The sequence below is a fragment of the Fistularia commersonii genome, chromosome 22 (genome assembly GCF_037954325.1).
Source record: "Fistularia commersonii isolate RoL2024-O1a breed Wild chromosome 22, RoL_Fcom_v1.0, whole genome shotgun sequence".
Lineage (NCBI taxonomy): Eukaryota > Metazoa > Chordata > Actinopteri > Syngnathiformes > Fistulariidae > Fistularia > Fistularia commersonii.
Window position 1 is genome coordinate 12,006,072 of NC_141305.1, and position 144,179 is coordinate 12,150,250.

At 40.4% G+C, this 144,179-nt stretch overlaps 5 protein-coding genes across 6 annotated transcripts; 1 reads left to right on the forward strand and 4 right to left on the reverse strand.

Moving 5' to 3' along the window:
• Nucleotides 1-1,208: 1,208 nt before the first annotated feature.
• LOC147221731 (ubiquitin-conjugating enzyme E2 G1-like) lies at nt 1,209-8,488 on the reverse strand. Its single transcript, XM_086169645.1, has 6 exons — nt 8,322-8,488; nt 5,119-5,221; nt 4,846-4,943; nt 3,829-4,007; nt 3,622-3,729; nt 1,209-3,525 (listed from the first exon to the last, which is right to left on the reverse strand). Exons 1-5 carry the CDS (start codon nt 8,362-8,364, stop codon nt 3,643-3,645), a joined length of 510 nt encoding a protein of 169 aa, XP_086025771.1. The 5' UTR covers nt 8,365-8,488; the 3' UTR covers nt 1,209-3,525; nt 3,622-3,642.
• Nucleotides 8,489-13,751: 5,263 nt separating this feature from the next.
• Nucleotides 13,752-21,789, reverse strand: vamp8 (vesicle-associated membrane protein 8 (endobrevin)). The gene is made up of 3 exons (XM_086169409.1): nt 21,548-21,789; nt 17,268-17,435; nt 13,752-15,931 (listed from the first exon to the last, which is right to left on the reverse strand). Exons 1-3 carry the CDS (start codon nt 21,560-21,562, stop codon nt 15,746-15,748), a joined length of 369 nt encoding a protein of 122 aa, XP_086025535.1. The 5' UTR covers nt 21,563-21,789; the 3' UTR covers nt 13,752-15,745.
• Nucleotides 21,790-23,430: 1,641 nt separating this feature from the next.
• Nucleotides 23,431-36,764, reverse strand: ncaph (non-SMC condensin I complex, subunit H). 2 transcript variants are annotated; one of them, XM_086169599.1, is made up of 19 exons: nt 36,651-36,764; nt 35,064-35,126; nt 34,679-34,895; nt 34,360-34,450; nt 34,181-34,273; nt 33,212-33,329; nt 32,695-32,834; nt 31,436-31,625; nt 29,849-29,931; nt 28,210-28,397; nt 27,878-28,023; nt 27,575-27,681; nt 26,405-26,524; nt 26,107-26,214; nt 25,835-25,975; nt 25,526-25,636; nt 25,063-25,139; nt 24,674-24,749; nt 23,431-23,771 (listed from the first exon to the last, which is right to left on the reverse strand). In XM_086169599.1, the coding sequence occupies exons 2-19, from the start codon at nt 35,107-35,109 to the stop codon at nt 23,712-23,714; spliced, it is 2,112 nt and encodes a 703-aa protein (XP_086025725.1). In that variant the 5' UTR covers nt 35,110-35,126; nt 36,651-36,764; the 3' UTR covers nt 23,431-23,711. The 2 variants fall into 2 exon arrangements, with proteins under 2 accessions (XP_086025725.1, XP_086025726.1); XM_086169600.1 differs by lacking the exon at nt 35,064-35,126 and having other exon boundaries at nt 36,651-36,757.
• Nucleotides 36,765-56,917: 20,153 nt separating this feature from the next.
• On the forward strand, nt 56,918-87,661 carry LOC147221734 (homeodomain-interacting protein kinase 1-like). The gene is made up of 10 exons (XM_086169223.1): nt 56,918-57,121; nt 57,229-57,414; nt 57,505-57,686; nt 57,900-58,023; nt 58,925-59,044; nt 59,682-59,768; nt 59,852-60,045; nt 60,618-60,933; nt 60,984-61,090; nt 87,349-87,661. The coding sequence occupies exons 1-10, from the start codon at nt 56,918-56,920 to the stop codon at nt 87,659-87,661; spliced, it is 1,833 nt and encodes a 610-aa protein (XP_086025349.1).
• A 17,394-nt stretch (nt 87,662-105,055) lies between these two features.
• tacr1a (tachykinin receptor 1a) lies at nt 105,056-139,276 on the reverse strand. The gene is made up of 5 exons (XM_086169317.1): nt 138,775-139,276; nt 128,831-129,025; nt 112,198-112,348; nt 110,194-110,390; nt 105,056-107,007 (listed from the first exon to the last, which is right to left on the reverse strand). The coding sequence occupies exons 1-5, from the start codon at nt 139,176-139,178 to the stop codon at nt 106,587-106,589; spliced, it is 1,368 nt and encodes a 455-aa protein (XP_086025443.1). The 5' UTR covers nt 139,179-139,276; the 3' UTR covers nt 105,056-106,586.
• Between the last annotated feature and the right edge of the window lie 4,903 nt (nt 139,277-144,179).

Below are 144,179 nucleotides of genomic sequence, written 5' to 3' on the forward strand. Positions count from 1 at the left end.
TATTTGGTAAAAATGGCAAATCATGTTTTTCTTTGTTCACTTGAATTTTCCCACTTTTATTCCTTTGCAGTGGGCAACATTACCTCACATTAATATTTGTGGTGTTGATGTATACTATATTAATCCCCCGTGAGGAAATTCAGTCTCCGCAATTAACCCATTCAGTGTCTTGCTCAATCACACTTCAACACACTAGGAGGAACTGGGAATCAAACCAGCAATGTTGATGGCTCTACTTCCGTGTCAGCTATTACTTGTTTTCATTCGTTGCCTATTATATCTGTACCATGTTGTTACACATGTTTTTTTTTCACCAGATTTATTGTTAGCCATGACTTATTTGTTTCTTTTTTGTGTTTTCAGTAACTATGTGGCACGGAATAAATCAACATATTGTAGTATCATGGAGATGTCAAATAGCTGTAAAAGGCTGTAAAAGCAAATACAAGGCTTGAGCAGTGACCAGTACTTAAGGAAACCAGTAGTCAGCCAAATTGAAGTTTCCAGGACACATGACAGCCAAGTGAGAGTTTATACACAGTCGGATGTGTTTAATCTGTGAGCAACACAGAATCTGTAAAGGTAAAGTCACTCTGCCGTTATGACATCACAGAGGTGGTTACTTCAACTGCTCAGGTGTATTTGGTTCCAGCTGAGGATCTTCCACCAATACTTGTGATGAGACCTGTAATGATCTTGTACTTGTAAAAGAAATTATGTGAAACATTACTGTAAAATATAACAAACTGTCATAAAAGGCTTATTGTTCTAAACTAAGCTCTACTTTTACCAAACCGGAGATAAATCATTAGATATAATTGACCGAAATTGGATTTGTTCAATAAAAACATAAGGGTTTAAACAATCATATGACTCCTCCTATCATTTGAAATTACCTTCAAAAAATCAAACGTCTTTCTGCTGGGGCCTTTCCTCGTTTAGATTGCCTTCTAATAAAATAAGCCGCGCGTGTTCATCAATAAGAACACCTTTTCTGCTTGCTGGTTACATGACTGGGAATTTAAATATTTCCTATGAACACATCAGAGAGGGCACGGATGTCTCCATCAGACAGCCAGAAACACCTGAAACGGAGCCAATCCTGAAATCCTACACCGTTCTCAAGCTGGCAGTGATGGAGCAGAGACATCTAGTAAACATAAACCTTGGGCATATTCCCATCAAAAATGTTGAACACAGAAGTCCTCTTTGTTTACACACTTTATTGAGCATCATGTCCAATATACATTGCATTGACACAAAATGGAAAAAAAACAACAACCAAGAAACAAATAATGGCGTTAGGATGAAATACCTGGACACACCATTTTCAGAGCGTATTGCTTAATGACATTTCAAAACGCACTGAATCTGTGCAAATACAGTGAACACCGGTCAGAGGAGGTCACGGTAGGTTAGAAAATTTAGACTTAAAAAGGTAATGTTGACAGCAGTTATGTGATCATCAAGTCTACTGACTGTACACATCACATTCAACCAGAATGCAATAACCACCCTTTTCAACATATCCAGCTCCTTCACACCCGATTAGCCAAAGCTCTCTCAGTTCTCTTTCGATGCCATAGACCATTTGTGTATGACAACATTTTAATTCAAAATATACTTATTTCATGGCTTTATATTCTGCATCATTGCTGAAGAAATGAACAGATGTCAGATTTCCAGACCCCGCCCAAACATGACTGTGAATTTTTACAGAATAAAACCTTGATGCAAGTAAGGCTGGGCGATATTTTTTTTGGGGGGGGGGGGGGACTGAAGTCAGAAACGTACATGAGAAGGCTTTTAGCTTTGTTTGAACACATCAGTCAGTCATGTATTTCTTGCTTCTATTAATTCATTTACTTGACATGATTCTTCAAATAAAGTCTTGGTCATTTAAAGGTGTCCATGATTACTTTTTATACAATTAAAGATTTCGTAAAAGGAAACTAGTTGCTGAAGACTTTGAAAACATTCAAGAAAGTAAAAATCAAAAACAAAAGATATTTACCAAACACTGATTCACGTTTGATACGGGCCTGTAAAAAGTGCAATTCTGTTTCGCAATTTTCTATTTTAAAAAAAATCCACGATGCGTTGTCACCCTGATGACCCCTATCAATAGATTGCCCAGCCCTAGATGCAGGATTGTATTCTTTTTAAAAGAGAACACTTTTCACACTTCACAGACTGTTGGGTTAAGTTTAATGTGTGTAAATAATTATAAACCAAATATAGGGATACTTAAACATGATACATGTTGGCTAAAATATGCACCAGCAAAAACTCAAGATGTTCATAAAATTAAGCTTTACGATCTACCCAAAGTCCTCAGTCTAAACCCACAAGTGAATTTTTACCCGCACACTGATGGAAAGAAAGCCAAATATCACCACAAAGAAAAAAAAAAAGGTCTTGCCTAATTCTACAACGCACCCCCTAAAATTTCCCCTGTTATGAGAGTAACAAGCCTTACAACTCAAATCCTCCTTGAAATCGTCAGCCTTTCAAACTGAGGTAAGTTCAGATGCCACTTAACCAGCACACAGACAGAGTAATCACAGCTTCGGCTATTTTCACAGACAATTTTTGGTTGTTTATTAATTAATAGTGAAAGACATGAACCGCTGTGGTGGTTACTAGACATCTTCATTGACCAGGAAAGGCCACGCATTAAGGGGAAGGAATATTAAGAGGTCTATACTACGGGTTGATGATTGAGATTAAGTTATTTAATCCTGAGAAAATGGCACGAATCTCCTGTTCACATAAGTCATGCATGTGCATGTCAGTGTATCATAAAACGATAACTCTCAAAACACTGAGGAAGCCATTCAATATACATCCACAGCTGGCAACAATACAGAGAGCCTGAGGGGATCATGCAGGTTTGAGAGTCATGGTTCCACATTCGACAAACATACACCAGCAACAGCAGGAAATCACCATTTCTCGGAGAGGAAAGGACTACGAAAATGTTTCTCAAGTGCCCCAAAACCTTGCTGAAGTGTCCATTCGAAAATCACAAAGACTGTGAGGAAGTGATGCCAACAAAAGGCAACAGTGATTGAATTACAGTGCTGAAAATAATCACATCTATTGACAAAAGTTTGCTGGGTCATCCATTGATCTGGTGATGAGGAAGCAGGAGGGAGAACGAGTAATGGCCAAAAGGTAACAGGCTTGGTTTTGTTTTACACAATCTTGACCACTAAATTGCATAAGAAACCTGGTATAAAGTAGAAACTGTTCAGCAGCAGATAAAAAAGCAAGTTAATTTACAGTAGTGACATATCTTACATCATTAATTTCTCAAAATAAATAAAATTAAATATACAATTCCAGGTAGGAAACAGGTGAATATCGCTGGTAGGGCTCTAGAGTTGGCTCGTCTTGCGGAAAATGACAACCGTTCACAGAAACGAGGTTGAAAGCCAACCAATTCCTTTGACTGGCAAAACAAGGGTTGCAAAAGCCTTTCACTGATTTTTTTTTTCCCCTCTGAAGGCATTTCCTTAAAAACTGGAAAAAAAAAAAGAAAAGAAAAAAAGAAAAAATAAGTGTCCACAGGCAAAATTTCATTTGTGAGGCGACTTAAGTCTGATTCCTTGTACTTACCCTGGAATTTTCTTCTGACTCCTAATCGAATGCCATCTCTTGACTTTTTCTTACGCAACGAGCCACTTTCCTCTTGAATTCGCCGTTCGGGTCCTCCCTCCACTCTTTCTACAGAAACCAACCAGACACTTATGAGTGGAAATCCACTATTTTAAACGGAAAAAACAAAGTAATGGTAGCACAAAAAAAAAAAAGATCACCACTCACCGCAGCGTCTACATTGGCTGGTGAATCACTGTTGGGGTCGGCCAACATTGAAATGACGCTGATCATGATTGTCTCAACTGTGTGGATGGGAAGCCAGCGCTCTTCGGGCTTTTCATAACCAAACTTATCCTCCCCAGGCTCGTGTAGAATTGAGATGCACACGTCCCCGTTTTTTGCAACTGCGGAAGATCGGTAAAGACAAATGTTACGCAAAACACGATGCACCTAAAAACATGAACTGAGAAAACGCCGATGTGGAAAAAAAGCAACTTTAAAAAATAAATAACATCATCCACGTCTTAGTTAGACTTAAACGAACTGAAAGACTTTTCTTCTTCTTCTTTCGGCTTTTCCCTTAAGGGTTCGCTACAGCGAATCAACTTTCTTCATCTAACCCTCTTCTCTGTATCCTCCTCTCTCACACCAACTACCGTCATATCCTCTCTGACTATGTGCATAAATCTTCTCTTTGGTCTTCCTCGAGACCTCTGGCCTGGCAGCTCCAACTCCAGCATCCGTCTACCAATATATTCACTATCCCTTTGTACATGACCGAACCATCTCAGTCTGGCTTCTCTGACCTTCTCTCCAAAACATCTAACATGTGCTGTTCCTCTGATAGACTCATTCCTGATCCTATCCACCCTGGTCACTCCCAAAGAGAACCTCAACATCTTCATCTCTGCAACTGAAAGACTGTAAAATTGTAAATCAAAATGAGAGTGTACTTATCAAAATGAGCCAAAACAAAATTAGAAACATATGATCAAAGGGGAAAGTAATGCTAAGAGTAAATAAATTAGACAATTAACTACAAAATTAAAAGTGACGCTTCAGAGAGGAAGATGTAATATTTCTAAAATATCTGTGAATGTATTAACAGTTATTACATTCAATAACAAATCCTGTATTAACATTGCTGTCACACAAAAAAATATGCAAAATGCATCAACTTGAAACATACTTCCAGGCCAGGAGGAGGCACCGGAGATTTGAAGATGAAGGGTTTGTGTTTACCGTTCGGGTGCCAGATTTCAGTTATGAACTTCATCTTTGGAGGCCGCAGCGGATAATCATAGGGAAAGGTTAGGTATGCTTTGAAAAATCCTCCTTCACTGCAACACAAAAAAACAAACAAAAAAAAAACAAAAAGAGAGCAAGGATAAAGTGAGAAATTATGGAAAAAATAATTATAATAACATGGAGATGAAACTCCTATTATGCACATACATTTTGTTTGGAGGAAAAATTAATCAGGCCTAGAAGATATCTAAATCAGTCCTCACTTACAAAAGTGTATCTTGTGGACCGATGATAACAACTTCCCACTTGTAGATGTCATCATCATCAATCAGACCTGCTGAAAAGCCCTCCACTGGGTTTTTGTTAAGTTCTGGAAAAAGAAAAAAAAAGAACTTTATCAATATAGCAACAAACATATTGATGACATAACAAAATAAGATTAAAACAAATGTAAGTATTGGTTAAAATATTGAATGTGATGTGCAGATTCATTTATTTCACCATCTGCCTCTGTATCGAGTTATTTGGTGTCAAATTTATTTGCTTTTCCATTTGTTCCCTAATTCATTTTGAAAAGGCATTTATTTATTCATGTTTTTATTAACCCCCTGCCTCGCCACCATCATTTTAGCAAACATATTATGCTCTGTACATTTATGTGTATTTAAACACATCTACTTCATTATTGGCACCAGACAAATCCAATGGATATTTTTTTTCAAAGGAATATCTCTGTTAAGTGATCTGTAAACCCCCTGCCCTGGATTTCATGTATGATCCTGCTGACACACAAACACTTTTATCCATGACCCCTGCCCGAAAGCGACAGGTCTCTTGGATCAATGGCCAAATGGTGGGATAGAGTTGCACACTTGATTGTTGTTCAGGTAAGACAGATGCATAAGACAGGTTTATAAGCAGAGGGAGGATTTCATGCCATTTCAAATATGGGCTAAAAAAAAAAGCCAACCGCAATAAATACGATGCAAGCATCTTTTACAGGAAGTTAAGTCACGGTGCAGTCAACATGTAAAGTCTGCGTCTAAGATGGTTTTACCACAGTAGCTTCTTTGACAATGAAACTTAAATGTCTCTCTTTGCCTTTGCGTTCAACTGCTATTGCAATTTTTCTTCATTTACAGCAGAACGTGGCGCAGCTGATTAAAACATTCAAAACAACAAAATACAAAACCCTAATAACGGTCAAACATATCATATGAACAAATTGCTGTGAAGATATGAATTCATCTGTTTTCATATTTAAAACCTTGAGGTTAATATCAAGGAAGTGTAAGAGCCAAGTCAGTAAGTAGGTGTGCCTGAAAAACTTTCTTATTGACTTAATACGTTTGTTCAATGCTTTTACCTGGCAAGATTCTGCATTTCCAAAAGAATTCCCCTGTATATTTGACAGCAAAGTCACATTTGTGTCTGTTTGAAATTTTCAAAGATCACGGTGCCAAATGACACCTGATGAGAAATGTACTTATTGTCAATTTACTGACCAAGATTGTCTGCTGAATTCAGATTTGATTGGTGGCTATTTGATCCAACCCGAACTTCCCAAACTCTTCAAGGCTGATATGAAAGGTAACTACTGCAGCTGAGCTTGTAATTCAGGGGAGCCTCATTGGAGCCGACACACAGGGAAACCAAGACACATTTTGCATGACCAGTTCAGTTAAACGCAAGCAGTGTTTGTTTTGTTCTGGCTTCTACACCATGATAACTCTGGAAGAGTCTAGTAAACAGTCACTGGCTGTAATGAGTAACACTGCAGTAATATATTTATAGCTCAGTGTTCAGACAGAGAATATATCATTTGACAACTAAATTTCTATGAGCGGCTGACTTTTGAACAGATGAGCGGTAGGTATTATATATATATACGTACACATTCAATTATATAACTGTATTTTTATATGCCAAAAACTGCCATGGATCATTGTCTCCAATGTCTTTTTGAGACAAAGCATATTTTGCCAAATCCCTTTGTCATTAGATATTTCTTCAAGACTCCAAGATTACGACAACATACCAAAGATGTTTGTTTTTTTACCTAAAAACAGTGAAAAAATAAAAAAATGGGTAAAAATGGCAATACAATGCTTTCTAGCAAAAAAAAAAATGATACAGCAGTTACAAAAAATAAAAATCACTGGCAATGTGTCAATCAGGACAAGAAGCAAACGTTGAATGAAAGCATACCAGTGTGTAAAAAAATGCACCCCATGGGTTTACAAGCGAGTGCCCTCCTTAAGCTGGTCCCAAGCCCAGATAAATGCAGAGGTTTGTGTCAAGGCTGTGCCTAAGTAAATATGTGAATCAAACCTATGACTTCCATACCAGATACGTTAAGGCCCTGGTTTTACAACGATCGCCATCGGAACTGATGATCTACAGGGAACTGGCGTAAATTGGGCTACTGTGGGTTGAAGAAGAAGAGGAAGACGGGTTTGTACAAGGTAAAAGAGGACATTAAGTTAGTTGGTGTGCAGGGAGAGGATGCAGAGGATAGGGAGTCGACGTGGCTTCCTTAAGGCAACAGCCAAAAGGAAAAGAAGATACTAGTTTGTACAGAGCACTTCATCGATTATGAACATGAACGAGGAGCACCATGTGTTGCGAATCTGTGGTTTTCCATGGCAAACCAGACATAGAGAGATATGTTGTCACCAAACAGCATGCTGTATTGAGAGCATTGTGAATGCCATTTCTACCCAAATACCTGCTTATCAATGACTGATTAGCCTTTACACAATGTTACACAAACGTGCTAAGGACTATAATGACAGGACTCGGTGTCCTCATCAACAAGAGGAAGATGTTCCAAGTGTTTCACGGGACTGTCATCAAGCATGCGTGTCCCTCCACGGACATCCACGCGGCGTAAACGACGCTATAACCGCGTAGTCAACGCGATTATCTTCACAACAATAACTTTAACCGGTTGGGTGATTGGGACGTTCCGCACCATATACCGCACACAAGTAACGACGATTCAGCTCATTTAACCGAATGGCGTTTTTGGTAAAATTCGATCTCCCCCATCTCTCCGATGAAAGCTTTATTTGTATGAGTGGGCTGTGGTTTAAGTACCGTTCATTAGCTAAGCTAAAGTAATAGGAGCCGGCCGACCTATGTACTGATTATTCCTTTGTTCCATCAGCTAACTAACGTTAATGTCGAACTTGCTAGCTCGCTAGCGAGGCTATAGATGCTATTCGGTGTTTGTTCTCTAATGACGATAAAAGAAGCATGTACAATTCGAAATAAGCGGTCATAACGTCACAATGTAACGGTTGATCAAACCCGCTCGGCTACATAACGGGTCGAGGCTATTATCCGGACCATTATGCCGCTCACTCCTTCGGCGTAAACATGCCTTTGCGTAGCTCAGAAAAAGAGCTAATGTTAGCTGGTGGCTAAGTAGTTTAAATATCGCATGTGTAGTGCAGTGGTCATATTACCTGCCAGTTGTTTTCGAAGAAGTAATGCTGATTGTTCGGTCATGGTACGTGAATGTGAAATGAATTCTGAGAGGACTGAAACGTTACTCTCCGAAAAACAAACAGCTAAGCCCGATTTGCTGCTGATTTCCCTCTGTGTTTTGACACAAGGTTCAGCTGAGGCTTCGGATCTGCGCACGCGTGTCCAATGTAGATCGTGTGCGCATGCGCACGTTTTATTGCTACCAGTAACCTTTTGCAGTGTTATATCCGATGTCCTTTTAAAATGCAATATCAACACGACATTTTACATCTATTCAACATTGAATTTCTCCAACACAGAACCACAAGAAGCTCCTGCCAGTCATCATCCCTCGCAAAGGATGCTGGGGTTCCGCCACAATCCCCTTGGAGAGCATGCAATTTGCATGTAAAGTTTAACAGATATCATTAAGTGTTGAAAAAATACAGAGAAATTACATTTTAGGCAGGGTCTCATTATCTTATCCCCTTTTTAGTTTGTGTATTTACCAGTGAATGCAGAGATGAGCAACTAGAACACAACCCAAAGTTAAACTGCAGGTTTCAATTGCAAACCTTGGATTTCACGTGGATCTTCTGCTTTTCGAGCGAACATTAAATGCACTCACTGAACTAAGAAATTCTGAGCTCTCTAAACAACAAATAAAAACATTAACCGTATTGCCCACTGGGTGGCTCTAAGACTTCAGTGTAAAAATATTTGCTGTTAAGCGCTGTAATGTTTTGGTTTTTAAATATCTTCATTACACTTATATGATTTTTGTATAGATATTTCTTGCTATTCTTCTTTGCTGATTGAACATCGCAAATATATCAGCTGTAAGAATGATTAAAGATTTTCTTTTTCATTCCGAATTGAAATCCCTAGGGGAGTAGAGAAAAGAAATGTCATATTTTTCCAATATTTTTGGAAATATGCAAAATCAAGAAGTTCGTACCACAAGTAACTCCGCAGATGTGTAAAGCTACACGCATCAAGTGGGACCTACATATCCTATAACACCCTCAAAGTGCTGTGGTAGTGGAAAGAATGAATCGAACCATTAAATCTAGACCCACCAAAGCTATGATGAGCAGTATACGAAAATGGATTGAATTATTACCATCAGTGCTTGCGGAAATACGAATAATCCCCCCTTCCAATAACCAGCTATCGCCATTCGGGATAATGATGGGAAAACCTTTTCTCAGTGAAACAAGAAGCCAAAGAAACGCCGCAACCCTCAAGACTCGGAAGACAAACTTGTCTACCGGAATTGGATTCTGTACTATAGCTTCTAAACCGCGACGCGGGGATCTTATTGAATGTCTCGGCAGGTGTTTGTGCTGTGTTCGGCGACAAATGCTGTACGTTCATTCCTAACAACGCAGCAGAAAAAGGAAGCTTTACACAGGCCATGAATAAACTGCACAAGCATCCTTGTCAAAGGAACCAACTGCGGTTAAATAACTGGCTTGGGGGTCTTTTCGGTCATCGGGGCCCGACTATCGGACGATGGGCCTTGACGATTGGATGTGTTATATTGTAGCGTTTTAGTCAGGGAAACACCCGGGTGACGGTAAAACGTCTGTTTGATGAGCAATAGCTGTTGTCAGCCACGGCCGCGCCACATGAGCCTGCAATGCAACTAACCGTTCCCGCTCAATTCCACGTAAAAAAAAACAAAACCTCACCCAGAGCCACACCCACATCGTTCCCAGCAAAGTCAAAGAAAACAAGCATCAACATAAACCCCAACATTTGTGACTTGCTGCAATATTAATATTCGTTGTAATCGGATGTTGTGATATACCCAAGGGAAGAAAATTGATAATAACAGTAAACAAATCTACAGGGTTAGCCGTGCTCGATATGCAAGGTGCCACGTCTATACAGTCATATAACAGAAAATTATGATTTATTTGGTAACCGGTGCAGCATTTTCTTACCGTTACCATTCTATTTTCTGACATTCCCTGTACTTTTCTACTTCTCTCTGATACATTCCCCCCATTTCTGTACTTTTCCATTTCCTTCCCATGAGACACGAGCCCATTGACGCTCTCACGGTCCTGCGGCGGCCTTGAAGATACCTTCTGTCTCACTTTTTATCTGTTTCCACACCTGTTTTGTGGGAAACATCATACTTTTCAATGCCTGTACTGATTAAACCTTTGTATAAGAGAGACTCACTATAACCAATCATGGGAGTCTTGCTAGAAGAAAATCAGATACAGTCTCTGTTTCTGTTTCTCTGCGCTCCCTGTAGCTACAAACTAACCTCTGATAATCCAGACCTCATCCACCATCGGCCAGGAGATCCGGACGAGGAAGGCCCAACGCGGTTCCCGAGGGGTCGCCACCACTACCTCGCCTCAACAATATGCTGTAATATAGCACTAAGAATGTTGTTATTCATCCAGTCTGAAAAATATAAGGAGTTTGCCCGGCACTTTGAAAAGTAGTCGTTTCAGACAAACAACTCAATGGTGCATGCTTTGAGTCTGGACAGAACAATCGAAGTCTGCGCCGAAAGATTCTTGTCACGAGTTTTACCAATTTAATTGCTGTAAAACTACATTACCCACATATTGTCCTCAATGTATGCAACATCTTTTCGACAATGGCACTGTTTTGATGTTTCTTTATTATGTCATGCGAAAACTACAGCTAAAACGTACCTTAAAATCCAGCTTGTTTATGCAAGTCAGGATATCTGAAATATCTCTTCACCGCTTCCACATTCCATCACCAAGTCTCCATTTCTACTTTCCTTCCAGATGACACACCAAGCACTCTCCGACCTATTTCCCCGAGCACACTAGCTGTAGTTGTCCAGTTATCTGGAAGCTCTCTCTGACCATCCAGAGCCTCTCAACTCCTCCCTGAAAACCATTCAACACTCCTCCCCTTTCAGCTTCCACCAGTTTGTCCTCTGCTCCGCCTTTGTCCTCTTCATCTTTCTTGTCACCAGAGTCATCCTACAAACCACCATCCTATGCTGTCTGGCTACACTCTCATCTACAACTATTTTGCAGTCACTGATCTCTTTCAGGTTACCTCGTCTATACAAGATATAGTCTACTTGCGTGCTCCTACCCCTGCTCTTATAAGTTACCCTATGTTCCTGTCTTTTCTGGAAAAAAGTGTTCACTACAGACGTTTTCATCCTTTTTGCAAAATCTACCACCATTTGTCCCTCTGCGTTCCTATCCTGTATACCAAATCTGCCCATCACTTCTTCATCCCCTCCATTGCCTGCACCAACATGCCCATTAAAGTCTGCACCAATTACCACTCTTTCATCTCTGGGGATATTCTGCATCACGGAAATTCTTCTCCCATAAATCATACCCTACCCATGGTGCATAGCCACTATCAGTACCATTGATAGTACAACTTAAAACCTGCTCCCAAGCTTCGAGCCTTACTACCTTTCCAACCAGTCTCCTGCGCACACATTATATCCACCTTCCTTCTCTGCATCATGTCATCCAACTCTCTAGCTTTTCCTGTCATCGTCTCAATATTCAGCGTGCCTTCTCTCACTCCCAGACTCTTTCCTTTCCTCTTCTCTCTCTGTTTCCAAACACATCGTCCCCCTCTCCTTCTTCGACCCATAGTAACCCAATTTCCTCTGGTACCCTGTAGGTTATCGGCACCAATGGCGGTCTTTGTTAACCCGGCCTCAACCGATCCGGAATGAGATTAATAGATTTGATTTGCATATTTGGTTTTGGAACAAGTTTTACGCAGGATGTCCCTCCTGATGCAACCCTCCGCATTCATCCAGGCTTCGGGCCGGCTCAGAAAGACACTGGCTAGTGGCCCCCCGAGGCAGAAGTAACTCACTTTAATGTTTAACCGGCCTTCAAGAAACTTTTGATAAATACAAAAACAAAACAAAATATCTATGCAACACTTAAAGATATCAATCCTTTGTTTTTCTGTCATAGCCCCGAAAACATAATACCAGCTAACTTGCGCCATCTCGTGGCCACAGGGGAGCATGGTCTGCCAAAGCCAGGTTGAATTGATCCAAATTGATTCATTGATAATCAATTAATGATACAATATTGGTCGGTATGAGCTGTGATGCTGAAAAAAGTATGGAATTAACCTCTCCGAATAATACTAAATTTCATCTGTATTTTGAAAATTAACTGTTTATTGCTCTCCATAATAAGGTCTAACCTGCTATGATAAAACTAATATATAAAATACTTTAAGTCTGCAGTTCCTGTGTCAGGATTCCTCAAATCAACTTTTCACCTGTTCATAGATCACACAGCTCCAAGGGATACTTTTCTTTCTTCCACCGCCCGGAAAAAGACAGTGCCTTCTTGCAACCACAAACCCTTGGTTACACTACTGTTGCCAAGTGCTTGGTCATTTTAAAGAGCGTGGTCCAGACCTGTTCTACATGGAAAATGTCATGATGTAACTGTTGTGATTTGCCACGATACAAATGAAATTTGACTTTATCTGATCTATTACATTTTACATGACCTCACTAGGAATATTTCCAGAAATACTCAATCTTATACAGGAATTCCAATGTTCTATGATGCATTGTCTTTACCATACATGTTAGATAATCCATGCATTAATATCCTGGTAGTACTTTTTGCAAGAATGCTAGTATTTTATTGAATCCCTCTGTGATTATCACTGATACTCTGATATCCCAAGAAGCGGACTCATTTTCTAGATTTGAGCCTAGAATTCTACCTGCCCTATGATATAAGCCAAACCTCTAATAGTGCACCATACCTCATTCGATATAGGGGACATTGTGGGGTGAAGAACTGAAGAAAAGAAAATTGCGCACCAACTGTCAGACATTTACTTGCAGCACAGATGGATGCAAGCTTTCATGAAAGGTCCTAAATGTTTCACTAATAGTCAGAGAATCAAAAGATGAAAATTACCACTTTCAAACATTTATTGTTTCGTGACTCTAATAGTGCCTTCCACCTCTTTTATGAGGGGAGGAGGGGAACTCTGAAATTTGTTAGAAATGACAGTCTTTATACTTGAAGTTTAAATTCTAAAATCTGCCTCTGTTCACCTTGCGGATGTCTCTTGCTAAATAAAAATTATGAGACCACAGTAGGCCTCCGATGTTTCCACTGACAATGATATGTCATCTGTCAACATTGGACAAGTCCATAACCAAAATGACTGAAATTCTCCTGTAAAATAAGAAAACTTCCTTTTGGGAACAGAAGTATAACTGAAGTCCTCTTCAGGCTTTAAGTTTAGAGGAGGAAATAATCCCAAGATCTACAACAGGTCTTGACCTCGGTGAAACGTGAATATTTACTTTATTGTGGTTTTTAGGGCCGGAAAACATTTTGACCGTTGCCGCTTCTTCTCTTGACAATTTACCACATGGTGTAGGAACATACGAACCCAGACAACGCAGCATAGATTAATACAATTTATTATTTATATTACATAATTAAAATCATTACAATCCCAAAACATGAGAGTGTGATCTCAGTCAACCGATCCATGATTTGAAGGTCATTAAAGATAGGAATGAGGTGCTGCAGCTGCAGCCAGTATAAAGACATAGATGATCTGGGACTTACACAGAAGAACAGTCAGCCTGAGGGTGTGGAGCTACAGTGAGATAAAGTTCAATAACACAAGGGGGGATGTAAAAAGGGGGAAGGACTGCTAAAGACTGACCACCAGCAGTGTTGTCGATGTAACATACTGAAGGTTTTGGATTATCAGGTCATACATATACAACTACTGTCACTTAATCTTATATTATTATTCTTTAAAAAAGCACAATGTGATAAAAATAAATAGCTTCATTGAGCCAGAGAAGAGGCCGGAATGTGCTGAAGATTTACAGCTCAATTGGATGAGTTACCTGGGAGGGGGCAGAGTTTTTATAGTGACATGAAGGGGGAGACTGTGACAATGACACCGCTCTGCTGGAAAAGCCTGATCCCCTAGGTCTGGAAGTGCAACAGCTGACCCCGCAGGTCTGCTTGTTCACTCAAATAATCAAATCACAGAGTTAAAAGTCTGGGGCTTTTGTGTCTCCAAAAACCGAGTGGTTATTGTCATTTGACTCTTTACTTGAGCCGCTGCTTTAATTCACTCAGACAAGCGGGAAACTATTAGCCTGTGTCTCTGAAAATTGGAAATCCAGAACAAAGCTGTTCTTTACAAATCAAAAGTGTACAGATGAAACTTTTCAAGTGAACTGTCCCTAAAAGACACTGGTTAGGCTGTGCGTTTAAGTACAAAAGAGCAACCTGTGCCCCGCCGCTGTGATGTATATGTAAATGTTGATAGGAAAAAAAAAAAAAAAAAAGACACGAACAGATGGTCACACATTACTTAGCACTTGGTTTTCTTTGAATTTCGACACGAATTAGTCGAGTGAACTTTCACATATGCATGCATTATAAGTAGAGAAGCACTAAGGATGTGTGATAAATTACTGGCATTTTCAGTATCATTATTTAAATATAGTGATTCTGAAATCAAATTACTGCATCATGATTAGAGATCAAGATACATCTCCCAAATGCTCCCCACCCCCGTGCCCCTGCACCAGACAAGGATAAAAAGACAGTGGATGTTCTTCAAGTCCATAAATATGTTAACATAAAGGTGCAATAATGATGGTTTACAAATTAGAATTAAATGGTTGAGATCACTGAATATTAAAGTTAAATTTGTCATGATTATTTACATTCATTGAATCATTGCTTATACCATCAGAAGCAGCCATTAGACACGGTTATTGGCTAATCAAATCCAATTGTAGCAATAGGCTCTTTCAATATTGTCTGTGTGCAAAATTCTCAATCATAATCCTTAAGCACCACGAAGATATCAATAAGTTCAAGTGGAGTATGTTAAGTGACAGTGTAAGAAAAGGGTTAATTACAATTAAATTTACAAAACAAACCTTGAGGCACTTCCACCTTTCCTTAAATTCACTGAGCGATAGAGGAAATAAATGTGGTCCTAATTTATGGGGCCAAAATTTAAAGCATTTTAAGGCATTCTTCATCTTCGCAAATGAGTGATAACATTCAAGGCAGTCTGGGAAGAGGCCACAGAGGCATGACTCATTATTTCCATACGGCACACAGTGAAGCAGGCGTCTATTGACTCGTCAGTGGTAAAAGAAAATGAAAACCACGTCCGTTTACAACAAAGACTTTTCTTTTAAAACTCGCAAACGCTACTGACGCATCTGGAAAAGAGTTTTATGAGATGTGTTTTTAAAGTTCCTAATCCAAAGCAGGACATACTTGGATTCAGACATCTGAATGAAATTAGCCAGTGTGAAAACGAGAGAGCAGCCATTTGTTAAAGTCTGTTGATTTGTGTAATGTACATTTTCTACTTGTATGTCTGTTTATATACATTGTGCGTGTTTGTTTTCTCAGGGGTTTCTGGTGGGACTAACAATGGGAGGCACAGGAGCACTGACGGGGATGACACCGCTTGCCAGTAGGATGATGATGAGGACGATGATGAGGACGACCACCACGATGACCACCACCAGCTTGACGTTCTTCCACCAGTAAGACCGAGCCACTTTCTGAGACGTCTGCTTGAAGTGTTGAGCCTGAGCAAAGATGGAGACTCTTTAGAATATAATACAGACATCATAAGAGAAGACCAATCATAACTAGACAGGGTAGGGGGCTTTGTTTTCAATTTTGAAAAAAAGGTTCATAACACTAAACTTCATATTTAGGTATATCTTTTTTGTTTTTTTCCCCATTCTGATGTTCAATGTCAATAGATGGAAGTAAACGTTTTTCGAATATTGATCAGTGTCATTGATTTCCGAAACAGGTGGAAGAAACAATCCATTACCTGTGGTATTTGTGAATCTGTGTCTGGGGACCTAGGTGCTGGTCTGTTCTGACACGAGTGTGGCTTTTGGATCGGACACATTCTGCTCAGGCCAAAATTGGGCTTTGGAAAACTTCATTTTATGCATTTTTTGACATTCTTTTTAAGCTATACCTCATTGACAGCAACCAACAAGCAATCAAAGGTCAGATTCAAGAGCACTTCAAAAATCTGTTGAGTCTGAGAAATAAAAGCTAAAATAGTGTGAGGGGGTATCTTATAATAAGATCTTGTATCTGTTAGCTTGAGTAGCTGAGCAAATGCATAACATTGATTTTCTACACGCGGGAGAGAGGAGCACTGTGAGCTGTGAATTTCAACCAGTAGTATGACTTTGTTTCTATTACTGAAAAAAGTAGCAACATATTTGGGGGTGGCCTAAAATTCCCTGTGCCTTAGAAAATAAAAAAGGTTGAAATGAAATACTTCATGATACTTTGTCTAGTATTGGAGAAATTTGAATACAAAATGTTATAAGGCTTGGCAGCATGGTGGTGCAACGGTTAGCGCTTCTGCCTCACAGCATGAAGGACCCTGGTTGGACCGTGGGTTGTTCTCCCACAGTCCAAAGACATACAGGAGGTAAATTAGAAAAAAATGGAAGAATTGTCCCTATGCGTGAATGCGAGGGTGAATGGTTGTTTATATATGTGGCCCTGTGATTGACTGGCAACTGGTGCACCCTGCCTCTCACCCAAAAACAGCTGGGATAGGCTCCAACATCCCCTGTGACCCCAAGAGTAGGTCGTGCAGTAGATAATGGATGGATGTTAGAAGACAGCTTGGCTTATCACAGTGCAAAACTGGATGTGTTTGCTAGTTTCATAGCTACGATCTGGATGGCTGATGGGGATATTTAGTTACTTGAAAATCAGCTACAATGGGATAAAGACAAGATAAAACGTTCATTCAGAGTTTTGTTCATTTGTGTTAAGTGACACTGGTTTTGGTGATATATATAGTCTCAGCAGATTAGCCTCCTTTATTCCCAAGCACTCACATATCATTCCTCTGAAAAATGAGAAAATGAGAAATTGACTGACCCCAGCTTGCAGGTCCTCTGACTTGCCCATGAGGTCATCCAGCCTGTCTCCTCGGGCCAAGATTCGGTCCACATTCTGCGTCATGATGTTTTTGACTCCATCCACCTGATCTCTCAAGTTCTGCACCTTGTCTTTGGCCTCTGGCTCAAGTTCCACACCTCCTCGCTCCTGGGACGGGGAAAGAGGGGCAGGGAAAGGCAGTGTGGGAGGGAGAATCTACACTTGAGCTTTGCTTTACATTACAATAAGGTTGGTTAAAGTTTAAATCCTTGGCAAATCCCAAGACAAACATAATAAGGGATGAAATCGTGACTGTGTCCTTTTCATGTGCTAACCAAATGAGGACACTCCAAAATCAAACGATCCAACATGATGATGTCACTGCATACACATGAAACAATAGATCTGCGTATTAAGTCTATAAAATATTAAACCTGTTCTATTGTTTGTTCATATTTCTCATTTTACCTTTCTTTCCAGTCTGGTCCCAGTCACATGGTGAATAGTGAAACTGACCACACATATCTACCTCTGATTTGCAGACATATTAAACCAAAACATGCCCCAAAACACAGCTGTCAAGGACAAGGATGCAAAACACTGAAAGGGATACAATAACCAATTATAGAGAAAATAAGAGACCAAATGCATTTTAATTTTGATGTGGTTGTGGTTCCACATACCAAATGAGAAATTGTTACAGCTTTGTAGTTAAAAAAAAAAACAGCAAGTCATTATATTTTAAGCAATAAAATATAGCCTCACAGGAAACTTAGTCAACTTTCAAATGCCTGATCGTTTATAATTTCAAGCAGATGTCTGTAATAGTATGGATCCCACATGTACTAGACATACGGATATTAGAGAATGATACTTGGTGTCCATGGTTCTAAAGCATTCTCAATGTCACAAAGTACAATAAGTAGCACATAGGTGTCAGCTATCTGGAGCCGCTCCCTGGCAACATGTCAACTATCTCAAAGCCTGGTCTTAGTAGATTTTCACTCTTTCATGTGTGGCCAGCACATGCTTGTAGAGTAGTCACCAATGTGTTTTTTTGCATCTCAGATTCAACACTTTTTGTTTCAATTTGATACACCTTGTTAGAAAGGTACTTTCTACAAAAAGTCCCAAAATATTCTCCTCCGGTCCAATTACCATTTGGCCTGACTGATCTATCAGACACTTGACGTCAACCCCAATGAGTCAGAGGCTTTAAAAGGTAAAAGGAAAAATTATCAGCTTTGGAAAAGGAAACAATGGGTACAAAACTTCAGCTCTTTGAGTCCTCTGGGTCCCTTGTTCTGTTGCATGTCACAGCTCTGGCCTGTTGTGCTTCTGCATTCAGCAGGAAGTCGGTCTATGACCGTACTCACTTTAGTTCGGAGAGATTTTAAGCAAAGATATATGCTGTGTAATATATGTGTGTGTGTGTGTTCCCACATGCGCCTGTGTGCACACAAAAGCTCACTGATCTCAAGCGCCTCCTCCACCAGCCTGCAAACAAAACGTCTCTAGGAAACAGCACAGGTTTTGCTGCGTCATTCACTGTTCTCTTCTGCTTGTTCCCCCACCCTTATTTTTCAGGTTCCTTTATAGCCTTTGATTGTTTTCATTCCTTCACTGCATTCCCTCCCTTTCTAATGGCTGGTCAATGCAGTATCATCTATTTCACACCTACTAAAACTCTAGACTAACTTCTGTTTCAAATCTCCCACTTATTATGACATCTATAAGACATATTCATCAGAAGCCTGGACTAACCTGCCATGAGTGTATTCCCTGTTTCCCCTTCCCTTTACAAGTTGGTCTCTCAAAGTAGCCCACTCAATGGTAGACATTGTCAATTTTCACTGAAACTGACAGACTAATCAGCAGTACTGAGAAATTGATCCAAAATATATATTTCTTTGCTGAGGAAAGACTGTGACTTTGGTTTTTCAAGGGAAAATGACAACTGAACAAACAACACCACACACAGAGTGAATAGAGAGTGGATGCAATGTATCGCCCCGCTTTAACTCGGCTCGTGACTGTCTACTTGGGGTTTCCTATACTGGCTGCTCCTGAGAATGTTGGTGAGTGACTGCTCTTCTTACTGATGACACACACTGACACATCTTTGATCAGTGTCAAGCGAAACATTATTATTTTCACACATGAATAATCTGGCAACAACATATGTACTATATAGCCATAGAAAAAATAGAAAAGGACTCCATCTGTGAAGTAAAGCAATGCCTATGCACCATTACAGGAATAAAATAAAACAGGTTACTGCATATTTATTTTCAAAGGTGGATCTCTTATCTATGTGACTTTTATACAATTTCATCAATAATTTCAGTAAAAGGCGCGCTAACAGACACTGCTGGAGGGAGAAAGGATACCTGATGTTGGGCACTTCAGTCTCTTCACATAAAACAAACTTTATTGTCTGAGTAACTGTCAAAATTATCTGTTTTCTACAGCACTGAACTGAAGCTCAGACTATTCGATCTCCTGAGGCTTTGTTTTACCTATGTCTTTTTAAGAGGGTGCACTGAACACTGCCGGGCCCTCAGCCATCAACACAATGCTAGCACAACAAACAAACTTTACCGCAGACAGTAACATACTCATTACTGGATGCTGCAAAACTGAACCAAGCTCAGACGACCGTGGATTCATTCCTTGCCTAGAATACTCATCATAATCACATCACAACTGGGAGCCCATCTAACTGCATGGGTTGAAATAATACTGTGATTCTGAATGGATATTTCTGGATAACAAATTGCAGCCTAAAATGATTTGTTATGCAACTGATATAGTAAACTACCACTGCCACTGAGACAAACAAAGCTTCACTGAGCTTTGGAGTCCCTCCACCGCTAGAGAAATGTCAGACTGAACAAGAACTGCAATGTAAATGACATAAAACAGCACATTTTTGACAAATATTAAAAACATCAATCTTCCAGCTTTTGATAAACATGAATTTAACAGAGAGAACTGAAAAGAGGTAATGATAATGATAACCGGTGCAGTCAGGACAAGTCAGTCATCCGCTTGACCAGATCTGGACATTTCACAGCCAAACTATTTTCTTTAAATATTTTAAGAAGTATTTTTGATCAATCTTGAATTTAGAAAATCCATATTTTTTCCTTTTGTTTAATTTTATATGGATGATTACATACAAAATAATGTTGGCACATTTTTATGATCACAAATGATTTAAAAGTTGAAATAAAATGCCAAAATATTTAAATTGCAATTTTCATTTTGTTCAATTTAGCTGGCCCGCGCATAAACAAACCAGATGCAGAACATCAAGCATCAAGCACGGTAAATATTTTTGTTTCTGCCTTTCACAAAGTGAAACATGCACAGGTCTCCTGGCTGTACGTATGAGATGAGATGAGAACAACTTTATTAATCCCGAAGGAAATTGTGCCAGAATTAAAAGCAGAGAAGACTAAAGCAAGACGAAGTAATAGAAAAATAGAGGGGGGTATTCCACCTCAAGGGGTTTTGAGTTAATAATGACAATAACTTTCTTGTTTTTTTACAGTTCAGTCAGGAAAGTAAATGTCGCACTATCCAAACATCCCTCTAATTTGTTAACTCTGTGAGGTAACTCATGGACAGATGTCTAAATAAAGAGGGGATCAACAAACAAATTAGACCAAAGTCAACTTTTGTGCAGTCCTGCTTGTACAACTTTCTGTTTTTTCACACCCGGGTACACTAGAACTTAATTAAAATGATTTATGAGGGGAGTTTGTCCAAATGTAATGTTTTTTTTCCTCTGGAATTCGGCTTTGGCGTCACCTTTTCCCTCCCGGGCGCTAGCTCCTAGCATTTAGCATTAGGTACGTCTTCATTCGACCTATTTCAACCAAGCGTTATATTAAATATAATATTAAATATAAACTTGGTATAATTATGTTTAAAAAGTTAGGGCAGAGTAAAGCACACTACAATACTAGAGAAACATAAATTATCTGTAATAGTGTAAGTTAAAGAGCCAACTCGGTTGCATTGCGGGGATGAACGACGGTCGGGGCTCCCAAGACAGGTGGAACTCCATCTTGTTCCACTTGTTACCTCCGCTCTAAACTGGAAAGTTACCCGTCAAAACTAAACTATCGGACTTAAAATTAAAAGTAACTCATGTCCTCCATAAGTGCATATGTTTGTACAAACTATAATTGACAAGGCAGGTCACCCTTTCCAATTACAGAATAAAAAATAAATAAAAAATAAAAACCCATGCGTCAAACATTATTACCTACCGGATCGATGTCCATCTTCGTCCACCGTTGGAGTTGTTTACCGAAACGATCCTGCCTGTTAACAATCCTTTAAGAATATTTTTAACACTACTTCACAGATTGGAACCGTGCCGAAAAAATACGTTGAGTCCTCTGTTTAACTTCCTGGTTGTTTTTTTTTTTGCGTTCCTTCTTCCTAGTGAATTCTGTCGCTTCAATTGTCAAGGTAAACGTTGTCCACACGCATGCGCACTTCCTCCAGCGTCCTCTGGAAAACTAACATTCCTCGTTTGTTGCTTGACAAGCAAAGGTTTAAAATGAACCAATTGCTCTTAAAGCCATTGTATCCAATATACCTCAATTCATTTACAAGTAAGCTGTTAACTAATTTAACTAATTTAGTTCATTAGATCATGATTCAAATACGAGACCCTTTTTCATTTTCACGTTCATTTCCGGTATCGCTGCAAGTATCTAGTTTGACGTGTTTTCCATAGTTCACGGCTGAGATGATTCAGAAAAATGATCACAATTTAAAAACCACGTGGGTTATACTCCAGCTTTTCGTCATTTGACTGCTTAGTTTATGAAAATGATAGAAAATCTCTTGCGCAAATGTCTCAACAACTATACTTCTAAATAGTACAGCCAAACTGCAGCTAAACCTTGGGACGAATTTAGGTGATAAATTGATAATTGCGCATAAAAACTCGAAAGGTGGGATGAGATCTAATGATATTCCAAGAATCCAGAAACAAATCATTAGGTTGGGATATTAGGCAAAGCACACATAGTGCAACCACACCTGATTAATTTAGATTTCAGAACTTGTGTAGAGGTTAATCTTTTGTGCGGTAGTCTCGCCAAGAGTTTTTGACAGAAGAAATAAGTCCCTTATCTTTTGGCTTCTCTTCTAGATTACATTCAAAAATAAGCAATATGTATAACTGGTATTGAACCAGTTTTCTAAAACTTTTAAAGTCTTTCACCTGTTAAAAATATATATTTCTATTTCATAGCTGACTTTTTCAACTTCATTGAAATGAATTATTAACAATGGATATGCAGTTCACACATTTACATAATCTGTTCAAAGTTGAACTCATAAAAATCTAATATATTTTGTCGTTCGATAAAACAACAAAAAATGTGGGTGGTTGGCATTTTCCAGTTAATTCAACTGTTGTGCTTTGTCATCACAGGAAGAATATATATATTTGTTTTCTATGTGTACTCATTCTATTGATAATTTAGCTTATTATTTTGGGACTCCTAACATCTAAAATATCAATTTCCCTGTTAACAGGTAATTTCTTCACATGAAGACAGTGACATCAATTTGTAATCACCTGACGGTGTGCTGTGTTTTTCTGCAGCGTGACGTGCGGTGTGAACCACTGGCTGTTGATTCCTCAACGCAGTGACTCAGTATCTACTGTTATAACAATGTTTTGTGGCTCAGATCTTGAACATTTCTCAAGCGTACAGTCACCGACAAGTGATAAATGGTGGCATTTTTTACCATTTCTGTTTTACATTTTCAAAATCAAGAGAAATAGTTCCAGCTGAAGGCCCTGGCACTCACACTGGGTGTTTCTCTAGTCTTGTGGGCTCTTAATGCATTGCTGTCAATACATGCCACATTGAAATACCAGCTGAAACCTGACAAACTGGTTTTGTCTGCATGGAAAGACTCATTCCCTTCCATCATCTTTGACAACAGTTTCAGGATCACGTGACTCATAAGTGCCTAAAAACTACTGCAAACTTTTGGAAATGATTTTCAAACACAATCTGCTGTGACATTCTTAAGTGTGACAGAACACTATCTGATGCATTATGAGGAATATTAATAAAAAAAGTTTGGGGGAAATGCTTATGAAATCATTTTAGACAAAGAAATGTAAGAAAAAGGGTTTTATTCTTTTTACACTTTTTGTCTTGCCATGAAGCAGTTCAGTACAGCAACATGACAATATTCTGTAATGTGGTAAAAATGAAAGAAACAGATGTTTGAAGCAGAATTTCTCTGGAAAATAAGAAAGGTTTAGATTGTGCCTTATTTCAGATTTTCTGGAGAAGTGATGGAAAACATTTCAATCAGAGACACACATGAATATTGGTTAAAATACACAGCACAAACAGAATAACAAAGATTTTCGACAGGACATGACATCTTCCCTCCTCAGTGGCCTTGTTTGATGATGATATCTGACATGTCATCAACCTTCACCAGCTCCAGATTCTGTTGAAGGAAACAAAGAAAAAGGGAAGCTAACTGTCAGATGGGAAGCTTTAGCATCAATGTAGGATTAAGAGTACTTTAAGTCATATATAGCTGCTCTACAGCTCACAATTATGGTGCAGCAAAAAATCCAGGGAAGCATGTAGCCTTACTCTGCTACATTAAAATACCTACCATCATCTTCCTTATCGATTATCTCAATGTGTGATACCAGACTCGTTAGAAAAGCATAACATTCAGGCACAGTTAAGACACTCACAGTAAGGCAGAATCAAAAAGTTCCAGGCCCTCTAAGCCATGGGTGACAAACTCATTTCAACTCAGGGGCCACATGGAGGAAAATCTATTGTCGAGTGACCCGGATGACATGACAACAGTTTCTTTCATTGAAAAATAGCTGCGCATTTTCTTACCTTTCAAAACAATCTCACACGCCAGATTAAAGCTGGTCTGCATGTTTGACACCCCTGCTCTAAGCCATTATCACATCTTGCTGATAATAAATAGGATTGAAAGTTGGCAGACCCCTGGTTCATCGAGTCAGAATGGGGCCAATAGAATGACAGATTAGGCTGCTGACTGATTTTGCCAGTTTGTTTTTGGTTGTTTTAGTTCTGTGTTTGTTGTTTACAAATTAACAAGGGCTTGCTTCAAAGCACCCCGGCTAGACAATCATGAGTGATTTTCTTTAGTAGACCCTTTTAAACCTGATTCTCTGATGAGTGTTGCTTTATTTAATTACATTTCTTAAGAAAAATAACAATTAAATGAAATTGTGAGATTTTTCAAAAAAAAAACCAACATCTCACTCTGAGATTCTAAGATAAAAGTAAAGCAAATCAAGAAAAGAAAAAATAAATCAAATGAAAAAAAATGGTTTTTTTTTTCCCCCATACACTCACCCTTTCATTGGCAAGATGGAGCAATGCCACAAAGGCAAGAGGAATTGACAGGTTCTGAGCCATTGTGTTGGGAAGTCTGTACCACCGGAGAAAAAGAAACACAGAGGAAATGTTAGACTGATATGCTGTTGTGAGAAGAAGGTTTCTAATTAGAAATGCTTGACAGAAGTTTATAAACACCATTTTTATGTGAGAAAGAGAATTAAAACTGGACAGCTAATAAACACTGTAGAGACATTGTCCCTGAAAACAGGTTCAACATAATGTGTACAGTTAAATATATTGGCATCCAATACTATGTTACTATAAAATTAATATTATAGCTATTATTCCTATTCCTCAGTGCTTGCACAGACAAGGATGCCGCACCACAGGAGATGTCTTGATACCTTTTAAGCAGGGTCTTTGTGGTTTGACTGAAAACCTTCTCCCCGCACACTTCCGGTGCTTCAACAGTCTCTGCCTCCTGCAATGAGAATGAAGAATTTACTCTTAAAATATTCCATTATCAAAAATAAGCGCGGCTAAATATCTAAGATTAGCTGTAAGCTACTATATACCGAAGTGGTGAAGCACACTTACCACCTTCTGAGTTTTCTTCTTCTTTGTTACAATTAATAGCTTTTACACAAGAGAACCTGTTCAAATGTACTGAGATACTTCAAAAAATATGCGCTCTGACGCTTCCAAATGATATCAATTTGGGGTACTCTGACATGCATTATGGGAAAGGTTTATAATGTAAAATAGGGTTTTGGAGTTAGTGGGCAAAATGGTCCAGCCTTTGTAAGGCTTTCCAGGACCAGTGGAAACTTTCTTTCAGCTACAGACAGGTGAGGTGTATGAGGCTACCTTAGTGGGCTTTTCTGGACTTTCTGTAAGGAGGCTCCACATGCTGTTTTTGAGCCTTTTCATGTCCATTTTCTTAGCCGTCTTGGCATAGTTGATTTCGATTTTGTTGACCTAGAAGGATGATAAACACAAGAAGGTGAAAAAGCAAGGCAAACTGCAGTCCTTCAAAACACCAGGAAATAACTTTTTTCCCTGCAGCAGTTGTATTGATCATAAGCAGGTAGCAACTTACAGCCTCCTGGCAAAGTGACGATACTTTTAAAAGTACAACAAGAGACTGCGGTGTATCCAAGATATTGTGTAACGCACCCGGTGTGGCTCAGGTACAAGATCGTCCTCTCCATAGGTGGAGACACCTTCCTCAAATGAGGTCGCAGGCAAACTGTTTGTGGCACACTGTGTATCCTCAATACCCACGAATCCTTCAACGTCATCGTCACTGTCACCACCCTGAAGAAAGGACAAGATGAAAACGTCACTAGACCAAGTGGGGTGCCCTCACCTGCTTTGCAATGTATCTTTAATGTGGATACTTTGTTATCTTATATTCTGGATAACCATAACGAAACTTAGTTTCTCACCTCAAGACCTGGGCAAAAGTTGGCAGTATCATTGGCGTTGTTGTAGTTATAGTCACCAATAGCTTCCCCAAGCTCCCCTGACAGCCTCTTCTGTCCTTCTTTACATAACTGGGGAGGTGAGAAATCTTTATATCACTTTTATTGTGTAACAAACAATCACTTATCAATTTCCTCCTACTGTGCAGAGGATAAAAACAGCAAAGATCTGGCCTTCAAAAACCCATCCTCCACTTTCACATGGCTCTGAGTGTTATGTTTGATTTTCCACATAAATCAGGCACAGGAAGCGAGGCCTCACCGAGAAGGAGGGTTTAAGGCTGAGCTGGGAAAGGGTCTCTGGAGGGTACTGGAAGTCTGCTGGAAGAGTTGTTTTCTTGGTGCTGGCACTGAGGGCTGTCTTGTTGAGAGTGGTGGCAGCCTGGGACACGAAAGCGGATACAATGATTGAATTTTCCCAATACATAATAGACACTCATAAACTCATTATTTGGACGGCATTTAAACCGACCTCAGTTAATTCTATTCACAAAACCAATATCCCACATGTTAGCTATCATTGAATCAAAACAAATCTCAATCTAACCAACATCTTTCGACAGAAGTTACATTCTTCGGTGTAAGTTTGCCCGCTGTCTAAGTTTGCCCATTGTCTCTCACACAATTCCCAAAGCACTAAATCCTGTTATTTTGGGGAATGCATCAAAAAGTACCATATAAAAGTATCATATCATGGGGTGGTGTGACTCAGGCGGCTTGTATGATTGTACTGAACTGAACGTTCCTAATTCAATTCCCACTCTCTGCCAAGCTTGTCCAAGTGTTCTTGTTACTACAGCATGCATGAGGCATCGGGGAGAACTTTGGGATTTTAAGCTTCGATCTTAAATGTTATTACTGTTAAATACAGGTGGGGTGGCAAAAAATACATTTCTTTCAGTATCAAAAGAATTCATTCACTTCTCTCTTTGGTGTAACACATTGAACAAAATAAGTTATTGAATTTTGATATTACCCTTAACAATACACTCAAAAACAGTTATACTGAAAATCTAAAAGATATAGAAATATTGTGATAAGACTATCTTTGATTATGATTTTGTCAGCCAGCAGGGCCCTGTTTTAAAAGATAACATGAATATAGGTTTATAAACATACCCGGACATAGGATTAATGAAAAATTGAAATTTGCACATCAGACGCTTAAATAATACCTGAATTTCCCTTAAATGTGACTTCTTAATTGTGATGTTCATGAATCACTATATTCATAAGTGAGAAGGATTTTTGAAGTAGTGTCATTGGTAAAAACAATGACATGATAGGCTTGCTCGAATAGAATGATTTCTTAGTGGCCAACTATAATGGACTTCAAATGTAATTAGTAAGGGGATATCACCAAGTATTTAATACATCTTACAAAACACAGAGAAACAGAAATACACAAATCCAAATAACAGGCTGAAATTACCCTCGTGTTACGGAAGTAGGTGTCGAAGTTGATGTCTGCCTCAAAGTCTAGGTCAAACGCTTTCTTGACTTTCCTTTTGCGTATCTCCTTGTCAGCCACATGATCCACTTTAAGAGATTTGCAGAGACTTGTCATTAAACATATATATTCACCACCAACAACTCCATAATCTAACAACTGTAAAACGCAATTATGAAATGCAAACCCAATGAGTATCATGCGCATGTGAGGGCACACACACACACACACGTATCTCTCACTGTGGCAGCATTACAATGAACTGCTGTGGAGTAGAAAACTCACATTTGTGCTTTGGCTTGAACTGCCAGTAGCCCGGTCCCGCCCATGTGGCCATAGTCCCGGGGCTGAAGTAAGAGTACTCCCTGGGCTGAGAAGACAGTTGCAGACACATGGTGGCGATGTCTCCCTCTCCTATGGGAATCACATCCCTGCCAGGTATCACACGAAAAAAAATTCAAATAGGCACTTGTCCACTCTTATCAAAAAATTAAATAAAGAGGCTGAAAGTAAGTTTAAAAAATGGGGTAAACCTAATAATAATCCAATGTTTTTTGTCAACACAATAGTTTATGTTAAACATTCTTGCTTAACTGCTCTAAATGAACTTTTCTCACCTTCCTTTTCCAGAGCCAGAGGACTCACAGCCTTCTCTGTGCTCTTTGCCTCCTTCCCCGGTGTCCCCCATTCCCTCATCACAGTCTGCGTCAAAGTCCTGGTAGTCGTCGTCCTCGAGTTCGGGCTCCGCATTTACATCAAACACATGGTCTCCCTGCTTCATCTTATCCAGGAGCTGATTTGTGGTCTGAAAGAAGACAGATGCCAGATGAATGCTGAGCTTGGATCAGACAGTTCGATTAGAGCTGTTCATTAAGCACGAAGGAGAAGAGAAGAGCAGGAGTTATAAGAGCTGTAGTTCCTGGAAGTGTGAAATTAGGCCTGAAAATAAGGATGAGATAGCAGCTTAAATAGCTAGTATAAATTGATATTGAGAACTGTGGATAGTGCCCGAAAGAACGAGATCGCGGATACAAATGGTTGAAATGGGTTTCCTCAGCAGGGTGGCCGGGCTCTCCCTAAGAGATAGGGTGAGAAGTTCGGTCATCTGGGAGGAGTTCAGAGTAGAGCCGCTGTTCCTCCACCTGGGAGGTGTCAGGTGAGGTGGCTCGGCATCTGGTCAGGATGCCTCCATCTGAGAGGTCTGGGCCTCACTGCTACGGATGCTGCCCCCGTGACCCGACTCAGCATAAGCGGGGGAAGATAGCTGGATGCTCCTTTTTTCTGTTATGTCCTTTTATCCTTTTGCTTTAACTTGTTTGGTTTCCCAATCAAATAACCGTAAACAAAGGAAAAATCCCTTAAACTCCCAATAAACTGGCATAATTTTAATAATGCCAACATTTGCATGGTCTTGGTCTGAGTACGAGGTTTCACATGTTGACAGGGCAACGGAACAACAGGAAATGGGTTATTCTAAAAGTGACAGATGGCCGTTCATAACCAGAGGAGGGCAATTTTTTTTCCTGGATTAAAAATTCAAAACACAAATCATGTGCTATCATCATGATAAAGTTCATATTCAACAAATTTCTTTCTCTTAATTATGACATAGATAAGTGCATCATAGATTTTCCAAAGCAGGATGATGAAAATTCTATCTATATGTACCTGGGAGATGGAGCCATTTAATCAATTATAACTCAATTGGATAGGCAATACAATTCAATAATACAAATTCTGTTCTTTTAATTCGCTCTTTTGTGTCCAAGGCTATCAGATTGTACAACAGCATTCTGAGAAGCACACAACTCTGACCGGCCGGAGTTGCATCTGTACTACTGGCCACTCCCTGCAACTGTCATTCACTCACGTCACTTTACTCCTATCCTCGTGTAGCAGTTTATGAATCTTTCAACCTTTTACTGCTGTTGTCTCTGTCCTTTTTAATGTCTCTATTCATTGTTATTGTTTAATGTCTTTTGATACCTGTCCTCTGCCATGTGCTGCTGCGACACCTGAATTCCCCCTATGGGGATCAATACAGTATTATCTTAATGTAATTCTCTTTATTGGGCTGGAAGCAAAGAGCCCTTAAGGCCTGCAACAAGGCAATCAGCTGTGAAAAGAAACATTGACAGTGTATTTGCATTTTGTCTAAAATGGACCCATACTGAATTTAAAGATCACTACACTGATGTAACAGAAGCAGAATAAACCTGGGTGGTTTGTACCCTGGAGAGCATGCTAACGGCTGACCTTCTCTGGGTTCCAGCTGGTAAAGGAGAAGTCCTGCAGCGAGGGGCAGATGGAGCTTTTCTCCTGGGAACGCCTCAGTCCAGCTGTCATATTCACAGCACAGAGACATGGAATTCAGAGAAATAGTACAAGACAGATGGACATTGTGGTAAGACTGACAAAAAAATGATACACGGGATGAGCCATAAAGACATTAACTGGATTTAGAAGCCACATTGTTCCTGCCTTCAGAGGAGATGCATTTGATTCAGAGAAGAAGACATGACCCCTGTATCATATCAGCTGTGTAAACTTAGCTCACTGACATTCAATATTTACAGGATATTCCTTCTTCCCACGTCATATTTTTCTCATCTGATTAGTGGGTTAAACAGCATCTTAAAAGAGCCCTTTCCTGTCTTCTGTGAGCTTCTTTAGAAGTTCACCTTTGTTGAGCTCTTGAGGGCTACGATTTCCGTTTGAATTACTTTTCAAGGTAATTCAGTCTCAACTTCACATAGGAAATAATTTCCGAAGGAAATCCATCATGAAATCATTAGACTGAGGAAGAATTGTGAATATGAACCCTGTTTTTTTTTGTAATATGCAGTTTATTTTTTTTTGCTTTGCTTGTTTAATAATTATAAAATCATTGTCCTCATCTGCTTAAAGAACACAACCATCGTCCCCCTCAAAAAGAGGAACCCATCCACCTGCCTGAATGACTACAGGCCAGTAGCACTCCGATCATTATGCAGTGCTTCGAGAGACTGGTCCTGGCCCACATTTAGAACGCACCAGAGCCGCCACCCTCCACTACGCCCTGTCCCACCTAGAATACTCCTACATTGGGATGGTCTTTGTGGACTACAGCTCCGCATTCAATACGGTCATACCCCACAAACTAACACACTTGGCATGTTGCCTGAGATTCTCAGCAACTTCTACAGCTGCATTTTTGAGAGCATCCTAACCAGCTGCATCACTGTGCGGTATGGCAGCACCACTGCTCTGGACCGCGGACGCCTGCAGCGAGTGGTAAAGACTGCAGAGAGAATCACCAGAACTCCACTGCCTTCTCTGCAGAGAGTCCGCCACCGCAGATCCCACAGGAGAGCTGCCTCCATCGCCAAGAACCACGCTCACCCCCAACATGGACTGTTCAGACCCCTACCCTCCGGCTGGTGGTACAGGAGTGTGAAATGTAGGACAACACGATTAAAGAACTTGTTCTACCCGACTGCCATCACTTATTACAGCTGATACTCATTCATCTCCCTGCACATGTAAAGTCTAATGCCACTTAATTTGCGATCATCCTTGCACCTGCACTTTGTGACTTGCACACCAAGCTGTCCTCAAATGTCTTTTTGCACTGAATCGTACTCACGGTTCTGTTGCAATGTTCAAAATCATATCTATTATCATATTTATAACAATGTTTACACTCTCACCAGCACATATCTCAATGCACTGCGGACAGCAAAGTTGGAATTTCACTGTACAGGGAAACACGTTTCTACAGTGTGCATGTGGCAATAAACGCTTTGAATCTTGAGACAAACAAAGGTAAAAGGAAATCACTTTATGTTTTTTGTCTTTTCTTACCCATAAATGGCTCAGCAGGGACACTCTGTGGTGGTGGAGGGGAGTAGGATGGTTTTGACTGTAGCAGGGTCATGTAGGATGGAAAAAGCAGCTCACAGCGACTGTTCTCACTGAACAAAACTGACAGGAAGACTCCAGCCGTGCTGCTCTCATCGAAGGAGGAGGCCATCCGCTGAAACATGGGGTCCACCTGGACGGGAATAGTTGAAAGAAATGCAGTCAGGCAATCCTGGTATGACATGTCAATGGGGACAGAAAAGATAAGTATCTCGAGATGAGAGGTTGCTGACCCGTGTCTGTAAGGCACAAAACAAACTTATCCGTCATCTGAGGATATGATTACATATGTTTGTATAATCATGTTAGAGCAGAGATGACGTTATGACTTAAAAATAAAATTCACTTCAATCAAACAAAGACAGACACAGACTGAAAAAGTTATCTCAGGCCTGACTAAGTCTTGATGGAAATAAATGGAACTGTAGCATTTACATGACAAATCTGCAGAGCAATAAGAATTGAACCAGGGATACATTTTTTTTTCCCAAACAGGCACGTTTGCATTTTAGAAACAGAATCTAGCTTTAACTGGGATTTGAGGAAACTGACACAGCAAACTACAAGTTTATTCCTTTTCTTCCCCCAGATATCCGATTTAATAGTTGTGCGGCCTATGGCTATTAACTTATATAATCACTTTCAATCTAGAAATGATGACAAATGTATCACTCATGGTGATAATACTAGCAACAGTTTCTGTGTTTGCCCGCAGTTTGCCCCTAGAAGTTTAAAAAAAGTTTAAAAAGGGCCTCTCTGGGGCCTGAAAAATTCCTAATTTATGCAACAAAGTTGAATAAAAACATAGCTCTGTGGGGACTTGTTAACTTGATTGGCTGGTAGCGTGACATGACGTGCCGTGCTGCACCGACTGGAAGCAGAGAACTGATATGCCGCAATACAGCATGACAGCAAATATGCAAGTGCCTAACTTTGGCCCTGCTTGCGCTCACTCACAAGGAAGAAGAGAAGCAGGAAGAGAAATACCTTTCTAGCACATTTGACTGTTTCTCCTATGACAAGTGAATTGGTCAATCATTATTCAGGTTTTTCTGGCCGAGTGGAAACAATACACAACTAAGCTTTTTAAATCTAAATACATCAAGTAACTCATAAAAGTTAAACAAACAGAAATATACAGTTAAAATTCAGGAATGGTCCTGGATGCCATGTGAATCGGTGAGTTGTATAAAGATACGTACCTCACATCTCCTCTCTGACTCAGTGCTATTGATGTTGCTCAGGTTCTGTTCCACTGTCTTCTTAGGAGGCCTCCTCTTCTTAGGCTGCTTTGCAGACACCTCCATTTCTTCATCTCCTTCTTCCAGCTTTTGACCATTATCTATAATTGCACAGTAACCATGGAGAATGAAGAATGGAAAAAGAGACAGAAATCCCTCTGAGATATACTGCATTCATTAGGAAAAAGAGGAGAGGGTACTGACCATACTTCACAATTCTGGGTTGATGGTACAATTGAATCATTACGTGTGACCATATTTCCTGATTATTCCATTACTTCTGAGTTCCAATCTTTTTGAGGAGTTAAGACACATGTATGTTTTGATGTGGCTAGTGATCAGTCTTGAAGTTAGACTCAGAAAAATGCCGTGTTGTTATTTACCAGCAGTTTTGCTAATAATAAATTGCTGTACAACTAGTGTCACACAGCCCTTATATGTACACACAGTCACAACTGCATCAGGGCAAGGCTCTCACCCTCTCCAGGTTTCGTCTCAGCTCCCAGCCCACCCAACACTTTGTAGGCATCAGCATGAACAGCGTCTACTCGGACAGCATAGATCTTTGTACTGGCATCCAGCGTGCCAGCTGCTACCTGCAAGAGGACACACACACACGAGTCATAATGCAAACTACCTTTAGAATATGTTTTCAAGTTTGCAGGTTACATGACATACTGCAGAAATTGATAAAACACAAAAAAATTACTGAACTGTAACTGTTGACATTTTTTTAATAGAATTTACAAAATTCTGAATGTGATTTCCATATTTTCTAGACATCCATTCTTCCGAGGCAATGTGTTTCCAATGTGGCTGAGACAAACAAAGATAAAAGACTAAGACTTCTATCTCTACTATGGAGCCATTCAAGGTGTTTCAGCTGCTTGCCACTTCCAAGGTCAGGAGCTCAGCTCATTCACATAAACAGGTGGGAAGGCGACTACACCCAGCTGAGCAAACTCAAGCAAAGCTTCCATAGAGGAGTTTAAGGAACCCCAATTCACCCTACTAAAATACTATGACAGTTTTGTTAATGAAAGATAGTAAGAATAATCAACCAAGGGAGGTTAATTTGGCTAAATGCAAAGATATAATCTACTCTTTTGTTACAAAAATTGCGAACCCAGTAGAAAAAAAGCCTTCCGAATGTGTTCTGACTCTGACTGAGTTTCCTAAAATCTAAATCAAAGCTTCACTAAAGAAGCCTTTGATAAAAAAAACTTCCATCACCATTAATGTCTATCACCTTATAAATATTTTCATAGTTTTTTTTCCCCAAATTGTGTCTGTGATCAATGTAGCCACACTAATACACATCGAATTTTTTTTTTTGAATTCACTCAATTAAAACGAGGACAGTCCTTTTTGATTACTTGTGCTAATATTAACCAAAACATGATCATTTTAAGCTGAGTTCTTTCACTCAATCCCCCAGTATACATACCTTGAAGTTTGTGACATCAGAATCTTTTTGCTTGAGAATATCAGCCATGTAATCAATAAGATGCAGGCCAAAGGCATTTTTTGTTGTAATTTTCTGATTAAACAAGAAAGACATAGCTCGGTCAATAAACTTGCCATGAACACTAATTAACATTTATGCCAAAAAGCGTGTTCACTTACATTTTCGGTGGAAAGTCTGATACAGGTGGAGTAATGCTCTGAAATCTGTGCATTGGATAACTTGGGCACAGCAGCAGGAGTCCCTGTGGTACTGCATACAAACACAGGATGATCTATAAGTACTTAATAAATGTATTATCAGGACAAAAACAAACTGCAGGCCCAAGCCCTGATTTAACATTTTTTGTAGAAATCACCAGATGAAACTTTTCAGCTTTCCTAAAAAGACAGACAACCTACCACCAAAAAGAAAACAGGGTAAAATAAAAGGAAAAAAAACAAACAAAGAACCACATGCACCGTTAAACAGCTCCACTACCTATGAGATGCAGAGTCATTGAAGGAAGTTTCTGTAGCAGACTGAAGGTCAATGACTCGTGACCGCCTGCGTTGTCTTCTCTCTTGCTCATCGTCATTGCCGGGAAAGGCTGCTAGAGGTGGGGTGCTGCAGGCTGCAGGAGAAAAACGCTTGCCCTTCAAGGAGGGCAGTCCTTGACGTATCAGAGAGGCAGGGGTTGATGCTGTGCTCATCTTTGCTGAGGACGGGGAGAAATATTAATGAAGTGGACACTGAGTCAAGCCCAATGGTCAAGACATTTCATCTTCTGAGAGTCAAACACATGCATTCACATACCAGCCTTAACATTATGACCACTGACAGGTTAAATGAACATTATTGAACGGCAGGTTACAATGGCACCTACCATTGGGTGAGGTACAGAAGTCAGTAAGTAAACATGTTGTCCTCATAACTGGAGTGCTGGATGCTGGAAATATGATCAAGCGTAAGGACCTGAGTGACTTTGACAAGTAAACTGGAAAAGCCTGACGACTGGGTCAGAACATCTCCGAGGCTGCAGCTCTTGTGGGGTTTGTTTCCAGTCTGCAGGGGTCAGCAACAACCAAGTGACTGATAAAACACTGATATAGACCGAAAACACCCCTCAATGCAATAGAATAATTAGATAGCGGCGGCAGCCTCATAACAGCCTGCCTCATAAATAATGCCCCGATCAATCATGATCGTCCTAATCTCATTTCTATTTTTCACTTATTTAATGGTTGTTACATGTTGTCTGTTTAGCACGGTCAACCAGAGCAAATTCCTTGTAGTTTCAAAATGACTTCACCAATCAAGCAATTCTGATTACGATTCTCTTTTAGCAGCATAATACTCCCTGTTGCACTTCAAAACTGCTTTAGGAGTTGAGACAACAACTACTTGAAAGACCTGACCTGGCCTCCAAATACAACACCGGAGCATCAAATCAATTTCAGATCCACAAAGACCCCAACTACCATCTCACAAGACGTCAAGGATTGTTGCTGACATCTCGTTGCCAGACACCAAAAAACACCCTCAGAGCTTTCTTGGAGTTCATTCTCTTATAGGTGAGGGTTGTTTGGATGGCAAAAGCCTCCACAATACTCAGGATTGGTCACAATGTTATGGCTGATCGGGTGTGTTTACAAACATTATCACTGATTTGAATAGTTTTCACATCAGCTAGTTAATACTTACTCAACAAATAGCCGTACAATTGAATTAGTGATCATAAAAATAAAGTAACACAAATAGAATTTAACAATGTTACAAGAAGCTACAAAGACATGTACTTCATAAGTGCAGGTTTACATAAATTAGAGTAAAAGGAAAACTTGTAGACAAGCAAGACTCATTACACTAAACGCAGGAGCTGGTATCAAGCATTTTAGTCTTTTTTCAGTTTCTGCAGTAAAGGTTTAGTTTTGGTACAGGTAAACGGATGTTGCCGAGATTATAGAAAACATTAATAAAGGACCGATAGGGGAGAAATTACTCTCTCCAGCCTAAACCTACCTAAAATCTTTGACTGACCGTTCATCAAAATTTCTCCACGAAAAAGGTTAATGCAATTATTTGTTGGATGTTGAATAAAATTGTCTTCTATTGGAAAGAGCCGTCAGATAAACAAAGAACACAAGCATAAACACAGACTCTCTTACCGATGTGATTATACGTTGCCAGTCATTAAAAATAAAATATAGAGAAATAAATGACGAAAGCGGTCGTTTTCACTTCTCTTAATCTTATTGCTCAATGCGACAACACCAAAGCACGTAAATATGAACAGTTTGCAGTGGTCTGATGAATTTCGCTAACTTTGAGGTTACTTAGATTTTTGTTTTTCTGAAAACATTAGCACTGACTTTAGCATGTTTAGCATGGTCAAACACTGCGCCTTACCGTGGCTTATTGAGGATACAATCGTTTTTCGTACACAAATATCTGCTTCTCTTATCACACCTACCTTAAAAAGAGAAATCCTATGCGGTTTAAAAGCAATTATTTAACTTCGTATAACCAATTCGACCGGTGCTTTTTCTTCCTGCGTTTGAATTTTTGCGCCGAACGGTTTACGTACAGCAAGCTACGTCACGACGTTTCGTCTATTATTAAAATGATGCAACAAAGTAATGATGCTGCCCTCTAGTGTTCAGGGCGGATAGTCCATTGAGTCATTTTACTATTTGTATGTACTGTGTTGAGTTTTAAACATTAAATATGATAACTCTTGAGTAATCACGTTGTGAGAGTATATTCCAGCTTGAAAAAAGGAAAAGTTCTTTTTTAGGTGTCAGCACCCAAGGTGTAACAACACTGCAACCTACCTTCTTCTATTATCCTTCAATGTCCACGGTGTAAAAAGAAAATAGTCTATCATGTCCAGTTGTCCCTCTTATTCCAATCACTTGACATTCATTTCAGCCCCTCAAGTAGCGATAAAGTCACAAGGGAAGAACAAATGTATTGTGTGCGAGATGTTGCCGTGATACAAAGAAGCTCTGAAAAGGGATCTGTGATGTCACAAAAGGTGTCGACGATGATGATGGTAACAACAACAAAATAAAAACTTTCTTGATTATTCTAATAATAATTTAGTAATTGTTTCATTATATCTATAGTCACAAGGGCAGGAACAAATCCTGGTGGTGAGATGTTACAATAATACGAAGCAGAAGTTAAAACAGGGGCTGATGATGTCACAAAAGGGAAGGTGAAAAGCAAAGATGGCATTAACAATGGACAATGATGATGATAAAAAAAGGAACTAAAATTACAATTTCCATCAGTAATGGTGCAGTGGTTAGCGCTTCGGCCTTAAAGCATGAAAGACCAGACAAGGGTCGATTCCGACAAGGGGACCTTTCTGTGCGCAGTTTTTAAATTTGTCCCCGTCTGCGTGGGTTGATTGGAAGTGAATGATTGTGCAGGATAAGCGCCATCTGACGGATAGTTGTTATGCTATCATATTTAAATTGCAAAAGATGAACAATGGACACTGATAATTCCAACAATTACAAAAATAATTGCTTTTATTGATAATTAATTTAGACATTGTGTTATTATATAAACTTCATTTTTTAATCTCATAATTTTTCAACAAGTATATTTAATATATGTTGAATACATATACATAGCATTTTACCTTGTATTATCTGATAATAGTAGTTTATCAGTGAAATGTTCTCACTGACTTATGCTTTTACAAGTGTGGATTTTTGATGCAGCAGCTCTTTTGAAAAAAGACTGTACTTGCAATAAAAGTAACTACCCAAAAGTTTCACTGGAGGGACAGATACTGTGGCATGACTCAGTTAAGGTAATCAAACCAAAAGCAATGTCATGTTAAAGTTGACAGAACACATGTCATCATTATGTGTTTCAGAAAACCCGCTGTTGTGATTACATAAACTGCAAGTAGCATCAATAGTGCAACATCATTATGTAGGTTATTTCTTAAAACATGATAAAAAAAAAAAATCAAAGTAATCAATCTCTACTTTCCTGTGTTGGTGAGTAACCGGCAAACTGCGAAGAAATGTGCACCTCATGTAATGCAATCACAAAATATTACACAATAATAATCAACCAATTTTCAAATTACAAAACTAAAATACACTCTAATGGTTCAGCATCTCATTTGTTCTTATGTTTTTATCGCTAAACAGATTTCACCGGGAATTTGATCACGACAATGAGGGGAACAATGGAGAGCAATGGCAGTTCACTAGATGGCAGCATGACGTAAGCCTGCAACAAGATTGAATTCCAATTAATTTTAAAAACCCTGGCTCTACCCCTTGGTAAACACTGTCTGCTGCTTTCCAGTATTTTCCTTTAACTTCAAAATACAGTTTCAATTCAGGGATAATTGATTTAGTCTTGTCTCTGTGGACATGAGGACGTGAGGTCCTGGCTATAAAGCCAGATTGCTCTTAATGCCAGTTGATTTTAGTGTGTGTCTGAAAGGTATAATAACAATTACGTTTTCCACAGTTGAGAGTGCCTTGGCTTTCTTTAATGCCATCCCACTCTATAGGGCCTGCTGCTCACAGATAACCTCTTGCTTTTTTACATCCTTGCCAAAACTGTAATAAAAGCTTAGGGAAATGTATCTGAGCATGAAACCCTAAAGTTACACAAATATTTTCTGCAGTTTTAACCATGTTGTATATCACAGTGGACACAAGTCCTTTTGGCTTATTTTCTTTATGTGGTATCAACCACTACACAGTAGTGCAAGAGATTCTGGGAAAACCTTTAGGTGGACTCTTGTGTTAAGGCCTTCGAAAACTGACGTTGCTGTGAGTGAATGTATTTGTGAACGGGTTAATGTGAACAACAGTGCACAAACCTGAATACCATTTGTTTTCAATCACTAATCTGAACTACCGTATATTGTATAAACACTGTGAACAGCAAGAGTTTTTCTTAAATGTTCTCGAATGGAGTTTGTTTCACCATAAGGTAGTGTACCGTGAAAAGCGCTATACAAATCGTATGTATTATTATTATTATTATTGGCCATGATTTTTTAATCCATAACACGCCAATATGTTTGCCACACAAACACACAGGCACAGGCACACGCACGCGCGCGCACACACACACACACGCACACACTATGATGTCATTAAATGTTTGGCTTGGAACACCATATAGTGCTGGGCTAGCTACAGTTTTCCTATGAACATTGCCTCCATAGTAAAGACAAAGATGGGATGGGTCCCAATCTATTAGAGACATAAATGTGCCCATCCGATGCTTTTAATGAAATTACAAAGAAGATTAGACTGGCTTGGGAGATCTTCTTCTTCTTTCATCTTTTCCCTTCAGGGGTTGCCACAGTAAATCAACCTTCTCCATCTAACCCTATTTTCTGTATCCTCCTCCCTCACACCAACTACCTTCATATCCTCTTACTACATCCATAAATCTTCTCTTTGGTCTTCCTCTAGACCTCCTGCTTGGTAGCTCCAATTCCAGGCTCAGCCTATCAATATATTCACTATCCCTCCCCTGTACATGACCCAACCATCTTTTTCCACACTCTCCGTTGCTCTGGACTGTTGACCCCAAATACCTGAAATCTACCAACTTCTTGATCTCCACTCCCTGCAGCCTCACCGTTCCACCCGGGTTCCTCTCTTTCACACACATATAGTCTGTCTTGCTGCAACTAACTTTCATTCCTCTCCTTTTCAGCGCATACCTCCACCTCTCTAGATTTTCCTCAACCTGTTCCCTGCTCTCACTACAAATCACAATGTCATCTGCAAACATCATGGTACATGGAGATTCCTGTCTAACCTCATCTGTCAGGCTGTCCATAGCCACTGCAAATAAGAAGGGGCTCAGAGCTGATCCCTGATGGAGTCCCACCTCTAACATTAACTTCTTTGTTACCCCTATAGCACACATCACCACTATCTAACTGCTAGCATACATGTCCTGTACCAGTCTAACATACTTCTCTGCCACACCAGACTTCCTCCTACAATACCAGTTTTCCTCTGTCAGCACCCTGTTGTATGCTTTTCTAGGTCTACAAAAGTGCAATGCTGCTCCCTCTGGCCTTCTCTGTATTTCTCTATGACCATCCTCAAAGCAAATTCTGCATCTGTAGTGCTCTTTCTCAGCATGAAGCCAAACTGCTGTTCACAAATAATGACTTCTGCTCTCAGTCTAGTTTCCACTACTGTTTCCCATAACTTCATTTTATGGCTCATCAACTTCATCCCTCTATAGTTACCGCAATTCTGCACATCCCCCTTATTCTTAAAAATGGGCCCTATCATCCTTCTCCATTCCTCAGGCATCATCTTATGCTCTAAGATCCTGTTGAATAACGTCGCCAGAAACTCTACCGCTACCTCTCCTAGAGACTTCCATACCTTGGCAGGTATAACATCAGGACCAGCTGTTTTTCCACTCTTCATCCTCTTCAATGCCCTCCTCACTTCACCTTTACTCATCTCTGCTGATTTTTGGTCTACAATAGTCACCTTTTCCACGCTTGCATCTCTTTCATTTTCCTCATATGCTTTCCATCTTCCCATCACTCTCCTAGCATCTGTCAACACATTTCCCTCTCTATCCTTAATCCCCCGGACTTGTTGTACATCCTTTTCATCTTTATCTCCCTGTTTCACCAACCTGTATAGATCATTCTCTCCCTCCTTATTGTCCAACTGAGCATATAAGTCATCGTACTCCCTTTGTTTTGCCTTTGCTATCTCGATCTTTACCATACCATGACAGTTAAACTTAAAGTCTGCTCCTAAGCTTCTAGCCTTACTACCTTTCCACCTGGTCTCATGGACACACAGTATATCCACTTTTCCTTTTCTGCATCATGTTGCATCACCAACTCTACCTTTTTCAGTCATAGTCTCAATATTCAAAGTGCCTACCGCCGGATGCCCTTCCTGACACAACCCTTGGGACTGGCTCAGGGTGACACTGGCACGTACCGCCCTGAGGCTGCATTTTTGGTTGTATTCATCTGTACCTAGCATGTTAGGCATGTTTCCATATGTTTGTTTGTCATAATTCTTGACAATTAAATACAGTTTTATAATTCAACACCAATCCCCACCACCCTCTCCTGTGTCACTCTTGCCACAACATGTATCTTTAATCTGATCTCTTTTTCCCAACCACCTCCAAACTGTTTTTTTTATTGATTTAGTAACAAGACAAAAAAAAAAAGCGTGTTTTCCTTGCCGCTTCCTTATCACATAGAGGATGTGCGCTGATTGGGTGTCAGTCATGGTGTATGGACAGTCAGAAAGTAGAAGAATTAATGAATAGAGTAATAATCTAAATTGATAACATAACTGTTTTGAACAAGGAGCATGGCAAATATGTAAAGGAAAGGTTTAGGTTTGGTTTTCTGACCTGATTAGCTACTTGGAACCTAAACTGTTCTGCAGGTGAGGATTGAAGCATCAATAGCAGTGATAAGGTACGCTCATGTGAGTCTCACACTTGGAAGTACATGTTTTTACAGCTCATGCAATTTGGATTCATCTTGAGAGCAGGTGTAAGACCAAATGCACATTATTTTGAATATTGCAGTTAAGAATATTTCACAAATGACCTGCATACAATCATCATACATTATACAAATACTGATATGTCAAGGAATTTTGCTTTTTCTTTGTCCTCTTCCAATCCAATTACCTCTTTGGCTGTCTCTAAACTATTTCCATCACCAGAAAGCCCTTAAATAAATAAAACAGAACAGAATAGAATAGAATAGAATTTTCTCCTCATTGCATTAAAGAAACAAAACATAATAGGAAATATATGAAGATTCTGCCCAGTTGCAAATCACAGCTCCAAAGAAGATGTACAGAAATACAGGCATAGTTTTAAATGCACTTGTGATTTTGAATTGCAGATGTGTTTTGCATTGTTTCCAACAGAAGCCTGGAGGAAAGCTGCCTGCTGAGACTGGATAATTTGCTTACTTCTGTGATGTGCAATAGCAGAAGCCATGGCTCATCAAATAGCTGGAAGAGGTTGGACGTCCTGTTGAGACTGATAGAAAAGAGACATTTCTTTTTTGTTTTGTGACTGACAGCAGCTCTTCATGTCAACGTCTCTCCAATGCTATTTACTCGACACAGATGTGACTCATGCAAATCAGTGTGTGACTTCAATGCATGCGAAAGCCAAAGTCATGTATATAATGTGCACATTCTTCCAAATCAGTATGAATCAAGTATTTACATGGAGTTAAGTCTATGAGAAAATTGAAAGACTATCTGCAAATCTACAGCATCCTCTTGAATACAGTTATGCCCAGAAATAATAGAACAGTGAAACAAGTTTTGTTATATTAGCTGTTTACGAAAACCTATTCAGGATAGAATTATGTAATCAATATGGGCTTCAATTTGAGAGTATTCACATCCAAATTGAAGCAAGAAAGCAACTGACTCAGAAAGCTGCAAAAAAAAAAAAAAAATTAACAAGGCTGCATGGGCTCTTCCCTTGCTAACCTGTCATCAGGTGTGGTGTTTGCATTTAGAAGCTGTTGCTGTGAACACGCAAAATGCGGTCAAAGAAACTCTCAATGGAGGTGAAACAGACCATCCTGAGGCTGAAAAAAAGAAGAAATCCATCAGAGAGATGGCAGAAATGTTAGGAGTGGCCAAATCAACAGTTTGGTACATTCTGAGTAAGAAAAAAAAGAGTGCACTGGTAAGCTTGGGAACTCATAAAGGCCTGGACATCCACAAAAGACAACAGTGGTGGATGATCGCAGAATCCTTTCCGTGCTGAAGAAAAATCCCTTCACAACATCAAGTGAAGAACACTCTCCAGGAAGTAGGAACTACCATAAAGAGAAGACTACATGAGAGTAAAGAGAAAGGATTCAACAAAACCATTAATCTGCCTCAAAAATAGAATGCCCAACAATGGGATGCCCAACTCTGTACTCTTCCACTGACACCCCCTGCGCCTGATCGATCACGCACCCCGTGGCTTTGTCCAGGGTGTGGCCTGGCACCCCAAGTGCCCAAATTCCAAGAGTGTGTAAAACAAGTCCTTAATAGGTATAAAATGGTATAAAATGGCCGCGCCAGAACTGAGGCCAGAACATCCGCTGGACGCATCAAAGCGGGTGTGCAGAGAGGGTGAATGATCCACTCGGGGTGACATCCATTCCAGCCCAGGATATCTCTGGCCCGGGATGTCTCGTAAGTGAATTTCCTGACTTTGAACAAACCTTTCTTGCTTGATCAGTTCCTGACCATTGTGACGTTTTTCCCTAAATGAAATCTGAACACACCGGGACAAAGTCCCATGACGGGAGCCACAAAAACGGACAGTGGCCACCAAAACAGTTACTCACCAAAAATTCTGATAATTTGTAGACAAAATGCATCCTTTTTTTTTCCTCAAAAAGAGTTCAATTATTCTGTCGCACAGATTATCCGTGCGCTTCAGCTCCAAGCACTCCCTGCAAGACAATTTGCAGTGTACCTCGGAGCCTGTGAGCCAGGGATATTGGTAATAGTTTGTGGCTTGAAAATGTGGGACAAATCCTTTTCCTGGTTGTGACAGGTTCACCAGCTTAGGTTTTGCCCGACCTTTCTTTATGATGTCCAGCTTTTCTTCAAAACTCCATCTAGAAAATGGCTTTAACAATATATTAGCAACTAAATCCGTTTCTTCTCCTCCTGCAGCCATTGTGGGTTGACAAAACCGAAATTAAACAAACATAACTATATTTCTGTTCGCAGCTTGTTAGTACGCTTCTCCTTGCTAATACACTTGTCCACTCTCTGACTATCCAATCAGAGGGTGTGTATACGCTGACCTTGTTGTAGCCTGCTAGAGGGCTTTGATGTCGCCAACTCAAAATCTGATTGGTTGAAGCAACAGCGTCATCAACACTTATTTTTTTTGCATAAAGGGGTTGCAGAACCGATTGTGCGGGGTTATGTTTATTTGTCCAATTACTTTTGAGACCCCGGAAATGAGGATCGTTTTTATAAAAATAGCTACAATTCCTACATGTTTAATCATATATTTTGTTCAACCCCTTGAGTTAAACATGAAAGTCTGCACTTCAATTCTGTTTCAATTGTTTCATTTCAAATCCAATGTGCAGAGTCCAAATCATGACGATTGTGTCACTGTCCAAATATTTCTGGGCCTAACTGTACTTTGCAGTTTACTGTGGGAACGTTAAAGCTAAACTGAGTCGACTGTTATGGCACCACAGAGCTTCATTGCCTATATCTTAAGAACTCCATGAATACAGATAGCTTATATCAGGGAGCAGGTGGCAGTCTTGCATATATTGATTTGATCCCTTATTGTACTGAGTAGAGCCAGGAAAAAAATCCTGATTAGTAAAAATAACATATTTACCCTCAGACCAGGATTTCTTCTTTTTGGATTTGCCTCATCTCATCAAACCTTGAACTGACAGCTTAGTCAAATTCACTGAAACGTTGAGCTGCGGGAATCAATGATTCCTCTGTCTGCATGATACAGCTTTTTAAACCGGCTAGTGCTGCCAGTGACACTCACACAGGCAAAAGCATCAAAATATCATAGGAATCTTCTTCTTCTCCTTTCAGATTTTCCCATCAGGGGTCGCCACAGCAAGTCAACCTTCTCCATCTAAGCCTATTATCTGTATCTTCTTCTCTCACACCAACTGCCTTCATATTCTCTCACAACATCCATAAATCTTCTCTTTGTTAGAAGAGATATGATAAGAGACTCATTCCTGATCCCATCCATCCTGGTCACTCCTGAAGAGAACCATAGCATCTTCAGCTCTGCTACCTCTAGCTTTGCCTCCTGTATTTTGGCATCATTACTGGTTCTAGGCCATATCGCATCGCTGGTCTCACCACTGTCTTGTACACCTTTCCTTCATCTTGGTTGATAGTCTTCTATCACTTAGTACCCCTGAAACTTTTCTCCACCCATTCCAACCTGCTGCAACCCATCTCTTCACCTCTTTTCCACACTCTCTGCTGCTCTGGACTGTTGACCCAAAGTGCCTGAAATCCTCCAACATCTTGATCGCAACTCCCTGTAGCCTCACTGTTCCACCTGAGTTCCCCTCATTCACACACATATACTCTGGCTTTCTGCCACTAACCTTCATTCCTCTCCTTTCCAGCGCATATCTTCACCACAAGATTTCCTCAATCTGTTCTCTGCTCTCACTACAGCTACACTACGACACAAAAAGCTACACACGACATAAAAAAATGCAACCAATGCCATACGCAAATCCCAAATTACAAGCTTCTACTTACATGAGCTACTTGCGATTAGAATAATTTTCCAATTGCAATAAAAATGCCTGACTAGGTTGGAGAGTGGATCGGTGACAACTTTTTCACAAATATGAAATTTTAAACTTTTCAAAAAAAACAAACAAACAAAAAAATAAATCTCGGCTGTGAATATGAGGATCCAGGATAAGCATGATTTTTTTGACATTTGACATGTAAAGATTATTTTAATTTTCCAATGCTGGCTTCCAAACTTATAACGTTCAACTTTTATATCAGACAATGTGAAATCCAACGTTCTTTATTTGCTAAAACTTGGGGCACATCATTGCCTGATTGTTGTTCTGCTGTTTGCTATTCTGACATAATGTCTTAGCACATGTAGCACACATGTTCACATTAGAAAGTCCTTGCTACCATCTCTTTATCCTCCGCATAATGGATGAGAGGAAAAATGGTGAGATAAACATGCTTAGAAATCTCTGCGAACATGCTGCAAAGTTGTTTTGTGGGTTCTTCTTTCATCATCTGTATTTTCCAGTGAAACAGCCCGTCTCGGCCTGCTGCACAGCCTGTGTATGTAATGCAAATCGCCACCATTGTCTCTGTGTCTGTTCGTGAATGAAACCCGTCAACTGGAAAGAGGACAGGGTGGTAGTGGAATTATCATGGAACGCCTTTGCTTAAATACCAAGTCTTCTTCAAAATTGTAGTCTGAAAAAAATCTCACCTTGTTTATTAAAGGACATACTTGCTAAAAGACTTGCCAATGTATTTTAAACATGAGTGGAAATCCAGAGCTGAAAATGTTATTCCTACAATGGAAAACTAGTGTCAGTATTCAGTGTTTCAGTTTCTTTTTTCAAGCTGAACGTTCCTACCATTGGCCAAGAGTTAATTTGGGTCAAAGGCATCTTGAGATTAGAGAGAAAAATATTTATTAATGGTTACTGTACTGAAAATATCCCATTCCAACAGTTACAGCCTCTGTTACTTTCGGGTTCACCCTTCAGGAATTGTAACACCGAATCAACCTACCATCCATCCTCATCTAATCCAAAGAGAACCTCAAAATCTTCATCTCTGAGACTTCCAGCTCTGCTTTTTGTCTTCTCTTCAATGCCAGTGTCTCCAAACCATATAGCATCACTTGTCCTTGACCTTTCATTCTGGTGGATATTCTTCTATCACATAGTACCCTTGATACTTTCTCCACCTGTTCCAACCTTCATGAACCTGTTTCTGAACCTCTTCTCCACACTCTCCATTGCTACAACTTCTCCAGTCAAACATCAACTCCTACAGACAGATGTCTTTTTAGGCATCACATTGCACAACTGCCCTCTCCTTATGATCCCTTTTCATTCCCAAAGTGTCATATTCATACTCTGCTATCAGCTCGGTTAGGGAAGAGTTTATTGTGGCACAGGCACGGGAACACCTGTAGTACTCAGGATCCAGAGACAACAAAGTGTCCAGGGAAGCAATTGTGGTGAGGACAGGGAGGAAGTGTAGAGCAGCGGATGCAGTCCTGCAAGTGGAAACGAGGCTTAGGCACAAAGCCATCCTCAGCATAGTGACGCAGGGCAGAGCCGGTCTTGGGAGTCTAACAGCAACCCAATACGAGTCTGCCAGCGGGAGGAAGAGGCAGAGACTGGTGCACGAGGAGGTGTGAGCCTCATTCGAGGAGGCGTAAACCAGCAGAGGAGTGGCCAAGAGTCAGCAAGGTGCCTGGACGAAGGGGGAGCAGGTGATGGAGCAGTGCATCACCTGGAAAGACATCTGGCAGTATAACCTCCAGATGATCAACTTCTTGATCCAAGAGGTTTATGATGTCCTCCCAAGCTCATCTGTGCATCTGGGGCAAAATAAAGACACCTGCAATGCCAAAGGTAGGGACACTGGAACACATCTTAAGCAGCTGCCCCAAGGCGCTGCATGAGGGCTGTTATCGATGAAGACACGACCAAGTTCTTAAGTGCAATGCCGAAGCAATCGGTGGGGGATAAAGGACAATTGATTCACCCAAGCTACAGCCTAGGCCCTCCAGTTCACAAGGAAGGATAGAGGCCAGAGAGAACATCACAAAGCTGCGCCGCTGGTTTGCTCTCAACAGCGCGAGACTGGGTGATGACGGCTGACCTGGAGAGGCAACTGAAAATCCAAGCACACATCACCCAGTCCAAGTTGAGACCAGACATTATCTTGGTCTCCAAGGCAACCAAGCAACTGGTCTTGCTTGAGCTAACAGCTCCCTGGGAGGATAAGCTAGAGGAGGTACGAGAGAGAAAGAAGGAGAAGTACCAGGAGCTGGTGGAGGATTGTCGGAGGAGTGGGTGGAGGACCAGATGCATGCCAGTGGAAGTTGGCACTCGGGGATTTGCCAGCCACTCCCTGGGCAAGGCCTACGGCACACTGGGCATAACAGGTGGAAAGTGACAGAGAGCCATGAATAAAGCAGAGGCTGTGGAGAACACATCCAGATGGCTCTAGCTGAAGAGGAGAGAGTCTTGGGGGGTAGAATGGTAGAATGCCTCTTGAACACAGGGCTTTGGTCAGCTTTGGTCAGGTCGCCTGGATGAGGATGATTGTTGTGAGACCTGAAACACCAAGTGACTCCAGGAAACAACGCTGATAATGTGTAAAGAATGTGCATCAGAGGATGATAATGCTTTCAAAGTGTATGAGGACTCATCTTTACTTGAGCGGGAGTCACATTGAACATTATAGAAAATAGTAAAACCAGATGCGGGATCACCGATTACCAGTGCTGTGTGACTAACTCAACATTTACAAAAGTAGAATGTTATGGCAAATATCAGTAAATGAGGTAATTGTGAAGAATATCAGAACAACCCATTTTCTCCAAGTTGAATTTTAATTAATACATTATTTGGAATTTCCAAACAGGGCAGGCAAAACCAAAAATGAGAGCTTTCAGCCAAAAATGAAATTAAAAACTCACTGCTGTTTCCTCTGAAGAGCTCCATATGTCTTACAGGAATTGGATTGTGCCTCTTATCAGCCCACAGACTTGACAAGCAAATCCATCCCCAGTCAAACGGGGGCTAAATTGTTGCTGAGCTTTGTGCTGCTGCATTCCTGCGGGGGCTTGGATTCAGATGGGATGTGTCTTGACTATCCATCTCTCACACACTCTCAAATGACTGGCTTCCTGCACTGGAATCCAAGCCAGTGCTGAAAAGACACACAGGAATTGAAATTATTTGACAAAATGCATGTTTGTTCAGAAGATACACAATGAAAAGAGAAAGGCAGGTAGGTCTACTATCCAATGACTGTAATCCAATAACCACAGCCCTCGCAATAAAAAAATCAATCCAATCTTTTAATTCATACAGAATACATATTACATAAGTGCAAGTGTTATCGTGCATGATTGTTCAAACTTAACCTGGCAGGGACATTTCTATAACAACATCAAAAGTTTAATACGTCACAACTTTAAGCTTGATAGCAATAAGCCTGTAGAGCCCATCACCATTCTTCACCTCCTGTCTTGACTGCATGATCATAATCTCTTCATTCTCTACTCTGAGGAACCAAAAGCATGGTGTTCCTTCAATGTCTGATATCCTCTTTAGCATTTCAGCAGTCCAAGACATCTTGTTTTTGACAAGCAAGAACATCCTAACAAAGCTTCCCTGATGGCCAACATCAAGCTGCCAAGCCGATACTTGTTGCCGAGATTAATCTCCATATTTTTATCTCCACAACCAGGATGTGATACCACCCTCCAACTTTTGCTACATCACTGCCAACAAGTGTGGACAGAACAAGCGAATTTAATCTGATTTAGATTAAGACAAGTGAAAAGAAATGCTGACAACCTTCTCTGTTACATCTGAAACAACTGGGAGTCCACAAGCACAGCAAAGATGAAAAAGTAAACACTACATCAATGAAGGTTGTCTTTTTGATGATTAGCAACATCCGCATTTACCTCGATTTCCTTCATGTCACAAGGGTGATTGAAGGAGTTTCTGTACAAGTGTACCCCCCCCCCCCCACACACACACATATTCAATGTACCTCACAACCTGTTCCTGACATTTTTACAGCATCGCTGTAAAAAATTCATGAACCCACATACTGTGGCCCTCATCAGTGTTTAATAAGGTTCCTTTTCACCTGCCCAGAGCCTCATCAGAGCCTCATCAGAGCCTCATCTCAAGAGGAACATCGGTGGCAATTAACTTGAGTGTGTTGACAGATTATGACTGGCAGCACTTTTAAATATGCTAGCCAGCAGCCACTTCTGGCTATAATCCTACCGGGTCAGAAAGCCATGCTGACATATCTGAGGGGATAGTTATGTGGCATGTCACAGCATAGTACTAACTATTAAAACATTGCAGAGAAAAAGAGAAAGGTTCCCATTTATGACTCCAGATCTGTTTAAGCATAAAGACCCGCAAGACAGTTTGAAGCTTCACACATTCAATTTTAGAGCTCCCTGCTCTTACTTTTTCATATTTTCCTTTCAGATCCCTTCAGGGGCCGCCACAGTTAATCAACCTTCTCCATTTAACCCTATTCTCTGTATCCTCCTCTCTCACACCAACTAACTTCATATCCTCTCTCACCACATCCACAAATCTTCTATTTTAGTCTTCCTCGAGAACTCCTGCCTAGCAGGCAATTCCAGCGTCCATCTACCAATATATTCACTATCCCTCCTCTGTACATGACCTAACCATCTCAGTCTGACTTCGCTGACCTTCTCTCCAAAATATCTAACATGCTGTTCCTCTGATGGACTCATTCCTGATCCTATTCATCCTCGTCACTCCCAAAGAGAACCCAAACATCTTCATCTCTACGACCTCCAGCTCTGCCTCCTGTCTTTTTCGTCATTGCAACTGTTTCAAAACCATACAGCAATGCTGGTCTCAGCACTGTCTTGTACACCTTTCCTCTCATTCTGGCTGATAGTCTTCTATCACATAGTACCAGTGACACTTTTCTCGACCCATTCCAAACTGCTTGAACTTGTTTGTTTACCTCTTTTCCGCACGCTCCATTGCTCCCCACTGTTGAGTCTAAGTACCTGAAATCCTCCAACTTCTTGATCTCCACTCCCTACAACCTCACTGTTCCACCCGGGATCCTCTCAAATATATTCTATCTTGCTGCTATTAATCTTCAATTCTCTCCTTTCCAGCGCATACCTCCACCTCTCCAGATTTTCCTCAACATGTTTCCTGCTCCCACTACAGATTGCAACGTCGTTTGCAACATCATGGTCCATGGAGATTCCTGTCTAACCTCATCTGTCAGCCTGTCCATCACCACTTCAAACAAGAAGGTGCACAGAGCTGATCCTTGAGTAAGTCCCACCTCTACCTTGAACTTCTCTGTTACCCCTACAGCACACTTCACCACTATCTCACTGCTAGCATACATGTCCTGCACCAGTCCAACATACTTCTCTTTTTCCTCTGTCAGCACCCTGTTGTATGCTTTTTCTAAGTATACAAAAGCACACTGCTGCTTCCTCCTGTCTTCTCTGTACTTCTCTATGAGCATTCTCAAAGCAAATTCTGCATCTGTGGTACTGTTTCTTGGCATGAAACCATAGTGCTACTCACCATTGCTGACTTCTATTCTCAATCTAGTTTCCACTGCCCTTTCCCATAACTTCATTTTATGGCTCATCAACTTCATCTCTCTATAGTTGCTGCAATTCCGCACATCCCTCTTATTCTTAAGAAATGGGCACCATCTCACTTCTTCTCCATTCTTCAGGCATCTCCTCATACTCTAAGATCCTGTTGAATAGCCTTGCCAGAAACTCTTACCACTGCGTCTCCTAGACACTTCCACACCTCCATCAGTACATCATCAGGACCGACTGTCTTTCCATTCTTCATCCTCTTCAATGCTCGCCTCACTTCATTGCAGTTTTGCTGCAATGCCATAATGCCACTAGGGATGCTCACATTGTATCGCCTTTTCTTGTGTTTTGCAGTCACATCACCTTGATCCGTCAGGGTTATATCATTGAGAGCTAAATAACCGTTCATTGTCAAGACCACGGCAGCTCGCTCACTAGCTAAACAAAACTTAAACTACCCCCTAATTGACTATTTTGAATCATTTTAACCTACATAACTGAAAAAAATTTATCAATGTGACATAATACATTCTAAAACATAGTCCAAGGACAGGATTTCTGCATTATACTACCGGTCAAAATGCATTTCTATTGGTTTGTTCGCTGTCACTTCCGTGTTGTAGTTTTCCCTCTTCCTCTCGCAAGCTGAGCAGATCACGCGATAACATAGCTTGTCTCCGCTCCATGGCTCCCTTGATCGTATATTATTTTTCTGACAGCTTTTTTTTTTTTCCCCTTCTTGCTTTATCAAAAGCATTCACTACTAAGTGAAGCAACATGCTTCCCATTTTCATCATTTCTTTCCCAGATAGGTTTAATCCAAGCATTTCTTACACAGAGTGCTCCGTGTTGTCGCTTTGATTTAAAGTATTACTATGTTTTCAAAATATTTGTTCACAATTGTAAGACAACATATATTAAAAAACATTAAACATCATTATCATTAAACATCCTTACTAATGCAGCCTCAGGGCGGCACTGACCCATGTCTCTCCAAGCCTGCCTTGGGGGGGCACTGAAGAGTAGGGACTTTGAATATTGGGACTATGACAGGAAAAGGTAGAGAGTTGGTGATGCAACATGATGCAGAGAAGGAAAAGTGGATATACTGTGTGTCCATGAGACCAGGTGGACAGGTAGTAAGGCTAAAAGCTTAGAAGCAGGCTTTTAAGTTGTACTATTATGGTACTGACAAGAGGAGAAATGGAATAGGAGTTATCTTGAAGGAGGAGTTTGTTAGGAACGTCCTAGAGGTGAAAAGAATGTCAGATAGACTTATGAGTCTGAAATTGGAAATTGAAGGTGTGATGCTCAATGTTGTTAGTGGCTATGCCCCGCAGGTGGGATGTGAATCTGAAGAGAAGGAGAAGTTCTGGAATGAGTTGGATGAAGTGATGCAGAATATTCCCAGAAATGAGAGAGTGGTAATTGGTGCAGACTTCAATGGACATGTTGGTGAAGGCAATAGAGGGGATGAAGAAGTGATGGGCAGATTTGGTATCCAGGATAGGAATGCAGAGGGACAGATGGTGGTAGATTTTGCAAAAAGGATGGAGATGGCTGTTATGAATACCTTTTTCCAGAAAAAAACAGGAACATAGGGTAACTTATAAGAGCGGAGGTAGGAGCACGCAGGTAGACTATATCTTGTATAGACGAGGTAACCTGAAAGAGATCAGTGACTGCAAAATAGTTCTTGGTGAGAGTGTAGCCAGACAGCATAGGATGGTGGTTTGTAGGATGACTCTGGTGACAAGGAAGGTGAAGAGGACAAAGGCAGAGCAGAGGACAAACTGGTGGAAGCTGAAAAGGGAGGAGTGTTGCATGGTTTTCAGGGAGGAGTTGAGAAAGGGTCTGGGTGGTCAGGGTGAGCTTCCAGATGATTGGACAACAACAACTAGTGTTATCAGGGAGAGAAGTAGAAGAGTACTTGGTGTGTCATCTGGAAGGAAAGTAGATAAGGAGACTTGGTGATGGAATGAGGAAGTGCAGGAGTGTATACAGAGAAAGAGGTTGGCGAAGAAGAAGTGGGACACTGAGAGGACTGAAGAGAACAGACAGGAGTTCAGGGAGATGCGGCGAATGGTAAAGATAGAGGTAGCAAAGGCAAAACAAAGGGCGTAAGATGACTTGTATGGTCGGTTGGATAGTAAGGAGGGTGAGAATGATCTATACAGGTTGGCGAAACAGAGAGATAAAGATGGAAAGGATGTACAATCAGGTCTGGGTGATTAAGGACAGAGAGGGAAATGTATTGACAGATGCAAGAAGAGTGATGGAAAGATGGAAAGAGTACTTTGAAGAGCTGATGAATGTGGAAAATGAAAGAGAGGCAAGGGTAGAAGAGGGACTATTGTAGATCACAAAGTAGCACAAATTAGTAAAAGTGAAGTGAGGAAGGCATTGAAAAGGATGAAGAGTGGAAAGACAGCCGGTCCTGGTGATACCTGTGGAGGTGTGGAAGTGTCTAGGAGAAGCAGCGGTAGATTTTCTGACTAGATTATTCAACAGGATCTTAGAGAGTGAGAAGATGCCTGAAGAATGGAGACAAAGTGTGATGGTGCCTATTTTTAAGAATAAAGGGGATGTGCAGAATTGTGGCAACTATAGAGGGATAAAGTTGATGAGCCATACAATGAAGTTATGGGAAAGAGTAGTGGAAACTAGACTGAGAGCAGAAGTCAGCATTTGTGAACAGCAGTATGGCTTCATGCCTAGGAAGAGATTGGATTCTCAAAGCAAATACTACAGATGCAGTATTTGCTTTGAGAATGCTAATAGAGAAGTACAGAGATGGCCAGAGGGAGCTGCATTGTGTTTTTGTAGACCTAGAAAAAGCATATGACAGGGTGCCAAGAGAGGAGCTCTGGTATTGTATGAGGTAGTCTGGAGTGGCAGAGAAGTATGTTAGACTGGTGCAGGACATGTATGCTGGCTGTGAGACACTGGTACGGTGTACTGTAGGGAGAGAAGTTCAAGGTGGAGGTGGGACTCCATCAGGGATCAGTCCCTTCTTGGGCGCAATGGTGATGGATAGGCTGACAGATGAGATTAGACAGGAATCCCCATGGACCATGATGTTTGCGGATGACATTGTGATCTGTAGTGAGAGCAGACAACAGGTAGAGGAAAAATCTAGAGAGGTGGAGGTATGCTCTGGAAAGGAGAGGAATGAAAGTTAGTCGCAGCAAGACAGAATATGTGTGAATGAGAGGAACTCAGGTGGAACAGTGAGGCTACAGGCAGTGGAGATCAAGAAGCTGGAGGATTTCAGGTACTTAGGGTCAACAATCCAGAGCAACAGAGAGTGTGGAAAAGAGGCGAAGAGACGAGTCCAAGCAGGTTGGAATGGGTGGAGAAAAGTGTCAGGGGTACTATGTGATAGAAGACTATCGGCCAGAATAAAAGGAAAGGTGTACAAGACAGTGGTGAGACCAGCGATGATGTATGGACTAGAAACTGTTACAATGACCAAAAGACAGCAGGCAGAACTAGAGGTTGCAGAGATGAGGATGTTGAGGTTCTCTCTGGGAGTGACCAGGATGGAGAGGATCAGGAATGAGTCTACCAGAGGAACAGCACGTTAGATGTTTTGGAGAGAAGGCCAGAGAAGCCAGACTGAGATGGTTCGGTCATGTACAGAGGAGGGATAGAGAATATATTGGTAGACGGATGCTGGAATTGGAGCTGCCGGGCAAGAGGTCTCGAGGAAGACCAAAGAGAAGATTTATGGACGGAGTGAGAGAGGATATGAGGATGGTTGGTGTGAGAGAGGAGGATACAGAGAATAGGGTTAGATGGGGAAAGTTGATTCGTTGTGGCGACCCCTGACGGGAAAAGCCGAAAGAAGAAGAAGATCACGGAATCCTTACAGAGCATATTGACCTGCTGTGAAATAACATCTTTAAAGTTCACAGTTGGTGCAAGATGTTCAAAGAATATTTGGAAGTTTGAGCTAGCATGTTGGACTCCATACACTGAGTTCAAATTAAAGAGCCAAGTTTTAAATAGAAGAATATTGGTTATAAAATTAATAATAATGTTGTACATGATGTGGATAAAGTTGATATCTCTATCTCAGCATTTCACGTTTTATGTATTTAATGTAGTTCACTCCATCGTTCAGAATTCAATCCTTTAAGAGCTGGGGACCATTTCTGATTCTCCTAGAAACCATGTAATTCAAAGTTCAATAAATATATCAACTGAGTGTATAAATCATTTCCTTTGCGATCAATACATCTGTCCTCTGTATCCTTGGGATTTCATCCAGCAGTTGCCTTCAACTCAAAGTAGAAAAGTTTAGCAAATGTCAGTTGATGGCAGTTGGTATCCATGTAGAGCCTCCTCTTCCTCAGTTAAGTATGCATCCTGAGTTCTATATGATAATATACACACCTCCTTTTAGATAGCTGTGTTTCCCCCCCCCAAAAAAAATTTTTTTTACAGTCTTTAATCACCATTTTCCAGTTTTCTGCTGCAGATTGTTTGACTATAAAAGTCAATTTGATGACTTTTATAGTCCAAATTTAAAGCTGGTTGCCATGGTGACACAATAAAGCCTCGCTGCTCCTATAAATTCTAGGGTCACCGGTTTACGTTTGATCATTTCTGGGGCGATGGACACGCAAGAAGAGGATGAACCTGAACTTTCAAAACTCTTGACTCTGGTTTCCCATCAAGGATAATTGATGAGAAAAACAAATAAGTTTGAGGCCAAACTGAAACTTTTGGTAAGTACATTTCCCTCAATTTTATTTTTATTTTTTTTGTACTGCACGAAAAAGAAATGTAATTTTTTTAATCAAATGTCATTTCGCCTTTTGATTTGACAATTTCTCAAAGTATTTATTTAAATTTAGTGAAGGGTTCTCTGGCATGTAAGAGGCCCCTCAACAAATATATGCACAGGAACGTGGGGAAATAATAATAAACTCATACGTTAGTTACATACATTTATGGAATATAAACGTAATTAAACTTAAATGACGTGAAATGACTCCCCACAGTGATGAAACAGCATTAAATCATTGATGAGTACGTACTGTACATGTAAACATGAACGATCGCTGCAGCTAAAGCTTGCATAAACTTGCAAGACGACCGATTGCAGTAGAAATTGAGTACCTTTCTTAAAATTACATACAACGCAAAACCATGATCAGGTTGTTTTATATACCGTTAAAATGGAAATCGTGAAAATTGCAGCCTGACAAACGTAACTGACAGCCGCGATCAGTTGGGAAGACCCGGTACCGCCGTTGGAGTCCGAAGACCGGAACAATCGATCGACGCAAAATTAAACAGGAAGTCGATGCATTTCTCATCTGGGTTTGTTTTCTGGCTGCACACTTCAAAAATTTATCTGAAATAAAAATAAAATCATGTTTTTATCAAGACGAAGAGCGGTGAAAGGATGCTTATCGCCTTGGTCTATTCCCTTAAGGGGTTGCGCAGCGAGTAACCTGCCTCCACCGACTAACTCCATGTCTTCTTTCACCCCATCCTTAGATCTTTACACCATCCTTAAATCTTTTACGAAGACCAAAGCCAAGATCAACCTTTGTTCATCTTCCTTCCAGGCCATACTTCCACCTCTCAAGCTTTTCCTCCACCCTCCATTTGTCTATTTCATAGACAAATTTAGGGGGAGACTATGCTTGGTGGTTGATTTATATGAAACAAATAATTTGCGCGAATCCATCTACTTTGCTCCTCTTAGCTATTGGTTACCACCATTTGGCACAACAATTTCCTTCGGGATTAATAAAGTTGTTCTCATCTCATCTCATCTCAGAGCTTTGCCGGCCACATTCAATGATGTCCTCGTTTCATGCAAATAACGAACAGCCGTTCACAAGAGGATGGCTCCGCTCCGAGTGCACCACCTACCAGGTGCTGTCGTTCTTGGGTCAGGGCGCTTCCGGACATGTTGTAAAATGTAAAAGGATGGACAACAAAAAGACAGTCGCCATCAAAATGATGAAAAATTGCAATATCTTTAAAGAGCAGGCCAGAGAAGAGGTAGGATTTCACTTCATGATTGTGATTATACTTTGGGCGGTTGATCAGATACCTCCTGATTGTGACGTTCAAAGGTAATAAATACTTTTCTTTTCAAATATTTTCAGATTGCAGCTCTACACAAAATCAAGAGTCTGAACACTGAGACCATAGTTCGGTGGAACTCTGCCTTTCTTTTTAACGAATACATATGTCTAGAATTTGAACATTTGGACAAAAGTCTTTTTGACTTCATGAGGGAGAGACAGTTCAAGCCTCTCCATCTGAAGGAGATCAGATCTGTTGTCTATCAGGCATGTTCTGTCGTGTTCTTTCATCAGTAAATTAATGCCATCCATGGTGGATTTTGACTGACCTTCGTTGTACTTTTCAACGTATTTTAGCTTGCCAATGCACTCACCCACCTGAAGACGGCCAGCATCATTCACGCTGATCTCAAGCTGGAGAATGTGATGCTGGTCGATCAGATCCAGAAGCCTTTCAAAGTCAAATTGATTGATTTTGGACTGGCTCGTTGTGTGTCCGCCGCGCAGGTGGGCTCGCACATTCAGACACGTCCTTACCGGTGAGTGAAAAAGCCACTGTTTATCTCTTGACTTTTGATTAGTTTCTAGAAATGCTTTTGTCCCACAAATGCTCTTGTACCTTCACCCCTTCACACTAATCCATGTGTAAGTGAAGAGCCAAACAGCAGCCATACATCCCAAACAATAAATATCAGAATAAGCATATGGAAATAGATTTCATGGCTAACTTGACTGTCCACTCTCTCTCTCAGGTCTCCAGAAATAATTTTGGGGCTCCCTTTCAATGAGGCCATTGACATGTGGTCACTGGGCTGCATGGCTACAGGCCTCTTCCTCGGTCATATTCTGTATCCTGGAGCAAGTGAATTTGACATGGTGAGAATCAAGGACTTGACTTTGGGAAGCAAAAGTTTGAGAGGGGAAACTCAGTGAGCAGTAGTGAAACTGGTGTTAGATTTGTGCTCAAAAGGGAATAAAGTGAAATAAAAATACAAGGTATCTTAGTTTAAATTATTTGGGAGAGACTAGGTCCGGACTATGGATTGATACGAACTGAATATGATGCAATTATTAGGTCATAACCTGGATTTTTTTTTTGTAACCCCATTTTAAGATTGACTTTTTCCTCCAGTCATGGATCAGTGTGAAGTAAGAAATTAGTTTTTGAAACTATTTACCAATTTGTTAATTTTGTGAATCACCTTCCTGGTGGAATTTCAGTTGATTTGGGGATTCCAAAAAAAGTAAAATTACACTAGGCAAGGTTGTGCTTAAAAAAATGACCCAAAACTACCATAGAATCTGACAAAACTTATTAAGCATTAACAGTGAAGCCGCATTTAGCTGCAGCAACAACACACTCGTTATCATGGAGACACACCTCACTTGTTTCTGTTATAAATATCCATACCTGAGCAGATATTTCAGCATACAGGTATATCATTTGACTCCTGACTTTTATGTAAAACTGCATTTTAATCTGTCGCTTGGTTTTATTGTGCATTCCTCGAATCCTTGAATCTTTCAGACAGCATTCAGCAAACAAAGATTCTTTTGGAGACCCAGGTCAATGCTTTTTACTCTGGTTTGATCATCACTTTTTCTGGTCTCTTCTTTAATTTCTTTTGTGATTTATCTAAGTTTTATATTACACTCTGCAAAGTTCGTAAACTTTTTTTTTACCTATTTCTTCTATGCATAAGTTGCAGGAGCAAAAAAATTGGTGAAGGTGTCCATGTTGTGACCTGTTGTGACTGGAACTGTCTTGCATCTCCAGATAAGGTACATAGTGGAGACCCAGGGTCAGCTTCCAGAAAATCTCCTGGACTCTGGAAAAAAAACTGAATGGTATTTCCAGAAGTTTTACAGCAGAGCCAGCAGCATTTGGAAACTCAAGGTACCTCTTAAATCTAAAATGTTTTGCAATTTTTAAGAAGTGAAAGCATGAATACATGAGAGTACTTAGGCCATAGGTGTCAAACTCTGGTCTGTGGGCCAAATTATGCCCGCACTGTAATTATATTTGGCCCGCAAAGCCATACCAAATGACTATTAGAGCTGGCCCGCCGGGATAGTCTACAGTGCATGTACCGCTAATTCTACAAATCCCAGAATTTTCTGCTGGTGTTTTGGCACGAAAATCACAAAAGGACCCATAAACGCCCTCTCCTCTGTGTACAGTAGTCATAGCGACCTTATGCTAATACTGGCTCCCTGCTACTTAGGCAGAATACAGGATTTTGCATGTGTGCAATATTAAGTTATGTAATGTATAGTATTAATCTATGCTTTTTCCATATTTAGTTTTTAAGCAAAACTTGTTTGGGCCCATATGAAAAGGGCCATCATTACGTCTGGAGGAAGATTGTTTTCAATAAATATCAATGTTTGCCCGCGACTCTGTCCCAGTTTTGAATTTTGGCCCACTGTGTATTTGAGTTTGACACCCCTGACTCAGGGTTTCAGCGTCTTTGACATTGTCCCAGCTGTCTATGCAAATAATCAAGACAGTAACAAGAACATTATGTCCACAGTCTCAAGAGCAGTTCTATCGTGAAACAGGGACAGTGCCCAGAGAGACCAGGAGATTCAAGCTGAGTTCGCTTGATGACCTCCTAATTGTAGGTGCTCCTCTGGAATACATGCCGTACTTCCTTCATATATTGGTTCACAATTCCCCTGACCTTTGCTGTTGTTTTTCCAGGTCAATACTGGTGACTGCAGCACAGTCGGCAGCTCGGGAAGAAGGGTTGTGACAAACGACCTGTTTATGTTTGTGGACATGGTGAAAGGAATGCTCCAGCTTGATGCGTCACAACGGCTGACGCCACGTCAAGTTCTGGAGCATAATTTCATAACCATGGGCCCATTGCAGAGTAGTTGCTCCATTAGGTCCAAGTAAGTGAAGATTTATTATCTTGCATAAACGCCATCTATATACGTGTATATGTGATTATTTTTTAATTTCTGGTTATTATTAACATCCCTACTTAATCTTAACTTTAAATTAAACCTATACATGTTCTTCCATACTTGCTTACAGGACGGTCCATCCGGTTCTCCAACAACGTCTTCTTACTCCTTGTAAGAGAAAATACCAAGACACTTCCTCTGCCAGTGAAAAGATGGGCAGTACTGTCTCTCACGAACATTGTGGTTTCCAACCTCCTGCTGAAAACAACCAACAGATCCATCCTGTCCCCCCTGAACATTTTCATTCTCCTCGTAAGAGACAACTCCTGGATGATTCTTCGGTCAGCGGAAAGATGCGCGGTACTGTCTCTCATGAACGTTCTGGTTTTCAAACCCATGCTGAGAACACCCACCAAGTCCATCTTGTTCCCCCTGAACGTCGTCATTCTTCTCGTAAGCGAAAACACCAGGAGAATTCTTTGGTCAGCGGAAAGATGAGCAGTACTGTCTCTCATGGATATTCTGGTTTTCAACCTCCTGCTGAGAACACCCCGCAGGATCATCTTCCTAGCAGTGTTCAGACCGTCCTTCCTGGCCCTCAGGAATATCCACGCGCCCCTTTTCAGACAGGCCAGCAGTTATGCGTCCCCTACCAAAGCCAAACTGTTTGGCCTGTCCATGAGATTTGTCCTCCTGTTGCTTCAAGACTTAGCTATGACCATACATATAGCAGACTTCAGACTGTCAACCCTTTTCTTCAGGTTTGCCTTTGTCCTCTGCCCTCTCATGACAAGAGCTGCCATGAGCATCAGATCATTAGCGGGTCAAATGTTCATCCTGCCCTTCAACCTTATCCATTCGCCCAGAGGGGAGGTCAGGGGCACATGTCCACCAATGACTTGACTGCCCATCCTTTTCTGCAGGACCACCCCTGTCCTCCAGTTAAGCAGAGCAGTCAGGACCAACCTCTCAGCAGTAGCTCTAAGGACTGCAATGAAGATAATTCGCCCTGCGTGGCTCAGACAGATTGGTCTGGTGATGAGGCCTGTTCCTGTCTTCTTGGTGGAACAGCTTGCATCAGTCAAAACCCAATGAGTGGCGTTCAACAATGGAAGATGCGAAAAATAGACGACGAAGTCACAAAGAAATTATACAATTCTTGCTCGGATCCCACTTATACGGCAATTCAAGACCCCCACCAAATCGCAATGCAAAAAAATAGACAGCAACTGTACTTAGTGATGCCGACAAGGCCACTGCTGATGGTAAACTCCTACTCATATGCATGGAATATGAATCCAATTCAATATAAACTTTTTCCTTAGGAATGCAATAATATTCTTGATGATTTATTTTATTTCTCTTTTATTTAACCAGGAAAGTCCCATTGAGATTAAAAACCTCTTTTTCAAGGGAGTCCTGGGTGATGATGATGTTAAACAACCCAGTTCTGCATCCATTGTCTATTCTGTTTATCTGACTGTATTATCTCTGAACACAGAAAAAAACATTTCACTTTATTTGGTTCGGCTGCAAAACTTGTACGGAAAAGTTGACGGTGATCAAATAAAAAGCTGTGTAACTCAAGTCATGTCAGAGGTTCTTAAAGTTTATATAAGCAGCCCAGGGCTGTCCTTCTAACTGCGGGTTCTTAAGACAAGAAAGGTCAGGGTTACAGACCTGATGAAGACCAGGGGCTACAAGGCTGACTGCTATCTTGCTAGACACTAGACAGGAGGCTAGTAGTCCACACAGTTTGCTTAGGATTGTATTCAAATGGTGCAATTCGGTTTGCTTAACGTCAGATAACACTGTGGTCCATGTTCCCCATGACCAGAGCAAAACAGTCCTAAAATCCATGTGCTTTTCATTATCACTTATTTCAGTTCTGCCGATCACTTTTGGGTTGCTTCAGTCCTTCTATTGCATTGTCTATGAACTGTAACTAAACAAAATGAATTAAGGAGCAGAAAGGGAGACAGGGGAAACAAAAATATAGAGAGGCTAAATTGAATCCGTCTCAAACTCTAACCAAAGAACAGGACTGACCTAAAACTTATGCCTCTGTATAAATGTTTTCATTGAAAATACGGCACAATATGAGATCCATTTGTCACGATTTGGATATTAATACAGAAAGTTTCAAATGCATCTCCATTTCAGTTCAGAATCCAAAGGGTAGATCAGAATACATCACTTAAGCTATGACCATCCATCCATCTGGCCATCCATCTTATCGCTAATCTGGGGTCAGGTTGAGCGGCCAGTAGCAGAAGTAGAGAAGCCCAGACTTCCCTCTCCTCAGCATTTCGGGGGGATCCCAAAGGCGTTCCCAGGCCAGCCTGGTGAAACAGTCTGTCCAGTGTGTCCTGGGTCTTCCCCAGGGCCTCCCTCCAGTTGTACATGTCCAGAGCACTTCATGAGGAGACATCCTCATCAGATGTGCAGGCCAACTCATCTTGCTCCTGGTCACGTGGAGGAGCAGCAACTCTACGCTGAGCCACTCCCGGAGAATCAAACTCCACACCCTATCTCTAAGCCAGACTGGAGTTCTTGAAAAAAAAAAAAAATCCTTGAAAGAAAACTATAATTCAATGAGAGTTTACATTGGCAACAAGTGGATCAACTGCTAATCAGATGTAGGAAAATAATTATTCTTAATTTTTGATATCTCTTATCAATGAAGTCAGACCAGTGATAGTCTTTTATAATGTTTTATCCTTAAGAAAAGCATTTGGTGACTTTCACACTTGATGCCGCAAGCCAGTATGTGTTAATCCAGGCCGGCCCGGTATGCTAAGAATTACATGAAAATAATACTTTCATTTCCTCCAATACCATCAGTAAGTCAACATGGGTCTGTACTTAATCTGTGTTTCTATAACATTTTGCATATTTATTTGATAAGAACATACTGGGTTGTAACTATGACTCTATCTTGGGTAGCACCTATCTGTATCTTTTCATTTGTAGATTTAAATTACAATTTAGAATTTTTCTTCATTGTTTTACTTATTCACTTATTCACTCATTAACCCTAGAACACTAACGTTAAAATAAGTAACACCATCACTAACGTTGGGTATATTTTACCCAATACAATATCCATCAATTTATAGATGGGCCGATGGGAGGAGGGAAGCAAACATAAAATTAATAACATCAGTGAGCAGCCTGAAGCTACCAAAGGATCCATAAAACTCAATGGCAACACGATGAAAATCACATGACAAGAATTGTGTGGGTGAAAATCACCCGACATTAGTGTTCTAGGGTTAATTCACTACCTATTCTTGCTTCCCTTACAGGTGGGCTAAGACAAATTCTGTCTGACTTTTGGTTGAAGAACCAGAGTTCAACATGGTCCCGTCTTGTCAGTCGTAGAGATGCATCGAGACATATATCTCTAATTCACACCTATGGACAATTCAGAATCTTTCGTGAACCTGCTGACTGTTTTTGTGCTGTGGGTGGAAAATAGAGAGACTGGGAAAACCCCTTGGCAAACTGCACATGGAGAGGATCCAGTCAACTACAGGATTGGAAGTTGGAACCTTTTTTGTTGTACATAGTCTTCTTTTTCTCCTCCTCCTCCTTTCAGATTTTCCCTTCAGGGGTTGCCACTGCAAATGAACCCTCTCCATCTAACCCTTTTCTCTGTATTCTCTTCTCTCACACCAATTACCTTCATATCCTATCTCTCCATGTTCATAAATCATCTCTTTGGTCTTCCTCAAGACCTCCTGCCTGGCAGCTCCAATTCCAGCATCCGTCTTCCAATATATTCACTATCCCTCCTTTCTACAAGACCCAACCATCTCAGTCTGGCTTCTCTGGCCTTCTCTCCAAAACATCTAACATGTGCTGTTCCTCTGATGTACTCATTCCTGATCCAATCCATCCCTTTCACTCCCAAAGAGATCCTTAGCATCTTCTCTGCAACAGCTGGCTCTGCCTCCTGTCTTTTTGTCATTCATACTGTTTCTAGTCCATACAGCATCCCTGGTCTCACCACTGTCATGTACACCTTTCCTTTTCATTCTGGCTGATAGTCTTCGATCATAAAGTACTCCTGACACTTTTCTCCGCCCATTGCAACCTGCTTGAACCCGTCTCTTCACCTCTTTTTCATACTCTCCCCTGCTCTGGACTGTTGACCCTAAGTACTTGAAGTCTGCCATCGTCTTAACCTAAAAAAAAAACAAAAACAAAACAAAAAAAACAAAAGCTGTGCAATATTTCATTTCACTGTGCAATATTCAGAACTGTGCAATATTTCATTTCATAACAGTGCACGACAATTTTTCCTTTATCATACTATTGTGCACTCCTTACCTCACTTGTTACTAAGACACTTATAGTTTTATCACTTGTTTATTAAGACACTTTATAGTTTCACTGAGACACTTTATAGTTTATAGTTTATTTTATTTCTAATTCTGCCTTTTCTTTTTATTATTTATTACTGTTATATTTTCTGTAACTCTGGCACAACAATTTCCTTCGGGATTAATAAAGTTGTTCTTATCTTATCTTATCTTATCTTATCTTATCTTATCTTATCTTATCTTATCTTATCTTATCTCGATCTCCACCCACTGCAGCCTCATTGTTCCACCTGGGTTCCTCTCATTATCACACATATACTCTTTCTGGCTGTGACTAACCTTCATTCCTCTCCTTTCCAGAGCATACCTCCACCTCTCTAAAGTTTCCTCAATCTGTTGTCTGCTCTCACTAAAAATCACAATGTCATCTGCAACCATCCTAGTCCATGGAGAATCGTGTCTAACCTCATCTGTCAGCCTGTCCTTCACCACTGCAAACAAGAAGGGTCTCAGAGCTGATCCTTGAATAAGTCCCACCTGTATCTTGAACTTCTCTGTCACCCCTACGGCACACCACACCACTGTCTCACAGCCAGCATACATGTCCTGCACCAGTCTAACATATTTCTCTGCCACTCCAGATATCCTCATACAATACCAGAGTTCCTCTCTTGGCACCCTGTAATATACTTTGTCTAGGTCTACAAAAACACAATGCAGCTCAGTCTGGCCTTCTCTGCACTTTTCTATTAACATTCTCGAAGCAAATACAGCATCTGTAGTATTTTTTCTAGGCATGAAGCCATACCGCTTTTCACAAATGCTGACTTCTGCTCTCAATCTAGTTTCCACTACTCTTTCCCATAACTTTATTGTATGGCTTATCAACTTGGGACCGGCTCAGGGAGACACTGGCACGTGCCGCTCTGAGGCTGCATTTTTGGTTGTACATAGTCTAAATCTGTACTTAGTTGTGTGTTTCACAGTAAACATATTTTTATTTGACTTCCAACCTGTTTCTGATGACATTGTTAAATATATTATAGAAGATGTGTTGACACCAGTATGAAAGCTGTTTTTGCTATGTGGAAAATGGCTGTAATATGCAGTGATCATCAACAAATAAATAATAGAGCTGTCCTCCACGCAGGTCTAGTGACACAGGGGAATGAGAATCTTCTCTGTGAATTATTGCAACAGATTATTAATGGTGACTGTAAATAGGCAGACTGTGCACTTTGCTCGAAGATTTGTTGCACTAGTACTCCCGTTTGACCAATTTTCTTTGTAACCTTCATTGTTAATAGAAAAGCATAACTCACCTTAATACACTGATCCACCGGCTAATTAAAAGACTGTGGTCAATTACTGCATTACACAATGGGAGGTAAGCACAAAGACAGGAAGCCAAGCAAAAACTGAGGGAAACTATTGAGTCAGACAGAGTCATGAGAAAATAAATCACAGAGAGAACACTGTGGGAATTAAGGAAGTATGAAGAGCACTTTGTCACAGCACCAAAGACAAAGATATGTCAAACAGAAAAAGACACAGTGCTAAAACACATTCAAATTTTAAACAGGGACTAACAATATCTTGAACACAACAATAAATGAAAATTTTTCCAGTCTCAGGACTGATTGTGTACAAAGAAGTGGATCACATTCCAAGAGCAACTTCCCTTTATTTTAGTGGAAAATAAACAAAGCTTCGTTAACCGCAATGTTTTGCCTCTCCTTAAATAGGGACCAGACTTTTGTTCCTTCAGAACACTTTGAATCTTACACTGTGAAGTCCTTGCATAGCCTTGTCTTTGTTCGTATTCCTTGGAGATTGGTTCAGTGTAATTAGTAAAAATCAAACATCCCATTAAAAGCGCAATATAAAACTCACTTGAAGATTATGATGCCACAGCCTGTGAGCCTACAGGTGAACCTCAATGAATAGCATCTTGTAGGTATGACGGCTTCATCCCCCAGTGTTGTTGCTAGATACTTATCAAAGAACTAGTCTTTTGGGTGCATTTTTCATACTTGCCTTCTTATTTCTCAGTCTTTGTGTCCTGTGTTTGTCCTGCGTTTGTCCATTTACATTATCTGCTTCAAATATCCTGTTATTCTCAGCAGAGCAAGTGAGGTGCTTTTAAAGAGAAAAGCATTTTGATGTGCCAATCAAAAGTTATGTCTGTCCAACTTCAGTTTTATGTATCAACCCCAGTTCTTATGAAGTTGGGACGTGCAAACATAAATAAAAACAAAATACAATTATTTGCAAATCCCCTTCAATCTATATTAAGTTGAATACACTACAAAGGGAATATAGTTAATGTTCAAACTGATAAAAGTTTTTTTTTTTTTTTTCAAATATTAACTCATTTTGAATTTGATGCCTGGAACATATTCCAAAAAAGCTGGGAGAGAGGCAACAAAAGAAAGTTGAGGAATGCTCACTAAACACACCTGTTTGGAATATTCCACAGGTGAATCAGAAACAGGTGAATGTTTAAATTGGGTACAACAGGAGAATCCCCCGAAAGGCTCCATTGTTCACAAGCAAGGATGGGGTGAAGTTCACTACTTTGTGAACAACTACATGAACAAATAGTCCAGAAGTTTAAAAATAACACTTCTCAATGTACAATTGCGAGGAATATAGGGATTTCATCATTTACGGTCCATAATGTCATCAAAAGATTTAGAGAATCTGGAGAAATCTCCAGCAAAGCCAAAAACCAATACTGAATGCCCATGAACATCAATATTTGCTGCTTATTTTGACAAGACAATTTCAAGCCAGATTCTGCACACATTACAACAGCATGGCTTCGTGGTAAAAGAGTGTAGGTATTAGACTGTTCCACCTGCACTTCAGACTTGTATCCTATTGAAAATGTGTGGTACATTATGAAGTGCAAATATGACAACAGAGGCTACTGAGCTGAAGTTGTACATAAAACAAGAATGGGAAAGAATTCCGCATACAAAGCTAAAACAATTACTGTCCTCAGTTCCAAAACGCTTATTGATTGTTGTTAAAAGGAAAGGTGATGTAACGCAGTAGTAAAAATGATCATGTCCCAGCTTTTTGGGAATGTATTGCAGGCATCGAATTCAAAATGAATCAATATTTGCAAGCAACATTAAAGTTTATTAGTTTAAACATTAAATAGCTTGTCTTTGCAGTGTATTCGACTGAATATTGGTTGAAAATGTTGTGTAGTTCATTGTATTCTGTTTTTATTTACGTTCTACACAACGCTATATAGACAAACAACCATTCATTCTCTCATTCACACATCTGGGGAATTTTTGGGTCTCCAATTACGCAGCGTTCTACTGGGCCAGGGTCCTTCTTGTGTTAACCACTTAGCAGCGCATAGTCTTGGGTATGGTAATGTGGTTATGTTTGCATTTTTTATTAAAAATTACAAGTGTTTATAATTTTGACCTTGAGCGATATTAGAAAAAAACAAGACATGGAAGACTACAAGAAGAGGATTATATGATGAAAAGACAAGTGCATTGGTCATCAGTCAGTGCAACATTAACTTCATTCCAGTAAGTACCGGCAAAAAGGAGAAGTCAAAGTCTCATGTTTTGAGCCCAAGCGACCCAAATCGGTGCTTTATATTGAATAACAAGGCACCCGCCCCTGGGCTCTTCTAATGAATCTGCATCATCTTCATTTCCTCGGAAAAAGGTCATGATCAATTAGAAGGGTCTTGTCCTGATCTAAGATGTTATCCCTTCTGTGTCCCCTTCCATTTGAGTTCTTGCAAGAGATTAACGTGTTTCACTTTTAGAGACACAATGTTCTTGGGTACTGTTTTGGAGCATCACAGGCTGTCCTGTTCAGTGAAGCTGCTCGTGCCAGATGCTAAAATCACTCCCGTGACACCTGCAGCCCAGAATTCTGATCTGATTTTGCGTGAAATAAAGATTCAAAGATTTTAATAATGAATTATTTAATTGGTTTCAGAAAAAAAGTGTATTACCTGCTGTAAAATATCTATCAGTGTATGGTATGTATGACAGATGTAGAATCCTATTTTTGTTGTCATTAGTCAGGTTATTTAACCCTCATATTATGTTAAGGGTCAAATTGACCCATTTCAAACATAATATGAGGGTTAAGTGTACCAGATATGGCTGCGCGTGTGTAGCGCATCATGTTTTTCTAAACCTCTTTTAAGATCTTGTTCACCTCTAACAGTGCAGATGTTTTGCAATGCAGCCTCAAGGGGGTACAGGCCAGAGTCTCTGTGAGACGGTCACAAGCTTGGGTAATTCCAGAGGGCTGCGTCAGGAAGGGCATCTGGCGTAAAACGTGTACCAAAACTGTTGGGATCCGGGGTTATGTGTCTGTGTGCAGCTCCTTTCACCTCCGTTCTATACCAGTGAGCCCGATTGAGCAGGAGAATGGATTTCAGCTGGGGTGCAGGCACACCCGCGGCTCATTGGGTCTTGTCAGGCCAAGCTTAAAAAGAGCCTGTTGCCAGCCCTTCGGTGCCAGAGTGTTAAACTACAGTGGCTATGGACCAATTGCCAAGTTTCAGCGCCTCAATAAGATGCATCATCTCTTTGTTCCTGAGTCAAGGAGATCTATGTCTCACTGGTTTCCTTGCAAGTTCCTCATTCCAGAGTTTGATGCCTCAGCTTTCCTCCCTCCCAAGTCCAGGGATCTACGCCTCATCCTTCCCCGCAACTTCTTGAGACTCCTGCGGCTCCAGGAACCACCCAGACCCGGAACAACCCTCCTTTCAGCCCTCTTTGTAAATTAATCTGTATAATGCCTTAACTCCTGGGTGTCTCTGCCTTTGTCAGGCACACCCTCTGAAAACATGACAAAAAACAATTATGTGAATCAAACCTAAAAATCTTAGACCGGACTGGTCAAGGCCAGGGTTAGTGACTGCCATTGGTGCTGATACTTCCGGCGCTGTCCCGGGCAGCTGCCTGCCAGGGTTTCTCCCCACCTTAGTGTCTCTTTTTCCTAAATTTCAGTCGTAGACTGATACCACCAAGGAGCTCCACTGAACGCCACAGGAGGTCTTTCCTACCTGAGGCTATCAGACTTTTTAATTCCTCTTCCCTCAGCCGCAGGGAATCTTCAAATCTTTGTACTTAAACCTTACAACACTTGATAGCCTTTAACCTTGACAATTTATATTAACCTTGACAATTCATATTTTATTGTATTTCTCATCCTCCCTCCTTCCTACTATTATTCATTACTGTTATGTTTTTGCTTGAAACTCTGGCACAACAATTTCCTTCGGGATAAATAAAGTTGTTCTCATCTCTCATAACCGGAAGCAGAGAGGGAAGAGGAAAGGCAAGAGTCTGGGATTTTGAATATTGGGACGATGACAGGAAATGGTGGAGTAGGTTGACATGGTGCAGAAAAGGAAGGTGTAAATATTGTGTCCAGGATACCAGGTGGAAAGTTAGTAAGGCTAGAAGCTTAGAATAAGAATAAGAACAACTTTATTAATCCCGAAGGAAATTGCAGTGCCAGAGTTACAGAAAATATAACAGTAATGAATAATAAAAGAAAGACAGAATTAGAAATAAAAATAAACTATAATCTATAAAGTGTCTCAGTGAAACTATAAAGTGTCTTAGTAAGCAGTGATAAAACTATAAGTGTCTTAGTAAGCAGTGATAAAACTATAAGTGTCTTAGTAAGGAGCAGTAATTCAGTTGTACTCCCAGGAAGATAAATTGAGTAGGAGAAATCTTGAAGGAGTTTGTGAGGAATGTTCTGGAGGTGAAAAGAATGTTAAACTTAGGAGGCTAAAACTGGAAATTGAAGGTGTGATGCTCAACGTTAGTGGCTATGCCCCACAGGTGAGATGTGCCTTTGAGGAGAAGAAGTTCTGCAAGGAGTTTGATGAAGTTATGCAGAATATCCCCAGAGATGTGTGGTAGTTGGTGCAGGCTTCAATGAATGTGTTGGTGTAGACAATAGAGGTGAATAAGTGAGGGGCAGCTTTGGTATCCAGGATAGGATCGCAGTGGGACAGATGGTGGTAGAAATTGCAAAAAGAATGAAAATGGCAGTAGTGAATCAATTTCTTTGAGAAAGGACAGGTACATAGTTTATATTGTCAGAGCAGGTACAGGAGCATGCAGGTAGACTACATCTTGTATAGACAAGGTGATCTGAAGGAGATCAGTGACTGCAAAGTAGCTATAGGTGAGAGTGTAGCCAGACAAAGTGGTGGAAGTTGAAAAGGAAGGAGTGTTGTATGGTTTTCAGGGAGGAGTTGAGAAAAGCTCTGGGTGGTCAGGGAGCCCTTCCAGATGACAGGACATTTACAGCTAATGTGATCAGGAAGACAGGTAATAGAGTACTTGATGTGTCATGTGGAAGGAAAGTAGATATGAAGACTTGGTGATGGAATGAGAGAGTGCAGGAGTATACAGAGAAAAAGGTTAGCAAAGACAAAGTGGGATACTGAGAGGACTGAAGAGAACAGACAGGAGCACAGGTAGATGCAGCGTAAGGTAAAGATAGAGGTAGTGAAGGCAGGACAAAGGGCATACAATGACTTGAATACTCAGTTGGACAGTAAGGGACAGTGATTTGTACAGGTTGGCAAAACAGAGAGATGGAAATAGAAAGGGTGAACAGCAGGTCCGGGTGATTAAGGATAGTAAGGGAACTGTATTGAGAGATGTTAGAAGAGTGATGGGAAGATGGAAAGAGTACTTTGAAGAGCTGATGAATGAAGAAAATGAAACCAAGGGAAGGGTAGAAGAGGTGACTATTTTATACCACAAAGGAGCAGAAATTATTAAAGGTGAAGTGAGGAGGGCATTAAAGAGGATGAAGAGTGGAAAGGCAGCTGGTCCAGATGACCTGGACCTGTAGAGGTATGAAAGTGTCTAAGAGAGAGGCAGCCATTGAGTTTCTGGCTCGATTATTCAGAAGAATCTTGGCGAGTAAGAAGATGCCTGAGGAGGAGAAGTGTGATGGTGCCTATTTTCAAGAATCAGGGGGATGTGCAGAATTGCAGTAACTATAGAGGGATAAAGTTGATAAGCCATACAATGAAGTTATAGGAAAGAGTAGTGGAAACGAGACTGAGAGCAGAAGTCAGCATTTGTGAGCAGCAATGGGGCTTCATGCCTAGAAAGAGTACTACAGATGCAGGATTTGTGTTGAGAATGCTAATAGAGAAGTTGGGTCATGTACAGAGGAGGGATAGTGAATATATTGGTAGACAGATGCTGAAATTCGAGATGCCATGCAGATCGTCTGGAGGAAGACCAAAGAGAAGATTTATGGACATAGTGAGAGAGGATATGAGGGTAGTTGGTGTGAGAGAGGAAGATACAGAGAATAAGTTTGGATGGAGAGGGTTGTTTCGCTGTGGCGATCCCTGAAAGGAAAAGCCGAAAGGAAAAGAGGAAATGCAGCCGCTCCGCACATTCCCAAGAAACTAAAACAACATTGCATTTTTTTTTAGATTACTGTGATTGCTGTTTTCATTCGAATATCTGTCACACAGATAATACACATGACCTCATGTGGCAAAATACAACCCATCCGTTTTCAGTCCTCCACAAAACAATCCTCAGCTGGAAAACACTCCACACTCAGTCTCAAGATCTCTTGAGACTAGATAGCAGCTGTGTTTGGACAAATCAAAAGTCACAGCGATTTTCACAAAATTGAAGATCCAATCACAGGAAATCGTGGTTTGGATTGGCCAAAATATGGAGAAAGCGTCAGACGGTCAGCGCTCCCTTCAAATGATGGACATGTCAGAGGTGTGGGCATCTCCCTTTGTGGAAACAATTTATTTTGGTCATCAGGAACAAGACAGTTGAAAATCCCTTTTTGAAATGAAATATATTAAATATATTGTAGTGTTTTGTCACTACCTCAGATATATACGGTAAGAAAAGGAAACTGAAAGTGAAATACTGTTATGTATGACTTCATCCATTCGCACTTGCGCACACACACTGCACCAAGGGTGTCTTATCTGCTTGGCAAATGAAACAATGATATAAAAAGCCAATTCTCCATTTGATTTCCACAGAGCTTGTTCCGGACTCCGTAAAACTCTTAAAATACACAATACACAGCACTGGTTGACAACAAAAATTGAAAAAAATTCTGTTGCTTCGATATCGAGCTGATTTAAATCACAGTAAACTGGCACTGAAGGAGCTGGAAACTCCATTTTTGCTTCCCCCAATGGCTTCTTGAGCTGGACTGATGAAGGAGCCCAGGGAGGTGATGCTTGAAGTAAATGCAGCCCCCATTCTGACTAACACTGTGAATGAATTGCATGGATTTGTTGAGTTAAGACTTCATTTCCCGGTGTATATCTCCAACATGCTGCCAAATGAATTAATGGATTGAATGATTTAATGAGATTTGTTCTCCTAATACAATTCATTAACTTATCTTTTTACTTTTCCCCAGGTGGCAGGTTATAGCTTGTATTGCTTAGTTTTGATAATGGATCATTTAGGCTGTAATAATTTCAATTTATTAATCAAGTGAACTACTATAATCTTAGATGGTCTCACTTGGTTTGAACGCAGCAGGGTGTAATAATCGAACTGTGTGAAAATAATGTGTGAGGACAAAGAGAAAAAAAGATCCCCACTAGCTTTAACCAATTTCGAATGTCACATTCTGTGATATTTGGCTTATTTTTCTTTGAGGTATGGTCTTTCTCACAGCCACAGAAATGACAAACATTTTGTATCCTCTGTGAAACTTTGATGAAACACATATGATCTGCTTTATTTAGTGGAAAATGGGTATATAATAAGAATAAGAATAAGAATAAGAATAAAAATAAGAATAAGAACAACTTTATTTATCCCGAAGGAAATTGTTGTTTCAAGTAAAACATAACAATAATAAATAATAGTAGGAAATTGTATAAACAGTAAAAAAAAAAGGGGGGGAGATAAGAAATACAAATAAAACTATAAAGTGTCAAAGTCAAGGCTATAAAGTGTTTTAAGGTCTTAAGTGCAAAGATTTGATATAAATATAAATGTTGAGGTGGTGATACATTGATGTATAAAAAAAAAACCCATAACAGATCAAAATGGTATTGTTGTGAAAATATCCGTGAAGGCATAATGGAATTGACAGAAGTTAAAAACTGCTTGAGCACAAGTAAGAAATGACCCAAAAATTCAAAAATTCAGCTCGTCCTCACACAAGACATTATATTGATATCACATAATTGTAAGTTAGATCTGTGTCGTGTGTCTGACACTGCAGAAAAGGAGGTGCTGTGAGAGAAATTGATCCAGAAAAGAGGGCTTTGAAAATATTGATTTAAATTTTTGCCTGCATCGCCGCACTCTCCACAAACATTGTTGTTCATAAAAAAAAAGAATATAAATGTCCCTCTGTGAGCCATGGAGTACAAGTCTTCTATTGAGTGTTTGTGTGGGAGATGTTGTCAGGTAAGATAAATGAATGAAGAACACTGCTGAGGGCAGCTGTGAGAAAAAAGAAGCGGTGTCTGGTGTGGAAAGGGAAAAGGCTCCCTGGAGTCAGCGAATGAATAGTTTTTATCCTCCTGGCGGCTACAGGCTGGTGCTCCTCATTTCACAATGGCCTTCGAGTTCCTGGATGGACGGAAACTGCAAAACGCAGGCAAACAAAGCAAACCCAGGATGAAGAATCGAAGGCTATCAGGTTCTCCAGCATAGATTTAATCTTACTCATGAGAAGATGAACAAGAAAAAAAACAAACACACTGAAATTGTGAGCCCTCGCTGTGTGTTTTTTAGCTCGGAATTGTTCAGGATCTGGAGCCTGACCACGTGACCCCCTCCAAAACAGGTGTTTATTCATATATGCAAATAATCAAAAGCTCCCCTTGCCACATTTAAAACTTGTCCTGGGTTGGTCTGATTCAAAAGAGTGACATTTCATTTTCGGGAGGGAAGTCTATTGTTTCTATTATTTCTGAGAATTCTGATTAACAGCTGATACATGGCTCAACCCGATACCGCCATAGAAACTGGTTTTGTTTTGAGTTAATTGCCCCTGAACTTGTACTGAAAGGGAAGTGTTGGCTTTTTTCTGATTCATTTGATCACATATCCTGAATGTGTTTGGGGGGGCGCATGTTGATAAATTTTGGGTTTACTTCATTCACTTAGCTCTGACTCACATTACAGCTGCTTGCTATATTATCCTGAGCCCTGTGATCGATATACATCGGGATTTAATGGTCTGGTTTTATCTTGTTTGTGTGAAATGAACAATGACAAACTAGAAATCACTTCTGCCAAATCAAATTAATAAGTCCCTGTCTTTTAGAACTTGGTGGCTTTCAGCTTCAACAAAGCATGTGCACTGGAGCAAAATATAATTTTGTGCAAGGCTGATAAAATGTCGGTAATTGGCAAGATGACAAATGGCTGATCACCGTCATATTTGATTTTGCAGTGTCAAGGTCTGAGCACACAAAGGGTTTGCCTGGTGTGTCAGGAGAGACACTCCAATTCAGAAATGATACAACTGATAGCAAATACCAGGTATGTCTTACCATGATTAAAAGGTCAATAATAAAAAATGAGAAGGCAAACCAGGTGGCCTTTATAACAGTGGTCCCCAAACTATGGCCCGGGGGCCGGATATGGCCCGCCTCCACATTTTTCCCGGTCCCTGAACAATACAAGAGATGCATTATGATTTTATAATCATAATGCAAATAACCCGAAGCAGACGCCGCCAACAGCAAGCCGGCTACCCGAAGCAGACGCCGCCAACAGCAAGCCGGCTTCATGACCAATTGGTCCACCACAGATCACATCTCTGCCCTCCGGCTCATAATTGAAAAGGCCCGGGAGTTCAGGAAGGATCGGCAACTCTACGTCGCCTTCATCGACCTGAAAGCTGCCTTCGACACGGTGGACCACGGCTCTCTCTGGAACATCCTGACATCCCTCGGAGTCCCGGCCAAAATAACCACACTCTTTAGGCAGCTCTACCAAGGAGCCGAAAGCTGTGTGCGTGTGAATGGCTGGGACTCTGAGTGGTTCCCCATCAACAGCGGGGTCAGGCAGGGCTGTGTTGCTGCGCCAGAACTTTTTAATTGTGTCATTGACCATCTGATGACAAAAGTCTCTGAGCGGATCCCTGGGGTCCCCATAGGCAGCTACACCCTCAGGAATCTCGAGTACGCGGATGACACCACGCTGTTCAGTGAGACCGCTGACCAGCTTCGTGAAGCCCTCCATGTTTTTGATGAGGAGTCCAGGAAACTCGGCCTGAAGATAAGCTGGCCAAAAACCGAGCTCGTGCATATAGGAGAGGGACCTGATCCACCACCACTCCTCTTCGACGGCACCCCTGTCCACTTTGTCGCTACCTTCAAGTACCTCGGCTCAACCCTATCAAACACCGGAGATCTCAAAGTTGAGATTGACCGGCGCCGTGCCCTTGCGGCGTCAGTCATGCAGTCCCTGTGGAGACCATTGTGGCGCCACCGGCACATATCCCGGGTGACAAAGCTCCGGGTCTACAATGCCTCAGTCATCTCTGTCCTTCTCTATGGCTCCGAAACCTGGCCGCTGAACAACACGCTGGCAGCCAGGCTTGATGGATTTGACTCCAGGGCCCTGAAGACATTAGAAGGCATCAGCTGGACCCAGCATGTCACCAACAAGACCCTAAGGGATCGAACTCAGCAGCCCCCTGCATCTCGCCTCGCAGCAATGCGGCGAGTTCAATGGTATGGCCACATCATCCGCTTGCCTGCCGAACATCCCACAAGGTCCATCTTGGATTTTAATCCCCAGCTAGTCGGATGGAGAAGCCCCCCGCACCCGCTGGCTTGATGTTGTGGCCCAAGACCTCAGGGTCTGCGGTGTGAGCCTGGCACAGGCACGGCAACTTGCCAACGACAGACCCCAATGGAGAAACCTGGTAGCCACGGTTGGCTCTACGCATCTCGTGCAAGAGGACTAACTAACTAACTAACTAATGCAAATAATAATACAAAATCATAATGAAATCTAGTGGGATAAAATCCGTTCTACAGCAATATTTGTAGTGAAATGTGTTGTGTTGGTAGATGTTGGAATCAGTTTGGTGTCATAGCCTGCTTGCTTACTGGTTTTTGCAGTGAATTTGATATGAGAGCGCTGCAAATAATTGTGTCTACAAGAAAGTTAATGTTCCTTGGTCCTTTTTTCTGTGAAAAACTTGAAAAGGATCATTTTGGTTATTATTTATTTCATAAATGGTGTCATTTATTTCATTAATAATGTTATTATTTCGTTTCTGATTTTTTTTTCCCTGTCAAGATCCCATAAGGGTTAATTTTTGGTTATGTTTGGCTTGATGGAAAACAATAAATGTTTACGTTTAGACACCTCTGCGATCGTCACACTTTTTGTTGCAAACTGGCCCGGCCCCCTATCAGAGAAGGGAAAAGTTTTTGGAAAAAGTTTGGGGACCCCTGCTTTAGAAGCTGTTGACATTGCTGACTGAGATCAAATTTCAAAACCTATGTTGTATCAGACATTGGCACTTGAGAGATATCATACAAAAAAATAATTTGTAAAAGTAATATTCCCCGGTTTACTGATTACTGTTGCGCCATTTTTCTATGTTAATTACAACCTATTAGTAGATTTGGATGATTTTCCTCAACACCAACCATTGGTCCCCACAGATAAAACGCATGCCTTTTAATTGTTGTCATGTTGGTGAAAAATATTTACTGGAGGAGATTTAAATAGGGGCTAAATTAATAGTTGATCAGCTAGTCGTACAAGTCCCTTGGAGGTCAATTCTTTTCTTTTTGTTCTGGGAAAATTACCTTTTGTTGATATTTTCTGAGTTGTTATTATGAAATAAAAAAAATGTTCAAAATTTAACAACTGTTAAATGATTACTTGTCAACAGTTTAAACACGTATGCAAAGAAAACATCAACCAATTTCACCGCAAACAGAGCCAAATTGCCAACAGTTGCATTTTCAAAACAGCAAAAAAAAAAAAAAAAAAAAAAAAAAAAAACAAGCATCTCCGTGGGCAGCTCCTTTTTATTTTGTGTGTTGGTGGACAATGATGGAGGAATGTGAACCAAGGAGAGGAGTATAAATTGCTCTTTTGTGGCTTTGAAATTGCGTAAAAAGCTATTTGATGTAAAAAAAACAAACAAAAAAAACATTTATAACCTCATGGACTGAACAGTGATACAGTTTGTTTTGCAAATAAAAAAAACTCTGCACAACTTCAATTCACACGTATGATCAAAAATGACAGGTTCCCAACGTGAAAAAGAATCCAGATGGACGAACTAAAATGCACCAGGAGGACTTTGATAGAGTGGATGATCTGTCTCGATACAGATGGCTTTTGACGCCAGAGGTGAGCAGGGTCGAATTTTCCGAGCTACGAGACAACCCTCGGTTGATTTTTTTGCTCTATGATGCAAGCCAAGATCTGAGATATGAGTGAGCGAGCTTCCGCCACCTACCACGCTGGAAGAATTAAAGTAGGGTTTGCAGCAATTTACCGCGGAGGAGCCAGAGGGAGAGGCGGTTATTGTTGCAAGTGAGATGGAGGAAATGCTGGAAATGTGGGAGAATATTTCAAGAGTTTACTGAAAAGAAACACCCTGAAAGGGCCCTTTCTGTGTAGAGTTTGCATGTTCCCATGGTGTCTTTGTGAGTTTCCCCCCAAAGTCCAAAAACACGCAGAAGGTTTATTGAAAAATTGGGAGCATTTTCCTAATGTATGAATGAAAGAGTGAATCTCTCTGTGGCCCAGCAACTGACTGACAACCGGTCCAGGTTGCACAACTGGGATGGCCTCCAGCATCTCCCATGATCCAAAGTATAGAAGAGATGGTGGATGTATGTAAATTGTAGAAAATGAATAAATGAATGCATGAAGGTCATGTGTAGCGTCACTCGTTGAAACATTTTGATAGGAAAGGAAGATACAAACCTCCTTTGGCAGTTTCTTTTAGTGAAATTCCCTGCATGTGAAAGCAGGGAAAGTGCGGCAAAAACATGTAAAAGTCAGTGCAGAAGAAGAAGAATATTAAGTAGTGTGAAAAGTTTTTTAAGTTTAGCAATAGTGTGATATTATGTGGATAGTGAGCATGTTTTTTTTTCCAAACTCTGACTTGTGTAAACAAAGGCATGGCGATATAAATGCTTTCGATTTCCAGCCGAGGCTGTCGGATCAAATTACTAAGTGTTGGCAGCATGTTAGTTAACATAGGAACTATTTCCCATTAGAGCCTCCTAAAACTGAGCGGCTCAAAAGGAAGTTTGCAGTTTTGCTGAAGATTTGCAATGTTCATTCCTGCCAATAAAAAAAGCAGATCTTCCTATTTCTTACATCTCTTTTCCTTTTCTCTTCTTACTTAAACTCCATTTTCTCTCAATTCCTTCTAGTCCTCTTATTTTTCTCTATGTAATTTCCCCTTATTACAACTCAATAAACCCCAATTCAGATGGCGTCTTACACCAACATCTACACATCATCAAGAATTCTATTTCAGTTCAGCATGCCAGAATCACACACAACAGCCTCCCCCAAAGCAGCATTCAGTGTGTGAGAAATAGTCACGTAATTCAGGAGTGTGCACTGAAGCTGTTGGCAGTCGCTGGAGTCCACAACTGATCCCAAGCGTGACACCAAATTTCTTGTAGTTTACCAAGAAATTCTGATGTATAACAGTGGTCCCCAAACTACGGCTCGGGGGCCGGATATGGCCCGCCTCCAGATTTTGCCCGGCCCCTGAACAATACCAGAGATGCATCATGATTTTTTTTTTTTTCATTCTGGCCACGTAATCATGACTTGTACATGCATAGAACGTAAAATTCTAAGCCACTCTTCTGCAGTCTGTGCCTTATCTGAAACCCCTGCCTCAAAATAAAAAAAAATCTTGGACACACCCCTGTCAACAAGGAATAATGGCGAATGGGTTTAGGTAAGAGAAAAATAGATTCAGAATGCAGGGAATTTAACCTGCAGTGGACAAGCAATTATTTTTTTGTTAAATCCAAAGAAAAGACTTTTTGTCTCATCTGTCAAGAGACATAAACATTATTCATTAATAATGTTAATTTTTATTTTCTGATTTTTTTTTTCTGGTCAAGATCCCGGTAAGGGTTAATTTTTGGTTATGCGTGGCTTTCTAGAAAACAATAAATGATTACATTTAGACACCTCTGCGATCGTCAAATTTTTTGTTACAAACTGGCCCGGACCCCCGTCAGAGGAGGGAAAAGTCATTTGGCCCTTGCAGAAAAAAGTTTGGGGACCCCCGATGTAGAAGATTGCGCTGACACTGTCTTGATTATATTAAAAGGTGCCATGGTCTGTCTGGAGAGCGTTCACCAGGTTTCTCACTCGGGAATCTGAATCTGGACATCCTGGGCATTTCTTCAGGAAATACCTCTGAGCTCACTAGCTTGGGGGAATCTAGACAGATGACCATTAACCTATTCCAATTTCCTTTATTCAGGACAATCAAATAATATATTTTTTTTTTTTTTTTTTTTTTTTTTTCAAGATGGCGGGCGGGAGAACGCTGGCGCATTTGGCTGCCGCTTCCCGCTCTCCTCCTCCTCCTCCTTCTCCTTCCAATCAACCAAACCAAAGACAAAGGCTCACCTGGACAATCTCCAGCAAGCTACCAAACTAGCTTGCCGACCTGAGCAGGCTGGTTCGCTAGCTAACCTCTCAAAACTCCAGATCCCGTCGGTGACCTGAGCAGGCTGGCTGGCTGGCTAGCTAGCCGGCTAGCCTTTCGAAACTCCGGATCCCGATGGCGCCTAGCAAGACGGCATCTCCATCGGCCGAAATCTTCTTGCTCCTCCTGCTCCACCATCTCTCCCTCCACCAAAAATCCATCTCCGACATCCAGCTCCAACACTTGCCTCCTCACAGCAGCACGACACTCAGCTGCACACCGGCGAAGCCCCTCCAGCTTGTCCCTGGACTGGCGCTCATCGCAACACTCTCCAATTTGGACTTCTTCCCAATAATTCTGTGTATGTTCTTTTCCCTCTGTTTTTTTTTTTTTACTTGTGAAGCGTCTTTGAGTGTCATGAAAAGCGCTATAAAAATCCCATGTATTATTATTATTATTATTATTAATATTCGTTCCAAGCCAAACTTCCATGACTTTGTAAACTCTAGTCAGGTGTGGTGGTGACCTCATAACAAGTGAAACACTTTGGATACTTTATTGATTGCATCGTGAAAAAGTACAGCCACTCTGCAGTTCCATTTTGTGCTACTCCACAACAACTCAATTTCCACTGTGTGCACTTTGATGGGATTCGGGGGCCTTCACCTCTGCAGCGCTCCACTCCTACCCATCATTTGACACTCATCTTCAGACTCATCATACCCTTGATCCCGACCCTTTTCCGGGCCCAATCTCTTGTCTCGACCGGAGATGCCGCACCTTCCGTAATAAAATCAGTTCCACGACTGAGCCACAACATAGCATATCCAGCCAGCAGTGTGAAGCTGCCAATCTACCGTCTTTGTGATTAGATAAGAAATCCTTGGAATGGGGAACTCAATTCATCTCCCTGCTGAGAACCTTTGGGTTGTGCACCTCTCTTTCAGTTTAAAAAAGGGACGTCACGGTCGAGTCACCACCTCTTCTTGTCTCTTCAAATTTTTGAGAGTCATATTAACACACATTTTCTCGTCTATGTAGTTTCAAAACTTTCATCGAATTCTTTAAACTTTCATGCCTTGAATCCCTCCTTCCATTACGCATCAGTCATTCAGCTCCATGCAGCTGATTCAGAGTAAAGGTGCACTGTCGTAACAAAAACTCCACATATTTATTTGAAGATCACTGAATAATTAAATCATAATTAAATCGTAATTAAGATTTGTTCACCAGTCATCTGTATGTCTTCGGTTGATTACTTTTCTTATAAGCCTACTGCTATATTAATGATTTTCAATCTTAGCAAACAGGAACAGCAGCAACAACATCAACAACACTGCTCCTAATGTGACAAATCAAAAAAAAATTATAGCAACAACAATGATAATTATTATAGAAATAATAGTACACAGAGATGAAAAATATACAAAAGTTTTGAATAGATTATATTGATAGATTGTTGTTTTGTTCAGCAGCAAATGTATCCTTATCTGTGTCATTCTATTAAGTATCAACACTTAACAAGGCAGCAACACTGTGAATAAGATAGGAATATATTCATTTTAATAAATGAAGAATCTTAAAATCATTAATATAATTGATGCCCTCCTTACCATCATTATGATGATTATCCATAATGCTATTATAGGCAGAGTGGAATATTCAATGTACAATGTGATACTCTGGAATATTATGTAAATGAGGCTTAAATTGGACTTTGAGAGGGTTATACGCAGATATTTCTAGCTTCAGCATAATTCCAAGTACCTTCATTCAGGTCTGCACCAGCAGTCTGACAAGACCACTACCCTAGACTTATATTTCCTAAAAGATTTTCTCAGGGGAAGTAATGTATAGACAACCTTTCTTATACATGGTAACAGTGAAAATGTGCTTTCCATTGGCAAGCTTGAGAGGAGTTTGAGGTAAATATGTTGAGTGGATAATAACTCCACAGAATGAATTTGTGGTTTAACTGAATTCAGCTCATTCAGGGTTGATAGCATGCATACTGTGTCACGTTTAGGATACTATTTATAGCAGGGTGGGCAAACTTTTTGGCTCAGGGGCCGCATTGACTTTTAAAAATTTGACAGACGGGCCAGCACAAGATACGATACATCCAAAAAAAAAAAGAAAAAAAAAAGCATTTGTTAAAAGTACATATCAGACTTGTCCGACATTTGTCTGAACATTGTCTGACATTTGCTTTGTAAATAAAATCAGCGTGGTTTTTAAGGCTCTGACGTTTGCTTGCATTTCATGCACAAACCGGTTTTTCCCTTGTAGCTTCAAGTCCAGCTCATTCATGTGTGTCAGTATGTCCACACTTAAGGCCAAATCACAAAGCCAATCTGTGTCAGTCAGCTCAGGAAAAATTCTCAAGTAGCTCCAAAAATGAAATAATCTCCATTCATCGATCCAATCATTCACATCAAGTATGAATTCTGTACCAATCTTCGGCGGGCCGGATTAAAAAGACCAAGGGGCTGGATGTGGCCCGTGGGCCGTAGTTTGCCCACCCCTGATTTATAGTCAACCTATACATTGATACACTGATATACTGAAGTAATCTTGGAGAATTGGATTTCTTGATCGTGACCATTTACAGATTCATTCGCTGGTATGTTTTGAAGTGTCTTTGTGTCAGTGCTACTGTGTAATATCAAGAATCAGCTTTGCATGTATGTCCTCGTGTATTTTTGTGTTATAAGGCTTCATTTGTCCTGGAGTCATTTGAATTTGAACAAATTAGTGATGGTTAGACTGACTTTTGATTACTCTACTCTGGCTCGACTTCAATCCCTCGCTGCAGCTTGCACGTAATCACACTGGAATTACTCTCTCCTCTGAAGAACCTGGAAAAATACAAAGTTTGGTTCGTTTCACTGCAGATACTGTTAATATCCAGACCTGCTGTCTAACTGTTGTACCTTTGGGCTGGAGCTGCCTCATTGATTTAAACCTCAGCTTGAAAACTCAACGTTTTAATGAAAAACAAAAGAAAACTTTTCCACCGCTAAATGCCTGAACAAAGTACCTGTGCTTTTGTTTTTTGCTAAATAAGGGCACAATAGGTGACCTCCCTGCTGCAGTTGTATGTATGAAAAAGAATTCTAAAATTAATTTGTGAAAGTTTTTTTTCTCTGTAGCTCCCATAGTGTCATCTGTCAGCAGGTTTGATGCATTTTAATGAGTACACACACACACACACACACACACACACCCTTTGATTAACACAATTAGCTTCGGTGACTGCACTCCTATGAATTTTTTATAATTGTAAAGGGAGCAGGAGCGATTTGCCTCATCTAGTCAGCATCCGTTATTCTGGATTACTTAATGTATAGAATGTAATTAGATACCTGATGATTTTCAGTGTAATAAATTTGTGATTGTTTAGGAGTGCAGCATGAATCATGGGATAAAGGAAGATTTATAGTAGCGAATGGTGTAAGTAATGAGTCTTTGTCAGCTCTAGTGCTGATGTGTGGGGGTCGTATGCTCCATCTGAGGGACTCAAGACACTTCAATGTGTTTGTTCGAGGTTAAGAATTATACTGAACTGAAAACAAAAACAATTTCAACATATTGCAGCTTGTCTCTTAAATGAAGCCAACGGCAGAAGGGAATTACATCACTTGCAGTTGCTTGGCACTGCCAGTCTCTTACATTTCGAGGTGATTAAAAGAACCTTCGATTTAGTAGCACCAATACAAACCCTTTCCCTCTAATATTGCACTCAAGAGCAATGTGATCTTTTACTACTGGTTTCAGCTGGAACTAAGCTAAACACACAACTTAAGGCATTTAGGAAGCAGGTCTCACAATATGTTAAATATAAAATATGGGCTCACCATAGCCATTTACAAGCCATCGTTTTTCGTTTTAATCGGAGTCGGCTTCCCTTGTACTACATACACATCCATAAGGCTGAAGTAGATTTCATTGTAAAATTGACATATGAGTCTCAGTGATGGCTAAATATGTAGCCAGACTCACCATGATGCAGATCGTCCATATAATTGCAGATCCAGAGCAGCATTGCCTGTTCTGTCACAAAATATGAAGTTCCTTTTTACATATTTTTACTCACTAAATACCAAATCTACTGGCCAGTGATAATTTTCATGACGACCGACAAAGAGTCAGTTTGCAATCCAGGTTCATGTCTCATGTGTCACTCACCTTTGTCACTACCTTGTGTCCCTGCATAGCATTATGAGACTGAGCGTACTTAATGACTGTATTTACTGGCTCTTTTCAACAAATCAAAGTCTGACTCAATGCAGATTAGTACACATTTGCATAACTGTCAACAAAGATGTGCAGGTAAATTGCTAAAATAGCAACATGCATGCCACAACTCACATCCATATTCATTAGACCAGAGTCACAGCCAGGGTGAGATGATATGAATGTCACAATATTTTAAGACTCAGAGGAAAATATTGAAGAGATCTGATGAAGCAACAGTAACCAAGTGCCTCGTTCTTCTCCTCCTCCTTTTGGTTGTTCACTTCAGCGGCCGCCACAGCCAATCAACCTTCTCCATCTACACCTATTCTCTGTATCCTCCTCTCTCACGCCAACTACCTTCATACTCTCTCTGACTACATCCATAAATCTTCTCTTTGGTCTTCCTCGAGCCCTCCTGCCTGGCAGCTCCAATTCCGGCATCTGTCTACTAATATATTCACTATCCCTCCTCTGTACATGACCGAACCATCTCATTCTGGCTTCTCTGACCTTCTCTCCAATGCATCCAAAATGCGCTGTTCCTCTGACGGACTTAATCCTGTTCCCTACCATCCTGGTCACTCCCAAAGAGAACCTTAGCATCTTCATCTTTGCAACCTCTGGCTCTGCCTCCTGTCTTTTATCATTGTAACATTGTATCATTGTATTTCTAGTCCATACGGCATTGCTGGTCTCACCGCTGTCTTGTACACCTTTCCTTTCATTCTGGCTGATAGTCTTCTATCACATAGTACCCCTGACACTTTTCTCCACCCATTCAAATCTTCTTGAACCCGTTTCTTTACATCTTTACCAAATTCTGTTGCTCTGGACTGTTGACCCCAAATACTTGAAGTCCTCCAACGTCTTGATCTCCACTCACTGCAGCCTCACTGTTCCACCCGGGTTCCTCTCATTCAAACACATATACTCTGTCTTGCTATGACTAACCTTCATCCCTCTGCTTTCCAAAGCATACCTCCACCTTACTAAATATTCCTTAACCTGATCCCTGCTCTCACCACAGATCACAATATCATCTGCAAACATCATGGTCCATGGAGATTCCTGTCTAACCTTATCTGTCAGCCTGTCCATCACCACTGCAAACAAGAAGGGGCTCAGAGCTGATCCCTGATGGAGTCTCACCTCTACCTTGAGCTTCTGTTACCCCAAACAGCACACGTCACCAGCTGCCGAAAAGACCATCAGCTGGAGCAACTTTGTTTGAATGAGATCCTTCTGGGCCAAAAATTTGAGAAGCTGCCCAGGAGATTTACATTCATCCCTCACCGTTTTTGAGCTTTGCAACCCGATGAGATCGAGAAAAAATAACTGGAGGACTGCACTTGACTTGCTAACTGTTTACTGTAGCTTGCTATTGCTAATTATATTATTCTGTAGCCGAGTAGTAAGAAGGATCCCTGGGATCACCAGTGCCCCCTACCACGAGGCAATGTCACTACGTGTCTCATTTAATGTCTCTTCGCAGTCATTTTATGATTTCAAGAAACACGTTACAGTTGTTGATGAGAAAAACATTATACACATCAGCTAAACTATGTCAATTTAGTTCAAATATTAAAAGTTCTTTTTTAACAGTGACATACACAGACAGCAATACGCTCTCAGTGCATAGCATAGCAGCACAGTTAGCAGAATCATCGTGTAATCCATAGTGGGCTCAGCTGGTTGCTGTGTTACCGCACGTCTCTTCTTCATACTTGAGCGGTAAATGTGAATTTTTTTTCAGCGATTTTGAGAAAAAAAAACAACAAAAAAAACAAAACTAAAAATGGTGAAGTTAAGTGGAAAATAACTTTATGGTACAAATCACTGAATAAATATAGCCATTTATTTTTTCATTTTACATTTTTTTCTTTCCATGATGACAGGTGAGGCCTGGCCTCTCCTGCCTCTACTGACTGCACGTCACTGAGACGTACACATAATATGAAAAGAAAAAAATCCTACATACTTCAAAGTGAAGGTCTTGTTTGTATCGAATGAGCACTCAGTTTGAAAATTTTTACTATGTTCTACTATGTACTATATTTTTACCATGTTCTCTCAAATGAAACATCAACAAGACATTCAAACTGAAGGGCTTTAAGTACCCGAAAACATAAGGTCCAATATTTCCCCTTTGTACTGGATAGAGTAACATTTGTCACTATCTGTCAATCTGATCATACACATGAAGAAATAGATTGCAGTTTTGCAGTTTTTAGTGTTCTAACCCCCTCACAAATTTGTATTTTCCTCTCTGTGAGAATAACTCCTCCAATTACATCCATAATTAAAGGCGATACAGGCTGCTCTATTGCCTGTACAGGCTGTAATAATGGAAAACGTCACACACCTGCTGAGGGAGATTTGTTCTCTACCCAGAGGGAAATGCCATCATGTCAGGAGTGGCTCGCCAGTAATATCAAATTAAAAGAAGGGAGTCAACAAATTAGAAATTAAAGTACTGAGACCTTCCACTGTGATAAATATTGTGTGTAAAATTGAATATCTGAGTCAGTAGTGTGTGTATATCTCTTGGTGGAATGCAATTATCCGTCATACTGGGTGGTAGAATAATGACACAAATGCAGAGGAAAAAATGGTTACATTAAAATGTGAACTTGATGAAGAAGGAAGGAAAATGTAGAAAAAAAATATTTTGCAGGGCAGGAAACATGTAAAATAAAAATGACCTAGTACAAATTTAATAGAAGATGCAGCTTAAATATTTACTTTATCAATAACACAACAAAAGATTCCGGGTAGGGGTACAAGTCTGGCTGGGGTTATGATGAAAGATTAACTCTTCGATGAAGACTAGTCCTTTTCACATACCTTGTGTCAGAGTCGAGCTTGCGGTAGTCATGTGCTTTCCTGGTGAATGGCAGTCTGTGGCAGCACACCTGCTGCGGATTACTGTGCGTTGAGGAGGCGCAAGGTGCTTGTTAGTGACTTAAAAACTGGAGCTTTGGCCTCCCTGGTTCCCGGGTCATTTGTGTGCTCACTCTGTCCGCTGTTGCTCATGGCATCCCTTCTATTATGTGCGCTTTAGCTGTATCTCCCTGGCCCTCATCCTTCTCTTGTCGGTGTACGCCACTTCCTCTTGCCTGGCCTCCCATGACCCGATGGGGTGTCTCTCATCGGAGAGCCTTCCATCTGGCTGCCCTTCCCGAACAGGGCTTCTCTCTTGTACGACTTTGGATGCCGGAGTTCCCTTGATACCACCACCCATCGCCAACTGTTGCCGGAACCCCGGTGGAGCCCAGAGTCTCACCCGTGCCACAACTCATAGCCCGGCTGCTCACCAGTGGCTGGAGTGCTTCCGACACCTCAGCCAAGTTCGCTTGCCGTCAGGACTTCAGTGAATGTTGGAGTTGTTCTGCCGGTGATCCTGCAACTCCTTCGTTGGTATTTGTACTGTGGTGCAAACCACCTTTACTCCAAACAGCCAGCTAGTGAGAGTGTGAAATATTTCACTTCTGTTGATGACTGACTGTATACTGCCATTGTCAACACATGTCCTTGTCGAGGCATCCTCGACAACAATGGCTGATACCTGGTGAATGAAGTACAAATCTCTAATACTGTATATCATGGTTTTGTCTGCGATGTCACATCTGTGTACATCTCCAGCATAGAACTTCTGGTGAAATGTTTGCCATTTCTTCAGTTTTCACCCTGGAGTGTCAGTAAATATACAGAGCAGCTGGTCAACCTGTCCATCTTTCCTTCCTAAAATCTGGTAACTAACACACGAAAAGGTGTGTGTTTATTACTGGACAGCAGTTGAAATGTTTTATCAAGCGTAACAGTACCACGATACTAAGAATAGAGAGAACTATTTAAGGTGCTGTTCCTACCAGTGTATGAATTTCAAATGCTTATTTCCTTGTTTGGGTGGCACGGTAGTTTGTGCTCCTGCCTCACAGCACAGGGACCCTGGTTTGATTCCCACAGGGGGCCTTTCTGCATGGGTTTCCTCCAGGTTCTCCCATTTCCTCCACAGTCCCAAAACATTAAGCTGCTAATTGGAAATTGCCCAGATGTACAAATGAATGTGAACGGTTGTGTGCCCCTGCAATTAAGTGGTGACCAATCCGGGGTGTACCCAGCCTCTCGCCCAGTGACAGCTGGGATGGACTCTGGCATCCCTGTGTCCCTAAATGGTAGATAGTGAACGAATTCATTAATTTCTTGAGTTCTCTGGCAAAAGGAACAGGGACAGACAAGGAGAAGAGATGTCTGTGATTTTCCATAATGTACTGTACATAGCAGATAGAGGACCATATTCTGTGACTCCTGTCCTAATCGACTCATGCGCATGGGAATAGCAACTATCAGTGGAAGCTTATCCAACCCGGCCAGATACAAGCCCAGCACAATTGCCAGCTGACCTTCCCACATTGTGTAAACTGTTGCTCCATGCAATCAGCTATAGCAAGAGATAATTTCAGCAGCGAGCCCTGGATCCCCTCAGGTTCAAGGGGGCCACATCAACATGCTGGGTACTTGATAAGAAATTCATACTCATATAAACTTGTCTGCATTTGTATGGGTCATCGTTCCCCCTGGCAGCAAACGTCAAATGACGGTGTGCATTGCCCCAGTATGCCTCCAGAGTAAGCTCCTCAAGGTCAACTACAGACAGACAAATGTTGTGCAGTTCAGCAGGTCAATACTGTGAGTTGTATCTAAACTTTGTACCCAGTGAAAGTGAGTTATGCTTTGTCTGGTCCCTCACCCAGGACTTCTTTGGGTCACCCGTTGGTAGACCTTACCATGGGCATAAAGCTCTCAGACCCTCACCGGGACACGCAAACCCCTCCACCGCAATAAGGTGGGGGATTCAAAGAGGGGACTCTCCGCCAATACGTCCCAAAACATGGGAAGGTCATTGTCAAAAGGATATACTTGTAAGTCTTCAAAGTAAATTTGATTTGTCATGAGTTGCAGGACAAATTGTTTGTCATGCAAAGTATCCAATAAAACCATATTTTGGTCGGGAGCAAATGGTGGTGCATATTATAGATAGCACTGTAATGTGGAATTATGCTGAAACTGTGACTGAGTCGATGTTCACATCTTTCATTACTGCTATCAAAAAGTGTTGCCGGTTGTATGTTTTTTTTTAATATCTACTGATCCTTGTTGTTGTCATTCTGTTATCTATGTTTATCCTTGTTGTCATTCTGTTATCTATTTTTATCATTTTATCTTTGTTGTCATTCTGTTATCTATTTTTATCCTTGTCGTCTTTTTGGTTATCTATTTTTATCCTTGCTGTTGCTGTTGTCACTTGTTTCTTCTATTTGTATGTCTCTTCAATTTAGATTTATGAACATATTTATTGATATTGTTAGTGTTGCACTGCTGTGACAAATGAAAATCCCCCATGGCGATCAATAAAATCTTATCTTATCTTGTCTGTTGATTGCTCCAACATATACTGAGCAGGGACTACTGCATTAGACATTTTGCATATAACATACCAAACAGATGACAAGCATGCAGGTTTTTTTTTTTTTAAATCACGATACAATACTAAACATATAAAAACAAAGACAAAAGCTGAAGAACACCAACCTATGGGAGTCAACATTAACAGGCCATTGCTTTACATCTGTGTCAAAAACCTCATGTCATTGTTTTGTTTCTGTGTGGGAATTTGGTCCAGTTCATTTCATATTTAGACCCATGACATATTGTTCTGTGCTTCACTGAACTACAATCACTGCTTGCTGAACCCCCAGTTCTAATTGCTTTGCTTAACAATTGGCAGACAATTTCAGAAACAAGGTTTTTCATACGCTCGAAAATAGAAGTGAGCCTACAGACTATCCAAAAGCTAATAGATTATAGTGCTTGATGATTTGACTATGGTGCCATCTGACAGGTTTTTGATCCATTATCTTTAGTGCCTGTTAATATAATGACTTAATTAGTGCAAGTGTTTGATTAGCTTTGCCCCAAATGGTTGTACAGTATGATAAATGGGAAAATATCATGGCATGTCTTGGAGGGGTAAACTGTGTATGGTCTGATCAGGTGAAAGCAGTCGAAATTGGTTCTGACAAGAACACCTAAACATTTAAAACTAGTTTAACTGATTTTTCTCTCCCTCGTTGATATTTACTTCATAATTGTCATTTCTCTTAATTGGAAAAGCACAGTGGCGACATCTTCTGTCGATAGTTCAGGTCATGGTCGTGTTGAAGCCCCTTTGCTCCACCAGGCATTTGTTTTGACAGTGTTTCTACTGTTATGAGGAGCTTTTCCTGACACATGTACAATTGTATTGTCTTCATACATTTGGCATGTATGGGCAAATCATGAATATATAAAGTAAAAAAAGAAAGGGGGTAACAGATGGATCCAATTGCAGCACCGGTGACTCCACACCAACAGAGAGAGTTTGGGTGAACGGTTCGTAATAACAGAACACAGATGAAACAGGGGAATTGGAGACAGGTAATGTCTGCACCAGGAAGACACGCTCCTGAATTCTGGATAGAGAGTCGGTTGCGGAAGGTCTCCCAAGGAAAACAGTCCACTGGGAAGGGAAAGAAAGCATCCTGGCAACTAGTCGGACTGAAGTTGAAGCCTTTAAGTCTGCACTGCTTGCCTGCCATGGGTGGCGGTTGTGTTTCCATGTGGACCAAATCAGCTGAAGAGGTGGAACCACTGGACAAAGCGCTGAAAAAAATGACAAAGGAGCCTAAAATTGAAAAATATTGAATTCCCACTTTGGTCAGTTGACAGGGAAGAATTAGATCTAATCCATTGCTCCCTGTGCTTAAGACAGGATCTAATTCAAACATTAGTCTCATCAGAAAAATTCTAAACTGAGTATACTGAGTTTTGTGGTTAACATTGTCTGGGTTTTTTCAAGCCTGATAATACTATCACCACTAATTTTTTTTATTGTTTTTTTGGAGATAACAGCTTGCTAACCGTTAAAAACCCTTCTCCAAATACAAGATTGATTGGGTAAGAGGTAAACTGGTCGATATTTGGGCACCAGGGGCCTAATTTATCAACTGCGCAGTGAAACGCTTCTAAATTCTTTTGGACGACTGAAATTTAGCGTGCACATAAGGACAAAAATTATTTCAATGTATCAATTATTGCATGTTCTGCGTCTGCATGGGCTTCCTCTGGGTTTTCTACTTTCCTCCCACAGCCCACAAATATGCAGCAGGTTAACTGGAAGACATGGGAACATTTCTTTGTACCGTATTTGTGGAACTGCAATTGACTGGTTCCAGCTGGGATAGACGCCAGAATAAGTGGTAAGCAATGGATGGATAGATGTTCGTGCACACTCTTTAAGGACACTTCTGTGAGTATGTATGGTTGACAAATGAGACCCCGGGTCAGGCGCTCCAGACCTGTGAATGAAAGTTATAATTGCCTTTTCCCAGGGCTTTGGTAACTCATTTGCTCTAATTGATGTGTCAATAGTGGTCGGAGAAGAGAATTAAAAATTTTGATACATGAGATTTCCGGACCCAAATGATCCTCGGACAGGTTGCATTAAAATGTAATCAATGTCCTTTTGATTTACCCATTTAATATGAAAAGACTAAAAGAGCTTGGCAGTGCCTCTAACTTAACTGGTTGGATATTTGATGACTATTCATCCGATTTGATGAAAATGTCTCCAAACCATTTGCAATTTCCACATTATCATTACTGAGCATTCCATTTATGTTCAATTTCACAAAAGATTTTTTCACTATTAATCACAAGATTTAGTTGTTTCTTGAGGGCTGAGCCTTTCCTTCCCAGTTGGCAATTCCTTGCAACTCCTTTATTGCCATCATTTTAAATTCTTTGAAAATAAGTTTGCTCATCTTTGCCGGTGTGATTTTTGTTACTAATGAGGATTCAAGCACGGCATTTATTTTCTTAATTAGTTGGTGAATATCTATTTTCAGCCATGGGAAAACCTGCAAAGTTGTGGGTTTTTCGATAGATGGATAGATAGATAGGTAGCCGGACAACATACACTCAGTGACGCGCAGTCAGTAGAGGCAGGGGAGGCCGGGCCTCACCTGTCATCATGGAAAGAGAAAAATGCAAAATGAAAAAATAAATTAAATGTTTAAATTCATTCAGTGAATTTAATTATGAAGTTATTTTCCACGTAGCTTCACCATTTTTAGTTGTTTTTTTTCAAAATCGCTAATTGAAATTCACATTTACCGTTCAAATATGAAGAAGAGACGTGTGGTGACGTAGCAACCAGCTGAGCCCTCTATGGATTGCGCAATTATTCTGCTAACTGTGCTGCCGTGCTATGCGCTGAGACCGTATTGCTGTCTCTGTGGATGTCACTATTAAAAGACACACTTTTAATATATGAACTAAATTTCCATAGTTTTGCTGATGAGTGAAATGTTTTTCGTCAACAACTGTAACGTATGTTTCGTGTTTCTCGTAATCATAAAACGACTGCGAAGACACTAAGTGAGGCATGCAGTGACGGAGCCTCATGGTAGGGGAGCACTAGCAAGCTACAGTAAACAGTTAGCAAGTCAAGTGCAGCAGTCCAGCTATTTTTTGCCGATCTCATCGGGCTGTATAGCTCACGAACTGTGAGGGATGAATGCAAATCTCCTTGGCAGCTTCTAAACTTTTTGTCCCAGAGGGATCTCATTCAAACTGTTCCTGATGCGCCAAAGTTGCTCCGTTCCGGCTACGACAGCATCGGTGAGGCGCTCACTCTCGGCACCGAGAAGAATCAAAACATACAGTCGGAACAGGACCGATCAAGGACCACTGTCTTCACTGGTAGCGATTTCCTTTGAGACCGAGAGACTTTTAAAACTGAAAAAAGAAACGGAAGACTTCTACAAGCAAGCTATCGATGCTTCAGAAGGAGCGGCGCATGGACTTCATTTATAAGTACAGGTAAGAGACAATAACGTTTTTTACATGTGCTTTTTTCTATGCTACAATTTGTATATGTACAGAATGCTGATATGATGTTTTAAACAGAACACATAAACCGCTGCCAAAAAAAAGGTGAATAAGTCATTCTGTAGGGTTCATATGTTTGTAAATCTGACGGTGATGACGTCAGTGCCTCGCCAGCCATGAACCTCACTGCACGTCACTGCATACACTAAAAACATATTACTGCATCATATCTGTAAGTTCTTCCATCATCATACCACAGCTGGTGTTTACCTCATAAATTTGGATAATATCGTCCAGCTAAATTAATTTTCAAATAGTCTCATTTTGTTCTCGGGCATGCTTGCAAACTCTGCTTTTGCAGAATAATTTCACCAGCACTGCGAATGCCTTTTCATTAATTTTCAAACAATTAAAACCATATTATGGTTGGACAGGCCTGTAATTGAACTGTTTGTCGTTGTCACACATTCAGGGATTTCAAATAAGTGAGAGTTTTATATTTTGAATTGAAAGTCTATTTTGAATTGAATGTTTTGGATTTTTGCTTGCTGCGTTTGTCCAACCCATTTGTATTATAGTCACCTAAAATATTTTAATTGTGTCAGTCCCTTGAAATTCTGGTAACATAAGATGCTCCGTGTGACGGACTATTATATATTTACAATATTAAATGTTATATTTGTTGATAGCATAATGTTAACAGCCACACAAATACGCAATTGATTTTTCTCCACTCTCTCAACCCAATGCCCACCCCATTGCTTTCCAAACATACACATAATGGCACGGCAATCATATACGTTGGAACATCAGTAACTGACTACTATTTGTTAGAATAGGTTTCAACTTGAAGTGGGTTGTGATGTTTAACTGTTCCCCCAAAATATCGTTTGCTTAGGTATTTGAGGCCCTTATGGACTATGCTTGATGTATAATTTGAAAAAATCTGACTTGTCATTGTTTACCTTCTGCATTGCCTGGATCACTTCTGTCTGGTTGTTTTCTGGTTATCTTGCTCAGGTTATTGTGCGACAACCTGTTAGATACTCCTGATGTTATTGATTAACCATTGTGGAGAGTGGATTGACACAGGTTGTTGAGGAGCAGGGAGAAATCTGTCTTTTGGTTCTGTCTCTCTGGTAGAGACCTGCTGCAAACTCTGGTGCAGAGGGATCACTGCCAGCGAACCAAACTCACCTGGGGGGCGGAGTTGATGTTCAGCAGGTACTGATTCCTTTTGGAATTTCATTTTTTCACTGTCTCTCAGGTGTGGCCATGTGTAATCGGCATTATTTCCACTGTGTCCAGCGGAGACCGAACCTCCCAACATATTGGGCCTCATTTACTAGCATCAAAAACAAAAGACAGCTGTAAACAGCAGTATTTATTTATTCCTTTGTGATATCCACGTAACTATCCAGGGCTGAAATAAGTCAGTCTTGTTGTGCTGCTCAGAAGAGTAAAGAATCCAAATGTAGATTATTGATTACTTACCAAAAAAGGTGATCAGAAGTATGGCAAGGTGATAGCATCCAAAATGTCAATTTTCTTTGCACCCATCATTGATATATCAACTTGATTCGTGTGCTTTTTTTACTTGGAGCGTTTTAGTTTGAAAAAGAAAAAATCTTAAAGGAGTGGGCTTATTTGACCCTACTTTAATGGAGGATCTTTAAGCGTCAAATGTTTTATACATGGCTGGCTGACATGAAGAGTCAGAGATCCACTTGTTCAGAATACTGAATTCAGTGTTGCAGTGAAGGGATTTTTTTCTTGACAGTGTGAATAAGATGGTGTGTATTTGCTTGTGTGAGCGTGTGCAGAATTTACTGGGTGTAATTTTATTCCACCTTAACTCATGTTCGCTGCCAATTGACACCGCCGTCCGACATTTTCAAAGATCCATGGAGCTGCGTCCGCCTCCAAGTATTCACTCTGGGCTGTTTGAATCTTGAATACCTGCAACCCCCCATCATTTACCGACTCATTCCGACTCCGACACACTGCAACAAGTGATGTCGATCGTCTGTTTAGGAGGCTTGAGATGCATCATCAAGAGATTCAGGTGCCACTCAGATAGCCAGAAAAATCACCACATGCAATTTCTGTCCCATTCCACCCTGGTTTTTATCAACTGTCGCTCTCTTTTTTTTTTCCTCCCACTCCAGGCCTTTCTTCTGTCCTCTCATTTCTTCTTCTCTTCAGTTTCCTTCAGGGCACGTGTGGCATGGATTTCTTTCTGTCCTGCCGTTTTATTTTCTTTCACTGCACAAGGTTTTGTCAGTCTGTCTGCAGTCACTGTAGCCTTTGTCAGGCAACCCTTGGCTGCAGCCATTCCATTATTAACACTGTATTTTTTCATCGGTGACAACACTTTTCAAATAAGCGCAACGTAATTGTTAGGAATTAATAAAGTCCATAAAAAGGTCAGTCACAAAGTTCAGTGTTTTCATACTCGGCTGATTCATTTCGTAGACAATAGTTAACAATCTGAGATGAGATTATTATTAGCTTTTAATGAGATCAGCATCTTGATGGGCGCATTTAAGACCTACATCATTTAAAATCTAAAATGTAGAACATGTGTGTATTCTTCTTAATTTTCTGTTCATTCAAGACAGCTTCGATCCCACTCTTGTGAGGCTGCTGGACAGTGGTGCTACTCTATATATTTTTGTATATATAGTACCCATGTTTATTGTGCTTACTTCATTTGTTATGTTCACTATTTGTTCTATTCTAGTATCGTACATACATTTTATTTCATCATGTTTTAGCGGCTCATGTCTGCTTACCAGGCCTGAAGAAACAAATTCTTTCTCATTAGAATAGAATGACAAGAAAACTCCTTGAATCCTTGAATAAGGATTAAAAAAAAAAACACAAAACAATAATGACTCTTATATTTATGGATAACCTGCTTAGAAAACTTGCTGTTAAAAGCGGATCAGTTTCTCTGCATAACATTTATTGTTTTTTCTATACTTTCTATACTTTCTATATTTTCTATCATTTTTGACATCCTGTCCTCCTGAGTTGAATACTAATAATGGTATCAAATGTTAATTCATGTGTAAAAGCATCGTATAGAATAAAAATGACTTTATTCGTCAGATACAGTTATACATACACCATAACATGAGTGAAATTTGACCACTGCATTTAACCCAGAGCAGAAGGCAGCCACATAGCAGCACCAGAGGAGCCGTTAGGGATTCTGTGTCTTGCTCAACAACACTTCGACAGGCAGGGAGGGGCCAGGAATCAAACCACGACAAAACATTCAGCCACCAGAGCACAAAAGTCAAGGGGAAGTTACCAACTTATTTTGTAACTTCGGACAAATAACTCCTGAGCTGCTTCCCGTGGGAAATAAGATCAAAAATATATTGGCGGTACCGATCTAACAATGGGAATCAAGAAATGAAGCCTGGAAAGTGCTCTCTCCACATAAAAAGCTTCATCATAGCGTTTGATATTATTTTCTGCCTCACTGAAAGATTTATTTCCTTCACATACTTCTTTTTGTGTTTTGATACACAGCTGGGTTTTCTGCAAGACCTCTTTAAAAGTCACCTCACTGCTAGAATACTTTGTTTACTCAGAACCATACAATATCAACAAAGTGCCCCCAGCAAGTAAATATATATATATCATTATACAACAGAGGTGTTTGTGAGCCGTGCACTGAAATGTCCCCCCTCTACACAATAGCGATTCAGGGACAGCAATATTTTTTTAAACACTAAAATAAAGTCTAAAATGTATCCATTTAATGTTCTTTTTACTTTGAGCTTCTGGCCTCCCGAAGGACTTTGCCTTGTCTCCTGAACAAAACAAACCTGCAGGCTCAACTTGTGCAGGAATATTGTGGTTTGCCTGGGGTTTAGGCTTTCACATTATTACAAGTGAATATTAAGCGTTAACTGGTCTAATTAATCAAGGGTACTAACAGCCTCCAAAAAGATGGAAAGGAATATCATGACCTCATAGAAAAAATGCTCGTGCTTTACTTTAATACATTGAGGGTTTTGGCTTCAATATTTTGTTTATATTGTGTTTCTGGAGTTTCACAGCTCGTCTCCTTGTCTTCTGAGAGACGTTTTTCATCAAAAAAAGATCAAAAGACACAAACAAAAGCACAGATGGTGCAGGAACCTGGAGGTTCTGATGTCTGTGTCGGAGTCATGATATCATTGCTTTACTTTTGTGGAAAATGTCAGATGCAGATGCACTTTAATGTTGGAGCTTCCCTTTGAGCAGATGTGACCTACAGCTGACACGTTCCAAGTACTTTTCATACACACTGCTTGCACTTATTTTGATATAATTTGACAGAAAATCCTTCCAGACCGTCTCTTGAACTACTACTAATTTAAGTCGGGATTAAATAAACTGAATTTGGTACATGTTCTGTCCTGAAACAACACTTTTACAGAATGAGAAATGGAAATGTCATTCTGTTTAAGTGTTGTTTCAGGACAGAACAGGTTCTCGGGATCGAGACTCGCCTCGACACACAGCGTGGGATCTGGAATCAGGCTTCTCAAGAGGGGCTGGACTCCTTTTTTTATTCTGCCACCTTGACAACAGAAGCACGGAACACAGTCCATTTTGCAGACCGGAGCTGTGGGCGTAAGGCGGTCGGCGCCTGTAGCTGCTCCAACTACAGGGGGCTCACACTCCTCAGCCTCCCTGGTAAGGTCTATTCAGCAATGCTGGAGAAGAGGGTCCACTGGTTCGTTGAACCTCGGATCCAGGAAGAGCGGTGTGGTTTTCGTCCTGCATGTGAAACAGTGGACCAGCTCTATACTCTCGGCAAAGTCCTCGAGGGGGCATAGGAGTTTGCCCAACCAGTCTGCATATGTTTTGTGGATCTTGGGAACGCATTTAACCGTGTCCCGCAAGCAATCCTGTGGGAGATGCTCTGGGAGTATGGGGTACCGAACCCCGTCATACGGGATGTTCGTTCCCTGTATGATCGGTGTTGGTCCGCATTACCGGTTGTAAATCGGACCGGTGAGAGATGGACTCTGCCAGGGCTGCCCTTTGTCAAAGAGTCCGTTCATAACTTTTACGGGCAGAATTTCTAGGCGCAGCCAGATTGTCGAGGGGATCCGGTTTGGTGGCCGCAGGATCAAGTCTCTGCTTTTTGCAGATTATGTGGTTCTGTTGGCTTCATTAGACCATGATCCCCAGCTCTCACTGGAACGGTTTGCAGTCGAGTGTAAAGCGCCCCGGATGAAGATCAACCAGAAATAGGTTGAATGCCCACTCCGGGTCGAGAAGTGTCTAAAGTGGAGGAGTTCAAGTATCTCGGGCGCTTGTTCACGAGCCAGGGAAGGATGGAGCTGGAGGTTGACAGGTGGATCAGTGTGGCATCTGCAGCGATGCAGACTCTGTACCGGTACTTGGTGAAGAGGGAGCTTCGCCTTTTGGCTCAGCTCTCAATATACCGGTCGATCTACATTCCCACTCTCACCTATGGTCACGAGCTGTGGGTAGCGACTGAAAGAACGAGATCGTGGATACAAGCGGACGAAATTATTTTCCTCCGCAGAGTGGCTGGACTCTACCTAAGAAGGGTGAGTAGTTCGGTCATCTGGGGTGAGCTCGGAGTACAGTCGCTGTTCCTCGGCATAGAGAGGAGTCAGGCGAGGTGGCTCGGGCATCTGGTCAGGATGTCTCCTGGACGCCTTCAGGGGGAGGTATTCCGGGCATGTCCATCTGGGAGGAGACCGCAGGGAAGATCCAGGGCACGCTGGAGAGACTATATCTCATTGAGGAAAGAGTAGTTATATGAGAGCTTTGGATGCACACTGTAGGGACGAGATTGCCGTGGTTTAAGTTCGTTTTCAAATAAGAGGCGGCTCTCTCAGCCCACTCCAGCCTTGATGAATAACCTTGGGGAAACTCCCACCGCAGCTCAGTTTTTTCCTTCGACAGTGAGTCCCTTTTGTTGAGCAAAGTTGGATTATCGCGCAAAACACACATTCAACAAAGAACATTAAATATTCCTTTATTCCTGGGACTTAGAAATGCCGCACTGCGTTACATCCAAGTGACATGATTAAGTCACTCTTGATGTGTTGCAAATGTGAACTCAATCTGCTTCATTGGTTGAACAACCAAGCCGTTGGTTTTCTGTTACACACCGGTGTCAAAGAAACAATTTCATATTACTTGAGCCAGGGTGTGTCATATGGGATTAGTCACGTTGCTTGGTTGTCGGTCAAAATGCAGCTATAAATGTTGAAGGCACGTCAATTTGCTGATATGTGTTTGTTTTGCATTGCTGTTTGCCACGAACAGAAAAGTACCCAGGATATTGTGCATTTACATATTTTAAAATGTGAAGTTGACGAAACTGTCCATTCAATATTACATTAGAATAAATGATGGCATGATGGTAAATGAAATGTCCTTTATCCTTTTTATATGGGATTTTAGCACTCATCAATTTAAAATTCATTATAAAGTACAAGTAATGCATTTTAATAAAGATGAAATATCTTGATGCAGACATCTAATCTGTGTTTATAATACATGCGGTGTGCTCCAGCTGAAGGTCCACGGCAGTAAACAACATATTTTTATTACATGAGAATAATAAATTGCCTCTGTTGATTTTTTTCTTATTTTTACTGTGCATACACACACGCACACGCGCACACGCACGCGCACACACCTGCATAAATACTCCCATCCCCTGCTCTCTCATCTCCCTGCACCTGCAGGCCAAGATTCAAATCCAGAGAAGCTCCAAACATCTGAAGCTGCACGGCACTTTCTGTGCTTGTCCCCGTCACTTTGCACATGCACACAGGTTGTGCATACTCAAGACACACACACACACACACACACACACACACACACACATACACAAAATTCTGTTTTGAATTGTAAGGAGATAATTCTTTTTAATAGAAGACATTAAAATTTTGTCAAGCACAGATAATTACAGCCACGACACATTTGCTAGCAGGTAACAATGGAGGCAGTAGCAGTGAGAAATGTCACAACAGAGCAAAACTCCTACTGACAAGACACGTTGGCACAATCTGGGATTTTGAGAAAGTGATCTGTGATAAAGTCAAGCTGAAAACGTTTGAACTTTGAAAAGCAGCACTGAAACCAGCATAACATCAACTGAATATAGAAACCTAGACTATCACAAATAACAATTAATTTGTTCAACACCACTGTGCAATCTTTTTTTTGTCATATATACTGCATTTAGAAAGAAGCATTTTATAATTCTATTTTCACAACGCTGACAACTGTTAACTACATGTTATTTCAATTTTCAGTTCAACGGTAGAGTTTTAAACCAATGCTGAGAAAATTGAAGCCAGATGGTATGAGAGACATCAAAAGTATACAACAATTTGAGAAAGTATCGGGATCCAAATTTGTGGCAAAGGTTTATAATTTTTTATAAAGCAAATAATCAAGGAAAACATCGAAGTGTGTTTTTCAAAAATTAAGGCAGAATATTTGCAGAGCTCAGATGCTCGACACCCAGTTTGTCCAGAGCGTTAGTGAATCTGTCAAGAAGACTTTACGAATTGTTTGTGGGATCCTTCACAGGAAGACCTGAGGTAAGCACTTCAATTAAAAAATAAAGCAGCTATCGACGGCAGTTTAAGGAATTATTATCATATCATCATATATGTTGAAAACATAAAGATATATATTTGAATAAATTAAGTGTACAAGCGCTCTATTCGCACTGTATTTGAAAACATCTATTTAAAAACAGGTACAAGAATTCCCAATTGCCAAACTCATCACAACAATACAAATAGAGATATCCATTTTTTTTTATCATATGTCAAATTTCACATTCATATGTACTTCACAGGATGAGTTAAACTGAAGTATTTTCCCAAAGCAACAATACGGAAGTTCCACAGCTGCGACCCACACATTTAAACACGGGCAATAATTAAAAAAAAAAAAAAAAAGCAAAAAGAAAAACATCTTTATTCACTGCAAATTGATAAATCCTTGCAGATCTGAGAGAATTACTATATTGCACACTGAGCTATGCAATGCCATTTACTCTTACAGGTACACATTGTCATGATTGTTGAAATAGAATTTGAGTAACATGTCATTGAACAATCTATAACCCAATCCACCTGCACAAAGATAGAAGAAAAACATCACATTGGTGTTCTCGCATCTCTCTGTGCTGTTACTTCGTCACTTCTCATCAGTAATTCGCGTGATGTGACCGCGCGGTTACATCGGTTAAAAAATCAGCGGAAATGTTACAGATGAGTCAGTTTGCCCCTCTGTAGCCTCTCTTCTCTTCAACAACGATCTTCCGTGTGTTTGTCCGTGTCTTTCCGTGTCTGTGTGTGTGTGTGTGTGAGGGAGAGACTATAGAGAGTGTTCCATACACTGGTTTAAGAGGCCCTTACCGAGCCCTGCTGATTACACATTCCTTAAAGCTCTCTGGCTGGGTTGGATGGATGGCTGGATGAGGGAGCATGTATTATTTATGGCTTGATAGCAAGGTAAGAACTAAGGTGGATGAATTCTTTCTCTTTGGAGTTCACAGTTCTCACATTCACAGTTTTTTTTTTGAAAAACCCTTCAATGGCTTTAATTACATCAACTTATCTTTATGTCCAAGTTTGTGGCTTGAAAATGTACAATCAGTCGAATCCCATTCCTATTTTCCAGGTCAAAGAAAAACATGTTGATGTTTTCTATATGTTAATATACATCAAATAAAACGCACATCTTCTCCTGCTTACAAGTGAACGGTTGTTTATAGTTCTGTAAAATTAATGCAAGTAGTGACAATGTCATTTTGTATCAAAAACAAATGAACACGTGAAACTCAGAGGTTTGTATGATCTAAAAATAAGGACACAAACAAAACTGACATGTTGCCAAATGGAAACGTTCAAAGCAAAAATAAAGTCTTTGTTTAGCCTTATGATGGTCTTTACGGGATGATCACAGCACTTTACTGAAAATCGTTGCCATTAACCTCACAAAGGCATTAGAGGAAAAGTCAGGGGTTATACAAAGCCATTATGGTATGTCATAACATCATGTTAATTAATGAAGTGGTTTATCTACACAATATATGCAGATACATAACCTCAATAATTACATGGTAATGACACAGAAATCATTTAATGCATCCTGTCAACGGAGCATGACATGTAGATATAGCAAAAGGGGCATCTGGACTCCTCTGTATGATTCGATTAGTTGAAGTGTCGTAAAAGCCCAGGTATTTAACCTCTTTAGCGTCGTAACGACGACTCTGACATCACTTCATTAATCTCTCGGGTTATTGAGGCTCGGTGTAAACAGCAATAATTAAAAGCACAGGGTGATTGCTCCATTGCCACTGGTGATAACCCATAATCAAACGTCAAAACATGAGCACTCTTGAGTTTATTGGTTGATTTCAGTCTTTCTACTGATATAAAGAACTTGAAAAACAAGCTGGATTTCTTCTTGTGGCTTCCTGTCTGTCAGTGACTTCATCCTATATTTTTGGGTCTTGAGATGGAATGAGATGTGATTCTCAAAAACTATATTCCGCTGTATAGACACAGAAATCTTAGCGAGACACTGGCTTTATCTCCCAGTGCACATGTGGTATTCAATTATGTTGTAAAACTAACAATAATGTCTTCCAAGAAAACACAAAGGTTAAAGGATGGTGTTATATTCACCATCCTCTTCCACCCATCTCTACCAAGAATAAATGTTACCACACAACAAGCATCGATTATCTTCCAGGTGTTATAAAAGAAGGATCGATATTGGATGAGAAGTGAAACAATTTTTAACCAAGTCCCTTGATCAAATGTGCTAACAATCTAACGATTGGGAAGCTTTGCGTGCACCCTTGGATAGAGATAGAAATATATCTGAAGGAATGACAGATGTGTAAAATTGCATAAAAATGTGATATATAAGTTGATGTGAATTGCAGAATTTGAGATCCAACACAAATATTTAAGAATCTCACAGAAGATACTGTCCAATGGTGGAATGCGACAGAAATAAATAAAGTAACTTGTATGACAGTTGCAGTGATGTTCTGTCCTCCAGCTGTTTGTAGATGAGCCGCTGATGTAAGGGATAGAAATAACTCCCAAGGATAAATGGGGGGTCACGAAAGGTCAGTAGTCACAAGGCAAACTGTGTTGGACTCATCAGCTCATACGTGCAGACAAGCAGCTTCTACCTCGACAGCTCACTGACTCCAAAGCCTCCTATCTGATTGTTTAATCCGATAACCGTCTCCTTATTACATCTTCAGCAATCCTCTCATTGTCTCTAAGCTCTCTTTAGGCTCCTGTGATTGAAACACAATAACAGTGAGGCGGTCGGCTCTGCCGGATGGGCATCTTCGAACTGATTTGTTTACTCAATAGCCTAAACTTCCATCCTATTTCACGTATACACCTAAACCTATTTCGCTTACGGCTGTATAAAGCACAAGGCTGCTGACGATAATGAAAGGTGAGGGATACTTGTCTTTTTTGTCCTTTTTCTTTCTAATCGGTAGCTGTGGTCTTTTATAATCTTTCGCAGTTTGTAATCGTCATGTAGTTGTAAATAGCTAATGTTTTCAGGGGATTGTAAAAGTAGTTGAATTTCAAACATCGCACTCTGTCACACCGAGAATGTGGAGATGCAACGGATCCAGTCCTGCGCGTTAAACATAAAAGCACGGTCAAAAAAAAAGGGTATTTATTGTTGTCCATCCTTAACTGTAACTGTCAACTTCCTTTTAAAAGCCACTAAAGAAGTGAATGAAGACATTTAAGCAGAGACAAAAACAAAGAGGCAAAAAGCTGCCACCCTCCCAAATACCCTTGGCTCCAATGTGGGCATGGACAGATATCATGTTCATAATTTTCATCTTTTTCGGAAAAGAGGAGAAAAGGATGCTTTGCAGGTGTTGAGAGATTAGCTTTGACACTGGATGACTGGCAACTTGAAAATACGGTGTTGTCACACATTCCCATGTTACAGATGAATTATATCACATTCTTCATTAACAGCGTGGTTGTATTTTTTTTTTCTTTTGCTAACTGAGTTCAGACCTGCAGTGACAGAAACACTTCATTTTCACTTCATGTGGTTACATATCCATTTTTAAAGGCTTCTCTTCTTGAGTTCCAGAATCACTCCTTGTGTTTTCACTCTGAAGGAGTGACAACTATGGACAGCTATAACGCGTTTGCACACCTTCGGACAGAAATCACAGAAATAACAACATTTATGCAGTATTCATGTTATAACATGCTGTACCAAAGCAGGGGATCCACGTCTTCTTCAACTACAAAGATAAACTAATGACCTGGTATAGAGTTTGCAAAACCTCTGCGGGGACAAAGATGTTTACATTCTGTTTCTGAGAGACAGTAGAACACCAACTATGGTGTCTGTTGTGCATTGCTATGCTATTTGCACTGCCTGTGACCTCCTGCTCTTTGTCTCTGCTCATACTTTAGTGTTAGATGTTGATGTATTTCTATTTTGCTAAGACAAAGAGTTAAAAATAAAATACAACAAGACCTGACAGCCCCCGAAGTTGTCACACTCTGTTTCATCTGTTAGCTGAATTTCCGAAAACAGCTTTTGTGTGCCGCGAATGGATGCGGCCATCGTGACGTGTGTGTCCATGTCCATGTGACGGTACAGTGTGTGTTTTACATCTACTTCTCAATACAAAGACGACAGTTCCTGAATTTACTGCAATGTAGAATTATATCTCCCAAGCGAATGCTTTTAAGAATAGAGATTGTACTCAAATATGGCACAGAGCATTTACTGTCCTCTCTTTGTGCTTTTTTTTTTTTGTTATGTTTAATCCTACAAGAGATTACGTTCTTTTTTTTTTTTTCCCTCCCGAGGGCTTCTTCCGTTACACTCACTGTCGTTTTCTTGGCTACTGCAGAGAGAGCTGCTTCCCTGCACCCCTAGCAATTTCTGACATTTGATAAAATGCTAGGCAAATTGCTGTACTTCAGCTCACAAGCCGCATTTTACAAGCCCTGATGATAGCATGCTTTTATGATTGAGCAGAGGAAGTGTATATCAAATGTGAATATGTCCCGATCTTGTTTAATTATCCTGCGGGTGCAGTCAAAGGTGACTACAAAAAAAGTATGAACAAAAGACACCAGATGTGGTTCAGTCAAATTGCTTTAAGACTCAGAGTTCATGGCTTTGCCAGGAGGAAAGATAAAGGAGGTTAATGAGAGTATTTTGGTATATTCACAAAGGGGTTTGACCAAATTGGAATTGACAGGTCAGGCATTCATGTGATATGATTTTCCACATCATCCCTTACATTTATTTCTTTAGGTCTGTCCTGTTTTCATGTGAATTCCTTGTTTTTTTTTTTCATTTTTGTAATACTCATGTGATTAGGTTGACTATGTTTCTACTCCGGTAATCCTGCCGTTATGACAACCGCATCCCGCTTTTTTCCCCCCATTCTGAATGCCGCTTACACAGGACTTGTGCGATTGCACCCTCGGATTGATGCATCACAGCGGTGTTGTGTTTAACGTGTATGTCTGCCGTCACTGAGCTCTTTGTCACAGGTTAGTCAGAGGACTGCACACCACTGACTCACTTCAGTCTGTTTCCACTTGTTGTTTATAGATACCTCTTTGGCATCGCTATAACATAGAATCTGCCCAGCTGTCCAAGTTGACATTTGGCTCGCTGAAAGATGACAGCTCCAGCACTTCAGCTGCTTGGCACAACATTTTAGATCAGCCTATCGTAGATCTGTCGAGCAACCTTGAGGCCGGGTGCGCGCACACAACCAACACACACAAACACACACACACAAATAGTTCAAAGTTCATACTTTCTGCGTCGTTGCACTCCGCCACTGTCGTAGTGGAGTCTTTTCACCTTTTTCCCTTGGAGTCTTCTGGAATCAAGTCGCCGTTAAAACCAGTTTGTTCCCACTCGAACAGGAGAGAGACTTGTAGCAGAGCATCCCTTCCAAAACAAGAAGCTGCTGTGTTCCCCAGCATGAAGCGTCCATGTTGTTAATAAATGCAAATTCAGTCCCCGCGTCATCATCACTTACGTATGTATCAAGAACAAGTCCACCTTCAGTCCTTCAGTCTCAAGCTGAGAGCTACCAGGAGGTCCCTGCGCTTCAATTTAGCTTTTGAACTGAAACCTAATACTATCGTTGAAAAAGGTGTCATACTTTTGCCATTAAATGTTAATAGCATTACTCTTATGGACGGGATGTTGTAGTTGAGGTGATGGAAAGTCTCACTTGCTAATTGGCTGACAATGTTTCTGTGAGAGCGCTAGCAATGGATCTGCTGCACTTTCTCTCTGTCCTTTTTATTGAACAGGCACAGAGTTGTGCCAATGACTCGCACCCTCTCTGTCTGACGACGTGCCACCTGTGGTTGACGTTTGCTCCTGCAGGTTGTTACTGGAGTAGAAGCTGGATGTTTCCGACATTGTTTTGGAGATGCTTCGGGACGACGATCCGTTGGAGGCGAGGTCCAGGGATGAGTTTTGTGCTTGTGCTCCTACAACAGCTCCACCGGGCCCCGGACTGGCCATTGCTGGGATCTTGCTCTGTGCCGTTTCTTCTTCAACCAGCATAACAGTGGACATTTGGGTGTCTGTCCTGCTGGTCTTATAAACGCTGGTCTGAGTTTGAAAGTAGCGTGTGGACTTCAGTTCCAGGCCTTCATATGAACCGTGAGGCACACATGGGCAGCAGCGGAAGGCTTGCTTGAAACCAGCGCGAAATCTGTGAATGAAAAACGTAATTATTCTATGTGTTAATGTTTACGTGTACATTTAAGTCCTGCCCAATCAGGAACCTGCAACAGCTGGTACTGACATACTGATGGCTTCTATTAAACAGAAAATTTGACCCAGAAACACAGCTAATAGACTGATATGTGGAAACTATTGCATGTTTACGCGTCAAAATGATTTTATAACCTACTGGAAGTTCCCTTGGGCCTTTACCAGTCACATTAATATATTAATGTGACATTTAGGGGAAATAAACGAGGAGTCCTTTTTAATTAACGCTAAATATCAAATGTCTCGATGAGTCTTATGGATGAAATATGCATAAATGTGAATGTAATATTTTATCTGGCAGCACAAAGACTATTGGAAAGCGGCCAGGACAGGACACAATGGGAGAGGATTTATTTGAAGCGATCAGGAGTGTTGCTCAATCGTCTTTATTTTGGTGTAAAAAAATCCACATTGAAGGGCAGACTATTGATTTTTTCTCAGTTTGAGAGAAGATGGATGATGCTCTGAGTGCACGTCTGCCTTTCTCTAGGACGTGTTTTCACTCTGACTTCTAGTTTAAATAATGGAGAACTTCTTTAATGGGAAGTGATCTGAAAGGGGGCACAGGAAGCCTCTCAAATGCCTGATTCAGAAGCAACAGTGGATGATGGATGTGTGTGTGTTTCTGCATGTGTGAAGGACAATGTGTGAAAACAAACTCCCCCTGAATTACTGTTATGGTTCGGTTCAAAGTTATTTTTAATACTGCCATATGTTTCACACATACGGAGGATTGAAATAGTGTTTCTCAAAGACACACGATGCAAAAGTACAAAAATCATAAATAGTATCACAGACAACAGCATGTTGGGATGAGGAAGCAAAGTTATTGCGAAGTCCCGAAAAAAAAAAAAAAAGGTCACTTGGTTTTTAAATTGACAGCGAAAAAAAAAAGTAGATGCAGAGATAAACAATTTCCTTTTTTGGTGTTTCAATGTTTGGTTAAAAGAAAATTAAATAATAATGGGCTATTCAAACTACTTCAATGTTGTCAAACAAAGAATAACATCATTGGACATCCAAATCGTTGCTGCCATGGGTGTATTTAAAGAAAAACAAACAGCAGAGGCAGTAAATATACTTTAAGATGTATAACACATTACTTAAAATTGGCGCTAACTAAATTCCAGTTTAGTTCAAATTCAAACATTTACTTTGTCCTCATTACAGTCCAGTGCTCTGCCAGACTGAAAGTTTTCCCCTGTAAGGAGACGTCTCTCAGCTGTACCCAGGCCCCGCCACACACGGTGTAGTTAACAGGGGCCAAAAATAAGATCTGATTCAGCTATTGCATTGCCAGCATTGTTTGTATCATGAGATCAAGTAACTGATTGTCCTGATCTGGAGTCAGTCTCTAAGCTTGAAGTGCTTCATAAACAGTACCTGGCAGAAAGAGTGTGAAACACTATTGAGTAACAACTTGTGACAAAAAATTGTATGAGGACAAATGAATAGAATTGATTAAAGTGATCCAGAAAACCCATACTAGCTGGTGACCAGCATGAGCAGTGTGATTCTGTAGCTACTTTAGCCAGTTATTTGGAAACAAATCTAATGATTAATTGTTTTTTTTACGATACTGCAACTTCTTGCACAGCATGTAATCAATAACGCTGCGCCCTTCACTATGTGGTAAATTGTGTGCATGTGCCTGTTTTAAGGTCATTTCTGCATGTGTTGTACCGTGCAGTGGGGGCAGAACCCAACAATCCTTTGCGGCTGAGCTTCTCATGATTCTGTGTTGTAAGAACAGTTGTAGAATGTTGTTCTTGATGTGTGACACTAACCTGCACCGTTAGATGTCGGAACGGGGGTTGCACCCTGAGTTTAACTGTTGGAATTGTGAAATACGCCCCCTGGGTTTCTCCTGTTTATGGTTGTCGAATTAAAACCGTCTTCTAAAGAGCATCATCCCGAGAACATTTTATCCTTGACTCCTTGTGTTACTTTGCAAAACCGTGGCTCGCCACAATATGATGATGCCTTTACATCCTGATACATGCACTGTATGCCACTTTCTCCAGACTTCAAAAGAACAGTCTCAGGACCACTGTTCTTGGATTGGGGGCCAGAGCAGTTTTTCTTAGTTGCTGTGTGGATCTCCATCTTCTTCTTCTCCTTTTGGTTTTTCCCTTCAGGGGTCACCACAGCGAATCAACCTTCTCCATCTCACCCCTATTCACTGTATCTTCTTCTCTCGCACCAACAACCTTCATATCCTCTTTCACTAAGTCCTCTAGACCTCCTGCCTGGCAGCTCCATTTCCAGCATCTGTCTACCAATGTTTTCACTATCCCTTCTCTGTACATGGCCAAACTATCTCAGTCTGGTGTCTCTGACCTTCTCTCCAAAACCTCTAACGTGTTGTTCCTCTGATTGATTCATCCCTGATCCTATCCATTCTTGTCACTCCCAGAGGGAACCATAGCATCTTCATCTCTGCGACCACTAGCTTTGCCTCCTGTCTTTTCGTCATTGTAACTATTGCTGTCTAGTCCATACAGCATCGCTGGTCTCACCACTGCCTTGTACACCTTTCCTTTCATTCTGGCTGATAGTCTTCTATCACATAGTACCCCTGACACTTTTCTTCACTCATTCCAACCTGCTTGGACCCGCCTCTTCACCTCTTTCCATACTCTCTTTTGCTCTGGTCCATGGTGATTCCTGTTTAACCTAGTCTGTCAGCCTGTCCATCACCACTGCAAACAAGAAGGGGCTCAGAGCTGATCCATGATGGAGTCCCACCTCCGTCTTGCACTTCTCTGTTGCCCCTAGAGCACACCGCACAACTGTCTCACAGCTAGCATACATGTCCTGCACCAGTCTAGAAAAAGTGGCTGTGTGGATCCCTGTACTGCGGATAAAAATGTGCTGGGGATGAGATTTTGCAGCAGTGCTTTAGCTATTCTAATTCCCAATTACATCTGCCCAAAGACATGAGAAACCAGTTGAACCCAAGTTGAATGATACTGTTCAGATCTTATGTTGTGAGAAATAGCTGGATGAGGTTGAAAAGGTTTGCAAAACAATCAGATATTGCTTTCTCGACTACTAATGGCTTCAATTTAATCAATTTATTCTGATGGGCAATTAATTTGTGACTGTGACTGAGGTTGCTCACCTCTCGTTGAGGCAGCAGTAGATAATAGGGTTGTACATAGTGGAGCTCATAGCAAGCCACATGATGGCCAGGTAGACCTGCTGGAAGAACTTCTTCTCAGCCATGTAGGGGAAGAATTGGTCCAGCAGGAAGAAGACATGAAAGGGTAGCCAGCAGATTGCAAATGTGCACACCACCACGATCATCATCTTCACCACCTGCAGAAAAAAAAAACAAAATATGTGACTGTGCAACTTTTATTTCATATACAGTTTTGCTTCGTCACCCCATTTATTATGGATTCCTGAGACAATACTGAAATCTTGTTCCTAAAGTTCTGTTCAGACAAAGCAGCAAGGCCCAGTGTGGGTGAATAAGATGAATAAGTATAATCAAGAAAATTAAATAATAATTATTCCAACCCAGTGGTTTTCCTGAACATCTGAAGTTTTGTCAAAAAGAGTCCAAGAAATGTAGGTGTTGTCTTAAAGTGTTAGGGAAATTATGAATTTGCTATCAGTAGTTGTGCATCTTCACCACGTGTTTAACGAAAAGAGCTCAACATTTAACAATTTAAAATCTAACAAAAACACAAATCTTAACAAATAGCAGGTAGCGTAAAATGTGAATGAAAGTGAAGATTCTTCCACGCTCTGCATGGTTTTATCTGACTTTGTACAGTTTCTCAACAACTTGCTTTTGTGGTAGTGGCCAATGCGTGAAGGTGCACATAATGATAGTTAGATGGATATCATGAATAGACAACATTATCCTCTCTTACATATTCAATGCTCTTGCATGGGATAAACACAAATAAAATGGTTACATTTAATATTTGGACCACACTAAACAAAATACAGAAATACAGTATTCATTCATACAGCTGCTTAGAGTGGGGAAACTCCATGATGATAGTCATAATGGCTCTATCAATAAAAATTACTCCATTCTTTCGCCAAACTACAAGATATATGCACTGTCAGTAAATATGTGAAACAAGAGTGTTGACCATGGATACTCAAATTTGAAGTGCACTTAGATCGTGATTCCTTAAAATCAGTCTCAATAGTTCCATCCTATGTATATAGACATTTAATATTATAGGACTGGAGTTGTGAAATTATTAAGTTATCATAATATAGTGCAGCTTGACATCAACACAGATGGCAATCTATATAGATCGACATCACTCAACCCGCTCAGTGAAACTAAAGGGAAATATATTTAAGTGACGCTGTATTATTGTGTATTGGTTTATATACTTGCATTTATTGGTTAATAAATGTGTTTTGCTTGGCTTTTGAGAGACAGACCTCAAGGGTATTTGTATCAGTAAGGGACAAAATGAGTACAATAATCTTATTGCTCAGGCCATTAAACTGAAAGCACAACTGGATTTATTTTTATGTCCAGTGACGCCCTCTGGCTCAATAAAAAATTGTTGTTTTGTGGAAATTATAATTTTGTGACAGAGGACTGGAGTCACCGATCACAAAATGTTACACAACTCATTGCAATCAAGTGCAATGTTATCGAGATATTACACAATAAATCTAGCATTTACCGAATTGTGAAGGTTGGAAAAAGTTTTAGGTGAAGACCTAAAAATGTAAGAACTCCTACATAACATCCTTCTGACGACAAACCCAGTAATCAATAAATAAAGTCATGTTCTCATGAGAATCTCGTACAGAGAAAATTTAAGCGAAAAGAGAACAAAACGGGAATCAATTAAATAAATTCACAAAGACAGACATAATGGTGGAACCACAGCTGTCTTGTTGAAGCGTTGTAAGATCCTGTTTCATGTTTTAGAATAAAACATTTCCTCAGAGGAGTCTCTATGGACCTGGAGCACAGCGGCAGAATTCACCTAAAAGTTGGGTCTCAGCAGACAAATGAAAAGCAAAGCATGTTCAGAGGAGGAAAATATGATAGAGGAAGACCAAATAGAAGTATGGGAGTGCAAGTTTTCAGCTAGCAGTGGTGAGCTGACATGAATTGGTCCACTAAACTGCACCTTACCTTGCGTTTGGCAGTCAGCTGCTCCTTGTAGCGGTCCAGAGAGTCTCCAGGGATCTCGCTGGCCCACAGGGTCAGTCCCACAACCAGATAAGCGCAACCCATCACGAGAAGGGGGAGGAAATAGATCAGGATGGCCACACACACAAAGTATCTGTAATATAACACACATAGACACACACACAATCGCGGCTTAATTGTTCACATCCTTCATAATTGACTTCATGACTCATCTATTCGCCTGCTGTTCCAAGTCCTGAAACAAATCGGAGAAGGGAAAGACAGAAGCACTGAGGAACCTGGAAACTTTAATGATCATCTGTTGAAGATATTAATGTCCCCCTCGCTGCAGCCATCTGGTTGCATAAGACACACAAGAATATTACCAATTATAAAAAAAACATATTTTTCTGAACGTACGTACGTACAAGTGTTCCAGACTAGACCCGTTGTAGAAAAACAAATTCATGGGTGAAGATGGACGGGATTGTAAACCTAATTTCAAGGTAGCAAAACCAGACTCAATTTTCTCATTGACACGCTAAAAGAAAATGAAGAGGAGATTCCTTAATATTAAGCTCTTTCACTGCCACATAGAGTGAATGTGTTTGTGTACTAATCTATCACAGACCCGGTTTTATAACAATAGTTAGTCAATAGTAGACATTTCCAGTTTGGCCTCTATACCAGTGAACTGGTGGAATCGATTGGAGAAGATTTCATACTTGAAATGATTTAAGAGAGTGGCAATATTTGAAGTATGGTGTTTTATATTCAATCACCAGAGAGTTTGAAAAATCAATCAGCAATAGATCATGCCGGTTGGTTTAAAACGGTCCTTTCCGTCAAGCACCAAGATAAGTTAACTCTAATACTACGCCCAGAATTTTGACCTTTACACCACAATAGATCAGGAAAAGAGGCATGGATGCTTCTTTTCGCTCCTGCGACCAGTCCTGCCCTTTTGGATTTAGTGCACTGTGACACCTAATAGTTTTATTGTGGTGGTCAAATGGTGTGAAGAGCACAAGCTTAATACAAATGTATAAACCAGCGAGATGTGGAAATTAACCACTGCAAAAGCTTTCACAGAAATGATGAAACCTGAGCTTTAGCCACATTTATTTTGTGAAGGGGTCCGTTATCTATTTCCCAAATAGACATAAGATAACATAAACCTTATTAATCCCCACAGGGGAAATTCCTTTGTCACAGCAGCAGAACCGCTATAATGTCAAAAAAAGGAAAATAAACATGAATATAAATGTCAATAGAAAGACATCCATGAATAAATAGACAGCAAACAACTATAACAACAGCAGTAAAAGGCACAACCAGAACCAAACGACAATATGAATATAGTGACAAAAATAAATAGCAATGAATAAAATAAATAAACAAAAATAGGCAGGATGTGTGCGGGCTGGGACAAACAAGCATAAGAGAGACAGCAGAGTTAGGACAGGACACGTGAAAGGGTGAGGTTTTATTTTCTAGCATTTATTCTTCTAAAAGTAAAGGTACTCAACCCGCTTGCATGTTTGACAGGATTAACTCATCATTTTCTCTTAAACTCCCCCATGTATTTTTTGTTTCGGATCTTATTTATACTTGCAGAAATTTGCAAGATCAGGTTTCTAAAACAGTAGTTGACTTACGGGCTTTTATTCAATATTTATTTTGCGGTTATTAGAAACACTTTTAAATCATGTTCAGTGCTGCCAAGCCTAATGTAAATCAGAATCTTACCTAGCAGCAGCATACAGGTTTCTCAGTAGGGAGTGAAGTCTAAAACAGAAGCTTTTATCATTAGCCTGCTGTTCAAAGGTCTGTAATAGTTTTGGCTTCCAAGCCAATTGAACATATAAGAGTCTGTCTCTCAACTTCCTCTCCAATAACTGCCTGGGGATTTTAAACTCTCTGAAGAATAATCAAACATGACGGTTTCAGAATTGAGGAAATGTAGGCTGCTCATTTATAACAAGCGCACATTCATGCTCTCAGCTCCAAGTAATGAGTGTTTCTGTTAATTTGCATTTCGTTCTATGCATGACCTTGGGTGTGTTTGCATTCGTGTGCATTAAGATGTGGAAAAATTACATTATATCACCGGGCGCTGGGTGTAAGGGATGTTTAACCATGTTCATCAAGAAAAACCTCCTGACTCAAGCATCCACACAGAGACGAGATGTCTTGTTTCAATTCTGCAGATGAGCCTCTCAGGCAATTTCCTCGGTTATTTACAGAAAATTATGTTAACACCACTAAACATGTAGGAGCTCTCATGGACTCTTACTGAGACATGGATATGCGGACACACAAAGAGACACACATCCACACATACATGCAACACACTCAAAACGGAAGTTTTACAAATCGAAGGCGAGCTAATATTTGATATTTTGAGTGCTATTCAGATTGTTGTGTAGCCTTAAGGGATAACGCCATCACACTATCGGAACCCAGAGCTAGAAAACACGGCCGTAAAAAACCTGCCAACGATGATTTTGCAATTTGTTTGCGGTAGGAATAAATACGGTTTGACAAAAAAAACAAACAAAAAAACAGACACATAATTTTTCGAAATAAAACAATAAATTATCCCCTCCATCGACAAGCAGCAACACCAACCAACACGTCACCTATTTAAGCATCAGCTTCTTATTGACTCCTTTTTTTCTGAACTCTTTCGATCCATTAATTGTTGTTAACCTAAAGCATGAAAGGGACATAACATAAGCAAGACCATTTGCATTCATGTAAAATTCTCTGTATAACATAATAGATGTTTCGATTTAAAGTTTAGAGCTTCTGTTTGTTACAATGCAATATGTTGCTCTAAATAAGGAATCTAGAGAGGTCACAGAATGTAATAACAGCATTATGTCGTTATTTGCAATAGAAATTGATTTAAATCATGATAGTGACACATAAACGGATATGTTATTATATAATATAATAAATAATATGTAGTAAAGCACCCATTTTTTGAAATAAAGAGCTTATCCCTTAGCGTGGCAATACCATTTGGTGCCAACAAAACAAAACAAACGTCACACTCCCATTCCAAAAAACAAAATGATTTCTCTGTAACGAGACAAGCACTTACTCTGAATGAACACAAACAACCCAAGAAATTCATGTGAATTTGACACTGCAGTTGTAATTTTGAAATAACCGAGCACTTCCTGTAGGCATGCATCTGCCCAATATTAAGCTTGTATGCAGAATTAAACTCAAACTGTGCAGTTTTTAAACAACGGGAAGAGACACTAGATCTTCCCTCTTTAATTTCTGCACAAAGTGTTACCATGGGCAACTCCACAAGATTAGCAGGGAGAAAATCAATTCTCGTGCATGTTGCTGTCTTTTTCCAGCCTCTTCTAGATTATTAATATTTTTTGAATGACAACTTTTACTCATTCCTGTCACCTAGTAGATGCCGTACATCATGGAGTATTAAGATTTACAACCAGCTGTAAACCCCACATACATCAATGCAGATTGTGGTCGTCGGTTAAATCGTCGTTGTCCATTTCTGACAACGACTTTTCCATCGCGATCATTTTACTTCACCTCTGGGTTGATGTCGTCATATTCACCTTCCAGCATGAAAACACAGCAACCATAGCTTCTGCTTTCACGACTTCACACTTTGCTCTCCACTCAGTTCCTCCAGAGCTCAGAGGACGTTGTCCCTTTCCTTCAGGTGGACCTGGACCACGATGCAGTGAGACCTGAAGCTGCAAAGGGTTTAAACTGCTTCCGCTCCAGACAGCAGCTTTGGAAACTTGATTACAATATTTTATACTTCCTTGTAAACTTGATGCTTTTGAACGCTTGAATGTTTTTATGTACTGTAATGAAAATATTATTATATATTAAATATATATTAAATATATCGCTAAAAATACCTGCAAGAGGACAGACATCGAAGCCACTAAATAGTCGTCATTATTCCTCTCACGGCCGACTCTTTTGGGAGGAGGGATAGTCATGTAATTTTCCGGATGGATGAAACAAAATGTGGGGGGCATCAGTGACACCAAGCCTGCAGATCGCTTCATTGCTAGATTTCAACAGAAGCACACAAACATCACTCTGAAGCAGATGATTTGTAATGACTCCTTCGCAATATACTGATCAGTGACGATGATGAGGAGCTGTATTGCAGATGGAGCGACTGTATGTTTGTCCGGCAGATCACATTGGATGCAGTGTTAAAGCTTTGTTGTTGACACACCAAAAGTCTAAAATTCAAAATGCAATTCTCTGCAGATGAAACGTTACCATTTTAATTAACTGCAAAAATGAGCTTGGACATGCGTATATAGTAATTAAAATAATTTATACTTTATGAATTCCTTGTAGGGAAATTCATTATCTGCAATGAACCCATCATGGATGAACAATAAGCAGTAGGAATGCCGGGGGAGGAGTTAGAGGTTCAGCGTGTTGCTCAGCAACACTTCGACACACTAGGGGGAGCCGGGAATCGAACCGGGAATTTTCAGTTTGCTCCACCTCCTGCGCCACGCCACCCCAGATAAGATAACCCTTTTCAGAATTTTGCACTTCGTGTGCTGTTGATCACTTGGATTTACAGCAATATCTCTTGCGTAGTTTTTGTCTCGAAAATGCGTTACGTTAACTTGTGTTCTACATCACTCTTCATTCCTTCTTTCGGTGGATGGAGACTGTCGACAGCCTGAACTGATCTAGTTGACATGCTGAATTTTACACGGAATCCTATCCATTGTGGAATGAGTCTAAAATGCACGTGAGGTTACAGTCACGGGCATCTGTAGGCTAAATCAAACCTGGTCATAGTGCACGCTCTGTCCTCCTTCACGCCGCACGACTGCTCTCAATGAGCTGATTGCACTCACTTGAAATTGCTCTCTAGCAATCAGGGCCGGCAGGACGACACTATATCGCGTTGTTTCTTGGTATCCGATTTTCAATATTTTCACGCGTTTTCCTTCCAAATTGGACTGTGTTTTTAGATTTCCGGATTCTTCCCTTTGCCTACCGACTTGGATGCTTCTGCTTGTGTTTTTTTTATTTTTTATTTTGTGCTCTCTTTTTTGTTTTCCCCACTGACCGCACACCGACAAAGCAAATATCATCCATGGACCTCATGGGGAATTGTGCTGCAGCAGGGTCCGGAAAAATTGCAGTCTGTTGCAGTTGGAAGTGACATCTGAGCCTTTGTGCACTCTCTTCTCATACAACTGGAAACTAGAAATGTATTTTTCGATTAAACCGGTAATTTGAAGTGGTCGACCTCGCGGGGTATTTAAACCGCATTCAATTGCTAACTAAAGCGAACACCTGCAGAAGCAGGTCACAAGAGCTGCTAAGAGGACTCATAAGAAGGGGAAGGAAAATCCAAAACATTGAAATGGGACCTTCCACAATCCACTCATGAGTAAATATGTGATTTGTATGCACACACCACAGCAGCGCATAGAATAATGAGAAGAGAACGGGGAAAAACTGGGGTAAATCCGTTCCTCTTGGTGTGTATCTGCATGCGTGTAAAGTGTTTCCTTGAAGGTGAGCTTAAATGTGGAAGACACAAGTTACATCTTCAGGCAGGGTGACCAGATTAGGTTTTTTTTTTCTCATGGAATTGGCATCCTATGGTGGATTTGCTGTCGGAGAAGTGTGAAATTGGCTTTGAGTGCTTGCTAATGTGTTAACTTGATTAGCCTGTTTTTCTAAGGTCTGGAACTCTTTACTCTTACAGACAAAAACATCTCCGTGAGAGAGCGGCTTTTTTCTCTCTCCCCCAATTACACTCCTGTGGTCAGGCCATTCACTTAACCGATCAGTATAGCTACAGCGAAGTATGAAATCCTCGTGCAATGGCAAGGCAGCATGTTGATATTCCTGGACGACCAGGAAGCTTCTCAACAGCGGCGCCGTCGTTCTATCGCTGTGAAACAGCAGCATGGCAATCCTGTTTTCATGATCACTGAAATGAGAAATCAAATTTGAAACATGTTGCTGAGGTCTCTGCTGTGTTCACCCCCACCTGCTGTTTCACACTGATGAAAAGCCACCAAATAGCAGTAATGCTGAAAATGACATGTTCACTGGAGACCTGATGCCATTTTGGATAAAAGCCGGTTCCCTCTTAATGTCATGAGCGCTCTCTCAACAGTGCTCCTCCCTTCTTTGTTCGCCAAATGGCGAATCCCTGGGATTAAAACCCGCAGAAAGACATTTATTGATCCTCTGATTTACATGATTGGAGAGGCTGCAAAGGTGGTGTGATGCCAGATTCTCAGATACAGACTTTTTTGGCATTTGGATTTTCTTTTTGTTTAAATGTTACCGCCAGTATGATAGCGAAAAGGTAATCTAGCGCTAATCTGATTTCTACCTCAAATTAGAAGGAATTATGTGAAGGCAAAGATCATGGAGACCTCAACTAGAAATATGGTTATTTGTTTGGAATAACTCTTTTATAATACATGTCAGAGTAGTACTGCAGTTGCATATTTATGAGGAAGTAGCATATAGGACAGCAGAAATCTGTGTGATCAGTTTTATTTTAGTCAACATTGTTGGGTCTGTTTCCGAGGCATCGCTGTAGCCCTCGAGAATGTTACTTCTGTAAAGCTTTTTGATAATGTGTTTTTTAGAAACACTGCACATCTAAGCTTGTTGAGAATTAATTTGAACCTGCACAATTGAGCTTGCCAATAAAAATATTGTATTGATTATTCCATAAATTGTTTTCTGTCTCTCAGGACAATGTTTGGCCTCTTTTAATTTCTTTTAGATGTTTTATAATTAACAATTCTGAGATTTCTTTACCTCTCTAAAATGTTCTCTTATGATCTTTGGGTAAATTCCAGATTCTCTTTTTTATCTATATAAATTGATAGTATTTTTATAATCTGACATTAGTAGACGGCTAAGAAAAAAGGTTATCAGACCAAAGTACAAGATGTAAAGTGATTGCATGCAAACAAATGGGTGTGTGCACACAGTAATGTTTTTAAGTAACACAGTGGAAGAGTGTAAATGGTTCTCAGGATGTTTATGAATATGTGCTTTTTAAGATCTTATCATATGCTTCCGGGAGAGTTGTTTTTTGGTGATGTGGTGAAAAGCAGCCACATGCAGCAGAGGTTAACCCTCAGGGCTTTCTGCCAAATGTCTCTCGAAAACAGGAAAGCTGGAAGATGACTTTCTATAGGGCTGATAAATATAATGAAGAGCACCGGTTTTACCCAAACAATTTTACAATTTTACCCCGCGATATTCTCCTAAATTTAACTTAGGGCATTTAACTTACACCAACAGTGACACATTTAAAATGAATCCATAAAGTAAAGAAATGTGCAGCTTCATTGATCTCTTGACTTTTTTTCTTCACGGGATTCTGCAACATTCGGCGAATTTAAGCACACGCGACGATCAGAGCTGGTTAAGCAGCTCTTTTCCTTGTGTTACCGAGGATTTGATGCATAGTTCCATATTCTGTTTACAAAAACATTTACACAAAGAAAACATTTTTCAAAGTAGAAAATCACATTTAAATGTTCCTTTTATTGTTCTGGATGACTATAGTCTGATCGCAAGTGCACTTCCTTTCAACTTTCATATTGCATTTTGAGTCCCATCTGTTATGTTAAAACAAGACGGAGCACATTGAATTAAACACATGGAATTTCCAACCAGGGTGACCGAGTAGCAGAGCTTAAAATGTGTGCCTGCTATGACATTGCCATGCTAGAAAAAAACAAAAATACAGGATTGTCTCAGAAAATTAGAATATGTGTGATGAAGTACTTTATCTTCTGTAATACAATTAAAAAAAAACAAAATCACTTTTTCATGATATTCTAATACTTTGAGATTGGATTTTTGAGTTTTCTTAAGATGTAAGCCATAATTAGTAATATTAAAATAATAAAAGGCTTGCAATATTTCAGTTGATTAGGGAATTTCATTGTCCAAATGATGTAAAATGGTGACTCACTTCTCACAAAGACTTTTTGTTTTCATCTCTGGTTAAATGCAGAGTGGTGCACATTCTTCTCATGTAAACAGCATGTTTTGAGCTCTGAGGTTAAAGCTGGAGTAGTGGGTATTTAATGTCTAACACTTTTTTTTTAATGATTCTAATCACAAACTCAGAACAGATGGTAGAATAATTATAAATCTTAAACCTGCAAAAACCTTTTGGAGGGCTCACAATATTACTTCAATGTACAAAGCTAATTATTGTAGAGGTTTAATGAAGATATTTATTTGTATGGAGAGAATTGAAATGATCACTGCATTCCATTTAACAGTACTTGCAATTAATTATAAACTCAGCAAATCTCACATAGGAACAGCAGAAACGACTAAAAAAAAATTCTCCTCACGATATCCACTCTTAGATTTTTGGCTTTCGGTAGGGTCATCATGGTTGTTGTATTTTAGTCAGCATATTTTGTTTGTCACAGACACCTGAGTGCCACTGGATCCGTTGCACAAAACGTTTTACCTTGTAAGAAGTAAATGGAACCCTGAACAATCCCAACCCCATCTTACCGCCTCAGTTGCCAACATCCAGCTGATGGATGTGGCTTGAGGGAGCGGAAGGAAGCTGCACTGAATTACCTGACCGTCTTACAAGATGAATCAATAAAACCCTTTACAGCTCAGAATACACTGACACATAACACACATTGATGCAAAATATCTAAAGCAAAAGCTCTTCTGGCAAGCGTGCTCTAAATGTCATTGGGAACGTGTAAGTATGATGAAGGGTGAACGTGCAAACATGCAAAGCACAAATCAGGTGAATGTCAACAAACAGACAGCTGTTTTCAATCTCACACGAGTCAAATCTAAATAGCTGCTCTACAAGAACCCCGCGGTGAATGTCATGTGGGGGAAATTCCTGTAATGCGTATACATAATTAACACGTGAATTCACCTGCTTTTTAAGCACCCGGGTGTTTGTTTTAGTATGAATTATGAATGAGTTTGTGTTTCGAGGGAAAAAGCGGCTGCTCTTTGGACTCCGAGCGGAAACGGGTTGAAAACACCAGAGACACCGCGACATTTAACTCATGCTGAGCCCAGTTTAGTGGAGAGAGATCACTCAGAGCAAGGCTTTCTCATGTTGTGATTTACTTCATGTTTATTTATTTACTGTATAGGAGTAGTCAGTAGGTGAATGCAAATGATTTGACATGACATGGAACCCCCCCCCCCCAACACCAGTTAACACCATCGGCACCACGGCACAGAGGAAGTACGTTGCTCGTGATCAATTAAGTGGAGTGAATCACTTAAATTTGATGGCCAGTGACTCAACCTGATCAAACTGATCAAGAAGACCAGCTCCTCCTGTGGCTTCCCCTCAATGAAAACATTGTAATTGAAAACATCAGCCCTGAGGTTTAGATGGTCCTGTTGGCCTGGTTCTGCTTGAGTGTGTGTGTGTGTGTGAGTGCATGCAATCTAGGATCGGCTACTTGAAACAGTAAAATTGCATGCAATGTTCATTTTATCTATTCATAAGTCGTTTCTTAAAAGTTGAAGTGGTTTGGGGATGATAGGGGATGATACTCTTGGCCACGATTGATGCCACCATGACTCCGATACCACTGCTGGTTTGAGGTTGTCAAACATGGGCTTACAGCTAATGACTTAAGAGACCACAAAAAGTAATTCATGTATTTTTTCTCAAGTCTAAATTATCAGTTTAATCTAAATAGGCCTTGAGCAACTTTGTTTAATGCCAGACGATTAATGCTTTTGAGCTGTTGAGCGAAATTTGGTCTGAGATTGCAATCTGAGTTGTATTTATAGTTAATCCTTCCCTGGCATATCAGATTTTTTTCCACATTCTGAACTAAGATGCTGTTTAAAAACTGAAGAACAGGGAGAGCAGAACCTTAAAGAATGTGTCCAGAGGCAAATTCTTAAAAAAGGGGGGTAAATCAAGTCCTCCTTGGAAGTCAGTGTGACACAATATTGAAGATATATGAGAAATGACAGGCCTGACTTGTGGAGGAATAACCAAGATAGCTTCTTTTCTTATCACTGCCTTTTTCTGCTTTGTGAAGTACAAAAACCTCCTATTTGGCAAATGTCACAGTTTATTTCACACAGCTCATACAGCTGTGACATCAGTTGTGGCCAACTATTAAGAAAAAACTTACGGCCAAACTTAAACGATTTATGAAACGGTTAGCGTTTCTTTTTCAAATTGAGGTTTGTGTGTAGTTATGTTCTTTTTTTCAGTTTCAAGCTCTGCATGTGACAAAGTATCACAAAGGGTTCTGAAACATTAGTATGAATAATCAGTTAAAAGTGTGAGCAAAGATATGAGGCATCACATTAATCCTGAGTGGCAGAACCTCTCTACCATCTAATCTATTGAAAGATAATAAAAAGACTGAATCAAATTATTTGCATAAAGGATGAGTCTGTCTTGACAAATGAGAGGCTTTGCTATTCAGTGTGCTCTCTTGCAATTTCAACCACATTTGATGAGATCGTAGCAGTTATTAGAATATTTCAATCAAATGCATACTATCGTTACCACCGCTCCAAATTAAGATGGTCCTCAATGACATCCAAATTATAGTCCATTCAAATGATCATTAAGATGTGACTTTCTAAATAACACTTGTTTGTGTTGTTTTGAAATGGGCCTAATAAATCATACATAGTTATGCTAATGAGGAAACTTACGGCAGTTGTTTTTTTGACGGTAGGGGCTGAATTTTAACCGAGACTCCTTAAACACCTTGGAATGCTGGTTTGAGCTTTCCTTTTCTTTTTGCACGAAATTAGATTAATTCTGTCTTGAATTTATGAATAAGTAATGACCTGCCATGAAGTCTAAGTATATCAGCCTTCACTAAGATTTGGATTTTTCGATGCTTTATTTCGAAATTGACTTCCCTTGTATGATACTTGTAGTGCTGCGGGGTGTATTCCAACTCTCATATTTTTTGTGCTGAGCAGGTGAATCAGTAACTACCTGATTCACCTGCTTTTATGGAGACTTGATGAGTTTCTGATTAATCATCTAATCAATGCCATTTCCTTAAATCAATCTTAAAGCTACTGTTGATACTTAATTTAAGTTTGAGGTTCTTCCACAGAGACCACAACTTTGCACAAAAGCTGATGACACGTTTGATCTGGCCTACCCTCTCTGCAAAAGTTTCTGGAGGGGAAAAGGAAATCTTAAATAAAACAGACTCAAACAGACTCTTTGATATATAAAACAGGAACAGCGTTTCAAACCATGTTGGTTTTTTTTTAAACAACGTTGATTTAGTTTGAGAAAGTCGGTGCTTTGAGTTATCATTAAACAAGTATGAAATGTAAGAAATAAAAACATTTCTTGAGAGGCGAAACGAAACAGACCTGTATCTGGGTGTTATTGTAAATCAAGTGTTGGTGTAATGGTGCTCACAGTAGCTGATATTTTCCATGCAACAAGCATCCTGACATGTGCAATAACCTCTGATAATGGGCCAAAATGAGCTGAAAACAGATGGTGAGGGTTGTTATGAGCAAGTATTTGTGTTGTGTGGGACAATAGCCGGCTATGTAATTGTGCATTCCAGCCAATGCCATCTTCTAACACTGCGTTGAGATCTAGCTTTCCACTACCAACAAAGACAACACGTACCATGAGACAGCGCAATTCTGAGCTGACCTGGGGTCACACCTCATTGGACTCCAGCTGTTGATTCGATTGTGCCACAAGGCTCGGCTCAAAACACACTGATACGGTTTCATTTAAAAAAATGGGGGGGAAGTGATGGGGGGGGGATATGTGCAGGGATAAACAAACTATATTTCCATGGAGAAATATGATGGAGGCAGTGAAACAGGAAGGCAATTGCCGGCTGGCAGGCAAGCAGGATGAGCGTGATCCTGATGAGCTGAGGGGCTTCCATCTCCAGAGCTGATCAACTCAACGTGAGTGCCTGCATGCGTGTCGCGATATAGATGTTATTCTGTCTCGGCTGAAAATAGCCTTTCATTTTAACTTGCCAAACAGTAGCCACACGGATGATGCCTTTTTGTTTCGGGAAAGGATGGTAAGGCAGGGGGATTACGAGGACGGCGAACGGAAGATGGTTACAAGGGAGTCGTAACTTGTGAATAAATAATGTCCGAGTCTGCCGCATTTCGTCTTTTTGTGAAGTCCCTTCTGAGGGTTTTGTGGCAAGTGATTATCAACGCCAACTTTCTCACAATATGTTTCCCTACTGTTTGTGTCCTCATTCATCTTGGTGGCAAGGGACGATTAAATCGTTCTTGGAATGGCAGCTTTTAACGTCTCCTTAGAACAACAGTGGCGGATTGCAGAAATGAGTCACAATAGTGCTTTGTATACATTGGATCTACACTGTGTGCACAATTAGGCAAGTTGGATTTTTAATTTTGTTATTGTACAACTAGAGTGCTCTTCGTCAGCCCAAAATGTTAACAAACCCCAAAACCTGAGCATTTAAGTAGTAAAAGTGAAGTTTTGGCTTTCTTAAGAATATCTATGTGCACCATTATCAGTCAGCTATTAGTGTGCAAAATTATGCAACTAAATAAAAATCAAAGATTTTTCCCATCTCACTGTTTATTATTCTCATTTTAACAGGTGAAAATATACTCAAGCTACAAAAAACATTTCTGAAATTTAAAAAAAACAAAACCTCAGTGACCAATATAGTCGCCCTTCTTTTCGATAACAGTCACAAGCCTTCCATTCATGGAGGCGGTCAGTTTCTTGATTTGGTCGGGAACTCCTGGCGATTAAACTTAAAATGGCGGCATTGGTTGGAGGGCGCTGAACACCCCGTGATAGTCTGGACTGATCAGAAGAACTAGTCTTACCTACAGTCAGCCAAAGATCTTCATTCATATCAATCCCGTTGGTCTCTTTTGCGAGTCAACCTCTTGATCTTTTATCGCCCAGGTGCCCACAACACTAAGCCAGGCCCCCTTTCCAGCCATTTCATTGCAGACAAGACTGACAGAACTGCACTGCTAGAGCTCTTTCCTGGGACATTTAGGAGGTTATTAACCAGGTGCTTCAGACAGAACTGGACTCTGGCTCTGGAGCACCTGGCAAAACTTATGTACCCAACTCTGTTCACTTGTCCACTGGGCCCACTCTTCCAAATTTTCTGCCTATCCAGGTATCTGCAGAACCATTGCCTGAATAAACCGTTGCTTCTGGTGGCCATCCATCGATAAGGACGTCAAGGACTACATTCTTGCTTGTCCTGTTACCGTGTCCAACAAGTCTTTCCATCAACCACCTGCAAGACTCCTTCAACCTCTGACCATTCCGAAGAGACCCTGGTCAAACGTCGCCATCGACTTCGTCACTCGGTCTCCTGCTTCAGTCTTTTCGCCTGGGCAAAGGGTCTGGTTCTTGTCTTGCGATATTCCCTTGAAATCCACCTCCGGGAAGTTGGCCGCTAGATGAGGTAGAGTCCATGATCGGCCCCTCTGCCATCTGGCTGCTTCCTAGCCTCCGGATTCATCCAACCTTCCTTGTGTCCCAGGTCAAACCTGTCCGTGCTAGCCCTCTCCGCCCGCCCAGGACGTTGAGGGGACACCCTGCATACTCCGTCTGCAGGGCCATATCTGGTGGATCCGTCCCTCATATTGGATTACCACTCTTCTATCTGTTTCTCTGGGCCACCAGGTGGTGGCCGGGGGTTGATGTTGGGATCTAGGGCTGATCAGGGCTGGTCAAGCAGAGGATAAGAGGAGCCTGCTGCCAGCCCTGCAGTGCCAGATTGTTGGTTCTTCCTAATTAGTTCATTCCATAGTTGTGGAATGTGGCAGCACTGGAGGATAATGGGTTCCTGGTAGCTTCATGTTTGATTCTTCTCAAATCTTCAGCGTATAATTTGTGTCTCTTTTTTTCGACATGTTTCTTGCGACGTTGTTGACTATTTGCGACCAAATGTTTGGCTCTGTGATAACGCTCCAATATCTTTAGATATTTTAAGAGTGCTGCATCCCTCTGAAGGACTTTTTACTTTTTCTGAATCCGTTAAATGTATCTTTTTGGCTAATTTTTCCTGTGGAAAAGAATCTGCCTACTAATTATGCACTACTTGATACAGGGTGTTGATCTCCCTTAGGCCACATCCTCCCTCATAACACAAATACACATCACTTGATATGCATTCGATCCAATAAGCATTCAAGTTTATACAGCCGGATAAAAAGATATGGTCAAAATAATAATTTTCCGAATAATTGTGCACACGGTGTATTTTAGCAGGGAAGATACAAAACATATCTAGGAGACTGTCGACGAGTGAACATGTAAATCTGCTTCTGAATCAGAATCCTTCAATTCAACAGTTAGTGTAGCTTATGAGAACAGAGAGGTGATTAGAACATAACCTACTGCTGGGCTGAGATTGGTTCATTGCTACTAAAATAACTCAGTTTGAGAGAAAACACTTCAAAATGTTTATTTCACACTGATTTTGCTGTTCTGAATGGTTTTGGCTTTGATTCGTCACTTGTTACCAATATGAGGATACACTAGTAGCTCTGCACACTAATGTTTGATATATATATATATATATATATATATATGTATATATATTTTTTTTATAATTATCCCTTGCAGGAAATTATTTCTCAGCATTTAACCCGCCATATCTGAACCATGAGCAGTTGGCAGCCACTTAGCAGTGCCAGGGGATTCAGTGTCTTGCCCACTAACACTTCAACAGGCTTGATGGAGCGTGCTAAATGAACCAGATGACCACTCTAACCCTCTGAGCCGTGCCACCCCCTAGTTTGATAATTTTAGCATCCTAAAATTAAAGCTAATGAACTGCTCATCTTTAAAATGGGAAAAAAAACAAAATTAATAAATAAATGACAACAACTGCGTGTGTGCAGAGCTGTTTGCCACTAAACAGCAAAACTGGGGCTATACATTCTCTGGAGCCTTTCTGGGTGTGTGAATATTGTGAACTCTGAGAAAAATAAGAATTCCTATAAATACACTCCCACACCTTTGGTACATCTATGGCTGAATGCTGGCTGTTCATGTAAAAATTGACATCCCCTGGATGAGTTCTTGCAAATGATGGGGCTTTATTCTGCAACCAAAGTGATTATTGAACATTTTCTGTAATTCACTGATGATTGCTGTCATTTGGCTTGAAAAAAGCAAAAAACTAAACAGAATTAGAGCACACATTCCTTGAAAAGCACAGGCAGTCACTCTCATGGCCTGCTCCCTTTTGCCATTATTTCATAATGTAGATTATAAATTATGATTACTGTTATTTTTCTATCCATAAGAGAATTAAAAACTATAGATTTTTTTTTTGTTGTTAGTTTTAGCCAGAATCTCTCAGATGTCAAAATAATAGATTCTGCCACATGTATCTGAATCAAGCAGTTTTATCAGGTTAGATTTGAATTTTAAGAAATATCAATATTGTGCTGTCAGCACACTGAAAATTTAAGAGATTTGTATTGGAGATCCAAAAAGGATCTCCAATATAAATCTCCTACTGAGTAGTTTCCCAGCAGATGAATAAATATACATGGGACATAAATATACATTAATAATACATAATAGATATACATTATATATATGTGTGTGTGAGAAAGTAGTTTGTGAAATTAATTGTCATGACATTATATACACACATTCCATTAGTCCACCATTTAGTCTGCAAAGTTATTAGATTTTTAGAACCAAAAATCATGTCACAGCTTTTTGATTATGGACAAATATGGATTTTAAGATCAACTTCGTCTCCTGTTCAAAAAATATACCATCTCATAATTGCCCCAGGGGGAAGGTTTTTGAATTTAAATTTGATTACACTCGACATTGAAAAACAATTTTTCGGGGGACAATTATCACACTCTTCAATCATTTAGACTGTTAAAATGACGAGTATCATTTGTGCTAAAGTTTGACTCATACATAATAAATGCAGGCTATTATTTGATATGGAAATAGTGTTTCTATAATTCATTATTTTTGGGGACACCTTCATTATTAAATCAATAAGTCATTACATCCACCAGCAGTGCAGCTTTAGTGGGTGAGCAGGTCACCGCTAATAGTTCTGCTTCATATTTGGACCATATGCCATAAGCCAGTGGAGACCGGAAAGAGCAGGAAAGAGACAAAATGTTTTTTACGTCTAGATAAATATTCGCTCAATCACTCACTTCTTGCCATTTTTGAATCAGCTTCAGTGTTACTTATATGATGATATTTACATAAAGAGCACTGGTTTGTTGATCATTAAACTGAACACACATTTTTCTTCCCTCCCCGTTCCCATAGTATTAGTTTTGTCCAGATTCCTTTGTTCAGAAAGTTTTTACAGTGAGACCCTTGCATGCTTCCTCAAGCATTGTTGTTGTAATAGTAGAGTTTTGGATCTTGGAGTTTTGGCGAATTTAAATTATAATTTCCCATGATTTGCTTTTCATTGATTCAATATCAAACAACAACACATCTTTTTTTTCCGCTCCTGCCGTGCTGCCTCACTTATACTGAAACACCATCTTTTGTTCACAGGTAACCGAAGTATAATTCACATGGTTTCGCGGGCTATTTGAACCGCTATTTCAGGGAGAGACTCACATCATTTTGAAGTCACACAGGGTGTACTTGGGCCATTTGATGTAGCACACCATCCGGTCCGGGAGCTCTTGCGTGGTTGCGTAGTAGTACTGAGGAAAGGCCAGCAGCAGAGCCAGCATCCAGATGACAGCTACCACCACTTTGGTCTCTGTGGACGACATGCGCTGCTGCAGGGGGTGGATGATGGCCATGTACCTGCGTGGGGGGACAGCACAAATGTCGTACGCTGATATTACTTGGATATCTGGCTGATTTGACCATTAAAACTCAAGTGTGTCCAATCGCTTTGATTAAATCAGAAAATATGACAGCTGTAAAAGGGGCAATGACGTTTAAGCAACATGCTGACATTTCAGGAAATGTTCTATTTCGTTTTATTGTGTAGAGTAAATAGTCTTGATATTCACAGTTGAAGTCAGATCTCATTAGACATATATTATGTTATCGATTATCCCTTTTGTGCTAATGAAGTAATAGCTGATTTAAGGCTTAAGTGGTGTTGTGAAGACTACATGTTGAGTAAAGAGACTATAATCTGCAGAGTAGAATCAAACACTCTTTGAAAAGAAAAGAAGCCCTTTCTCAAAGTACAATATTTTGCGAGTATGTAGGAAGTGGGCAGTTCAAATTATACTCAGATCGCTATAATCCTTGGTATAATAACTTGTATTACAATAACTGATCAGAGACCATGACTTAAACTGTCCCAATACAAATTGGCTCATAACATTTAAAGGGAATTTGTTTCTATTAAACCATGATACCAAGAGCAGAAAATGCCAAAGTGGGAATGTAAAGTTTTATGTTTTGATTATTATATTAATTATATCAATTTTGTTTTCAATTTGGAATTGAATATTTCACATTTAAATAGCACTGTGGTTTGCTGTTGGTAGTGAAAATCCATCCATCCGTCCATCTTCTGCCGCTTATCCTGCACTCAGGGTCGCGGCATTCAAAATGCAGTCCATTCATATCTATGCCAGAGTGCTTTTTTTTAAGAATGGCAAAAGATATCTAATAAGGGCTTAATCCCACTGACAACACAAATAAATCTGTTGAATTGTCCCTTTTCACTCTAATTAAATCGCGAACAAGCTGAGGACTACGAAATTGAAATCTCTTTGCGGGTGGCTGAAAAGTGGAGTTCACGGCTTTATTTCGGCTCTTCGTCATACGGCACAGACAGCTGTTTGTGTTGCTGAGTCATAGCTGGCCCGCTGGCATCATAATCACCCAGACACCAACAGAGCACAGCAGCGATAAGCCAAGTTAAAGCCACCACCTGCTCCACCAGCATCATCATCATCATCATCATCATCATCATCTCCATCACCACCACCATCATTGTCACCTTCATCTCCATCACTTTCCCCCTCCAAATACAAGCATTCATAAGACAGTGTGATGATAACACCGGTATACAGTATATGTGGACAATGTTAACCGAAAATCATAGTTTGAGTACTAATCTATATCCTACTGATTAGAAAAATAATTTCAAAAGATTTCAGGTGCTTTATGAAATCCTATGCCAATAAAGTATAAGGCAAGTCTTACCGTCATGAATAGAAACAGGAAAACCTTGGCTTGTACTTGAATTTATGCAGGCCTCCCAAAACTGAGGCTTTCTCTGTGCTTCCCATGAAAGATTTTGACTAATGTGATGATTGTGTGCCACATCTCACATAAGTGATAGAAGTGATGTACTTTCAAATTATCACTAGTCACTTCCTTGCATGTAAAGCGGATTTATGGAAGTTGAGTCCCTTTTGCAGCAGTGGACGCCACGGCTAGCACAGTGGAGAGGAAAGAGGCCGATTTAACACGTTTAAAGAAGCTTATTTTATTTCATTTTAGTCTAGTTTGGTTCAGTCATGACCCAATATATGATTCTCATGCAAATTAAGCAATATGTATATCACTTGGATTGAGATTAGTCGTTTGCATCCAGTAGCAAATTTACTTATCTTTTAACTCTTTCACAACTGTCCTTACATATAATTAGCTGCATGAAAAAATGTATGAGAATAATGAAGAAAAAAACAAACAATTCACAAATACATATGTAAATTTATCCTTGTCAAGTGCAAAAATTGCTGCATGCCTTCAAAATGGAGTGTGACTTTTCAAGAAACAATTCCACCAATTTGGTGGATTATTTTTAGACTCCTTCCTCCTAAGAACGATGGCTCCACAATGTAGTGTTATAAGAGCTTAATTATTGCAACATGCTGGAACTGATATGTCTAAATGACTTTGCAGAGCAGACATCGTTTTTTAATCAAGCATTGTTCTCACTTCCTTCATATTGTTTCCTGCAAACTCCTGATTCCGCTATGATATCCTTTTCATTGCATAAGAGGTCCTCTGTAAACTTGCCCCAGCTGCACTTCCCAGCTTCATCATCTACTTTTGGCCTTCCATCCAACCTCCGGAGTTTCATCCTTAACATTTTCCTCTTATTTTTCAAACTTTATCTGTATAATGTGTTGAAAACTTGATGGTGGGTCTTGCACTTGATCCATTCAAATTTCTTTCAGCTGCAAAAAGTTCAGGTGGATTTGATTCAAAAGAAGGTATTCAATGGAGCATCCTTGATTTTAAATCCACGTGGATCAGATGACCAAATGTCTGCTGGGCTTTATAACTTCTAAGGCAATGAAAAAAACACGAGCTGTTAAATCGGGCTCTCGGAGCAACAGAGGGAAAGTCGAGACATTTTAAATGCCTGCGTGAAAAAAGGCGTACCTTGCTTTCCAGGCCTTTGAGAGCAAGGTCCCCCTATCTAAAGTTAACATTAGCAGTCCTTTTAACCATTTTAAAAGTCTTCCTGTGCATTCCAACATCAGTACAACCAGTGCTGCAGCGCCAAAGTATTTCATTTTTATAGACTTGTGGGTGAACCCCTCGACCCTCTTGTGATTCTCTTCCTTTTATTTCGCATCTCGGAAAGCACACCAGAGAGATTTCACACCTCAGATATCTGTCTTTGGGCAATATCTGTATCCTCTCGATGGGATACCGTCTCATAAAGTGACGGGCGACTGGGGCGGCCGGTGCAAGATTGCAAGGGTGATATACACCTCCAATTATCCACAGACAGCACCTCAACTCCAACGGTTATGTAGCAGTTCGATACAGACACCAAGAAGCTGCTGAGCTGCTTCTTTCCCTTGGAGACGTGCGCGATTAAGATCTGAGCAGACAAAACGTCGTATGACATCGCCTGCCTTCAAGCATGCCAGTGCTTTTCTTTTTTTTTTTTTTGCTGCAATCCATTTGAATTTGATCATGACTTTGTTTCCTCTACTTTATTGCCCTCTCTGAAGGACAGCCAGTGGGGGTTATGTACTTTTTTTTTTTCTGTTCCTTATTCATATGACTGTGTTGGTTACACCTATGTCAATCAATCATATCCACTCATTTTTGGATGTTCTGCAAATTCAGTTTCAACCGCTATGCTTGAGAACCCCCGCCCCATATCTGCGTGCATAAAATACCATTGGTTTTCCTGCACGGTCATTTCTAAATAACATTGATATTTACTTTCAAAACTCAAAAAACGCTAAATCTTTAAAAACAGTTGGGATATGATAGAAAAGAAAAGAACGTGTTTGCTCCTCCTTCTGTGCCTTCTTGTTTGCTTTGATTTTTGCTAACTATATTTTGTAGTTTGTGTGACGTCTATATGCTCTCAAGGAAAACTGCAAAAAGCCATATTATAACTTTTAAGATAACTTCTTTCATCCAACGAGGTGTCTTAACTGCGTTGATTTTTCAGTAATAAGACATGGGCGGCATTCATTCAGTTGCTGTTTATTCATCGGGAGCTGATGAGACTCCAGTGCAGCTCCTCAGACATCAAGACGATTACTCTAATTTGATACAGGTAGTTTCAGTGATCCCGTCTTATTTTCAAGTCAGAAGAGGAAATGATGAGACGTGAACACTTCATGGCTATATCACTCAGAAAACCGGAGAGGATGAAAACTGTCACGATGCAAAGTCAAAGTCGAGCCTATTTGCTTATTCAGTGTGACTGAACGTGATATGCTGCCATATCTGGCATATGGATAATTGAGAAATAGCAGAGTCTAAATAAACCTTAGAGTGGGTTCGAGTCAGTTGGTTTTTGAGTTTGCCGAGGGTGTAATGAACGGGCCATCGCTGTCAAGCTATGGTTGCATTTGTTACACAGAGGTAGAGTAATGTGTAGCACTGTGAGCATAGAGGGACATAAAAAGCAATGGCTCTTACAGCACCATCACCATCAGGATGCGTGAAGAAGATGTAAAAAAAAAAAACATCCATTTGTGTCTCTGCTTTTTTGCACAGTGTCCCTGCAATGCAGTTTGATAGTTTATCAAACTGCAATAGCAACCAGGTATCGTTGAGGTGATCTTATACACGAGATTGTTGTTCATTTTTCTTGGTTTGTTCTTCTTGCTTTTTACAAGAATTTCTTGAAGAACTCAATAGAATTCATATAAATTGCTCTTTGGGATCATGTCACCGTTTCTTCAGGTTGTTTCATAATTTAAAAGAGGTATATACTTGAATATCACGTGTCCCCAACAATTTCTTTCTTTTATTTACTTAAAACTTTGCCAAAAGAAATCTTTTTTTTTTCTTCAAACTGTTGAATTCTAGTTATAAATAGGAATTTTGCCACTAAGAAATACATCTCTCATGTAATCTTGGTTCGAAAATTACTTAAAAAAGAGCCATCTTTGGAATTGTAAACACAGGCAGTATCACCCAAATGTCAAAGCATGGGGTGGCGTGGCTCAGGGGGAGTTAGAGTTGGAAGCGAGAAATAATTGAATTATAATAATTATAAACCCCCTCTATGTTACATATATCAGCATTTCATCCCCATCTGGTGATGAAAACACTTTTCGCTCTGAGAGAATAAATCATTGAAAAGCAGACGGAGGAGGGAGCCAAGGGGCTTCATAACGTCTCATGGTGGTCCCTGTGGACGGGGGATAGAAGAGGAGGGGGAGAAGTTGGGGGTCACAAATGGAAGCAAATGGATGAAAGTAAGAGATGCGCAGGACTCCACTGTCGGCCTTTGTCTTTGACGTAAAGAACAACATCTGTTGCGGAGAGGGAAAAGGCATCTGACCAAGAGCAGCAGGGGGAGAAAAGATCCATTTATACCCAGTATCGACCAATCCCGCTTTTATTTGTACCTGTAATTGTTTTTCAACCATAAGACTTGCAGCATACGGATTTATCTCTCTTGTGAAAGCCGAGTGAGTAAAGACAAAAATGAATCTTCCTCGCATTTCATCCCACGAATCTCTTTATTTTATGAGAATTATGCTTTTTGGCCAGATTATAAACCAACAGTGTTGAAACAGTGGTGGACCATCAGGGTCCCCAAGGCCTTCTCTGCTGGCCTAAAAAATATCGGAATATCACAGACTGATTTTAATTATATTTTGTCTATGAATACTTATTAGATAATCCCAGATGGTCTGTCCGCTTCCTTTCATAGCCTTTTACCTGACTTTGCTGCTTTCAGACGTGTATTTTCATATCAAAGCATTTAACCAATCACATTGCAGCCATTATTGGTTGCCAGGCAGGGTCAAAGTCAAAGAAATTCGCTGGGAGTGCTTGTTATTTGCCACTGATCCACATGGTATTTGGAACCACACTGGGTTTGTAAATTTGACCTGCCAAACCAAGGCAGCAACAAGACACATTTCTACATAACAACATCCTTTTTATAGCCATAAAGCAGTTATTGAGGGGGTTGGTTGATAAATGGAGCACTACTGAAGGCCAAGGTGTGAAATGCACGGCCCGCCAGCGGGTTGTAATACACGGCTGACAAAAGATAGGCTGCGCGGCTCAGTTGGTAGAGCTGGCAAGACACTGAACCTGACCCAAGTTGCTCCCAGTGATCAGGTTAGTGTAATGCAACTCCAACAAACGGTGTACAAGTGTATGTGAATGGATGGATGCAGTTTAGTGTAAAGAGCTTCGTGATTCACAAATGCACCTAAAACACACCATAACTGCAAGTAAGTTAAATTGTTTTCGTCGTAATTCATTGTAACTGTACATTCACTGTTGCTCACAGCGAGAATAAAAAAATAGTACAGTGTAAAATAGTGGAATTGTGAACATGCATTCGACATAACGATTAACGTTAGAAATATAGTTTTTTTCAGATTGAGGTGAAGGCGAAAGTTGATGCGATTGCATTTTGGTTTCAGTTGGCTTTTTTTGATAGCGTCAAAGTCCGTGTATTTCTCAATTGATTCATTCATCCATTAGCTATAGCACTCGCCCTGCACTCGTCTGGGGTCATCGGAGGTTGGAACCCACCCAGGCTGACGTTGCACACGAGGCGGATTCACACTGGACAGGTTGCCAGTCGGTCAACGGGCATATAGAGACGCACAACCATTCATCCGCTCATTCGTAAGTCTGGCCAGTTAACGGTCAACAATGAACCTGGAGGAAACCCACCTGGAGACACTAGGAGATGCAACATGCAAACTCCACACAGAAAGACTACCTGAATCAAACCATGCACCTTGTTGATGTGACGCGGAAGCGCTAACCGCCGTATATCTTAATTAAAAGTAAATTAATAGCGTGTCTCCCTTTTAGGAACACATGGCATTCCTGAGAGGCCTTGATAAAACACAAAACGGATTTAAGCACGGAACCAGCGGCACTACCGACGTGTGTGGTTCACAGAATCATTTCAGCTCTACTCTCTCTCTTGCGGAGGCACTTCTTTGGCATTATTTTCATTCGGGAGTCACTCATATTGCGGTAGATAATAGCAGAGGCTCCCGAATGGCGAGGGAACATCAAAGGGTCTCTCCCAGGATCGTCTGGGCCATTTTGCAGCAGAACATCCGGGAAAATCTTCTAAAAAGAGTCAGCTCGAGCTTGTGGCGGTGCAGACCTGATGGTGCATTTACAAGTCAGGTCATGCACGGGAGAGAGACACAAGGGAAAATACAAAAACCCGGAAACCTGTTGTTTTATATTTATATGATGTGGTAAATTCTACTTTATTAAAAGCCATTTCCAACTTTTTCAGAAATCAATATTTGTATCACTGAATCCTCATCATCATCATTTTAGCAATTATATTTCATTGCAAGATGTTTTGAAATCTGTATCTAATTAAGAGTGTAATTTATTTTTATTCCTTGGGGCCAAGTGCAGATCAACTTTGGCAGATTTTTTTTTCCTTTACTAAATAAAGATATATTGGAAATGTGTGCAGAATTTGGTATTCTCACAGTATTTGTGCTGCTTTCAGGTTATTTTGTCCAATCTTTCAGTCAATTTGATGGTAGGATGATCTAACAAGCAAATTTCAGGCTGCTCTTATATAGTCTGTGCAGTTGTATGGTTATTTCCATTTCTTGGTTAATTCAAGGTACCTAGAGTTATTCTCAAATTATTTTATCCAAATTTTAGTGAATTCCTTGCATGCCTTTCAATGTCTAGGTGTGGTTCAAATGCAACATTTGTCATAGTTTTAATGTTATAGTTATTTGTGCAAATTCATGGGGTTTTGTGCTCATATTTTTGTATACCATATGTCAATATTGTTTCAAACAACATCCTTTTGTCCATGAAATAGTCGATCCATATTACCTGTCAGGTTTGTGAAATATTTTTGCTTTTTTTTTTTTTTTTTTTTTTTTTTTGCTGCCAATTCACCCATTTACGTATATTAATCATTATTTCTGGCTACTTTCAGTGTCATTTATTACAGATTTTGTGAGTTTCTTTTTGAAGTCTGCAATAAGCCTTGAGGAAAAGATTTTATTTCAAAATCATACAGGTAATTACGGAGGGGAAGAAGTCATTGTTCAGTCAAATGAATTTATATAGCACATTTTTTAATAAATATGCTTATAAAAATGCAACACCCTTTATATTACAATCTGTTCCAGACAGGCATGTCTTGTGAATGTGTTATGTTGTTCTGCATACATAAGGCACGCACCAATCACCCATGAGCCAAGTCAAGAGTTGCTTTGCACTACCCGATGCTTGAAAATACAGATTTGTCGTCCCCTGCCAGCACACTCTGCATGATCAGATGTAATTTAACCGTTCAAGTAGCTCAAGCATCAATAAAGACAGAAAATGTCGGCAAATGATCATCTGTGACTGAAATAAAAGAAGGGTAGGCAGATAAAGACATTTTTGTGGCCATAGGTGATACGGATTACGAGAACAAATTGTGGTTTGCGGATGTGGAGGCTGATACGGTGAAGTTTTGGATATAAGCATTAATCGGACATACAGTATTTGTCAGAATTATGGGAAAAAACATTGTCATTGTTTTTGTCAGTCAGAAAAAGGGAAATGCTCCATTTCATTTCATTAACATGCTTCATCCAGTGTCACTTAGCAATAAATGGAAATCAAACAGGTTATTACTTTTACATATTAATTATTATAACAGTGATTACTTGGTAATAACAAAGTTTTTCCTCATAATGGGATAAATACAATAAAACAGGAATATGACTCCTATGGTCAGCGGTTGGAAGGGTAAATGTGATTAAATGATTATGTAGTTCACAAAATATATTTCATAAAAAGCCTTGCTGATTTGGAATACGCCTTTATTTTAGATGAGAACTGGTCTATGTGGTTTCGTTCTGCAGATATGTTGCACGTGCACATCGATTTGCAAACCTCAATACTAATCTGTTAAAATGCTGCAAGTACTTTTATTTTGTTCATTATGCTTTATTTATTTATTTACAAAACTCTTTGCTTTTTTTCAAACGGTTGGATTAAAAAAAAATACGGATCGAATCTCCACGCAAGGCTGAAATCTCAGAAATAATTAGACATGAAGGACATGAAAAAAAAATGTTCAGCTGCTATGCCATGTTATTCCACACCCCTTGATCAGATCCTGCTGATTTGCTCTATTTGCCAGAAGCATTTCATATCTAGTAACTAATGGGAACTCTCTGCAGCAGCAGGAATCTGAATTAATGGGGAAAATGTTCACTGAGTCCAAAATTGTGCCGCCTTTTCACCCCCATTCCTCAATCTCCGAATTTTAATCTGAAATAATCTACAATTGAACTACCTTTTTTGGAAGAGGTGGAGTTAATCGATTGGTTGTCGAAAGGAAGATACAAAAGCTTTTCGCCAGTTACAACCTTAAGTATACAGCAGAAATAAAAGAGAGCGATTCATGTGTAAGTGATGGACATATGAATTACAACAGAAGAAGGGGGGGGATACAAATAAACAACTGTTGGAAATGAAATAACAAACACACACAGACATATGCACATGCACACACACACCAGAGGGCAGCAATTATGGAGCTAATTTCCATTGAGCCTTTATGTCACAAAGCACCAGCCAATTGATGAATGGGCGACACTTCTTAATTTCCTCTGCAGAGCCAGCTGGCTCGGGAAGATTAGACCTCATACACAACCACAGGGCTTTAACCCAGACGATGTTTGTGTTCACACACACACACACGCACACACACACAGAAAGATTTTACAGGAAAGCACCACATGAAAGCATTTGCATCTCACACACATATATAATAGATGTATTTAACACGTTTGAAAACCAAATAATGAGAGGTGAACATGAAAACACAAAATACATTTGATATATTAAACAGAACTCATAATTATGTGTCATCAATGTTATGTTTTTTTTTCCTTTTAAAATGACCTGAAAATTGCTGTGATAATTGCTTTTCCCTGTCGCCGGATCGATAAAGTCGACTATATCTATTATTTTTGCTCTCAGGTTTGGTCTCCATATAATTTTTCGCAGCACTGTGCGTGACAGGGGTAGGGAAGGAGGGGTCGAATTCCCCTGGCGTGCAAGTGTGCGCAAATTGCTTTATCCAGATGTTGAGGGGGGGGGTTAATAAAGTTATCGGACGCGGTGCGCCTTACCGGTCCAGCGCGATGGCGGTCATGGAGTAGATGCTGGCGAAGACGGCCGCGATGGGGAAGAAGTTATGGAAGCGGCAATACACCAGTCCAAAGTACCAGTCGTTGTGCACGGCGTAAGTGAAGTTGATCACCGTGTTGAAGACGGACATGGAAGCTTCGGCGAACGCAAGGTTCAGAAGGAAGTAGTTGGTGACGGTCCTCATGCGCTTGTGCGCCATGATAATCCAGATGACCGTCACATTACCCACGACGGACACGACCACGATGCAGCTGTACGCGACAGCCCACAGGACGATCCGCCAGACTGGCTGCACGAACTGGTTCCCGTACATGGTGTCATTGTCGGTGCTGTTGAAGCCATCAGTCCAGTTTCCCATCTCCGTGGAATCGAAGATAGGATCCATGTTTTTGAAAGTCTCGGCCTTTTGTGTTTTAGAAATTTAATTTTAAAAAAAAAAGCTCACTGCAGAGTAAAAAGCTCCAGTAGCAAACACAAAAAGAACTCCGGGAAGTTTACAAGAGCGTCATAATATCTGGACGGACGTCCGTTTCGGAAACTGTCACTTCAATGATTGAGTGGGATTTACGCAGCGGCGTATTTATGCACCAAACTTCGCGGTGCGTAAATGAGAGAGCGCGTATTTTACGCACCGTCGGCGGTCGGGTATGGCGCACATGAGCCGGTCGCGCGTAAATCTGAGAGATCAGCTCAGCTCTTCTCTCTCCCTCTCTGGAGCTCTCTGGAGCCACCCACTTTTACACACTCATAAGCGCCAACAGAGCTGCAGCACAACGGTCTGCTGCGCACCCGCAGTTTAACTCCATACTGCACGGTACACTTAAACAGGACCATTTTTTTGTTATTCCTCGTTTTTTCTGGGCTTTGCTTTTGTTTTTTGGGGGGGGATTTTCTCTTCTTTATATTAAGCTCACAATCAGGGGAATCGCACACTCCCAGTGGCAAACTTGTCGATTATTTCAAATCAGTTTTTCAGAGAGTATGCTTTGTTTAAATGAAATGAAGCCTCTAGACGCCGGCACGGACGAAAAGAAAGGAAGTGGTGCTGAAGGTAGCAGAGGTGAAGATGTTGAGGTTCCTTTTGAGAGTGACAGGGATGGATAGAATCAGGAATGAGTCCCATCAGAGGGAAATCAGAAATGTTTGATAAATTCAGACTGAGATGGTTTGGACACGTGCTGAGGAGGGATAGAGATTAAATTGGTGCAAAAATGCTCGGGTTAGAACCGCAAGGCCCAATGAGTGGGGAATGACCAAAGAGGACATTCGTGGATGGAGTGAAAGAGGACATGAAGTTAGTTGATGGCAGATAATTTGTTGTGGTAACCCCTGAAGGGAGCATATGAAATGAAAGGAAGATGGGTGAATGTAAATTCTTGACTTTCAGTGAGGTATTTATCTGATTATATGAATTCTAGATGAAATCTTCTTGTCGTGGCAACTGGATTTGAATTTCTTCACTTGAAGCAGAAACTAAGTCTAAGGGGGTTGTTGTGGCACGCATCCCCACATTGGATGCAATCAAGCAAGAAGGGAACGCCCCGTTAAGGACAACACCTTAATAATCTGTGGCCAACTGGACCTTTGTCTACAGACCACGTATTTCCAGTTCAATGGCGGTTTCAAAAACATGGATGCGCAATGGGCTCGCCCGCATCCCCCATAGTGGCGAACCTATACATGCAGGAGGTTTAGAGCAAGGCCCCTGCTTTGTTCAGGGGAACATCACCAAGCGTTTGGTTCAGGTATGTAGATGACACACAGGTCAAGATCAAGAACAATGAGGCAGAAGCAACTCCCCTTCTTGGACTGTTGCGTTCACATCCAACAGGACAGAAGCCTGGACTTAAAGATTGACAGGAATCCAACACACACCGTCCGGAAATTACTTTTTGAATCACACCACCCCCTTGAGGACAAACTATGGGTAATCAGAACTCTACACACCCCGGGCCAAGAACATCCCATCAACCGTTGAAGAAACCAAGAGCAAAATACAGCATGTTAGGAAAACTTTGAGATCCTGTGGCTACCCTTATTAGGCCTTCACCAAATCCGAAACCACCTGACTCAGGAATGTAGAACAGGAGGAAGACAACAACGAATGAAAGACCATCGTCATACCTTATGTTGCTGGTGCTTCTGAGAAACTCCGAAGGATGTTCAACGAACACCATATACTGGTACATTTAAAACCACACAACGCCCTAAGGCAAAAACTGGTGCACCCCAAAGACAAAACACTCAGGCACAGGATAGAGAATGTGGTGTCTGCTGTCACTTGCACTGAGGATTATAATGACATCTACATTGGAGAGGCCAAAAAACCTCTGCACAAACAGAAACGGCCCAACACAGGAGTGCCACCACTTCAGGACAGGACTCTGTGGTCCACCAACACCTGGAGGACCAGGACCATTCTTTTGAAGACAGCAACGTTCGTATTCTGGCCAGAGAAGACAGATGGAGAGGAGTCAAAACACAAAAAACATCTCTGAGCAAAGGAGGGGGTGTTACAAATATACAATGCCGTACTAGGATTAATACCAAGACGGATTTGCACAAACCAGGCCCATCTGCACCCTCCAAACATCCAGGAAAGATCCACCACCAGAACTAGGGCCGGGTAACTTCCACAAGAGCCTCAGGTCATGTGATCCTACAGGTTTCACTCCATTGTTTAGCTTTACCTTTACACAATCCAATCCAGGTAATCCCTCAAAAGTTGGTCTTAAGTCCTAACGAACGACACCTTCATTAACATAACATCAACTCTTCCATTTGAATAAGAAGCCATCATAAACTAGACCCTCCCAAAACCCTCGCAATTATATTGGGAAACTCCCCATAGGTCATTAGAACTGAAGAAGCCTCTCGGATGAGGGGTGAAACATCTTTAAATTAAGAAATTTCAGTCCAGTTGCCAAGAAGATTTCAACAAGAATTCACCATGACGTGGATGACTGAGAACCTCCCCAGACATATATGATTATAACATTTTAATGTCGGGTGTTTGCGGCAATAATATTGAGTTCGATAGTCGTATATGGCTGTGTTACTAAATATGATGGGTCCCATTTGCAAACAAGGAACAGTCAATGAGAAAAAAAATCACTAAAAAGCAATCCATTTGTATTCAGTCATCCATTCATTATCTACATTGTTTATCCTGCACTCAGGGTCACACAGGGGCTGGGGCCTGTCCTGGCTATCACTGACCATGAGGCGGCGTTTATCCCGGCGTTAACCCTCTTATTTTGGCCAATTTAAGGTCTCCGATTGACTACCGTATGTTTTGGAAGGATAGTATGCTGACGTGGTGGGAGGAAACTGGAGATGCCGATTCATGCAAATTCCAAACAGGACACCCCTCTGTTGGAATTGAAACAGGGAACTTCTTGCTATAAGGCAGAAGCGCCAACCACTGCAACACTGTGCCGCCCCAAGTTGTGATCACGCTCTTTATTACTGCTCCAAACGGGCCATTATAATATTTGGGCAGCTTATAGGATATTATATCGTGAGGGATATTGCGGGGTAAACACGATGTTGAGTAACGTCAGGAGAAGTGATAAAGAAAAACAAAAAGAGAAATATAATAACTGGCCCTTAAATAAAACATTAACTGGCATTTAAATTTTTGAACAGGGGAGTGTGCTCAACTGGGACTTGAGTGTTACGGCCGGCTCAAGGAAAGTCCAGGCTTCTCTCCTCAGGAAACTTGAGTATTTTATTGTTAAATGCGCTGCATATTAATACATGTCAATGTAATAACCCTTCTTCTGGGGCCATTTAGTTCAGAGGTCAAGTTATAGTTGCAATGCATAAATGAGTTTTTCAAGAGGGTTCTTGCTAGGTTTATAATTGGACCCTTGACTGTGCTGCATGTCTTAAGACAGAAATAAATCCTCTTTTAGGAGTAGAATTATGGTGAAGTTCATCTGACAATTTCCTTTTTTGTCACTTGAGAGAATTCTTTACCATTTCACAAATGTCCTTTATTTGTCCTGAAACCACAAACAAGGAAGTATTCATAGTAACTTCTCTTTACAGTGACTGTAGATTTGTTATAACGATACCATGGATCCCATGTGTTCTGCTGCGTGCTCATTTTCTAAGCTGACAGTTCGGCAACTTCAACCACCAAATGTGTATCGATTGATCAGCACTGGGTAAGGGAAAGGAAAGGAGCTGCAGACTGAATGCAGATTGGAAAGCCACTGAAGAGTGTTGCCTTCAGGTGTCAGTGGGTGCAATATTCTGATGCTTCTTTAAATAAGGGGTTCCCTTTGTTTGAACCTTGTCTTTGTAAGTTAAATGACATAAAATCATGTAGTAAAAATCAGCAGTCCCAATATTGAAATCCAAGCCTACCTTCGTTGATAATAGATCGAGTTCACATTTGGGCCATACTGGATGTACAGTAATGTATTTCAAGTTTTATCCCTATTATGATATTCAGCCAAACACACTGTATGTAGTTTGTTTTGGATTTTGTATTTGATTTGAGCTGTGACCTCTCAGAGGTTCACAGGCTTTTCAGGGAGGAAGGGAAGCTTGGACTCCAGCTGCCGTAGGTTTCCCACTCAATTAGGTGGTGTATATTTATTTTATTGTTTTCTCTGGTTCCTGTGCGTTTATTTCTAAGCTACCGGATGAATTTGAACGCGCTTTTTCTTCTGTTGTGGTAAACAAATAAATCTATAAGAATTTCAGTTAGGATATGGTGACATAAATCTGAAAATGTTAGGACATTTATGAGGATTTTGCAGCAAATTAATTACCAGACATATTAGGCTACACTAAAATTCCAAGCTGTATATCACAGATGACGTGCACGGCTTTAATGGCATGAGGATATATACAGGAAATATTGTCACATACTGGCTGAAAGAATGTGAATTTTAACAATGGCCATAGACTAAAACCACAAAGTACACATAGAAGTGTTGTTTGTGTTGCTGATGTAATGATGGTAAAGTGAAAATGACCCAGATGCAGGAACAGTGAGGCTCTGCCCCTGGCCTAGCATACCCATGGAAGTGCTTAAAATTTGCTTGCCAACAGACAAACCAACACTTCACAAGCCCCCTCTCCTCACTGTCAATCTAAACACAAAGTACCATAACAATGAGGTTAGTTGTTAGTGTGCATCCACACAGCACATTACGTTTTAATTAATAACTTACTATTCACACACCCCCGATAATCTGGTTCCTCATTACAACATTGTACGCTATAATATTCTCAGTTCTCTTGCTCTATTAAAAACAGATCCATTTCTTTCTCCATCTCCGCCCCTTGATCATCTCATAAAAGCTAAAGAGCCAGTCCTTTAGAAAATTGGTCTCAAGAGTTCATAAAGAAATGTACAATAACTACATCT

Bases quoted from the DNA above. Each gene is read 5' to 3' on its own strand.
- LOC147221731 (XM_086169645.1), bottom strand. From the start codon at position 8,364: ATGACCGAACAATCAGCATTACTTCTTCGAAAACAACTGGCAG. The intron at 5,222-8,321 runs GTAATATGACCA...TTCTTTTTCCAG, and splicing joins TCTTCGAAAACAACTGGCAG to AACTTAACAAAAACCCAGTG. The intron at 3,730-3,828 runs GTGAGTGGTGAT...TGGTTTCTGTAG, and splicing joins CAGCCAATGTAGACGCTGCG to AAAGAGTGGAGGGAGGACCC.
- vamp8 (XM_086169409.1), bottom strand. The intron at 15,932-17,267 runs GTCAGTCAATTT...ATCTTTGCTCAG, and splicing joins CAGAGGACCTGCAAGCTGGG to GCTCAACACTTCAAGCAGAC.
- ncaph (XM_086169599.1), bottom strand. From the start codon at position 35,109: ATGAGGACAACATGTTTACTTACTGACTTCTGTACCTCACCCAATG. The intron at 34,274-34,359 runs GTAAGTGAACAC...TTGTTTAATCAG, and splicing joins TCAGACTTTCCACCGAAAAT to AAAATTACAACAAAAAATGC. The intron at 28,024-28,209 runs GTGAGAAAAGTT...GATACCTGGCAG, and splicing joins TCTGGCTCTGGAAAAGGAAG to GGATGTGATTCCCATAGGAG.
- LOC147221734 (XM_086169223.1), top strand. From the start codon at position 56,918: ATGTCCTCGTTTCATGCAAATAACGAACAGCCGTTCACAAGAGGATGG. The intron at 57,415-57,504 runs GCATGTTCTGTC...AACGTATTTTAG, and splicing joins TCAGATCTGTTGTCTATCAG to CTTGCCAATGCACTCACCCA. The intron at 60,934-60,983 runs GTCAGGGGCACA...CCTTTTCTGCAG, and splicing joins TCCATTCGCCCAGAGGGGAG to GACCACCCCTGTCCTCCAGT.
- tacr1a (XM_086169317.1), bottom strand. From the start codon at position 139,178: ATGGATCCTATCTTCGATTCCACGGAGATGGGAAACTGGACTGATGGC. The intron at 129,026-138,774 runs GTAAGGCGCACC...CCCCCCACGCAG, and splicing joins ACCGCCATCGCGCTGGACCG to GTACATGGCCATCATCCACC. The intron at 110,391-112,197 runs GTAAGGTGCAGT...TTTTTTCTGCAG, and splicing joins AGCTGACTGCCAAACGCAAG to GTGGTGAAGATGATGATCGT.